Source organism: Leptinotarsa decemlineata, unplaced genomic scaffold (assembly GCF_025532065.1).
Source record: "Leptinotarsa decemlineata unplaced genomic scaffold, Ldec_3_MD MMD2_tig00000035_RagTag_RagTag, whole genome shotgun sequence".
Lineage (NCBI taxonomy): Eukaryota > Metazoa > Arthropoda > Insecta > Coleoptera > Chrysomelidae > Leptinotarsa > Leptinotarsa decemlineata.
The window spans coordinates 11829525-11933844 of NW_027412540.1; the positions used below are offsets into that span (position 1 = coordinate 11829525).

Here is a 104320-nt window from a genome sequence, read left to right on the forward strand (position 1 = left end):
CTAATGATGTCGTCCTCATTATCATCTGAATCAGATGATATACTAATGGCATCGTCCGCATAATCATCTAGATTGTCTAACTCATCAACAGTCATCTCAAACTCTACATCTACTTTCTCTTGCATACCTTGTTCTATACGTTCTGGGAAATCATCAGTAAGATCATAGATGCGTTGCAGAAATTGAGCGAAGGTTGTACTGAAATGAACGCATGTTGAATCTGTTTCATGAACCTGGATGGGTCCTGTGGATGGGTCGACATTGTGGAAGAATGATGTATAACTGGGATTGATGCTATATTTATATTGGAAAAAATAAAATGGAGGGGTGAAGTGTAAATGTAGAACAATTCAGTGCTTGAAATTCGAAAACACCAAGAATGATGATCTTCATGAAACTCTGAGTGATTATTATGAGAAACTCTGAGTGATTAATATGAAAAAAAAGCTAATGAGGGAAAGGGAGAAAGACACTGCCCCAGCCTCGCAGTGCCTCGTGTACACCAACCAAAAAGTGTGTACTCCGTGGAAGGAAAGGAAAGGGTGGAAGAAACAAGGAAACGATTACATATCGTCATCAATCAGGATGGGGGATGGTGGAGGACTATCTTCGATGAGGATTGCGGATGGTTGAGGTCTATCCTCGAATTCCTCGGCATCGGCATCGGCATCATCTGTGTCTCCGGGTAGTGGGTCATCCCAATCGGGATCCCACCATCCGTCAGGATCTGGATAACCTCCATCCGAAACGTGCCCTTCATCGCTGCCGGTAACATGTTGCACCTGCATTCGAATATCATGATTCATGTGTTCATACCCAATGCCGTGCGGTCCCGTCGTGGAGTGAACGATACGTACTTGGATGAAGGCGTAGAAAGGTGGCTGATGCTCTGGGACACTGAATGGTTCAGTAGTTGAATCAGGTTTCATGTTGGAAGTGGCTGATTAACTGAATATTCCAACAGATAATTCCTACTTTTATACTTTTGAAAGGGGGTGGGGAGGAAAGGGGATTAAGTGGAAATGAATTGCAAAATGACATGAGCTATATTCAATGAAAGAGATAATTGAATGGATAAGATACAATATGAATTATATGAAATTATACTTATTGATTTCATTGTGAAACATATCTTTTAAAACTAATAAGGAAGAGGGAGGCAGACACTGCCCCAACTTTGCAGTGCCTCGTGTACACCAACCAAAAAGTCTGTACTCCGTGGAAGGAAAGGAAAGGAAAGGAAAGGATAGGAAAGGATGGAAGAAACGAGGAAATGATTACATATCGTCATCAGAATTGAGTTCATTCTCAATTCTGCGTAAGAAAGCCAGCCGCCTCGACCACTGGGCAGCAGCTTCTGGATCAGTATCCATATTAGGATCCGGATACTCTACGTTGAAGGACCTCTATGTGGCTCTGTAGTGGAATCGACTTCCATGTCCACGTCCGAATCGTCGTCGTCGTCGTTGTCACTCCTGTAGTCAGGAGTTCTAGGTTCTGACAGGGGTTCCAAATGGGTTTCGGTCGTGGAATCAGCTTCCTGAGTTGTTGACATGCTGGCGGTAGCTACTCAACTGAATATTACATTGAGGAACTTCTACATTCATACTCTTCAAGTGGTGAGGGTGGTAGTGGCACGTAGGTAAGGGTTATGCAATCTTGTGTGTAGAAATGAATAATATAAAATATACTTATTAATTCCATTATGAAACATGTCTTTTTTTTCATCCCAAGAGATTATTTACAAGAGATTAGAGAACTCAAAAATTGCTGTGAGCTCTAGAAGAACTTGGAATTGAAATTAAAAAAAATAATGAAGACGAAATGAAGAAAAATGTTCCAACCATCGCATTGTTCAATGTGTACCAAACCAAAACCGTGTTAGGAATCACAGGTTAAAAGGTAAGACCTCGTTAGTCCTTAGCTCGCACAAGTTTTGTCAACTTCTGAGAGTTGTCGTTCGTATGGGGGCGGCAGCTGATTAACGGAAAAACAGATTTTAAAACAGATTTTAAAACAGAGATTTTTAAAACAGAAAACAATGTACACCCTTTATTTCACTTCTGTTTTTATTTTTCTAAAATTACCAATATAAACGTAAAACTATCATAATTCGATAATCCTAATTAACCTAAAACTAATCTTTCATTTAAAATTCATCTACAATTCATCTACAAAAAATGTTTCCAACATAGTCTTCAATTTTTCAAATCGCTCTATCGGAGAGGTCACTACTTTTCGCCTTTCCTCCAGAGATGTTTCCTTCCGATGATGTTCGGTCAAATCTTTTGTCAGTTCGGCAATCTGTTTTTCTAGTTTGCTTCGTTGGCTAGCAATTTCATACTGTTGGCGAGAAATGCTAGCCAACTCGGCTACACTAGATCGGGAAGCAAGTTCAACTTCCCTGCACCTCTGAAGGAAAGGCTTCATCTCTTCCCTCACCTTTCCAATAGGCTGTCGCACTTGTGGCACCAAAGCTTAGAGATTCGCCGGTGTTGATGGCAGCGGTGAAAGCGGCACCACCAACGGGGTCAATACAACGCACTCCGGAGAAGGCGCCCTAGGTATTTCCACTGCTGGTGCTGCTGCGGGCGGCGTGGAGGGTCTTAAGCTCTTACAAGCGGTCGGCCAACTACCTGCATGGGGATTAGTCTTATTGCAAGTAACTCGGTTGTTCTCAATAAGACCAAGCCTCGCTGCAGGTCGTTGTCAGACCTTCTTCACAACCCTGACTTCTTCCTCCTTCTCGAATAAGTCAGGGCTGAGAGATCGGACCCTACCTCTCGAAGTGGCTGCCTTCTCCTGGTCTGTCACAGGCATGATGGATGTCACCGCATTGTTCAACTCCTGGGTGTTGGATGCCATTCTGAAAATGTAAAATGATACAAAGTTAGTTGATGAAAAAATATAACATTGTTAACTTACTCAAGATTCCGGTTGTTGACTGGACTGCAGACAAGACTGGAGTGTTGACTCGATGACTTGAGCTGTCGTACTGAATGTTGAAGAGTGCTTTCTTTGGGGTATAGGCATGTATGCGCGAGTGGTGGGAATGCGGTGGGGCGCGCACGTGCAATGGGGGTGGGGGCATGCATGCGCGAGTGTTGGGAGTTGAGGGTGGGGTGATGGGCAGGGCCCTGAGGTTGTGGATGGGGCTCGGAAGGTGATTTGGTTCCCCTGCTCCCTGCCCGCCCGGGTGGGTGAAGGGGGGAAGCGCGCGCTTTGCGCGCGCAGCGTCCCAAAGTTCATACATACATACATTCACCATGTTTTTTCTCCAAAACTACAACTCTCTGTTCCAAAGCGTCATATTTTCTCATTGTAGACGCTGTTATGTCAGCCATTTTCATTTCTACGACACTTTTAAGATTATCATATTTACGAGCCAAAGTTATCCGAGCCTCTGCAATTTTATCATCGAATGCTTGACGTGCATCGCGAGCAACATTACCAATTGTGAATTGTATAGCAGCTTGTAGGGCTAGAAGTATGACCGCTTTTGTTCCATTAATTTCCCCCTCAAGATATGACACAGTAACACAATCACTCTTGTCAATTGGTTCGCTTGTATTCTTCAATATTTTCCTTTGCATGTCATAATGTCAATCTTTTGTTAATTTAAATCCATTCCCGGGAGGACCTCGAATGACATTACCACCCCATTTTCTTTTTCTACTGAACTTATCTATCTTTTCAGACATTGTGTACCCTACGATGATTCTTTTCACAATGATATTCCTTTAATTTACGATATGCTATATACTTTGCAGTAATTGGTTAGGAAAAATATAAGTGAAACAAATAACATATTTTTATCATTTTTATATTCATCAAAGTAACTTGATGAAAGTAATACTTCAATTTAAAAAAATCACAATGAAATAATCACAAATAATGAATGTTCCGGTTTGAAGGAAAAAGCAACAACACTTCGAATGATAATTCAGTTATTCATCTTAACAGTCAACAAATTGATTAGTTGGTCTAAGGCGCTCTCTTGAGAAAAAGAATGAACGATTTCAGATACCCAACGAATGTTGTCATTAGGATCATTTTGATAAAACTCTATATCGCTATGACCCCATGGAAGAGTTTGAGTGGTATTCGGAATGATGAATATTTTGTCGTCGTGATACGATATTTTTCAATTCAGTGTAAATATCATGTAATACGCTTCTGAATGAGTTCATCTTCCTGAATATCATATTCACTTCTGCGATGAGTTTTTCATAGTCTTCGCATGTCAATTCATTCTTTATAACAGATCGTTCGACGCCTTTGCCCTTCTTCAGTTCACCATAAACAGATTTCACATAATACGCTTTAGCACCTGTACCGTAAAAGCTGCTTATTGGTTCATTTGGGAATTCATCCTTGAAATTACCCAGAACTGACTTTGTCACTGGAATATTGAATTGGTTTCCCATTTCATAATTAGATGTATCGAACTCATTTATATTATTTTTGATAAATTCATAGAAATTGTCTGTATTCACTTCGAGAATGAGGGGGTCGGTATCAGTGTAGAGTAAGGACGCATCTTCTCATACATAACTGTTTTGGATAATTCCAGAATGGAAAATCCCAAATACAGTGGTTTATCATAATGAACTTTTACTCCAGCCAATTAAATAGCAACAAAATTGTCAGTAAGAATGGAGCATTTTTTAAAATTTGGTCACGATATGAGACAACTAGTACCTATATTTCTTTTTATATTTTCCCAATGTGTAATGAGTCTAACATCAATTCTATTGTCTATGTTTTCTATTGTTTTTACATAGACTGCATTATTCATTAGTTTGTGAGAATATTTTTCAGATTTGTTATCAGACCGATTACGCATTTCAGTATTCAAATCTATATAGGGCTTCATCCAACATGATTGCTTGAACCTCAATACTCTATGTGTGTCCATCACTATCAAGCCATGATTGACAGCTTGCTGTAAGTTTCTATAGTGAACAATATATTTTTTTATCGTTTGAATTTGGAATTAATTTGGGAACTTCCGATTTTGCATATGGAGGTATCAAACGTTCAACTAAGAATGGAAAATCGGAATGTTCATCGTGAAGTTCTTGGGGATAATGTATATCCACTTCCAATACATATCCATAAGGACTATCAACATCCACATTTATTACATCAAAATTGAGAATTTCATGAGATGTTAACCATGAAAATTCACCTGTTGGTAATGATTGTGACATGCTGTGACCATATAGACTTGTTGCATCCAAATATGAAATGAATGAAGATGGTTCATTTGGATTATAATTCGGTAAAAATTTTTTGTTTGCTTTATGTTTCCTTTCACTACATTGACTGATTCCACCACATATACCTTTTTGAAAGAAGTGAACCATATCAATGTCAGTTAGTACTTCCAATTCAATATTAGTATATTTCAACATGGCATCCCATGATAATCCTGGTGCGGTGAAGTATTGTGCCGGATCCAATTTATATTTATCAACAGATATATTTCTAAAGTTTTCAAAAATGTCACATAATAGTAACACATCTGACTTTGAATATGAATCAGAGTATTCACCCAAATTCTGACACTCAAACAAATTCCATACAAGTTGGGCTCTCATATAATCATTATCTGATATATTCACAATTGAGTTCATCATAGAATTTATTTTTGGTTGGAAGTCTTGGATGATTCAGTTTGTTGATTTCATCAACAAAACTATAGGGAAATACACCTTTCTTTCTCATTAAATTGAAATTTTCAATTTGTGGGAAATGTTTGCGCATCTCGATACACTGGTCAGATGTTAAATTGGCTCCTAAATTCTTCAAAGAACTAGGCATGAATCTGAAACTATCAATGAATATCATTTTCAAATAATTATTCTTCACCCTATCATCTTTATCCGTATAGGAATGTGTATAGAGATGTTTTGTGGAAGATATATATTTCTCATTAGTTTGTGGGATGACATCCACTTTATCTTTGATTTTATACAATTCCTTTATGAATAAGTGACAATCATATCGACTCAGATTGTGAAAAATGATAGAAATGAAATTTGGTAATTTAAAATTCAAATCATATGATGAATGAGCAGCAGGGGACCTTTTCTTTCCTGTGAGATGACGATCTCTCACTTCAATTTCACCATCATTGAATTGTTAAGAAAAAATGCCACAATTTGTAGCAGAAACAAAATGTTCCTCTTCCTCAGGAGTTTGTGCATCCATAGGAATAGGAAACCTGAGATGATTTTGATAAATATTTTCCAAATCATCTTCAATTTCGCTGACAAATTTCTGGGCTGCATCCACACCCCTATACGATACGAATTTTGACAAATCATTATTGTATGAACATTTGATCAAATAAGCGAATGAATAAGGCTCATGTTTGAATGTCTTGTTCGAGTACGAGTATTCAGGATTTGGCTTAGAGGTTTGAATCGGGTTGAGTACTGATTCAAAATCAGCATACACTACAATAGGTACCTTCATTTGTTTTCAAACGTTAGTATATTTTCAGGTACCATTTTCCCATATCCATTGACTTTGAAATTGGTTGATGGTGCTGTAGTACTCAAGTGATCACAATCATTCATCTTATGACGTAATAGTAATTGCTCATTAGGAAAATATAATAAACATCCATCACAAAAATATTTCTTATGTTCATGAGCCGGTAATTGTTTTGAAACTAATCTTGAAAGATCTTTGACACAACAATAATGACTATTACCGAAATTATCTGGGATTAGTAACAAACTGACATGTCTCCTAAGTCTTCTCTGAGAGTAACGTAATGGTCCAATTATTTCATACATTATTTCACCCTCCTCGAATTCACTTTCTGAACCGTACACATTAACTGAAATATCATTCCACTAATTCGAACTTCCATTGTCTACTATATAAAATGATTTGAAATCCCTTTATATGGTAGACAATGGAAGTCCGAACTAGTGAAATTCATCATGAAACAATGCCAATCAACTTCAAACAAATGAAATATCATAATTGTCCTCAAATTTCACAATATCCTTCAAATTGACCGGAAAATTCATACCTGTTACATCTATGACAGTATTGAAATGTGAATATGATAAAACTTCTGACGTTCTATCGATTGCAGAATGTAGTGCTGAAGTGATAGCCCATGCAGAACAATGCTGATCTTCATTATGGACATTACCCACGGCCTTCCTTCACTCGATACATTCAGGTAGCTTCAAATATGAACATCCACGGAGCGGGCTGTATTTATCGATGTTCACCTCCAGAAATATTATTTTTTCACAAGTCCAACCTCAATTACAAATCAAAATTACTGATACATCCAATTAAAACATGATGGAAATGCTTACCTGAATCACGTTCCTGGAATTCTGTAGTTTGAGAGATAATTCCGTTTCGAAATCCATCAAATAAGGAATTCAAATCAGTAGATTAGTCAACTGTTCTATTCTCTGAGTTCAATGATTTGGTTTCCTCCAGGTCTTGCGTTTGCAGAATATAACTCTCAAATACTTCCATATTCACTTTGATGATTTTGTGAACCCTGATAGCTGATTCTAATGATTCAATAACTTTCTACCTGATTCCGTTGAAGAATAATATGTAATCGGTGGAGACAATGGAACTCTGCACCCTGTTTGTAGCAATCCGACGCTTGAAGGCACTCTTTATATTTTGAACACCATCACTGAATTGTACACATGTATTATTCTTATGTTGCAGACTTCTATTGTGAGAATTCACTTGAATCAATGGAATCGTCACATTACAACAATTACATGATGGACCTCCTTGGCAACTCTGGAGCTGATGACGACGAAGGTTGTCATTACAAGTAAAAGATTTACCACATTCACACGAATACATTTTCTATGATATGTTCTCACTAACTCACTCGATAAAACTGACATAACCAACACTCGCTCGCTTCTTAAATAGCACAGTCCTCGCCGCCTGCGCGTCACCATCGAGAGTGAGGGTAGAGTCATGCTTTACGTCACAGCCATTAACACATCGAGGGAGAATACGCATTACTCAACCACACGCCGTGGAGTGTACATCTAGCTCTCCTACCGTTGAACGGTTGCTGCTGGGGTAGAGCGATGCGTTACGTCACAGCCTTCATTGCATCAAGAGAGGTGAGGCAGACCGATGAATACGCATCACTCAGCCACACGTCGTGTAGTGAACATTTTGCTATCTTTCCGTTGAACGATTGCTGCTGCTGTGACGTCACACCACTACTAACTTGGTGGGCTCACACCGATGGAACATTCATTACTTGGAGGATCTTCGAAGTATGCAGACGTATGTTTGTACATAGACAAGCACATGATGAAACCCTGTACCGTGCATTCCCTCTCTTTCTCTCTCACACTCACACATACACACACACAAAATCTCATATGAAAAAAAATCTGACCGATCCATGCACCAGACACTTCAAGGTCACATCGCCTTGACTTCGCTAAACAACAACAATAAGCAATTAATACATCATAGTGGTGAGGAGAGACTTATCACCGGAAAAAAAATTCTGAACGATCCATGCACCAGACACTTCAAGGTCACATCGCCTTGACTTCACCAAACAACAACAAAAAAAAGCAACTAATACGTCATAGTGGTGGGGGGAGGCTTAGAACCGGCTCAAATCTCCTACTAGCATCTAATTGAATTAGCAATTTCATCATAACTATGACCAATAACAAATAACACCAACAAAATCAAGCATTTATTAAACCACACAAAGGAAGCGAAACTAATATAAAGCACACTAGAAAAACACAAATGTATATCTTCACAAATATCATACCCTTTGAACGAATATAATCCCAGAAATAGCTGAATTTATACCTGAAAGGTATTTTATGCATCAAACCATAACTTATTTGCTTGAGTATGGCAAAGAAAGGTAACCTTGAATAATGCTATCTCTCTTTTTTCAACTGCTCCTGACACAATTTCTGCTTTATAGAAAACGGGTCGGGTCCGTTCCAGGTAGTACAGAGTTAACTGATTATGGAACACGAAGTTCAGAATTATCTGTTATTAGGCGCCATTTCTGTCATAGAATATGAAATGTCATTTTTCATTGAACTATCATCTACAACAATCATGGTTTTCATTTTTAATTAGAAAGAGAAAAAAGTGTATATACCCAAAATGAATATAGGTCGTCAGCATACTCAACAAATACCTCAGCCGCAACACCAACGTGGGTTGACAATCGATCAGAATATCGCCATCTAATAGCAACATCGGCTCGAAATGTCAGGAATATAATCATACAGGGTGACGGTGTCTGGTGGGACAATTTTTCAAAATTTGGATTGAATAAGCAATTTGATAATGCTCCATTTTGAAGAAGTCTGTACGGGTATACTGCGTATGAAGTTTGATGAAAATAAATAAAATTGCAAAAAAACATATGACAAAAACCTACCATGTGTCAAAAAATTTCAACAATCTGTATTCTCCGTCGAAAATTTTATAGGAGAAAGTTATTAATTTTGACGAGATCCACCACATACTTAGTTTTTGTAAAGTTGTCAGCAACTTCACTTAGCGCCCTACGATCTAAGTAATATGCATCGATACAGAAAATTGTAAATATCTCGAAAACGATCACCTGCAGCGTTGTTGAGGAGGTGTACCTTTTTTACTTGTGAAAGGTGTGGGAATTAGATTTTTTCATGAAAAGTACCAAAAGTTTACTGTCATGTAATTCGGTACCCGGGGTACCGAATTACATGCAAATAACTTATTTTTTGCAAGAGTTATTTTCAGAAAGCGAACAAAAAATTTAATTTCAACACCCCGTATCTCCGAAAGAAAGCATTTTCGGACACAAGTTCATATAGATTTTTTTTTCTTAAAATTGTCTCAGGAATACGTCACTTGAAAATTTCAACGTACTCATGTTATACCCCGTATAGTCATCGGATATATTAACTCAAGATGTATAAAGCTCTGAGGAAGCAAGCGAATCGGGCCTATTAAGCGTCAGTGAAGCGGCTTTTAAACCCGGAAAATAGTAATATTATACAGGGTGAGTTCGAAAGATTTTCAACGTTACGATAATCAATATTTTGCATATCATAAGGAGTGGAACCATTTGTTTCAATTGAATGAAAAATCGAATATACCTAATATTGATGATGTCCAAACTTTGAGGTGACGGATGATGTTGCAAACTTGAATATCGAGTTCTTGTTGACATAATTACTTAAGGAGGAAAACATAGTCGAGACTATATGGAGTCAGATCATGTAGACTGGTGAATTCTGAATGAAATATTAATTTCTGTGATCGATGAAAAAGTTGATCATTCCAAATTTCAAAGTGATCCGTCAGAGATGGAGAATATTTCTGACTTGTTCATGTTTAGGGTGAGATTATTGTATTGGAATATAAAAAAATTGACTGTTTTCAACAATTGTGTTGTAAATGAACTATCGTATTGGGACTATATCGAATTTCGATGCGGTGTATCTCAAAGATTATACAAACTTCGAGTTCGGAATCAAGTTTCGACAATCGGACCTTATCAATGAGAAAATGCAGGTGGATTACATGGATTGCAGACTAGGATTCGTTACGTAATGAATATTGAAAAAACTTTTTGTTCAATACTGAAGTCAATCAACATGAATGTTAGAGCCTTCGACTTGGGAATTAGATTTGTATCACTCATGAGAAAATGACGTATAATGAAGCGTGTGGATGGTACTTCGAGATCAATTTCAGCATTTTTTATGAAATAATTGAACTTTTCGATTTGCATGAAAAACTGAACCTTATCGCGAACTATACAGGGTGTTCCAAATTGAGTCGGCACCATTGCCAACTTCGTTATTATTGATGCTACGAATTCGGTCAAATGAGCAAACTAGTTGCATTTTAATGGCCTTGTTCATTCCAAAAACAAAAAAAAATTACAGCGGCGTTTTCAAAACTTATCATAAAATGATATTCTTCATACCCTATGTTTTATCATACATTTAGATTCGTAATAACATTCTCAATGAAAAAGCTCATATCACCTTTCTTCCTAAAGTTGAAAATGAGCGGCTTATGTGGAGAAATATTTATTTCTTTCAGTAGTACAAAACATTTCTTTGTTTTGGCGAATGAAGAGCTATGAAATATCGAGAAAATATTCAAAAACACCACCTACTTGGTAAACACATATTTGGGCCCTTCTCTTGACACTACGTGTTGCTTCAAATACAATTGGGCCATCAATTCTATCAATTGTAGTTTCAATATTATTTTTCAGTTCATCTACATTTTTATGTTTTATTTTGTACGCCTCAATTTTCATTATTCCCCAAAAATAAAAATCTAGAGGTGTCTCTGGTGCACGAGGAGGCCACTCAACACGACCATTTGTAACAATCCATCTGTTTCCAAAACAGTCTCGCAACATTTTTTTACGCCACTGAAACTGTGGGCTGATGCTCCATCCTGCTGAAAATAGATCATCTGACGAGCCTCCACCCAAGATCATTGAAAAACTCTTCCGACACTCTTGTTGATAAATTAATGTAACGGGGTCCCTTCAAAGAACCATAGTAGAAAAATGGACCGATAATTCTTCCTCTAAATAGACCACACTGAATATTAATACTAAATCTTCTTTGCGGATTGTGGGGATGGACTAGAAATGTATTATGTCTACTCTGATAATGCAAATTTTTTCTATTATACATCCCACATTTTGAAAAATCAGCCTCATCTCTCCATATAATATTTCTATCGAAGTTTAAATTTCGGCTGCAATTATTCATAAACCAACGACAAAACCCCAGTCGTCTCTCAGGGTCACCAGGTTCAAGTGTTTGCACTGGTCTTAACACTGCACTGGTTTTATGTTCCTTCAGTATTCTTTGAATAACAGACCGTGGAACAGCTTCTTCTCTAGATAAATCTCTGATGGAATTATTTGGATTAACCTCAAAGTAGACTTAAACGTCAATTTATGTATCTTCAGAGATAACGAAACGTTTTTTAGTTCTCTTTTTCACATAAACTTTTTCATTGTTCCTAAATCGACAATAAAGTACAGCAAAAAAACGACGATTAGGTAATTCACGATCGGGAAACGAATTGATGTAGTGTTGGAGTGCTCTTACGCTATTTTGCTGGAAAACCACTAGGACTCTAAGTATCATATCACATTCTTCTTGATAGAAAAACGGCATGTCGAAACATATTCGAACAGTAGTTGACAGTTACAATAATTTATGACATTGTCATGGTATACTCATAATGATTCTGTTTTATCGAAGCGAACACATTTTTTCCTACCGCATTATTATGACTCTCCAGTATTTTCTGTTCTGTACAAGAACGGCTTCAGTCTTATCATTATAGCAGACTAATTTTTATTCACAAAATAAATACGGCTAGTGGAATGACTTTGAAATGGAAATTATCATTTTGTTAATTGATACCAAATAGCTTAGTGGTGTCAAGTGAGTGGTATGATATGACACCCTGTGAATTCAACTTCGAATTGGTTGGCAAACAAATTTCAATCTTCGAGAAAATGGATTTGTGGATATTCACTCATTATTTATCATTCTGTATATTTATTTTGTGTTCATTTGTTTTGTAAACAAGATTTGTCAGTTGAAGATCGAAAATAGTAAAAAACATCAATAAAGTTTCTTCTTGACTAAAATTGGATTTATTGGCTCGAGTTGATCAATTATTCTGAAAGAATAACATTGGTGACACCGACGTGATCACGATATGGAGCAGCGTATATCCAAAAGACTTGGTGCCGGTTTGAATCGAAGCCTATCGATAGATTATGTTTGGCCCGACCAATTTGACAAGGCAACTCGTTCCCAAATTCCAAAAACTTTGAATGGCTGGTTCGAGAAAACAGTCGTGAAAGAGCCAATTTGCTTGAGACATGACCAAAAATAGGAAGTACGCTCAAGCATTCTTAGAAAGACTGAATGTATCCGTAGAAGTTCTATAAATTTGGAAATGAAGAGAAAAGCTATAGAAATAGAGAAACAACGAAGAAATCTGGAAATGGAACAGAAAGAAATAGAAAAAAGTTTACATTTGCTTCAGATAAAAGAAGAGTTACACAAAGCTGAGCTAGAAAAAAACAAAATGGCAGTACTCGTGATAGCGTTCATCTTCAATCTGAAACATTTAGTTTGGCTTCGAGAGAAGAGTAAGTTAATGAACAAGAACACAGAGGTGCCATAGCCCAATAAGTAAAAAATATATCTATCCACCGACAGCAAACACTTGAAATGAAAGAAAGACTAGGAGAAAATGACAAGGAAAATACATCTAGAAATGACATTAAATTGTTTTATCAAACAATTACAAATATTTGCAAATCATTTTCGATTTTATTTCCAGTTGTTTTCAATAAAGACGGCAGTTTGGAGAAATTGATTCACGTTTTATCTGAAGTGAACAGTAATGAAAAGATTGTACAATAAACGTCACCTAGAAAATCCTCAACTGATAAGAGAGTTACCTCAAAAAGCTTGCCGATGAACTAGTTTCAGCCTAAACGAAGAAAATTGACGAAACTCCTCTACATCGAATAATAGGCATGTGGTGGGACACTGAAAATTAAAATTTTTCATTTAAATTTGAAAATTTACCGTTCTGAGATATTTGATGTCTGTTTTTGATCCGCTAGGTTTGATTTTCCCTTCAGCGATAGATGAACGATTCTAATGCAGGATATAGGTATGGGGATCTGGAATCGACTGGGATGATGTTTTGTCACAGGACCTACAGATTTCCTGGAAAAAATGGACAAGAGAGTTTCTGAAATACAAATTTCCAGATGTTACAGCTACCTTATACCTTCAGCTATAGCTACCGAACTTCACAAATTTTACGACAGCAGTGAAAAGGCGTTTGCTGCAGCAGTATTTCTTCGAGTTGTTCGAATTCAAGTAACCGAAGTTTGCCTTATTTCGGCAAAACCTAGAATTTCTTCGTTGAAACCATTATCTATACCCAGGTTGGAACTTTAGGCAGTCATGGCAAGTCGGCTTTCTCAGCTGATAAAAAAAGAACTGGAAATTCCTATCAATCGAACATTTTTTTGGTCCGAATCAACATGCGTTTGAATAGGATAAGAGGTGATGGAAAAAACTTCAAACCATTTGTAACCCTTTCAAATAGGAGAAATGCAAGAACGAACGGAAATTGAACATTAATACTGGATTCCAACTGAATATAATATTGCAAATGAAGCAACAAGATGGACGTTAGGAGAGAAAATAATTTCAGACCAATGGTTTTCTGGGCCTCACTTTCTCAGATAGTCTGAGGAACTTTGGCCGTGCCAAAAAGACAACATAAACATAAAATGTTTGTGTAAAGTGGATGTTGAATTGGAACAAAAAAAGTCTGGAAAATGTCTGTTCATTACGAACAATGAAAATTGTTCACTACTTGTAAAAAGATTCTCCAAGTGGGTAAGATTAATTCGTTCTACAGCTTGGTGCTTGACATTTATTTACATTCTCAAAAACAGAAAAAGGTTCGAATCCAATTTGACAAAAGAGGAGATATCTGATACTGAGAAAATTTGAGTACAGTGTGCACAACAATAGAGTGTCCCCTCAGAGACACGCTGCCTCAAGAATGGAAAACCTTTGAGTGGAAGTAGTAAGCTTGCCAGTCTATGTTCTAAACTAAAAGATGGAATCATGGTTCTCTCTGGCCAAACAAATGTGTCAAAATGATTGTTAAGAGATGTTAGTCAACCAGCTATATGGAGTTCAAAGTACTATTTCACAAAATTGCTCATTCAGCATTATCATGAGAAATTTTCTCATAGAGAAATGGAACTGGTACTAAACAAACTCCAACAAAAATACTGGGTGATTCATGGCCAAGCAGCGGTTAGAACAACATTCTCCAGAAGTCCTAGATACAGAATTGAAAGAAGTAAACCACTACCGCCCATGATGAGACAAATACCAGAAGAACGATTAAAAATGAAAATAAGATCATTTGTCAATATAGGAGTAGACTACTTTGAACCAATTCTCGTGAAAATTGGTAAAAGAAGAGGGAAAAGATGGGAAGTTCTGTTCCACTACCTTGAAATAACCCATAGCCTCAACATCGACCCGACCATTCAAGCAGAATTGAGAATGGCTGCAAGAAGAGGACAACCTCATGTTATTTTCTGCGATCATGGGACGAATCTGAGAGGTGCAGCAAATATACATCAAGCCATAGAAGAAATGGACCCATCCAGTTTAATTGATTCTATGTCTGGAAGAGGAATCACTTTCAAGTTTATCCCTTATTCTCCACCTCATATGGAAGGAGCTTGGGAGAAATTGATTGAAACAGTAAAAAGAACTATTGGCAAAGTTCTCCATGATCAGAGTCTTCGAGAGGAAACTCTGCAAACTTTTACTTTTTTTGCCAAAACTGAAAAGATCGTCAACTCTCGACCTTGAAATGATATGAAAACAGCTAATCACGCGGAACACGACCAACTCCCGCCAAACGGTCAGCTCCCGCTAAAAACCAATGAAGCTGAGAGAGGGAAGAGGGATAGGTGGAAGCAGTCGAATGACCTATAAATACTCAGATCTAGAAGGAATAAATCCAGTTATCATCCGTCCAGATTTTTTCAGGGATTTCAAATCAATTGATATCATATTGGACAATGGAAGTCCGAACTGATGAAATGCACCACGAAACATTGTCAATTTCCTTCAAACAGAGGATGACAGTGTTCCATACAAGTGGAATTTTTCAATTTTCATTCAGTATACTGTGTACAAATCCTTCCTATGTTTGATGTATAAGTTTGAAAATGTCCTTATAGGACGAAACTGCAGTAACGTTAGTTACAAATGAAAGTGATAAAAAGCATGGAAAGTTTCAATTCTACTTTCTTCGTTACGTTTCGAAAGAATTTTCCTTTCGTGTAATTCAATGTTTATAAGGAAGTAGCTGTTATAGGAGGGCTTTTTCTTCCAGTTTGTATCTGAAAGTAACTTCAGAAGGAGGAGAGTTTCATATTCTTGAAATCATTTGGAATAGCATTGTAAGTGGTCGATACATTATAGGAAAAACTTCTCTCAAACAATGATGATTTATGGATTAGTGGTGTTATAGTACCTTTCGATCTCATATTAAGATTGTGAACGTCAGTGCGAAACACAATCTTTCTATAAAGGTAGGAGGGTTTATGTTGGCAACATCATAAATAACTTCTACATAATTTTATATCTCTAGGAATTCAAAAAAATTATGACATTGATATATTTGATCTGACATGAGATGTCAGATATTACTGAAAACATTTATTCTGAATGTCTTCTAGATGTGTACGTCATGTTATTCATTGAAAATTAACCCTACTGACATATATTCACCATACTTATTGATTCTATATGAATGAATTCCAGAATACCGCACTTTTTCGGGAGTAAATCAGTAAGTTCTAGTTTAGAAATTTAGAACAGGTAGATTATGATGGCATCCCATTGATCTATTGCCAATTTTAACTTTTCTAAAGCTTTCGTATTGTTGTAGATCAAGTCCTAAAGAGAATAACGCCGGCCGCCACTGGTAGCCATGAACCAATTGTGACATGGCGAAGAGTGCGCTCAGCTAACCGACATTTCGCGGCTGTTCAAATCGATGGAGTTCCCGGCAAATATTCCACCGACTGCGATAGAAATTCGATGAATTTTCTACTTCCTTCGATGAAATAGTTGATCCCACTATAATTTTCAACTAGTATGAGATACTTTACCATTAGTTGACATATCAAAACATGGTTTTATATGAATATTTACTATTTATCTTCCATTCTCGTGTCTTCCTTTCACCTAATTCCAAGCAATCGAGTAGTCGTTTGATGTGACATCCAAATCAATAATTACCTTTTGAACATCATGCTTACGACAAGATTTCAAATGGTAAAATTTCTGTTAATCTAACAAATTGCCATTGTCTTGTCTTCACCTATCGTAAAGCTATAAGCAGTCAATATAACGACCGAAAAATATAGGCGTACTCAGGAAAGATGATTTTAAAATTAAGGATTTTGAATATCATTTCTGTCGACACACAGAATTACTCGACACCTGAGATCCCAGCGTTGTCAATTGAACTTGCAATGCAGCTTTCATGAAACCGTCAACTCAAAAAATTGCATCATGAATAAAAATTTTCAACTTGTTCTCTATACGCTTTCTCCTCAGGCACCAAAGATTACGATCCCGATTGAATTAAAAAAAAATGTTCGAAATATGTTTTTACTTTAACCAGCTGTCGCATCCCTACGAACGACAACCCTCAGAAGTCGAAACTTGTGCGAGCTAAGGACTACCGAGGTCTTACTTCTCAACGTGTGATTTCCAACTGTTAAAAAAAAACTGACTCGATTTTTCGCAGACGACTAATTGTATTATATTGGATTGATTGTCTTAAATACCAATATGAGATGTTAGTATCAATATACATGTTTATAAGTCTTTTCATTTCATTGAAAGAATAATTGTTACATGATTTGTCCTTAATCTTTTTCGAAACATAACTCCTCAAAATATTTATAGCAGATTTCTTGTTTTTCGCCATTTTGATTTTTTAGTGGTAGTGGATAGTCTACCATCTGAGGCGATTCGCCATATTGGGTTCATAATGATTCCATATCATTGTTCATATTCTTTTCACCAAACTCTTTCATTTCATATGCTCATCATGAGTGTATATGAAATAACTAGTCCGACCTTTTGGGCGGTTCCTCATATTAGATTAGGAGTTGACGTTTTGTTATTTTACATCGTCAGTGAAATATAAGCTTTGGAATTGAAATGAAAAAAAATAATCTCTTTTTTCAGAACTACTAATACTTTATAATAACAATTCAATATAGGATCATAGTTCAATCTATCACGCCTCAAAATGTTGGTTACGCAAATGATTTATAAATAAATATCCTCCGGAAAATTTCAGTAATTAAATATCATCACGTCAAGTTGAATCTACGTCAAATTATGGTCCCTGAGTTTTATTATCTGTTCACTATTTATATCTTGTTTTATATGCGATTTCTGGATATTAATAAACTTAGTTTCAACAATAACTCCTCAGTCGTCAGTGTGTATAAGTAACAAAAGAATTGCAACATGTGTTTTTAGATATAATATATAAAATGAAGTGACCTCCAAGATGAACTACTATGAAGGAACAATGAACTGACATCATTTTCATTGATATTAGAAGAATATGAAAATCAGTTGAAGTATGATCAATTCACTACTTTCATAGTATTTCTCATTCATAAACAGGCGTTTTCAATTCAATAAGAAAATCATTATACGTTTTTTGGTGACCGGAGTGATTTTAAAAACTGAATGGAAACATGGACCAGAACACACGATCTGATGGTGAGAATTGCGTTAAATTTTTGTGTATATGAAATGGAATTTGTCAACAAACAGTAAGACTTGAGTATCTGACACGAATAAGGATATGAAATTTCAATGTGAAGCAAGGTTCAAAATCACTTCAGCGTGTATGTCTGTTTCTGTTCAGAAAACAGGAACAGAAACACTGATATAGAATAAGATACTATGAATATTCCTTCATAACGACAGCTCATATCCTTTTTGCCATTTTTTTTTTATGTGATACCCCTATTACTATTTCGGAAACGGTGGGTCCTACAAGAACGGTTGAAAAAAACAAAAGTTGCATGTTTGGGAATGCAAGATAATAGTTTTTTCAGATGAACGAAATTATAGTATTTCCAATACCAATTGGAACAGCACAGAGAAGGAATTTCCTGCTCGACATAGGCGTCGGCATATTATTTTTCAGTGGTAGTTTTTCAGTTACTTATTCTTACAATCATAGCAATTGATCATTCCATGAGAAAGTTATCTCAACTGAATTTTTCCACTTTGGGTAATTATTAAAAACTTCGAAATTTAAGGTAGTTCATTTCCGAGTCGAAAACTCTAAAATACAATGAAAACAAAAATAATCACACCGAATTCTCGTCAAACATTTATTTACAAAATAATAGAGACCAACAAAATTGCTAGAAAAATAAAAATTCTTCTTCGCAATATTCGGATGAGGTGGAATCATCATCGAGTTGAATAACGATAGGATTTATGGAACGTGGCACATAATATTTGTTATCTTCTTTTATTATAACGTGGGCCACACAGTTCTTCCACACATCACTTTTACCTACTTCATTCACCACTCGCCATATATTGTCAAGCACTACAGCATTCAAATTCGGTGACTGATTACATTTCCGCAAACCATTTTAATAGTATGGAGGTAAACGTAAGAGAATATGACCACATATTCCACACATCGAATCAATAATATACTCTTTTTTGAAATCACGTTGTTTCATGGTCGCCAGTAATACCTTTTTCGTTGGAATCTTTTCGGGTATTTCCATGTAATGATTTCGTCAATAAGCGAGAATGATACGAAGCGTTATCCATAACAATAACCGAGTTTGGAGGAATATTTGGGAGAAGCTGCTCACTGAACTAGGTTTCGAATAAAGCCGCAGTTATATATTCGTGGTGATCAGCAGGCGAATCTTTTATATTTTTGGACAGAAGCAAAGCGTTAGGTACGAAACCACTTTCATTCCCGGCATGCAAAATTATAACACGTTTTTCCCTTGAAGAAGGTGTGTTCAAAGCACAATACTTGGTTTCGTCTACCCAGCCATATTTGACAACATCATGGGTGTCAAACCAAGTTTCTCGAGGTAGATTATATGTCTGCTGGATTCTCGGTAGCTTTTCATTCACCTCAAATATTTTTGTTGGAGTTGAACAATGCGTGTGGATTCCATGACCATCCGATTGTTCAATTGTTTATATTTGAAACCACAAATAAGACACCTCGTAGAGTTTCGAAAGATTTGTAATTGTAATCGGGATAGTCGAGTAATTTATACCAAATCATTTCCAAGGTTGGTACTTAATTTTTTTGGTATATACCATAAATTGTTCGCCAAATCACATCTTTTGTAGCACCATTTTATTCCTTTGTTTTCATTTCATTGCACGGTCAATGGCATCCCTTATTTTAATGAATGAACTGTCGAACGAAATAATTTCGTTAACTAGCATATTCTATTCACAATAGCATTCTGTGAAGTGTGACAGTTTTCCTTCTTCAAGCATTCAAACAAAATTACTCGCTGAATTCGAACATGTAAGTCTTTATTTCAAATTCAGATTCCTCAGCTAACCCTTGTCTTTAGATTCAGTATCAATTTGCTTCTCCTGAAGATGCTAACCTTGTTAGCGAAACGCGCGTCGAGTGCAAAAGTATCAGTTTGGTGTTAGGGTAATTGATCTCTAGAAAAAGTTTTCAAAAATTGGTTTACAAAACCACTCACTACCTCACCTAACCCCACGAACACACGGCACTAATAAAGAAATATTGTGAAATGAACAAAAAATTAGTATTCAGCCAGTGCAGCTAGCCGAGCCTTTACTCCTCAACTACATTTGATAGCACGTTTACTAACTATCTGGGCGACTGGGGGCCACAGGCAAGAAATATTTATTACTGTACTCTTATTTTTATTGGCGTTCCAATTGGGAATGGATAGATTATACCAACCGTTCCTGAGATGTTTGCAAAAACTGATTCTATTTTTTGCTCTACCCCCTACATTTTCAATAATATCAAAAATGACAGAAAACTTTTTGCTTTATTTTATGTTTTTCATAATCTGGTTCAACCCATTTTCTAATGCGACGTTTCGTTAATTGAATTCCATCATCAATATATTTTTCAACGGACTTGTATTTTTTTTATACATTTTGGTAATCATTGTAATCACAAATTCATTGACATATAGAAACATATATATTTTTCGACGTTTAACCTTTTTTAAATGAGTAATCAAATTTCTAAATATCGTTGCAAGCACATAGTTAATAGTATCGTAATACCACATTGAAAAAAAATTGTGAAAGAGAATATACCGAAATAATAAATCGTAAAAAATGAACATTATAACGGAATTCTTTTTAAGTTACCATCTCACGCGATATGGCATTGGATGTTCAAATTGTTCTCCATCATTTCTTGAACAAATATTTACTCTAGACATAGTATGCTTGTGACAGTTGTCTAACATCTGTGGAGTGATAGCTATGCATCCTCTCCTGTTCGAATCTTTCAATACCTCAATATTTTCAAAATCTGTTCTGAATACCTTATCTTTCACGAAGCTCCACAACGAAAAATCCAGAAGAGAAAGATCCAGTAAAAGTGGTGGCCATTCAATAAGACCATTATTTCTCATCTATATTCCTGGAATAGTTGTATTGAGAAAATCTCTGCACATTCTCCCGCGATGTGTTGGAACTCCGTGGTGTTGGAAATACTCATATTTTCTCATTAGGCTAAGTGGAAAATTTTCTGGAAACTCAATTAAAGTTCTTGACAAGAAGTCCAAGTATAATTCTTCAGTCAAAGATGGGGAGCCAGTTATTTTATTATCTACTACACCAAGCCATATATACGTCAACACCACATCTCTCTTGGAAATTAATAATTGTAAATATTCATTTTCTTGTCGCCAGTGATAATGTATATTCCTGTTGAACCATCCGATATTGGTAAATCTATTTTCATCACACCACAAAAGTTTTTTGCAAATTTCATTATTTGTGCGGAATTTTCTAATGAGCCATCTAGAAAAACATTTCTCCTGTTGAAGTCCGTCAACCGCAAATGATGGACTTTCCCGACTCAATAAGGCTTGAATTAATTTTTCTCTAAAATGTTTCGTGGATATGGCCGAATTATAACTAATCTCCCTCAGAGGTACTTTCTTCTTCTCATTTTTTTTATTTTTCAAAATCCTAAATCAAATGAATGTCATTTAACCTAAAACGCCGATTTTATTATCGTCATCACATTCAGTAACCGTACATTTTGTTTTGGAGGATTTTTCTAAGGATCCATAGTTTCGTTAACTATTTTGGATACATTGAAAATATCTAGGATCACGTTGTCATCGCTCAGAATATAATTCCTGTTACATTGCCAGAGATTTGATAGCATTTTTCGGACATCTTGAATAAACAAAAAGCATATCCACTTTTTCAGCATTGGATTGAGTAACTATTTTATTTTGAGTTTGACAATTACCTTGACAATCACATTCTGGTATTTTTCTCCATAAACGCAGTTCTCCAAATGAAAGAGTTCTTAAACAGTGAAGCTTGAGGTGTACTGAGTTGAACCTCAGAACGATGAGCAGTCACAGTCCATCGCGTATTTCTAATACGTACCGTTCTTGATGGAATCAAATGTGCCAAGTCACTTGAACACCTTCCGTGAAAGTATATATAGAAGAGAAGCATCTCCAACCTTTCTTCGATGTTCCAGACTATCAAGGTTGCAAGCCATGTTCGCGTCTTCAGTCAGGCGGATGGCTCTTTTCTAAGAAGGAATCCAGCAGGTTCAGGGTATGATTGCGGGCGGACCTTTTTACATGAGAACAATACTCCATAATAGGTCTGATCTGAGCTTTATAAAACACCAAATGTTGCTGAGGTGTGTACAATTTTCTGGTTCGGAAAAGTATTCCAAGCTTTTGAGGAGCAGGTTACGTCAAGGAAAGAAATTATCGCTCATCATGTTTCTGCTGAATGTCATCTGTGACTTTTTTGATTCAGTGTTTTTATTTGTTGATTCTTAATGTTATAACCATTTTCTGAACATAAATATTTGGGTAGCTACAAATTTTCAAAAGACATTTGGAAATTATGAATGGCTTAGTATTGATACAAAGATTATTGGTCTCTCTTTTCGAAACAACCCTGACAGATATCTATTTCAGTTAATATAAATATTCAGGATCTCAGTGAACGACAGCACCGACGGAAAAACTATGTTTGAATTTCAGTAACATTCGAAAATACGAGCTCTTAATAAAAAAATTATAGAATATTGATGATGTGTTTTCGCAAAAAAAGTCGAGAAATACGTATGTTTTATTATATCAATGACTTTGTGATTACAATGACTACCAAAACGTAAAAAAATATACAGGTCCTTATTCAAAAAAAAATCGATTATGGATTTCAATGAACGAAACGTCGCATCGGAAAATGGGTTGGACCAGAATATGAAAAACATGAAATGAAGTGAAAAGTCTTTTTGTCATTTTTTGATATTATTGACTGTCTGTCTGTTTCTATTCAGGAAACAGACAGACAGATAATAATAGACAGAAATAGAGTAAGGTAATTTGAACCTCCCTTCATAACAAAAGCTGGTATTTTTTTCGGAATATATATTCATAAAATTGTCATTGTTGCTTACTCACTTACTACTATTAGTACTTATATTATAGTATAGAAGTGTCGCGGGAACCATGAGAACGACCCCAGCAGCAGCACTTGAGGTCCTACTCGGACTTCCACCATTGCACATCTACATACAAAGAGAAGCTCGACTGGTGACACACAAGCTAATGCAGGGACAAACCCCTATTAGCCAGTGACACGGTGCAGAATACTTAAAACTATACAATTTACTGAAGGCAAATCCTATACTAGGAATGCGAGTAAATAACACAGTTCCGCAGTAAAAAAGATTTCAAAATCATCATATCGAGTAGGGAGGACTGGCAAAACCGGTAAAAGCGTAAAAAACTGGGTACACAGATGGCTCAAAAACCCAAGAAGGAGTGAGAGCCGGTATATACGGAGGCAGAGCAAATACTAAAATCGCATCAGCATCGAATATAATGCAACTGGTTTCAAGACGCAGAAGTAGTGGGCATCAAATACTGTACAGCGAACGTAAACATGCAGAAAGTCATAAATAAAATCATTTCCATTTTCTCCGACAGCCAGGCGGCAATTAAAGCGCTCAGCTCATTTTAAGTCTCCTCAATACTGATGGAAAACTGTCTGAGCACACTCAAGGAGCTAAGTACCCAAAATTGGGTCACTGTAGCTTGGGTACACGCCCAGATTCATGGAAGACTTGGTGAATCACAACCTTAAGGTTGTAAGGGTAGTCGTAGGTGTACTAACGGGGCATATCCGGCTCAGGAAACATATGAGCAGCATAGGTCTGACAGAAGAAACCCAATGCAGGTTCTGTCAAGAAGAGGAAGAAACCGCACTGCGAATGCGAAGCGATAGCAAGGCTGAGACATGCAAGATGCGGGGAAGAAAAATCAGGGCTGCCAGCTATATGAAGGGGTCAGTGTCAAGGCTATGGAGTCTCATTGAAGAGATCAAGCTAGACAATGAGCTCTAACAACCAAGGAGCATTACAGTACATCTGAAAAGGTCGTGGTGGATCAGGCCATGGGCTAGCTCCCCTACAATCTAATCTAATCCAGAAGACAACTGATCAGGTTTATTTCCTTCCATCTGTATGTTGGTGGAAGATAAACAACCGCAACGGATTTGACACTTCTCATTTTCCACGATGGTTTCAGTATCAGCCAGAGCATGAGGCGGATCATTATGCTCTTGGTGTTGATTGCAACTTTTCACTGTCGACTCATTAAAGTCAATGAATTACAATCATTAGTCCTCTCAATTTCATGAAGCCTCATTGTCAAAAACTCTTTTTCCATAATTTTTTAATTTTTCATGGTCGTTTTTTTCAGAAAACATCAACGCTAAAACATTAGGACTTTTTTTTTTTCAATCGCTGAAAAGATATAAATGTAACATTTTCCAGGTAAGCAACCACTAATCATTTACTTTTTTTCTTAAAATACGGTGATTGTATTGTACTTACTGATGTCGTGACAATCAAATGATTGGTGAAACAATAAACTATTTCTATTGCAAAATTTTAATGAAACGGTGGAAATGCCGATTCCTATTCAATGAGTTGAAGTCTTGAAGGATAGAGAGGGTTCTGCTTACTTTCATTTTGATATATTGCACTTCTGTTTCACTTTGTTCTCTTTTGAAATATTTTCAACGACAGTTTAGATGTTTCATTTTCATGAATTCAATAGGTATTTTTACTCTCGAAATGTTTAGTCCCTCATAATATGCTCTCTTTTCACAAGAAATATTGCAAGCAGATCCCAAAAAATATTTCGATTCTTCTGTAGAATACCCTACAGCAATAATAAAAAATATGAGTAATCCACCAATTATAGCTCAATAACTTCATCTAATTGATATTTCGAATAATGATCTCTAATATTCTAATATAGTCTCCAACATGAAGAAAACAGTTTTTCATGATATGATTTAAATACTTCCTGAATATGTCAGAAAATACAATAAGGATTTTTGTTTCAGAAACTCATGTTACAGTGAACCATTCATAATGATACAAAAACTACAAATATATATTTTCCTGGTGTTAATCCTACATTCATTCTATACACATCACACAATGTTGTTTAGAACAAAATGTATTGAGTTATTAGGTATTTATATTTTCCTCCACGTGCATTGGAGCTATATATGCATCTCATCTACTTCAAGTAGTTTTTCGATGTTTTCATTACCTCAGCTACGTTGAAAATGTAGTAAGTTTCAGAGGATGTTACTACAAATTTTGTATATGAATCATTATCGAACCTGACGCTTTATAATCTTCCCATAGATCTGAAAACCAAGATTTGAGTTCAAATTCATTCAATATTGAAAAAATACTGTATAACTTATTCCAAGATAATGTAGCTCTGTTATCAGCAATTTGGGACTCACTGAGTTGAATATATACGTGTTTATAAGATACCCAATTGAGTCGAAATTTGTCAGTGATAGACCGGAACGAAAATCCAATTCGGAAAACGATCAAGATGCAAATTTCACTAAGAGTTAATTCTGATTGATATGTTTCAAGGATGAAGGAGAGTAACTTTGTTAACAAGAAAGCGAAACATAATTCTAGGCTTCAATTGCTGAATTGTTTTGGGATGGAGACAAATTAAGATTTGGCCCAAACTCCATCACGTGATGGAATTGGCCGATACTTGCTGAAAATCCATAACGTATTCAAGTAACAATTTATTGTGAAATTTTCACTGAATAGCTCACTATTCATTCTCACACTTTATTCAATGAACCACTGTAATTTTCATGAAGATCTTCAGATCCATGAGGTCATATAACGAAGACATCACCCACGTATCGGAGCCAACATGTGGGTTTGAGATGAGACGACCTCGTCCTCAAGTCATGTGAGTACAATTCCAAGTGGTTCTGGAAAATAGCTCCAAGGCAGCAGCCGAAATGCCGTATATATACTGGGCTATTCAAATTCGTTTCTGTACATGGGGATCTCGTAAACGATAAGAGATAGAGTGTTGGTTGAATTGTGGCAAAGTTGCCTATTTTAGAAACCTGTTCAATGATGTAAAAAAATCGAATATAGCTATTTTGGTTCTGGAGATATACAGGAAAAACAAAAAAATCCCAAATTATTTTTTTGCCTATATCTTCTTTATTCGCAGACATATTGAAAATCTGTCCACATTTTGCTATCTACACTTGATGTGGTCTATCAGAATATGTCCATGAATCTTTTATACAAGGTGTTGTCTGATTTGGGCCACCCCCATCTTTAAATTTTTTAATACAGACCTCTACGTCAACGATACAAAAATTACGACAAAAAATATAGATCCGTATTTGAAAATTCAAAGATGGGGGTGGCCCAAATCAGACAACACCCTGTATAAAAAATTCATGGACATATTCTGATAGCCCACATCAGGTGCCAATAGCAGAACATATACAGATTTTCAATATGTCTGCGAATGAAGAAGATATAAATATCACTGGAGTTTTTTTCCAACACCAAATCGCTATTTTTAACACCTCGACACGTGTTTCGATCTCCAAGTGATCATCTTCAAGAGGAAGAGGAAGAGGAAACTAGAAACTATCGCGAAGCTTACGCTATTTATGCTATATAGATATACCCTACAGGTAAACCCTATAGGTGTACCACCCATACAGGTATACCACCCTAAATTGATTTTACAATTTTGCCTCATCTCTTATTTTACAATATATGTTTAAATGTTATTGCTGTATATAAAACAATTTTCAGCTATATAAAAATTAATTTCACAATATTGCCTATCTAAATTTATTTTTGCAATGTGTCCTTATGTAGTAATCAGTAAACCCAACAATATTATTTTAACAAGCTATATAGTATGCTGTTTGGTATATGTCAGTCATCGTTATTCATAATATTATTGTGTTTATTTATGAGATTGTGGAAATAATTGCATGACATTCAATGTTCTCCATGTTTGTGGTAGTCTCGGTGAATCATCTCGCTTGTTAAGGCAGTTGGGGCGTTTTTCAATTTCGATTGCTTCCCGAATTATCCTGGCCTGAAGATTTGTTCCGTAGCAACGGTCTTGGTGTTTTCGAAGCTTATTGTGTGGCCTGTTTCCTGATGGTCCTTGAAGGGGGATGATGCTGAATCTGATTTGCGAACAGCTAGTTCATGTTCATTGGCTCTGTTGAAAATTCTTCTTTTTGTCTGACCGATGTTAGTTCTAGGACAGTTAGAACATGGTATTTCGTATATGCCCTGTGCTTGATTGTGTATCGTGTCCTTGGGTGTGTGTCCTTGGGTGTGTGTAGTGGAGATTTGGTTGTTGGCTGTGAATACGTTCTTTACGTCAGTAACCCCATGGATGTAGGAGAGAAAATCTTTTGTCTGGTTGGTCTGTTACTTGGGTAACTCGTGGGGTGGAGTTTGTGTTTGCTGCCGTTGGATAAATCTTTGTATTTGGAGGACGGGATAGTCATTTCAGTGAAAGGCGGCTTTGACTTTCTATAGTTCCCTGGATCTGTTGTGGTTGTCATTGAGGTAGGTAAGTATGGGTAGGTTTTTGGTAGACAGTGTGTGAGAAGGAGTTGTTGGACTTTGTGATTATTACGTCCTGGAAAGAGAGTGAATTATTATTTTCAAATTCCATTATGAACTTTAGGTCGGGGTGTAAGGAGTTGATGTGGTTCAGGAATGCATGAAGATTTTCAGATCCATGGGACCATATAACGAAGACGTTATCCACGTATCAGAGGCAACACGTGGGTTTGAGATGAGACGTGTCAATGGCTCTGGTTTCGAAGTCCTCCATGTATAGGTTTAGGTATTGGAGAAATTGTGAACTAGGCCGGGGGGATCGGATGTGACTGACTGAGGTGTTTTTAGTTTTATAAGTGAGTCTAGCTTTTTTTACTGGCAGACCGGATACCTGCTACAGCAATATAATTATTGGCCCTAAACAACAGATTGACCAGTGCGAACTTAGAGCGGAACGCAACAAGCAGTATATCATATCATAACAGTATATCATATATATATATATATATATATATATATATATATATATATATATACACTGTGACCCATTTAAGATGGAAGCACCCTTATGAAACTTACATTTTTCAACCGATTGGAATGTTTTTTCCAAAAAGTCTATCAGGACACCAAATATCATGAATAAATCTCAATTTCCAGGGCCAACTAATCTTATTTTTCAAGGTCAAAAATCTAAAAAAAATACTAGCGATTTTTTTAGAAAAACTCTGACCACACCACTGGATTTGTGACATTTTCAAATGGGTAACATGTAAATTACGTTGAAATGCGTCAATCAATAAAAAAGTTATAAAGGAGTGAAATTTGAAAAATTTGCCGTTTAATCAACCCACCAATTCATGTTCAGGAATTTTATGAAAATTCTGTATACTCCACTGGATTCAGGATGTCTTGAAATATTACTGATCACAGTTTCATCGAAATCTGTTCGGTAATAAAAAAGTTATAAAGGAATAAAATTTGAAAAATATGTTGTAAAATGAAATTTTAACAACGTTCTTACTACACCATTGTTGATTATTGAAAAAATTATTGGGGTGATTATTGCAATGTCGTACAATTATAACATCTGAAAATCATGATGGTAAAAATAGTCTATAGGTATTTCTCGAAGTGGAGTGGATACATAAACAAGTACAATCAGGAGAGAACTCCTGGTTAATCTTCATGAAAACAATTTCAACAATATAAGACAAGTCTAATGTACTCCCAATAGAAATTATAACGAAAAAAATATGCAATGGATAATAATTATTATCATTCCAGTAGGTAACATCAGCTGTGATTTCTTCCTTTTGTTGAATAGCAAAAAATGAGATTTGCAATTTTAACTGCCTGTTATTCAGAATGCATTAATGAAATAAACAAGTTAGCTGTGACTTACAGTTTCTCATCTATTTATTTGCGCATGAATTGTCATTTTGTTAAATTGTCATTTTGTTACGCACCATTAGTGAACTGAATAATTTGTGTTTCAAAATAAAAACAGATAATGGCTCAATTGTCAATTCAAGAAAAAATCGATATTATACGTCTTTCCGATGATGATTACCGGAGTGAAAGAGAAGTAACTAGAATATTCAATGAAAGACACCCAAATCGTCCAGCCATAAGTAACAGCACGGTACATAAAATAAACCAAGTTTTCAATCGGACTGGAGCAGTAACCACATATATTTTAAAGAACAATATACGAAGAAGGAACGAAAATAACCAGACTATATTAGATTACTTCAGAAATAATCCAAATAGTAGTTTGAGGGATGCCAGCTTAGATTTAAACTTACCTAGGGAGAATGTTAGGCGGTGTCTGAAGAAAAATAAATTGAGGCCATTTAAACCAAAGTTTTTACATACTCTGGAACTAGGTGATCAAGAAAAAGGATTGGAATTCTGCTTATGGGCCCAGGGCAAGTATCTTAATGACAGGTAATTTTTAAAGAAAATTTTATTTAGTGATGAAGCTAGTTTCACAACAAATGGAGTGGTTTCATCACAAAATATTCGCTATTGGGCCACTGAAAATCCTAACTGGGTGATAAACTGTAAAAGGCAGTATTCAGAAAAAGTGAACGTTTGGTGTGGATTACTGAATGAAAGGATAATTGGACCATTCTTTTTCGACGGCAACATGAATGGCGCAATTTTCCTACAATTTTTAAGGAATGAATTTTCGGACGCAATAGATGAACTTCCCCTTGCAGAAACAAAAAATTTATATTTTCAGTTAGATGGTTGTTCCATACATAATGCGGGAATTGTGAAGAGTTGGCTGAAACAAAATTACCCTAATCGTTGGATAGGAAGGGGAGTACATTAATTGGATGGCCACCAAGATCGCCTGACCTTACTTCACTCGATTTTTTCCTTTGGGGTTATGTTACACAAAAGGTTTACAAATCACGACCAAGGAATCGAGTGAAACTGTGCACCAGAATTCAGCAAGCTTGCGATGCAATTACTCCACAACAATTGAGGAATACTTTGAAAAATATTCGTAAGCGATATGATAAATGCATTGAATTGGATGGAAGTTTGGTAGAGGCCACCAGAATATGAATTGCACTCATTTATTTTTCAATTCGGTATCTTCTTGGTTTCTATTTTACATTGATTGTGAATAAAAGATTGTTTTCCGCTAGTTTGTAGCAATTAGAAAAATGTACTTACAGTTAGTTTTTTGTAGATTCATTTGAAATTATTGACACTAAAGTTTGTTGTGATAAACTGATTGATTGATATGGTTCGACATACATTATGAAAGGAAATTGATTCTCCCATAAACGTTTCATGAATTTTATTTGAATAAATAATCGGTTGAAGAATGTAAGTTTTATAATGGTGCTTCCATCTCAAATGGGTCACACTGTATATATTCACTATATTTCTTTTTGTGGGGATGTATCAAAGACTTAGTTTATATGTGACGTCCACAAAATGTAGAGGATTTGAAAAATAGTATCAGAAATGTTTGTGCTTCCATAACGCGAGAGACGCGTTTAGCTGTCACGAATCGGGAATTACTAAAAAGATGCAATATGTGTATTCTACGTGAAGGAAGGCAGTTCGAACACTTACTGAAATGATTCTTGTTATCACTAATTGATTCTGTTATCATCATGTTAGTCGAGTTATGGTCAAAGTAACATATTTTTTTGGTAATTTGAAACATTCATTTTAATTTGTACAGAAATACGCAACTAGATGAAATCGAACAGACAATGAAATCATAACTGATGAATTCATTTCATTAAACTCGTATTATTGCATTCATTCTGACTTATTCATGGCCCTCTTCATAATACGCAATAAAATTGCCTTTTTTATCAGTATTTAAGGAAAACTATACAAGTGTGCTGCAGTGTGACCCATTTAAGATGGAAGCACCCTTATAAAACTTACATTTTTAAACCGATTGGAATGTTTTTTTTTTGTTAGGTAGATATTCAAAAAGTCTATTAGGACACCAAATATCATGAATAAATCTCAATTTCCAGGGCCAACTAATCTTATTTTTCAAGGTCAAAAATCTAAAAAATTACTAGGGATTTTTTTAGAAAAACTCTGACTACACCACTGGATTTGTGACATTTTCAAATGGGTAACGTGTAAGTTACGTTGAAATGCGTCAATCAATAAAAAAGTTATAAAGGAATGAAATTTGAAAAATATGTTGTAAAATGAAATTTTAACAACGTTCTTACTACACCACTGTTGATTATTGAAAAAATTATTGGGGTGATTATTGCAATGTCGTACAATTATAACATCTGAAAATCATGATGGTAAAAATAGTCTATAGGTATTTCTCGAAGTGGATTGGATACATAAACAAGTACAATCAGGAGAGAACTCCTGGTTAATCTTCATGAAAACAATTTCAACAATATAAGACAAGTCTAATGTACTCCCAATAGAAATTATAACGAAAAAAATATGCAATGGATAATTATTATCTTTCCAGTAAGTAACATCAGCTGTGATTTCTTCCTTTTGTTGAATAGCAAAAAATGAGATTTGCAATTTCAACTGCCTGTTATTCAGAATGCATTAATGAAATAAACAAGTTAGCTGTGACTTACAGTTTCTCATCTATTTATTTGCGCATAAATTGTCATTTTGTTAAATTGTCATTTTGTTACGCACCATTAGTGAACTGAATAATTTGTGTTTCAAAATAAAAACAGATAATGGCTCAATTGTCAATTCAAGAAAAAATCGAAATTATACGTCTTTCCGGTGATGATTACCGGAGTGAAAGAGAAGTAACTAGAATATTCAATGAAAGACACCCAAATCGTCCAGCCATAAGTAACAGCACGCTACATAAAATAAACCAAGTTTTCAATCGGACTGGAGCAGTAACCACATATATTTTAAAGAACAATATACGAAGAAGGAACGAAAATAACCAGACTATATTAGATTACTTCAGAAATAATCCAAATAGTAGTTTGAGGGATGCCAGCTTAGATTTAAACTTACCTAGGGAGAACGTTAGGCGATGTCTGAAGAAAAATAAATTGAGGCCATTTAAACCAAAGTTTTTACATACTCTGGAACTAGGTGATCAAGAAAAACGATTGGAATTCTGCTTATGGGCCCAGGGCGAGTATCCTAATGACAGGCAATTTTTAAAGAAAATTTTATTTAGTGATGAAGCTAGTTTCACAACAAATGGAGTGGTTTCATCACAAAATATTCGCTATTGGGCCACTGAAAATCCTAACTGGGTGATAAACTGTAAAAGGCAGTATTCAGAAAAAGTGAACGTTTGGTGTGGAATACTGAATGAAAGGATAATTGGACCATTCTTTTTCGACGGCAACATGAATGGCGCAATTTTCCTACAATTTTTAAGGAATGAATTTTCTGAAGCAATAGATGAACTTCCCCTTGCAGAAACAAGAAATTTATATTTTCAGTTAGATGGTTGTTCCATACATAATGCGGGAATTGTGAAGAGTTGGCTGAATCAAAATTACCCTAATCGTTGGATAGGAAGGGGGAGTACATTAATTGGATGGCCACCAAGATCGCCTGACCTTACTTCACTCGATTTTTTCCTTTGGGGTTATGTTACACAAAAGGTTTACAAATCACGACCAAGGAATCGAGTGGAACTGTGCACCAGAATTCAGCAAGCTTGCGATGCAATTAGTTCACAACAATTGAGGAATACTTTAAAAAATATTCGTAAGCTATATGATAAATGCATTGAATTGGATGGAAGTTTGGTGGAGGCCACCAGAATATGAATTGCACTCATTTATTTTTCAATTCGGTATCTTCTTGGTTTCTATTTTTACATTGATTGTGAATAAAAGATTGTTTTCCGCTAGTTTGTAGCAATTAGAAAAATGTACTTACAGTTAGTTTTTTGTAGATTCATTTGAAATTATTGACCATAAAGTTTGTTGTGATAAACTGATTGATTGATATGGTTCGACATACATTATGAAAGGAAATTCATTCTCCCATAAACGTTTCATGAATTTTATTTGAATAAATAATATTTTGTTGAATATTGCCCCTAATCCAGTGGTGTAGTAAGAACGTTGCTAACATTCCATTGAACAACATATTTTTCAAATTTTATTCCTTTATAACTTTTTTATTACCGAACAGATTTCGATGAAACTGTGATCAGTAATATTTCAAGACATCCTGAATCCAGTGGGGTATACAGAATTTTCATAAAATTCCTGAACATGAATTGGTGGGTTGATTAAACGGCATATTTTTCAAATTTCATTCCTTTATAACTTTTTTATTGATTGACGCATTTCAACGTAATTTACCTGTTACCCATTTGAAAATGTCACAAATCCAGTGGTGTAGTCAGAGTTTTTCTAAAAAAATCGCTAGTAATTTTTTTAGATTTTTGACCTTGAAAAATAAGATTAGTTGGCCCTGGAAATTGAGATTTATTCATGATATTTGGTGTCCTAATAGACTTTTTGAATATCTACCTAACAAAAAAAAAATCATTCCAATCGGTTAAAAAAGTAAGTTTTATAAGGGTGCTTCCATCTTAAAAAATGGGTCACACTGTATATGGCTGAATTCAGAATTTGATGAAGAATTCAAAAACCAATTGAAAATGCTGGGTGACCGTTGAAAAAAATTGGCTTCTGTGTCGCGACGCCCCAACCAATGACGCCTAGGGCTGAATCTCTACGTAAATCCATTTTTTAGATATTTGCCCGCGGAGTTTTATTTAGGAGAACCTGTATAAATATATATATATATATATATATATATATATATATATATATATATATATATATATATATATATATATATATATATATATATATATATATATATATATATATATATATATATTTACATTTCATCCTATTTTTTCTGTATTTCAGTACATTGCTGAGACTGGAAAGACTAATACTCATGGTGAAATGCTTACACGTTGTGTCCGGATAGCCTTGAATTTAAGAGATAAAGGCTTCGACAAAAATGATATAATAAGTACTTGTTCTCCAAACAGTGAGAATAGCTGCCTGCCTACAATTGCAACACAATTTTTGGGAGCAAAATCTACCTATTTCGATCCAAACTTATCCCATTTGGATACTATTCATCTGCTTGATTTGATAAGACCCAAGCTGATGTTCGTTTCTCAAGATGCATTGAGTTTCATGGAAAATTGTTTAGCAAAAACAAATATAGAAGTAGAAATAGTGGTAATTGGAACAAGTGAAAAGTATGAACAATTTTCGAAATATCTAGCGCCACATCATCAAGAAAATGAATTCAAACCAGAATCCGATATAGACGACAGGAAAACAGCGATGATAATGTTCAGTAGCGGAACCACTGGGGTTCCCAAGGGATTTGTCTCAGCCATCATTCTTTACTGTTTGAATGCGATGAAATGATTGATCTTACTTGGAATGAAAATTTTGAAAAAAATCTCCGTGTTCTACTGTGCTTCAGTAATTTGTATTGGATCAGTTCTTTGTGTTTCTTGATATGCGCTATGCAGAGTGGATATGCTAGAGTTGTGTGCCATCATTTTGATGCAGCAGCTGTTTGGAAATTAATAGATGCGTTCAAGGTAGGTTCGAGACTATTTTATAGAAAATTCTTCATTTTTGAAAAATTTGTTGCTTTGAAACATCTAGTCGAACCTAAAATGTTCCAAATTTTTTTCGGGCTCATCACGAAAGGAACACACTAACATGGGTACTGATTATCGACTGGTGTTAACAAAACTTTTCTTTCAGTTTCATGGGTTTTCAATCTTTCACAATCTGAAAACATGATTATGAACATTACTTATTCAAAAACTCATCGTGGAATTGTCTTTAATCAGCCCACACAAACGAAAATATATTCAAAAAAATTGAAATTGAAATAAAAATAAGGAAAAAAAAATTATGATAAAAATTACCATTTCTGTCTTGATATTTTCAGTATTGTTACGTTTTTCCCGTGGGTTGATCAATAATTGACTCAACTGAATAATCAAACTCAACTTCATTTCACTTTGAATACACAAATACTTCAACTTAAACTTCAACTATTATTTGAATGTCTAATGCCCTACTAGTTCACTTCGCGTACCGCACTGTAACGTCCATTTGACTGTATAGTTGACTGTCCCGATATGCCCGCCACCAGCGCGTGAATATTGTAATCGGATATCTCAGAATTTTCGCCGAATTTCCATCGATATCGTCACGTTTGGTTTATGGTTACCAGTATCGGCGGGCGTTACTTTCTTTCGGGCATGATCTACAACAGTATATTCAATACACCATTCATCTCTTTTTTTTCTTTCACAGATTTTGAATCTGTCAACATTTTTCTATCCATCAGAATAATAAACCCCTGATATAAAAAATTTTGTCTGAAAGTGTTTGTATTGAATAAATAAATTACCTACCAGTATTCATTTGAGCATGATTGATGTTAGGATCATGTCTCATGGCATGATAGCGATTTATGCGTTAAAGAATATTATCCGCTTTTCCAATATAAGGATATCAATCTCTTTATATTCACTGAAGTTTTCCTTTCAGATAAATTTGATATTTCTACCACCCTATCAAGCTGTGGAGTTCTTAGCCCAACGTACAGAGGATGCTGATGCATCTAGTTTGCAGGTGTTCCTGACAGGTAGTTGTTTTGTACCAGAAAAACTCATGAAAGATTTGAAGAAAGCGTTACCTCAAACCAAGATTTTGAATAGCTATGGACAGACGGAAATGGCGGGGGGAATAGCAATATTTGATCCTTCAAAACCTGACGAACTCGTGATGCAGGAAAACAAACCACAATCTTGTGGAAGAATTAGAAAGGAATGTGAATGGAAAGTGAGTAAACTTCAATAACAGTTCATGAAAATCTAGAGAGAGAGAAAGAGTTATCAATTTTTCTATTAACAAAAAACTGGATAATTTCAATATCTCAAAATGAAGATTGAGCGTTCACCTTTCATTCGAAATTTTTCAAGCGATTTTGCAAATTCCACTTATTTATCTTCAAAATGAGAATACAGCATTCCTTAACCTCATAGTATTCAAGTTACTTACATAATTCACTTGTTGTAATTTTTGCCGATATAATGGCCCAAAAAACATCAGGATCTATAAAAAATATTTTCGAGTGAAAAATATATATACTAGATTCATATTGAAAAGTGTTGTTAACGTACTTGATCAAATTCAATATCTACTAAGTGTTCAATATATTTTCAGTAGGTACCTTAGTCTCAAAATAATAACAATAACCCTTCCATTAGGGTATCTTCTAAGGATTAAGGTAACTTGGGTGTTCTATATGAAACTTACCTCAATACAAAATCTAAATCGTTTTGTAATTCTTTTCCAATTGTCATTTTGACATGATATTGAATATACACATCTGTCGTTTCCATTCAAATATGAAAAAAAGTCGTAGTTGTCATAAATGCTATTTTGGTCAAATTGGCAGGTATGTTGAAACACGAGAAACTGAATATAAAAAAACACAGCTCTTGTTGAACATTAAAAAGAATATGGACACATTTTTTTATTTTGTTCATCCAACTATTCTAGATGTTCTACCATGTTTATCCAAAAGACTTTTGAGTGAAATGATACATATCCTCAAATGCGATAGTGTTAACATCAGAAGAGATATCGATGGCCTCAATACTGCATATTTCAATTTGATAAGTAAAATACCTGAATAAATTACCATTTTTTTATTTTTTCTTTCTGCCATTGAATAAAAAACAGACACCACCTTATCAGAATCACAGATTAAGCCATTCGTTCATTTCATGTCGTATTTTCTCGGAAATTTGGTTGTCAGAATGTTTTTTATTCTTTCAAATACGTATCTAATGTCTCTGATGGTTTTTAAAATAGTAATATTATCAACACGAAAAAACTTCTTTTCGGTGAGAAATTTAATCAAGAACTCATTATTTTTTGTGAAATAGAAACGATAATTATCGTATAAGTTTTTTTGCAAGTATGTTTATGAAGGAATTCAATTAAATTCAAAATGTCTGAAAGAAAACAATTGTTTTAAAAAAAAATTGATCCTGTTACACAACCAAGCTTTTTTCAGAAAAATAAAACATTAGGTCTGAACTGAATTTCAACAAAATTCATAGCAAATATGATATCAGCGCATGTTCAATAGTTCAACTCCTGAAAAATTTTGAAATCAATATTCTTTGTGTGAAAAGTTATGTCTAAAACGTATTGATATAAAAAATTAAAAAGCCATACCGCTTTGAAACACATTAAACAAGTTTTAGAAAAATGAATGAGAATAATCACATTTGAATTGAGAAAGATTATGCTTCTCGATTCAAATGAAACTTCCTAATCTTTCAATCAGAACAGTATAGAGGTAGGCAATCAAATAGATGAAGTGGGAATTAATGAGTGAGAAAACAAAAACAAAAGATTTGAAGAAACAAGATCATTCACAATTTTTTCTTTCGTATATAAATGGAAAAAAATCTTTCCAGAACAACTTTTATGGATACTGAAATACACAGATATCTTTGGAAATCGTAACTCTACACAATGAACTCTGCGTCTGGATTGTCTTAAATTGATTTTACATATTGCCTTATCTACCAGAGTCTTGAATTAATTTTACCATATTGCCTTATCTAACAGTAAATCTAGTAATGAAATATTATTTCAACAAGCTATATAGTATTCTGTTAAGTTCTGGCCCACCATCGTTATTCATAATATTATTATGTTTACTCATTTCTACACTCTCGTAGGCATCTAGATGCCTGCTGTTGTTAACTTGTCTAACTAATTTCAATGAACTGAAGTCTATGGAATGGTTTTGTTGCAAAATATGTTGGGCGACTGCTGGTTTTTCAGGTCTTCCTTATGTCTCATTTCAGTCTGTCCATAATATTTTGCATCGCAGTCATTACATTTAATTTCGTAAATTCCAGACTTTTCCGAATTCTCGACATTGTCCTTTGAATTTTCTAAAAGACTCTGTAGTGTATGACTTATTTTAAATACCACCTTCATACCCAGTTCCTTGAAAATTTCTATAAAGTTCTTCGTATATTGGTGGTATGGCAATGAGATATATTTGCCTTGGTTTTCGTCTTTTCTAAAAGTCAAGATTTCGTTTATTCTCAACCTGAACTTCTTCTTTCTCTAGAATACCTCTCAAGACAATTTCCTGTATTGCCCGATTTCCTTTCGTAAAAAATTTAATTTGAGACCAGTAGATAAGGCAAACATGCAAACTTGATTGAAACATATGTCGGGGTGTTAAAAACAACGATTTGGTGTTGGGGTTGAACTCCAGTAACATTCATTACTACACCAAAGGTTCCAAAGAGTGCATCACAAACTTTATTTCAGTTTTGAAACGGTTTATTCAGAAGGTATTGAAAAAAATATTAGCAGTAACAAGTCTAATCGAAAAGGAATCAATGATTATATTGATTTAAAATGCTCTGTGTGGTTTCCCAGCAGACTTTTCCCACTTTCAGCCTATCTAAACGCACCTTTTCTTAAGAAAGGCTATTATTGGACACGAAAAATTTTTCTCGAATATTTTAGAGAATGAGGGCAGAATGTTGATAGGGCGTAGGTCACTGAACGTGGTAGGTGCATTCTTCTTTGGAATTATATTAGCAACTTTCCAAACATCACATATATCGGTGAACGAAAAATTTATAGAATTTATTATTTTTGTAGAATGAAAGAGTGTTATTTACTATTGAATATCCAGCCTTGTTAAAAAAATAGTCTTTGATTTCTTCAGGTGTACATAATTCAATTGGCAGGCTGTTGGTTTGCGGGGATGATTTTGTATTAACACCCCAATCTGCAAGATTTCTTCATGTCATGTCTGAATTGTTTTCATTTTTGTTCAAAACAAATGATATATATGCTGTTTTTTCACGTTTTACTGCATCATTGACGTAGTTGCGTAAAGTACTGTCCATTTGCTGCTGTCTTTTCTTTAAGATATTTGGCATGAGCACTATCACGGGTTTTCATCATCATTTCGATATTATGAGTTATATACGGGGATGCTTTATGTTTTCTGTTTACAGTGCAAATTGGAGCATGTCTGTCAAAAAGTATAATGATGCACTCGTTGAAAAAATTTACTTTGGATTTGATATCTTGCATAGTCACAATATCACTCCATGGTAAGTTAGCAGCATCTTGAGAAAAAAGTTCATGATTGAAATTCTTGAAATTTCTATAGAAAATCAAGTTATCATAAGTATCTTCACCTTCGAAATCAATATCGCAAAATACCATCAGGTGATCAGTTATACCATTCATATCAGGTGAATTAGAATTTCTTACAATTACTTCATTACTAATGTAAATGACATCAATCAGAGATTCAGAAGTTGTTGTTATCCGAATAGAGTTTTCTACAATTTGATTCATATCGAAACAAGAAACTAGGACAGTGAATAGTTGAGTGTCGCGAGAGTCACAGTTTAACAAATTAATATTAATATCACCAACTAACATCACAGTAGATGTTTCCTCATACACTCGTTCCAGTATATCACCTAACTCCTGCATACAGTTGTCTACATTTGTTCCTGGTGGTCCATAAACAACGTCATAGGCTACTTTTTGTTTGTTTATTTTGACTAAAATCCATAGCTGCCCTAGATCATTTGCCGAAATAGAAGAGTATTATAATTTGTATTCATACAGAAATTTGATGAATAAACATACTCCACCACCTCTACCATCACGGTCCATACGTATCAATTTGAAGTTAGGTATAGTAACAAATTTATCTGGATATTCTGGAGCGAGCCATGTTTCCGTGACTCCAATTATTGAAATTTTGTTATTATTGATAGAGTGTTTGAAATCACCAAAACAGTTACGAATATTCACGAATATTCACGTGACCGAATCTTACATTGAGTTTTTTGATTTACTGATAGAAGGAACGCCATAAACATATTTAATGTATATGTTATCCTCGCCATTTTGTTTTCGTTCATTATATTCATTATATTCATTATATTGCAATTCACTTATTATATTTGGTGAAAACAGATTTGAACAAATGGACCGATTCTCATTTCGAAAAAAAATTAATGAAGAAGTAATGAAACCATAGACTGCTAACTGGATTGTTTCTTGATTCAAAAGTAAAAATTTGGATTACATCTCAGTCGATTGGGAATATTATTGATGCAAAACCTAAACTAAGGATTTGTAGTGCTATATAGCTAGAATATTAGCCTTCCCTTCTTGAAGAAGTCAATAATCATTAACTTCACAAGGTCGATATGTAGCAAATAACGGATGAGGCTGAATACGAGGCGCAGCCGAGGATTATAACAACCGAATCCGTTATTTACGTATCGGTCGTGTGTCTTTCAAGACTTTTCGTAATCCCGCTGAAAGATTACATTTTGATTCTGAGGAAAGAACAAATCACGTACCTCGTAATTCTACAGAAGAATCCCAACATCGTGTTGTCATGGAACAACTCAAAAATATCACAACAATATTATAAACAACGTCAGTTTCTTGTGCTCGCGTGTTCGCTTCAATAACGACCATGAAGAAAATTGAAGAAATTGAGGAACAAAATCAAATTTCTTTAGAATCATGTACAGCAAGTGTTGATTCACTGCCGTAAAAATCTCAAGAGCGATATCACAAAGAATATGAAAATTTTGAAGAGAAGAAGGATATAAAGGTGGTTGAAGATGTATTATTAGCCTATATATGAAAGGAAAATCGAAGGGTCATTCTCCTTCCTCGCTGTGGACCATGATTAAAATGTTGAAACTTGCTTTGAAAGTTCATGACCACATTGACATTTCAAGGTCAGTACACCATATTAGAATTACCTACAGAAATGGTATTTTCAGATTTGGAAAATTATTTTTGTTCTTGAGACGAAAGTCTAATGGATACACACACCCAAGAAAGCAAAAATTTTGTCTGAAGAAGAGGTTTTTGTTGGAGACAGATGATCATACATGGTTGCTTGAAAAGGTTGGATCAATGTGTGGTATTTTTGGCGCCTGTAGACGTGAAGAACTTGTTGAGCTGACTGGGGATGATTTTGAGAGCACCTGTATCAAAGTTTTGGTTACATTGGCGTATACTAAAAATGGTAAATGTGTTTAACAAATTTTGGGCATTCATACTATCGGAGCTATTCGGAAGAAAATTGCAGCATTCCTGAAATTGGGAACTCCTTAGCTCTATACAAATCTTCGCTACTACGATTGTACAAAATGGAGGTGATCTACTATCTGTAAAAGAACTTGGGGCTTGTAATTCCCCTGCGGTGGCGAAGTCGTATATTGAAAGTTCAGTTTCGAAGAGATTGACGATAACGAGACAACTATTTCATGGTAATGAGGCCACACTGACAACAAGTTCAAATACTGGTGTTATAGATGGTAAATCTCTCATCGATGAAATAGAGATTTCAAATAATAGCAATTGTCAAATTACATTTTGAATCTATAAATAAATATTATTGTTATCGTAAGCAGAATACTTTTTTTAAATATTCGAATAAGTAATTTCGTAACGGCCGCCGGCCGCTAAAAATTCTCAACGGACGGAGGCGGTTAGCACTAACTTTTCAATTGTCGTTTGAATACCGTTGGATCAAAATAACAGCATGGGATTACGAAAAATATGTTCACAGAAAAATTCCTTTTTATAGCTACTGCTTGGACAAATATGATTGTATCAGTTGATCGTTCAACTAATCTAACTGGTTAAATTTTGAGAGAGATTCAGGTGTCACTCACAGTGTTGAATTCACAAAATTAATGAAAAAAATTAACCCACTCATCTTCACCAAAATTTTCAAAATTTTGACATCCACGGAACATTGACATCCCAAACATTTCACTATAATTTTACTAAAATCATTTTCATACGTTGATGCTTCTTTATATGTGATTCAATCAAACTGCCTTCTACAGTATTCTCGTTGCAAAAACATATTGAAACCCTTTTGTAGTCCTCTCGAACTGAGGTTATGATTCTCCAGTGTGTTATTATCTACATTTTTGAAACACATTAGTGAAAACTTTATCAAAACCGGTTAGGCCGTTATGAGAATAGCGCGAACGGACATACATACAGACAGCGATAGTAAGATTTTCTTATATCTATTGATGGCCGTCTATTTCAGGTTGTAGATTTAGACACTGAGAATCCTCTAGGACCCAATCATGAAGGTGAGCTCAGAATCAAAAGCCACAAAGTCATGAACGGCTACTACAAAATGGATAGTTCTTCAGCCTTCGACGAAGAAGGATACTTAAAAACAGGTGATATCGTTCGGTACGATGAGGAAAACTGTTTTTATATCGTTGACAGAATAAAAGAAATATTCAAGTATAGAGGGTGGCACATACTTCCGGCAATGCTTGAAGAAGTTTTGCTCACACATCCAGCAGTCAAAGAAGCTGCTGTAGTAGCAATTCCGCATAAAATTGATGGAGACCATCCAATGGGTCTTGTAGTTCTTTTCGAGGGTCATGATGACGTTACATCTGAAGAAATTGAATCATTTTTCAATTCGAAGGTAGCTGATAGCCAGAAGTTGCGCCAGGGTGTCCGAATTGTTGAGGAACTAGAGAAAACTGTCACTGGAAAGATTAAGAGGAGAACTCTTTCTCGAATGGTGAAATGAAGTATGTAATGAACTAGGATCATTACTTTACATATATGGCTTTTCACTCGTAAATTTTGTGATTGATTTCAAGAGAGTGGAAACGTATAAATATCAATGATACGTTTGTACTTTTCCAACCAATATTCAGACCATATATAGAATCATTTCGTTTTCTAAGACATTGTTCTGAGAATGATAGAAATTTCATTAACAAAAACTGGACTATTTGTCATCAAATTTTCATTTCATATCAAGTAAATGAACAAAGTTGTATTCGTATGCAAAAATGGAAGAGCAAACATTTATTTCAAATATAAAAACATGTTTTGTTCATTCGTGAAAAGATTGAGATGCAGTCCTATGATTTGTGATGAAAGAGAATCAGACACTGTTTACTTCATTTGAATAAAGATTCCAGACTAACTTCCGTGTTTAATTTAATTCACCTCACTAACAAAACATCAGGATCATGAGATATATACATTATATATATATATATATATATATATATATATATATATATATATATATATATATATATATATATATATATATATATATATATATATATATATATATATATATATAATATATACTAGTTAGGAACAAACCTTGGAAATTATCTTTGGGTGATCACAAGAATGGAGGCGTACTCTTATAACACAAGTTATTCCAATATTTCGATAAAATGTATTATCATCTTCAGGGAAAAGCTACAAAATGTGTATGATGGTAATACAATATAAAAATTATCAATATGAAAGGTCACAACCTACTGTTAGTGAGGTTGGCCGTGTCGAAATAGATGTTACATTTAAACAATTGAAACATGTCAATACAATAAACAAGTCATCAAATCAAAAGAGGTAGACTCCTCACTGGATACAAAGAAAAATATTAAATTAAAATTTACTATAAATCGTTATTTGTTTTAAAATAATGGATTACCAGTAAAAGCCATGTGGTTGAAGAAAAAAGAGAGAGACAGAAAACAATTGACAATGTCAGCTGTCATGTAATTCAGTTTGAAAAGGTGTGTTTGTTTGTAAATGATGAAACTATGGAACATAAAGGAACTATTCTGGTGTAAGTGTGATCAGAGACATATCAGCTGTTCTGTAAGTAACTCAATGAGAAAACACAAGAAATCAAATATGTTGATTAATTAATAACATCCTCATTAGTCTTGTGGAAAACAGGTGAAGAGGAGTTGTTAAATGAAAGTAAAACCCTGCCATAGGGAGGTAAGAAGTTTGTTAAAAAAGGAAATATTTAAAATGTTATGATATTATATTAATGAAAAACCAGAATTGTTGTTGGTTTGGAAATCATGTAGATTTTTTTCAATGTCTAATAAAAAGGCATAGATTTCACTGGGGTGATCAATGTCTGATCTTTTATTCAGGCAATTATTGGATTGTAATATGAATGACATTCAAAAAACAATATTTTGAATGTATTTCTTTCAGTTGATAAAATTTTTGTTGAAAATCTGCCACTGGCTTCGGCAAAAAAGCGGTTCAAATTTATCCATCATAGAAGCCGATGATTTTCTCGTAGGATTGCAGGAAATCTCCCACCATTTAAATGAATCTGTTCTTTTGTACATTCCAAACAGAGAAAACAATTATTTTCGGAAAAATAACAACTATCAAAGCGTACCAGAAAGAAACAAAACTGGTATTCATTTTGGAAGTTCCAGTCGTTGAACCGAATGACTATACCTATTATCACCTCTACTCTCTTCCTATTGATACCAAACCATGTCAAAAAGCCATTCCAGGTGAAGCTCAGTGTACCGTACCAGAAGCAAACCCAGCGGACGCACAATCTCCATGCGAAGTGCATCTAATCTGATTCACGCAAACAAATGGAAATTGCCACCCAGAACCCATAAAACTATGTGACAAGAAAATTCAGAGAATGAATTTCAATTAGTGGATTGCAATATTTCCAAATGAAACAACGGCCTCGTCAGAGAGTAACAACGAAGAAGAAATGTCATTTCTCAAAGGGACCTATGTGATCCAAATTCCAGAAACTTGTAAACTAAGAGTAAACAGGACCATTATACAAACCCACAAGAACCCTAATATTGAAACAAAAGTTTCAAAAATATCTCATCTGAATATCAAGCACGACTATATCCTATTGAAAACCATTGAAGAAACGCCTAAATTTCGACTCGAATTACTGAATCTTGATGATTTGAAGAGAATCCAAAATCAAATGGACCATGTACGGGACAAACTTCACGAAGAAGAAACCATCGTTTCGTTAGGTATTAGTTTGTACATCTTTATGGATGTCTCGCAACATACCTGATCTCAGTACAAGTAATGAAGAAACTTGGACCGCCCAGAAGAACCAGACAGGACCCCGATGCAGAAAATCGGTGCATACCTATTGAAGATTTCAGGATTGAAATAAGGTTTGATTAATCAATCCTAATTTCAAACAACGAAGGGAGGTGTTATGTATGGACCACTCATGTTATAGATGAAGCCAAAGTCATTTCCCGGAGTGTATTTACATCGAGTATCTCACGCTGGATACCTACAAGGAATTCAATAGACGCTGCAATTCTACCCAAGCTTATCCGATATTATAAATATGAGTTTTTCTTAGTTTTAGTTCAGTAATAATTGTACCTTCAGCTTTGAAATTGTTCATGAAATATAATTGTAACTCAACTTTGAGTTTTTCGGAAAAGTTTTACTTTTAAAAATCGATTCCGAAAGCTCCCAAACTTAATTCGCTTGCTTTGGAGCGATGCCTATCAATTTACATAACATAACCTGAATCATGTTTACGTATCGAAAAATTACATACAGAATATATAGCCATTTTGATTGTGGTAAATAGCATAAGATATTAGATGGATTTTGAAGAGAAGATACACCAAATAATACTTAAATCCCAACTTTACATCTTTGATTTCACATCCCAAATCAAACGTCTCCAAGATAACAATCATATACTTATACTTATAATATATGAGCTGAAATACCAAATCATCATTGAATATTTATATATTTTCTTTTTGTAATGTAACGGACATGAAATTCTATCTTCGAAACAAACCAAAATATGTGGATTTTCATCAGTTTCCTATCGAGGTTAATTCGCAAGTGATTGATCCACCTTCTTCTTTCTCAATGCGGTTAATGGACAAAGGTCATTCTTACCCCCCTTCCTTTCAGTGAAAGAGCTTCATGAAGCAAGGGCCGAATTGATCCCTCTACGAAACTATTCATCACTTGAGAAATGTATATTACTGGAGTTTTTTCCCAACACCAAATCGTTATTTTCAACACCTCGACATTAAATCTTCCTCTTTGATGATAATCACTTGATGATCGAAACACGTGTCGAGGTGTTGAAAATAACGATTTGGTGTTGGGAAAAAAACACTTCAGTAATATTCATTACTACACCAAAAGTTCCAAACTGTTCGTTTGGAACGAATCAGTAGAGAGTTGTCCTGAAAATCTTTAGGAGAAAATTGAATTAGATAATTTAGGAAACACAATAGAATTTTACAAGTGTTTTTTAAGACGAAGAATTTCAAGAACGAGATTTTAACGGTGAATGAGAGAGAATATTTCCTACTTATTCACCAAACTCAAACACCTGTTCACGCAGCTGCAATTTCGCAAGAATGTTGTCATCTTTCCCGCCAACCGATTTCCTGTAGTCTTTTAAGACCACTAGATACTCGTTAGGACAACAAGAGGATTGTTCCAAATTCTTGGAGTTCTTGTTGAATACTCTTCGTGAGCAAAAAAATAGCAGAATCAATACTCCTGACCGCTCTGGATTGAATGATTCCGTACAGTCTATCTCGTCTTGTGTTTGTTAATCTTTTGCTGGAAAAATCCTCACTTGTTTACTACGTAGTAAATGTTCGAATGTAGTAGTACACGTAGCAAAAACGTATGTGAATTTCTGGAACTTCAACTAGCGTTTCCTAATATAACTAATAACCAGTCCGTGCAAAGCTTATTGTTGAATCACCTCTGACGGAAGCACCAAACTCTTACAAAGGTTCGAAATAGGTGAACACTTCAATCTAGCAGACCACTATTGTAATCTTCATGCAGTTATTTTTCACTGTGATTTTGGTGTTGAATCTGGTGAATTTGACGATAGTCGAGTCACTAAGTGTGGAGACAAATTTATGATGTTCAATATTCTACAGAATAATCAATTCACGAAAAAACCTATATACTCGTTTGATATTCTATAATAGAAGTCTTCAGGATAACGATTATATTTATGCCTAATTTGTGAACCATGTATATGATCATCTCATTTATTTACAACTATTTTGGCCCATCAGCAGGCGTCCTTCGAAAACCATCATATTCTTTTGATAAACTGCAGATATGTGACTAAATCTAAAAACCTCAGAGTAAATTGGTTTTTTAGCTTTTATGGCAGACAAGCAGTAAAAATAAACTCCACAGCAGTTGTGAACACATTTTCGATGATTATGTACAAACACAGTATAGTTGAGATTATATATGATGAAAAAGAAATGTATTGGAATGAATATTCGCCTCTGACAACTTACTAAAGTTCATGAAAATCCCTGAAATATGTAACAAGAATCTTACCTTCTTTTCGAATTTTCATTTTCTCGTATGCTTTCATTCCATTCTATAGTTGAAAATATCAATTTTGCTCAAAGGTTGTACAATGTCGTTATTGAAGCGATCAGGCTTTGATAACGACATTGTGTATGTATCAAAAATTGGGCTTCAAATTCAATAACGATCAAAGTTTCATTTACTCACAAAACTAATGGATTCTCGCATTTTCCGACCAAGACCATTTATTCAATATTTTGGAATAATCATAATATCATAATAACCATTAATTTTGTTCTAAATTAAACTAATTTCACTTTATGAACTCTCTGTATTGAATTTTCAAGGATATGAAAAAAATTTTTAAAGAATATAAACTTTCACGGACGGAGATAACTGTGTGAAAAATAATTTTCCTGATATTTGACCGTAGTCTGCAAGTTGTTATACCTGACGTTCCGTCTACTACTGCGGTGGACATTATCAAAGGCGATGTGGTAACGGTCGAAGTGCCCGAGTTGGTTTCGGCGCCAGCTTCCCAGGGTCACTTGGATCTTGCCAGGTGATCCTGGCAAGATTACATTCTTTGATTTCATCCCATCTCTTTAAGGATTGAGCATGGGTGTAACATTTGACTAGTTCCGCAAATGTCGAAGTCATCAGGCCGTGGGTGCCACTGGGTCCTAAAATTCTTAGTCCAGCCGCTTCCTTGGCTAAAGAGTAATGCGATCACCTTTACTCTTGTCGTGCCCTTTAACCCACCTTAGGATGGTACTAGTACTAGCCCTGAGGTAACACGCTGTCTGTTCAAGGCTAATAGTACTTGTCTGCTATCAGTGCAGATTGTTATGTTTTTGCCAGAAATTCCTTTCTTGGTTATTTCTTTTGTGGCGATTGAGATACCAGCCAGTTCTGTTTGGACCACGCTGGTATTTCTTTCCATTCACCACTTAATCCTTAGGCTTAGTGACCTGGAGTACACTCCACATCCTGAGCCTTCTTTGGTTTTTGAGCTGTCTGTATAAATCCGTATGGCATTTGTAGCATCTGACTCTGTGTTCAGCTTCATTCGTATTTTGTAGGGTTAATTAAACACAAACTTGGATTCAATTGCATCACTTGTTGCCTGCAGCAAAGATTGTGCAGTGAGCGCTTCCCGCCATAGGCCCAGCCTCAATTGACCCATTCCTACTTCGAGGTTCACACCAGCCATGCGCAATCGTACCATGGCCATTAACGCAACATCCTTAACGTACAGATCCAGAAGGGTCAGACCCGTGATTAATTCCATTGCCGCGGTTGGTGTTGTTCTCATGACTCCTGTGATGTTTAAACAAGCCAGTCGCTGTATTTGATATGATTTTTGGATGGCCGTTGCTTGTAGAACTTTCGGTCCCCATGCAATGGCTCCATACGTTAACATAGGTCTTATCATTGCAGTGTAGATCCAGGTGACCACACGGGGTGGAAGACGCCATGCGCGTCCCACTATCCTCCGACATTGCTTATAAGCCACGTATGCTCTTTTTGCTCTACTCTGTAGATGAGAGTTCCATGTTAGCTTCTTATCTAGGATAGTAACAACGTATTTCACCTCTTCAGAGAAGTTTAGTTTGCTTTTGAAGATTTCTGGAAGTTTTAACCCCGTTAAACTTCTTTTCCTGGTGAAAAGGACCATCTCAGTCTTCTTGGGATTGATCGACAGTGAGTGTTCCTAACACCATGTTTCTATCAATTTGAGCCCATCCTGCGCTCTATCGCAGAGTGTGTTTACAAATTTGCCGGTCTGCAAGATAAATATGTCATCTGCGAATGCAATTGTGTAGAATCCATTTTTGTTAAAGTAATTAATTGGGGTATCCAGAACTATGTTCCAGAAAAGGAGTGATAAGACCTCTCCCTGTGGACATTTCCTCATGACCAGTCCTTTCACTGTTATGTCTTCTACATTAATACTTATTGCTCTGCTAGAGAGCATCTGGAGTATTCATTCTCCTACTACCAGGGGTACATTCCTGGAGTGTAGTTGCTGGGTAATTGTTGGAAAGGTTGTGTTATCAAACTCTCCCTCGATATCTATGATTATACCCAGGGTGAATTCTTTGTTGTCCAATGATCTCTCGATTCTGCCAACCACATGGTGAAGGGCTGAATCAGTAGACCTTCCCGGGGTATCTGCATGCTGATTTGGATGAAGTGGGTTGTTAACAAGTACTTCATTTCTTATATAGCCTCCCCATGGTTTTTGTGAAACACGATATGAGACTGATTGGTCGGAATGCTTTTGGTTGGGTGTCGTCCATCCTACCTGGTTTGGGTATAAATACCACTCTTACTTCTCTCCACTCACTGGGAATATACCTCAGAGCTGGAGAGGCTCTGAATATTCCAACCAGGTGCGGCATAAGAGTGTCCAGTCCCCAGTGGAGTAGGGCTGGTCTTATACCTCACTCCAGGATCCAGTGAGACTTTGGTAAGCTTTGGGAGCTTATCCACATTGACGACCGCCAGTGATGCCTTCTCCCACGGCTCAAAATTCATTGTGGTTTTCTTCAGCCACTCTAGCGTCACGTCGTCATCGCAGACCACTCTGATGATTCCACCAGAGTATGTCCACGACTTGAACGTGGGCGGTTTGCTGTTTTTGCTGGAGGCGGTGAAGATGATCTTGTCCAGTTCCTCCAACAGTTGTTTTTTGATGAGACTCTCTCGTTCTGCGGTAACCTTACCGTACGGGTTAGTCTCATCTATGATGGCTACTTCGAGGTGTCTCAAGGCGGCCTCCACAAAGGTTTTGGAGGGTGCAGCGACATTACTGTGGCTGCGCAGCTTCTTCAACCTTCTTGGGGTTCCCTCCGTGGAGGTACTCGCGTGAGGGCGCTTTCCTGCAGTGGCAGCCGGTTCCTTGCCTTTTTTCAAGGCGGAGCTCTTTGCGCCCGCCGCAAGAGGTACCTTTGTTGTTAGAGATAGAGTGGGAGAGGGGTAGGTTGCACTCATAGTTGCTGCCACTCCTGCCTCTTCCGCTCTCTTTCTCTTCTTGGCCTCGGCGACGCTAATACGCTTACGCCTTGGCCTCTGCGTTACATCGAGAGGTGGTCTGCTATGTCCAGCCTCATTCTGAACGGTAGCTTGAGGTGAACATTTCTGTTCATCCCCAGCCCCCGCCTTAAATTGAGGTGAGCATTGCTGTCCAGCCTCGGGATCTGTTGTTTTTTTATTTTGTTTTGGTTGTTTTGTTTGTGTGTTTGTGTGTCTGTGTTTATGTGTGTTCCCACGAGTAACAAGGGAAGAGTTGGTCACCTCTGGCAGAGCCCCGCATTACCAGAGGAAGGGTAATTACAATGAGGCTTCGCCCGGTTCCTCAAGGGGATCGTTCGTAACCGCATATCACCCTGCGGCCATTCAGCTGTCGGCACGATTCCTCACACCTTAGCTTGGGTAGGCTAGTCCGCGATGGCATGTTTTGCAGGGCTTTTGGAGGGTTTCAGTTCTCCTCACCCTACTCATTTCTGTCACTGACCAGCTCACCCTACTCATTTCTGTCACTGACCAGGAGTCCGGCAACCACGTCCGTAAGGCCACATTGGCCCGAACAGGGCCCGAACAGGGCCTCCAGTCTCCTGGCCGTTCCCCTATCCGCCACCTGGGGACGCGCCCGATACGTAGCCCAACCCACGGAGATCCGAATGATAACATCCGTTGAATAACTAATATTATTCAACAATCACAAACTCAGGAGAGTCCACTGGATCAACCGATTAATTTATTGTCTGCCGAGATCAATAACTGAAATACCATTCAATGTCTATAAATGTAGACCGGAAAATCCAATATTGATGTTCATGTAGGTATTCATAAATGAATAATAATGTATAGCAAACTGTAATGTGATATTGTTGTATTGTGTATGTATATGTATTACTTTGATGAATATAAAAATGATAAATGAAATTATTTGTTTTATTTCTATTTCCTAACCAATTACTGTAAAATATATAGCATAATGTGAATGAAATATCAATTTGAAAAGAATCATCGTAGGGTGCACAATGCCTAAAACAATAGATAAGTTTGGTAGAAAAATAAAATGGGGTGGTAATGTCATTCGAGGTCCTCCCGGGAATGGTTTTAAATTAACAAAAGATGGTCATTATGACATGCAAAGAAAAATATTGGAAAATACAAGCGAACCAATTGACAAGAGTGATTGTGTAACTGTATCATGTCTTGAGGGGAAAATTAATGGAACAAAGGATGTCGTACTTCTAGCCCTACAAGCTACAACAGTAGGTAATGTTGTTCGCGATGCACGTCAAGCATTCGACGATAAAATTGCAGAGGCTCGGATAACTTTGGCTCGTAGGTATGATAATCTCAAAAGTGATGTAGAAATAAAAATTTCTGACATAACAGCATCCACAATGAAAAAATATGATACTTTGGAACAGAGAGTGGTAGTTTTGGAGAAAAAACACAAACTCAGTTCATCAGGTGGACCATTACTGGGGTATCCACACCGCCCGCAGCAGCAGCAGCAGTGGAAACACAGAGGTCACCTTCTCCGTAGGACATCGTATTGACCCCATTTACTCCGTTGCTGGTGATGCCGCTTTTATCACTGTCACCAACACCGGCGACTCCACAAGTGGTAGTATCACAGCCTATCGGACAGGTGGGTGAAGAGATGGAAACTTTCCTACAGAGGTGCAGGGAAGCAGAACATGCTTTCCGATCTAGTGTGGCCAAGTTGGCTAGCATTTCCCGCCAAGAGGCTGAAATCGCTAGGTAACGAAGCGAACTAGCAAAAAAATGGCCGAACTAGCAAAAGAAATGGCCGAAATAGATTGAAAGCAAACATCTCTGGAGAAAAGGCGAAAAGTAGTGACCTCTCCGATAAAGCGATTTGAAAAGCTAAAGACAATTATGGACACATTTTTCGTACAATAATTATAAATCAAAGATTAGTTTTAGGTTAATTAGCAATATTAAATTATGGTAGCTTCAGGTTTATATTTGTAATTTTAGGAAAAATCAAAATAAAAATAAGAAGTGGATAAAGGGTGTACATTGTTTTGGTTTGGTACACATTGAACAATGCGATGGTTGGGGCATTGTTCTTCATTTCATCTTATTATTTTTTTTATTTCAATTCCAAGCTCTTCTACACAAATATCTCGCAACAATTTTTGTGTTCTCCAATCTCTTGTAAATAATCTCTTGAGAAGAAAATAAAAGAGACATGTTTCATAATGGAATCAACAAGTATATTTCATATAATTCATATTGCATTTTATCCATTCAATTATCTCTTTCATTGAATATGGCTCATGTCATTTTGCAATTCACCCCCACTTCATCCCCACTCCGCCACCACTCCCTTTCAGAAGTATAAAAGTGGGAATTATCTGATGGAATATTCAGTTGATCAGCTAGCTACAACATGAAACCAAATTCAACCACCGAGCCATACGGATTCCTAGAGCCTCAGATAGATGACAACATGTCCGTCCAAGAAGGTTGTGTTCACTCCATCACGGCACCTCACCGGATTGAGTACGAATACATGACGCATGATTATAGAGTGCAGGTGCTGCACGTTACCGGCATCGACAAAGCGGACCTCTCCGATGGCGAGTATCCGGATCCTGACGGATGGTGGGATCCCGATTATTTGGGATCACACCATTGATCCTTTCCTTCCTCGGAGTACACACTATTTAATTGGTGTACACGGGGCACTGTGTGGTTGGGACAATGTCTTCCCCCCTTTTCCTTATTAGTTTTTTATAATAATCCCTCAGAATTTCTCATAATAATCACTAAGAGTTAATAACGGCTAATAAGACTTTTTTTCAATAATTTCAGAAGAATATTCTGCGGTTTAGGTATTCAGTAACAAAGGTTATCGAATATAGATCAGAAGAAAATGCTTTTTTATATGAAAAAATTGAAAATTTACGGAAAGATATTGAATGGGCCCAGTCATATTTTAGGAGAACACATAAATTGTTCATCATACTTCTGCAATGAAAAGTCGATTGCAAACCCAATAATAACTGATATGAAGCTTAGGTGAGTGAAATTCATTTATCAAGATGAGATTGAAATTTAATTAGAATATTCAAATTAAAACATTGATGGTATGTGAATTGTATACTAACTTATCATTTTCTTTTAGCTATATACGAAATAATGATGGTCCCAGTCGAATATCTTGCTACGCATTCCAAAAGTTTATTATATAATGTCGATACGAATACTGTTGAATAATTTAATTCCATCATTTGTAAACACATAGGTGGAAAACGGATCAATGATTGTTCAAGACGATCCTCTCAAGAAAGATTGAAGCTTCTGCTGTGGAATGGAATACAGAACATTCTGTGTCCATTTTATCGCAGTCACTAACAGGTAGAATGCCTGCACTATCAAAAAAAATTGAGGAGAGATACACACGTCGTCGCAAAATTCGCGTTAAAAACACGCCCTGGCAAAAAAGTAACAACAAGGATCACGGTGAATGTTGCAAAAAACCAGATTTAGATGATGAAGGATTTAAAGTATGTAAAGAGGATTACATCGCTGAGAATTTCAGAAAAATTGTTGAAGAGATGAAAAAAATAGAAATCCTTTCTAAAACCCAAAGTGGATGCAAATTATGGCATGACGAAAGGGAAAAAAATAACGTCATCAAATTTTGGAGATGTCTGCAAAATGCTGCCAAAAACATCCAGGAAACGATAAGTAGAACAAATTATTTATCCCAAGTACTTATCTACACCAGCAATAATGCATGGAAAGCAATACGAAGAAAGGGCCCTTGCATTGGAAATAGAAGTGAAGCAAAAAATATTAAAATGTGGTATTTACGTCAATAAAGATCAACAATTTCTTGGTGCTTCACCAGATGGAGTCTTGCAAGACGGTACTGCCATTATAGAGGTGAAATGTCCATATTCAGCGAAATCGATTACTCCTCAAGAAGGAATCGAAAATGGATAGGTAACGTTTTGTAGAAAAAACACTGGAGCTGTCAATATGAGTCACAAATAGTATCATCAAATACAAGGCCACTTGCATGTAACTGGATATAAAAAGTGTATTTTCGGAGTTTGGCCTTTCAAGGAAATCAAAATTACGGAAATTGAAAGGGACGAAAATTTTTGGAAAAGTAAAATGCAGGGACACTCTTCATTTTGTTTTATGAGAGAGGACATTGCCAGTTCAAGATCTTCAGATGATGTGTGGCTGCAGGTTTTTCCGGATTTTCCTGCAGCTGAAAAAGCAAATGCGCCACTGGAATCAATGAAGTCGCCCCGGAGCGCCAATTGATTTTTATTGTTGTTTTCATTTTTACCTTCGAAGATAAAGTTCAATAATTCCTCAACTGATTGTTTTTACAGAAAATAAATTCACTTGATAATATAACTTTTTTATTGAAACATTTTTAAACTCCCCAAGTAGTGACAAAGAGGAATATTCTGCATTTTTGTTTCTTTGTGTATTTGCACGTAGTTCACTTTGGTTCTCAAGTAATACACACACTTTTATTAGGAAGAAAATTTACTGAGAAATAGACAATGAATATGTTTTTCGCCTACCTCTTTCGAAAGTATACATTTCCTGACCTCATTGTGGGAAGTAAAGCCGTACTTTTCCTCCCTAAAGTGAAAGTGACGTATGGTATACGTTGAAATAACTTATTGACATTGACAACCAAAACTACTTATATATTCTATTATATAAGTATGAATTTTACCGTTCATTTATAGAACACCCAGTATTTTGCAAATTGATAGAAATCAGTGGAAGGTGAAGTATTTCCAAAAAGTAAACACCCATATTTAGAAAATAGTCAGTTGTAACTAGACCTACAGCAATACGATATGTTGTCACCTCACAAACCACAAGAGGAGACCAAATCATCTGTCGGCAACAAATAAGACAGATGGGTATCCGCGGCTAAGCTAAACAGTGGAGACGGGAGTGGGTTAAACAACTTAGCAAATTTCAAATAGATCTTAATGGGCGCCAGGTAAATTTAATCCTCCAGATACCCTAAGTAACTCACAATATCAATAACTTACCAATTAATATTGGAAATAAAAGATAAAGATCCCCAATATGATTTATTCAGTAATCCTAACTCACATGGATTAACCAACAACGCTTCTAAGACAACAATGCAATATTCACACTACTACGCGATGTTCAGATGTCAATACAAGAGCGCGGTGTATATAACCACGAATTCAATCAGCCATAAATTACGGTAGTAATGACGCTCAAAAAAAAAACTACAATACGTCGAGTAAAACTACCACGAAAATTGAGTAGGTGAAATCGTAAATACTAGTATCGGAAGGTAAGACAAACTCGTTTGCGTCGCGTGAGCTCAGGCGTAGGCGCATCGGTGTCAACAAGCAATTGTGAAAGGAAGAAAATACCTCAATTTCCGTTTTACAAATGCATCACTATATCAATCAGGTATAAATAAACAAACACTATATCAAACAGGTATCAATAAACATAAGGGCAAACAATTATTTAAATCATTCAGTATGTCACCAATATTCAAATAAATCAATTATAACTTGCGTGCTCCTTTTGGGCCACCCGGTATATGGTGTTAGGCTACTCCGTGGTTCGACGGAAGTGGATCACCCTGTAGTACGGCGGAGATGGATCACCCTGTAGCACCGGTGGATCACCCTGTAGTACGGCGGAGATGGATCATCCTGTAGCACCACCAAGATAGATCACCCTGTAGGGTACGACAAGCTGGACCAGTAATGGATCACCAAATAAAACCCAAAAAGAAAATAGGGAAAAAACCCTTAAAGAAGAAAAAAAACCCTACGGAAGAAAATTCTCAATCAGAATCAGATAAAAACAAGGTGAGATTCAACCCCCATTCAATAGGACTATTTGACTAATCAATACCCCTGGTATATTTTCATTAAGCAAAGTAGCAAGATAACAAGAGTATATTTTTGGGTGCCCTGTATAACCATATGACCCGTAAAAATCAAGAAAATTGAATGAGTGTTGAAACCTCTCTTCAATACTAATATTCAGTTGAGATATAACGATGGAACCAGAAATTACTAAAATCATCAAAAACACATTTAATGGTAAAATTCTTACCCTGGCCAAGGGGTTTTCTATACGTTTCTTCGTGTGCGGTGCTCTGCACGGAAGTCCTACTGGGACTTGATGAGTGACTGAGGGCCTTCTGTTTCTTATGAATCTAGAGACGAGAAACGAAGGTTGTAGAATTGAAGAGGTGATATCATAGCTAAGACCACATGAGAGATGCGACAGTGATTCAGACATACCTAATTTCGGAAATTCTTCCACCTGGCACGAGTTCGGTAACCACCACAAATCCTCAAAAGAGATTAAGTTTCAGACTGCAAATATCCACACCAAAATGACCAATCAGTCTTCCACTAAACAATCCTGACTTGTAGAAATAATCCCCGTGAAGGATGGCACAAATACAACCATATATATCCTACAATCAGTCTGATGGTACGTTGAACTCCGAACCAAGCTCATCGAAGGCTAACTTCCGAATACTAAGAGACTGCCACATCTGACAGCTAACCAGTTGTTGCCACAGTGCGTCCAATCTACACTACAAGCACCAAGGGGGCGCTGTGCACAACATCATAAATCTATCAATTCCTCCACAGCCACTTGAGACATCATCAACAAGTCCATGACCCATCAAAACTCCTTCTCAAAGCAATGCAACCCTAAAACAACCCTTGATAACTTGAGTACCCGATCAATCCTCCACCCGTGAACAACTGTAGAACTAGTTCGGTGTAGTTCGTCGGAACGACACTACGAAAGTTCGGCGGATGTCAACCAACAGCTGTCTCTTAACCTTGTATATTAGAATGTTTACAAAAATATTGTTCCAACCTATTTTCAACTATTTACCAATCCTTATTCATGCGATGGAATAGAAACATATAAGGTAAGTCGTCACATCTTTCCCATTCAGTACGAATATTTGAACATTCATATTATGCAGAATATTTATCGAAAATATCAAATAGTATTCAGAAACCAGAGGTAACTAGTATTGTTTTTCAGGCGATATGACTCTAATATGTAGTAATCCTTCTGGAAATGATGAATAACAATCTATGCAAGAAATATTCTTGGGAAGGTATAGAGAATAAGGCAGACAACGGCTGAAAAATGATAGGCGAAGTAAACTGAGAAACAAACAATAACAACTATTTCAACCTAGCGAGGAATTTCGGATCTCCAACGTCGATTGGCAATAGGAGAATGCGTAAGTACTGGTCAAAGCAGTTAGTCAGGGAGCATACATTTATTCTTGTACATTTCAGGTATGGTTTTCTATGGAACGGAAGATTCCCATTACTATGATGTTAAATGAATAAAATCTACTTGTAACTTAATTACATTGTTAATATCCGTTGAATAAAGATCTTAAAAGGTAACGTAGTGTTTTGAAAGGTCACATAGGAGCAGTATTGATCTAGTGCTAAATTGAAACGTAACAATGTCAATAATTTCGCAATCTCTCGATAGCGCAGCAGTTTGATGCAAGTCAAGTGAATACGAGACTCTCAGACCTCTTGCACCTAGATTCTAAACGAAAAATTGAGTATATAGTTTGAAATGAAAGACTCACAGAATAACCTAGATCAAAAAATAAATGATTATTATCCTTTTTTAGTGTGTTTGTATAAAAGCTTTTGTTTGAAAATGTTTTTTAATATTTTTATTTTTAACTTTTTTCTTCTTCTCTTGTTATTGACAACTACAAATAATTTTTTTTTCGTTCATTTCGTCTCCACCTTCATTTTTTTCAATCATAATCGCCTACCTTGAAAACTCCCAGATTCCAATTTTGAATAAATCGAGCGAAAATCACAAAACTCGTCCACCATTCTGGAGCCATCACGTTGAATTTTGCCATTTTGACATGAGAATCATAATCTCCGACCCCAAAAACCCCTAGATACCAAATTTGATTCGAATCGGACTATAATCTCAAAACTCGTTCGCCATATGAAGTGAATCTAATTCTACAAGCTTATAAATAAAAGCTTGTCTGAATATACCTTATGCGCTCTAACCCATAATTATAACTTTGACCACTTCCTGTGAAATATCCAGTACTAAATATTTATTCCCAATAATTTCGGAATATCCCATTTACATTTTATTGAAGAAATATTGAAATATGTATACGCGCGCCGCTGTTCTGGGGGAGTGGCTACTACCGCAAACTTCCTCTGATAATTCTATCGCGCCTGAATTCAGTCAACTAGCGATGATCTGAGATGATCTGATGTGAATAATTTGCCTAACTAGAGGCGTTTCTATAAATTTAATTTTGCAAAATATGATATCACAATTATTTTTTTGGAAACTGAATGTCTTATTGTAAGCTACATAGGCATTGTAAGGTTCGGACGAAGACATATTTGAATTTTTAGTAAGCATTATCCTGTGCAGAAGTTCAATAAAACTCCTTCAAACAAGACATTCCACACAATAATATCTGGAAAAGTATTTTATTTTCCCAAAAAACTCTCCGTCCAAACCTTCCATGCCCTTTTCTGAATATAATGAAATGAGCAGAAATCCTTCAAACATATCTGTCATTACACATTTTTTTTGATAAAGCGTACGTGTCTGTAGGCATACCGGGCAAAACCGGGCCTCTCATTCTTAACATTAGGTTAACATTATAGTCTCAAACAAAGTATATGTAGAAGTACCATCATCCCACTCTGTAGTACTCATCATTATATGCATATATATTGAATGATTGACAAATAGCCGACTTCAACTTTCAGTTAAAGTAGTACTCATCATATGCACAGATATTCAATGACTAGCAAATTCCCAACTTCGACTTTTCAGTCAAAGAAGTAATTTGTCATACAATGCACAGATATTCAATGAATAACAAATTCCCAACTTCGAATTTTTTTAGTCAAAGTAGTCATTTGTAACATAATCTGTGAATACTGCTACTGTTTGTATGAATAATGTAGCCCTGAAAAAGACTGTTGTTTTCTTTTGACCAGTAGGTCCACGGTTATTGTGTCACAGGTTTGACATTGTTGCATATTATACATGTCGACACTAGGATGAAGTTTGTTAGGGGTCTCTCGCAAGCATCGCACCAATTCTGTCCCATTTTCATTATAGAAACGGTGTTGTGGGTGTTGATATGATGATACCACCGTCCTTTATTGTTTCTAATGGATTAAAACACCAACATAGCTTTTTGATGTTGTCATCAATTGTTCTGATCCGCATATGTGCGTCCATCACGCAATATAAATCCATGGGATCTTCTAATGTGTCGCTAACGTTGAGCAATCGGAGACCGATTCTCAAACCACCATCACCTTCAAATGAATCAGCAACAACCCCTTCATCATCGCCTTCTCCATCCACGACCCTCTCAAACTCCATCATGTCATCATCTTCGTCGCTTTCGTTAGCCTCGTTTTCATCTTCGTCGCTTTCGATAGCCTCGTTTTCATCTTCGTCGATGCCAAGGTCGATCTCCTCTTCATCGACTCCAACATCTTCTTCAACTATCACTTCCTGTAGCGGAATGTTGGCATCCTCATCATCTGACTCGCTTATCCAATTATTTGCATCAACAGCAGATATTCTATTTAATGCAGCAACTATTTCTTCAGTACTCATCTAGATGTTTTCTCACAGTTGCAGAGTGAATGAATGAACTTCGGGATCGCAAGTCGACTTATATGATAGTATAGGTAGTGGTAAGTGTACGACTCCCACTTATCACTTGACTCGTTTTGAGTGGGAGAGAAGGATATAGAAACTCAAAGCATAAGTTGGTATGATGAAGTCCTGTTTGTGGGAAGGAGAAGTTCTCCCACTATACTTCCACATGGTGTTGATTTGTATGAATAGGGAATGTCGGTATAGGAGAGAGCAGTCAGAGTTTCTATAAGTAATCTCTTAATATTCCTAATCGAATTAGTGAAATGCCGTTTCCAAAATGGTAACGGCATTTCACGGAGTGGAATGAAAAACCAAAAGTGTGCGTCTACCCAATGATGATTACGGGGGCTATTGTGTGCTACTTTTGCCAAATAAGTAGACCTGAAAAAACAATTAATCCATGCACTGGTTTGTGCAATGATTGTATGTCGCGGATTCAGCTATCGCCTCTGTCTCATCCACCAAAGCGAACAAAATCAGAATATCGTCAACAACAGTCACAGTGCCTGAAGTGTTCCGAACCTATAATATTCAATAATATGGGTATTTGTAGAAATATTTTTGCTACCTGTGCTGCCGTACCAGCTCCGCTGCAACGTTGTTTGCGTTGTGATACATATTCTATGAATTGTTGGAATCCTGTATGCACTACATATAAAAGTACTTGGAATCTATGTGAGAAGGTAGGTCAACTCTACCCCAATAGGAGATTTCATTTCTTTCAATGTTGGTGTCTGACACATGAACAACAAAATATTGAGGAGGAGAATCGAAGAACGTTCCATATCAACACAGACACCTTAACACTTTTGATTTTTATTGTCGTTATTGTCCTCTGTTAATAATAAATATATATCATTTTGAATTCATTTGTATTATTTTCTCACATTTTAAAAATGCATGCAACACAAAGTGTTCCTCTCGAATGTCTTGTCATATGCGTGAACAGTTTAGTGGAAGAGTGCATGTGCTAGTTGATGAAAGAGCGCATGCTCTAGTTTATTTTCTTCTATAAAAGGTAAAGAATCAGTAACATCATCACTTTCTTATTCACATTCTATCACATATCAATCCTCAGACCTAAATAATCATTATCATGGGCTATTGATTGCTGAAGATGGTTCACCATTTGTTGATATCGATCACACTGATTTTGAAACTATTCCAGTATTACATTTATCGCGTCAAGAGTCGATAAATGGTTTTGATAATAACGACTTCGTTAACTTTGCAGATGTGCCGGAACTAGTTGAGCAAATTGTTATTGAAAATCCAATCACTTCGCAATTATCACCACTCTAATACCCTTCATCTACTCTTCCTTTTGGTGTTGATAAGAAATCTAGAACAATCAAGAGGAAGGTTACTGATGCATCCTTATCGATTGTCACTGACTTCAAAGAAAAGAAACAATCGAAAAGTGGTGTGCTAGAGAAAAAAACCCCAACGAAAAGTGACAGATCGAAGAGGAAAACAAAAGGTGTATCTGAAGAAATGAAGGGTGATTTGAAAGCTGAATCGCTATCTTATTTCAGTCCACCACATCAGTTTGAAGACATGAAAAAGGAAGCAAAATGCAGCCTTGTAAAGGCACAGATGGCTATTGCTGAACACGAAAAGAGTGAGCGTGCTAATAATGTTGATAAGGAAACTCTTCAAGCATTAGATGGCAAGATTGCATTAGCGAAGGTTGAATTGGTTGGAATGTGTAAAGATGCAGATGAACTCCGTTCAAAAATTGTTAAAGATAACCAATTCAATCAACGTTCGAGAATGCGAGCTCAGGCAGAGTTCGAGGAGTCGACTCAACTTTATAAGACGGCATTCTCAGTGACATATAATTGGCGAAAAGAGTTGGAGAGTGCATTTCAAAGTGACAGCGATTAGTTTTGGTAATGGTAATGTGTTTTCAATATAGTGAGTTGAAAAAATATAAGCGGGAATGGGGTATACAATTAATTTGGTTTGGTATACACAGAACGTTGCGAATGGTTGGGGCAACGTTAACCGCTGCAATATTTTTCAATTAACATACATATAATCAAAATGAAAAAAAAAGAATGTACTTTAACATTACTCCATTCATAAATGCAATAGTAGATACATTTGAACCATATTTGATTCATCAATCCAAGAATTTTATTCGCTAGGAAGGCCTTATCACTTTATATATACTTTATTTCTTCTTCTCTTCAACACCTTCTCAATCAGATATACGTCAGGATTTTCGGTTCGTAATAACTCTTCTTCTTAACATCCTCTAATAGGTTGTTCATTCATATCTCCAAGATTATAGGTCGTAGGGATGGTTTTATCAATTTTAACAATCTTGAAGAGCTCCGTGGTAAAGGTCGCAGTGTAAGACTTTTCAAAAATATTTTTGTACTTGCTTAGACGTACAATATCATTCCATTGGAATTTGGGTTTTCTTTGTTTTCCTCCAATTCCTTCGATACCATTGAATTTCAATTTTGTTGTTGAATCAACATCGATGATGAACTGTATTGTTATATCTACTAGTTATAGTTGAAAGAATATCAAGCCATTTGTGGTGACCTCTCATCGAAATTTCTTTGTAGTGCAAAAGTGAGAATCTCTGGAAGGGAGATTGACTGGCAGGCGCGAGTAAAGTACCTCGGTCTTTTAATAGACCGTAGGCTCACTTGGAACCCGCACATTATGTACGTCAAATCCAAGATCGAGGGTCGGATAGCTAGACTGTACCCTCTGATCAACAGGAAATCTAAAATGAGTTTGAAAAACAAGATCACGATCTACAACACGATGTTCAAGTCTGTCATCATGTACGCTTCAGGCGTCTGGGGACAAGCGGCTCCGTCCAACATTTCCATTTTGGAAAGGTTACAAAATAAGTTAATTAGGATGATTGTGAATGCTCCTTGGTTCGTGCGGAATGAAGCCATCCGCAGAGATTTGCAGCTGCCTTCCATTCGGCAGTCCATTCAGTCGAGGAATGCGAGAGTTTTCGAAAAAACGGAAACTCACGAAAACCCGTTAGTTAGGGAAGCCACAGATTATGCTGTAGACGACCCCTCCCGATATAGAAGGCCCCGACACTCTGTCGAATGAGGCCCTCATGTCCCCCGTTAAAGGATGAATAACTTTTTCATCCATCCCACCCCAGCCAGGTAGGGGTATCCCGTGAAGGGCGGCACTGATGTCTAAGGACTTCATGCCGTCATCCATCAGTCATGTACCCATTGGTCCCTCTCAAGGCCAATGATCAGCCAAAAGGGTAGGGGAGCTGGTCTCTAAACCTGAACGAACTTAAGATGAATTTCGTCTTTGTAGTGCCATGCCATGGTTGTACGAATCACTCTGCTATAGCCGCCTTCTTCGTGCTAAATGTTGAATAATGATTGATATTATATTCTCGCATGAGAAATGAGAAGCTTCTATTAAAAAAATATTTCCCTTAGTCGCTTTGTAGATGTTTGGGAAAGAATTTGGCTTCCTTTAGTACATGTTTCATTGTTTTAGTTATTGTACTGCCTGTTTTATCTTTAACTGCTACAGTCCACAGATATTTTGGGTAACAATCAATCACTACAAGTATATATCGGTATCCTTTATTACTTTTTCCGTAAGGTTGTAGTTCAGCTAGATCTATTTGCGATAGATCTACAAAACCTTTGATGGTGGTTATTCTTTTCTGAAAATTACGTCTTGCGGGTCTATGTAACTCATTAACAACTTGTCGTTTGACATCACTTATTTCATCAGTCATTCTATTTCAATATTATTCAAGAGAAAAGGTGATAATGTTACTGCATTGAATGGTGATGTGACAGTGATCATTACTTGTGAATATATTAATATGTTATAACTTCTTCACGTATTTCTTCAATTATTTAAATTATTTCATTGTCATGTCCAGTATGCCCAGCTGACTTTGAAGCTACCAATAGTCGTAAGCGAGCAACTAACTCCACTTCTTATTGGATATTGTGGTGAGTCTAATAGAGGTTTGATAACTTCACGATTTTTTTTTTAAATTTGTCTTTTCAGAACCATTCTTCAAATGATATTGTTTAATGGATCATTCGTTATTTTCAATATTTTGGAATACACTTGACGAACTTCTTCATCATCAACATCTTGCGGATTCTTTAAAAAGATCATATTATACAAGTCTGGACTTCCTGCGCATTCATATTTTTTCACTTTATTAGCATCCCAAAATGAAATGTTTCCATCTTTGAAATGTACCACAAGACTTTCCATTTTCAACTTTTCTGTAATAGGATCCATACGTATACCAAATGTTACATCATATGCTGAATTTCTAGTTTTTAAATTATTCAAATGTTTCGCCAAAACACCTTCACGACTTTCATCCATATTAAGTGAGGTGACAAGATCTGAGGAATCGATGTGAGACGATGATGATGTTTGGGATAGAGTTGTTGTCATATCGTCTTGAAGTGTGTTTGTGTAACTATTCACAGATGATACACTACCAAAAGATTGTTTTTCCCTATTGGAGTACTCATGGGATAATTTGAAGTAGATTGAACATTTCCATGGTTTGACGATAACACTTATGATTTCGGAGTAGCGTTTGATGATAAAATATTCGATGGTTTCGTTATGGGTTCATACAATTTTTCGTGTGTCGTACGATTTTCAATATCATCATTCTTGATAGAGTTGAATTTCTGCCTGACAACTTCTGTTGTCTCAACTAGCTGACGTTTGAAATTCATTTCATTGTTTTTATTTTCAGAATCATTTTTTGTATTAATATTGCCTCTTTTAAATTATAGCTCAATTCGCTGAAGTAACCTCTACAATATTCAGTGATCGAATAAATTTGAATAACAAGATCATGGATATATAAAAACTATCGAATCCTTTGCGATATCTACCTTCATCTATTTTTCTGTCCTTATCAATGACTAGAAATCCATATTGGTCCTCCCAGCATTTAACACACATCAATTGGAGTTGCTTGAATATTACATCGGGTGATACATGATCTGAATAAATGTGGTGTAAATTCGTCTCATCTTGTTTGAACATTATGATGAAATTGGTATTGTCACGCACTAACTGTTTGGGTTCCCGTGAATATGTCTGTGCAAGATAAAAACAATCAACATCCTTATAACGTCCCATACAGAAATATGGTCTAATAATATCCTGCTTTTCACATATCACATCATCGAAAATAAAAACAAAATTAGGCTCAGTATCGGAGGGTTTCACTATTTCTGCATTATTGCTGAATATATAAAAACCTAATCCTTTTATAGGTTTCAAAACATTTCGCAAGTACTGATATTCAGGTTGATTGAGTGATTTCGAATCGAGATACACATTTCTTAATCTCAGTCCTTGTGAATGTGTTAATAGCAATATCATTGCATTCGTCTTTCCACAATTCGAAGGTCCTATAATGAGTCCTCGAACTAATGATGGAAGTAGTGGACCATGTCTGAATACTCTTTGTCCATTCAATCCACACCCAAATTACTCATCTAGATCATCTACAGCAAACTTTTCTTTTTGTTTCACGATGTGCATCGTGCCGTGGTTGAAGACTATATAAATGTTATTAGCTTATTCATTTCAATGTGTACCATCAGACGATACGGACGTATTGGAAGTGATCATAAAATTAAAAGAGGTTGTGGTTTTGTTAAGGATTTAATAAACAAACTTCTTTTCGAATTACATCTACCCGGAGGTTATCAATACTGTGGACCAGGTACAAAACTGAAACAACGTTTAGCTCGCAACGATCCTGGAATCAATAAAATAGATATTGAATACAAAAAACACGATATTCAATATTCTAAGCATCCATCCGATCATGCAGCAAGACATTTAGCCGACAAAAAACTTGAATACAGCGCTTGGGATAGGGTTAAATCGAAGAACGCGAGTATTGGGGAAAGAGCAGCTGCATTACTTGTCACCAACATTATGAAAACAAAAAGACATATGGGCATGGGTTGTAGCAGCAATAAGAAGAAAAGGAAGGGAAAACAAACGAAGAAAACTAAAAATAGAAAAGTTGCATTAGGTGCTGGGATAGTCCATAAAGTGCGGAATGTATTGAAGAAAGCTGGTAGGGATCAATTTTTGAGACGAATTATAGCAAAAAAGCCATCACTGTGGCATTGCAGGCGGCACGTAAATACCTCAAAGCTGCCGGTGGAAAGAAGAAAATCCGCACACCACGCATAATTTCTGTTCCCAAGATCGGTGGACTTTTGCCGTTGATACCAATTTTTGCTGGACTCTCCGCACTAGGGAGTTTAGCGGGAGCCGCTGCTGGTATTACCAAGGTCGTGAATTCAGCAAAAGCCAGCAGAGCGGCTTAAATGGAAGCCAATCTCCACAATAAAACCATGGAGGCTGTAGCATTGGGCAAACGCGGAAGTGGAATATACCTCAAACCGTACCGTGAAGGTTTAGGACTTCATTTGGAACGATACAAAACCGCAAACAAAACAAAAAACTAATTGAACCCCTACCTCAGAGGCCTCTTACTGATCTGAATCTCAGTTATTATGGACAAAAAATGAAAATTCCACATTTTCGTGGTGTTTTTATGCGTGACAGATTACCCTCTTCAAATCCAAGACAAAACGAGACAGCTATTGTTAATTTAGATGGAATAAGTTGACCAGGAACACACTGGGTGTTTTATTCAAATCTACTTTTGAAACGATCATGATGAAAATATGTTTGAAAATATAAACAATTTCCAACAGACAAATACACTCACCGTCTTCCTTCTATTACGAACTGAATAACACTCTACTAATTGCTAACTGCTGCAGATATATTCGTCTACTGATTTCATAGTGTGCCAGGCATTTCTTCCATATCAAACAGTGCGAGTCACGCCCACTATGAAATCGTGAAAGGGTCACATTGCTAGTTGCTACCCACTAGAGATGTTTGACGTCACAGCCAAGCCCACCTCCCAACTGGATACGATAACAGATGTCGATACGAACAGGCAGTGGTCGTTGCGCTCTCGTAGGGGGTAGACGTTAGGCCGACAGTCCTTGGCCGCCTGCGTGTCACCATCGATAGCGAGGCTAGAGCGATGCGTTACGTCACAGCCTTTACTGTATCGAGAGAGGTGAGGGCTCACCGATGAATACGCATTACACAGCCACACGTCGTGGAGTGAACATCTTGTTCTCTTACCGTTGAACGGACCGTTGTTCGAGAGGTGTAACTGATGTTAGGTTCTTCTTATGGTGTTTTTATATGGTTTCGCTTGCGTAAGTTGTATGGATTTGTTACCTGTTTTTCCACCTGAGGGTTGTTGATGGCTTTTGGCAGTTCTCCTACCTGTTTTTCTACCTGAGGGTTGTTAATGGCTTCTGGCGGTTCTCCTACCTGTGATGGTTCATTATCAATTTGTGGTTGTCTTTGGGGGTTGTTTTTAATTATTGTTTTCCAAATACTTGGGATGTTTAGTGAGTCATCCCTTTTGTTGACGAGGCCTTGCTTTTCGATTTCGATAGCTTCCCTGATTTGTCGAATTCTTGGGTTGTGCACCTGTGCTATCTGTTTTGTGGACTCAAAATTAATCTTGTGACCTGTTTGTAGATAGTGTTGAAAGAGGGCAGAGGAGGTTTGTTTTGTTCTTATCGAGTTTTTGTGCTCCTGGGTTCTGGCAGGTAAACGTCTGTTGGTCTGACCGATATATTGTTGACCACAGTCCTCGCATGTGAATAAATATACTCTTTGGTTTTCTAGGGAAATTCTTTCTTTCGGTCTGGGCAGCCAACTGGATATCGTTTTGTGCGGTTTGTAGGTTGTCCGGATACTAAGACGTAAAAACATCCGGAGTTGTGAGTTTTCCAAAATATTGTTCTAGACAGGACTTACCTCGCAAAGGAACCCCAGAACTTTTCTCACACCGATAAACTTCCTTGCTGTTCATCACCATTTTGCTCATCTACGAAGGCATCAACTCTGACATGCTGAGGCGAATCATGCCTGCTCGAGCGCGTGCAAAATTCACTCTCGGAAAACCTCTGAGCCTTAAAAGACATACGAGGCGGATTGTGCCGGTCGCAGAATCAACGTTCGTCTTATGGGTCGTAGGGCGTGTGAAATATACGAATTCGTTCATCATTATGGCTATATCTTTCAGTTGTTTCTAACCTTCAGTTAATCTGGATTTGTGTTTTCGAAAACGATTCAAAGGCTTTCTGTTTCGACAGTTTTTCCAATTTTTCTCAGTGACATTATTCTGTCATTATTCTAAGTCTGCTAAGAGAACAAAAATATTTCATCAGGATACCAAAATCATTATGATATAAAATAGCAAACCAATTCAGAAAATAACAAAAAACAAAATGACTAGAAATAAATAAGAAATTCCCGCCGTAAATTTCTTTTCCCTTGTATGGGTGGAAATAAAAGTCTTTCTTGACAGTTTTTGGCAAAGGCTTTCGACACAATATCACATGAAATCCTGTTGGAAAAATTATTTGAATATGGTATCAGAAGACATGATCTGAAACTGATGCAAAATTATTCATCAGGATGAACACAAACTGTTCAAATTAGCAATGAACTGAGCATAACATTACAAATTGAAAATAAATAATATAGTTTATTGAATGATTTTCACTTCAAAGGGATTTATAAAAACCGCGCCCTCAAGCGTTAACTTCGCTTGAAGAAGCTATGGTACAGCGAAACACGTGTCGCGGTTTTTGTAGAACCCCCAAAGTGGAATTCATACAATAAACTGTATTAATTAGGTTTAATATGGATTTTCATCAAGTATCGGCCAGGTTTATTCAATTACTCGTATCACAAATTAATGTTGGTATATCACAGGGAACAGTACTTGGTCCGACTCTTTTCCCTGTTTACACGTTGGCCAAACAGGGAGAACATTTTCCCAAAGAATCAAAGATCATAGAAGTAGTTTTGTAAATAGGAACACCAATTCCACATTCCCAAATAACCTGTGAGCATGAGGACATGAGTTCAATCATAAACTTAGAGAGAAAAGTTTGAAACTCAATTTTCTAGAATTTTTAAAAATCAATAGCCTAAGAAATTCGGGTAATTTACTGAATGGTCAATTAGAATTGAGTAACTCCTTGTTACTGAATATTTTTTCAAACGTGGAAACTGGGACATAAGCTCAAATAATTTAATTCATCAGGTAAAAATCAGGTAGGTATTCGAAACGTAGAAACTTCTAATTGTAAAACTAGATATATTAAGCATTGAATATATAGAATACGGTTAGTAAAGACACTTCAGAAAAAGCCATTGTATGGCGAAACACGTGTTGCGGTTTCGTGAAATTGTTTAGTGAAAATCTCACAATAAAGTGTTTTCTTAATACGTTACAAAGATTTGTGTTCTAATATGGTCCTTAACTGTACACCTACTTACTGTAGAACTGAAGAAAAAGGAAGAATGAATTCAAATAGGCTCTCAAGCGGTTTATAATGAAGAATTCAATTGTTATCAATACACATTGGAAAAAAAACATGGAGTCGTGCACTAAATAACATCTCTTGTTCCATTTGTATCTTTTCTAACACCATCACATTCAGAGTATGACTATTTCTTTTTGTTTTCTCTCTGAGCTTTATTTTTCTAGCACATATATTGTGTCTGAATGTATGTGTGTATTTTTTCCCCACTCGTTTCTTGATCTAGAGCAAGAAAGCGGTACATGTGCTCCGTTGGAATGACTGGCTCTTGATTTGCGGAGGCAAGAGCGCAGGTCGGCTCTTGATTTTTATTAGACATTCAAATATTAAGTGCAGAAAATAGTTATCAAATTGAAAGCTCTCAGTCGGAAGTCAGCTACAGAAGTTTCTAGAAAAACTATACCCCTTTTCAACATTTGTTACTGTAGACCAACTTAGACACTTCAAGCATACCAATAAAACTAGGAATATGGTTCACTTTGGAAATTCAATAGGGTTTTGCATCCCCAACTTTGAAATGGGTGAAGAAATCAAAGTGTCAGTGTTCTGGAATTTTCTATTCTTTCCAATGGTTACTTCAATAGAGGAAATAACAAAATAGAGGGTCTTACCCTAGGGTTCAATGCTCTGAAACTTACAACTTCTGATAGAAATTCTATTTCCAGAAACCATCAATGGAACCCAATGCTTCAAACTTTCATCCTTCACACGAATATTATATAAACATATAAGCACCCAACAGTAGGTACCACGGTTAGAAACAATCAGTAAATGAATATGAATTCAGCAAAAAATAAGGTTATGTATCACCACCTGTTCAAAATAACACATCAAGCGTATGCACAATTCAAAAATCCGTACAAAAAAGTTCCGTACAAAAAAACCCTAGGAAAAGAATCATCTGTCAGGAACAAAACTTGGACGATATTCTTTACTATTTAATTCCCGTATGGATAGCTATAGATAGCACATGAATTAACCAATTTCAGTTATCTTCATTGCAAAATATGAACAACAAAATCATGAAAGTACAGTTTAATTCAAAGTGGGACAACCCGTATATACCATTCTATTATAGAAGGACAAAAAACTATAAAACGATTAGCACAATTGAAAAAAAAGGTTTCTATTCTTTCTTAACGCTTTTCAAAGCTAATTCTCCCTGTATTTACATGACTGTTTTATTTTTTTTCCTTCTCAGAACGTGGCAACAATACTTTATAAATTATTTAAAAAGAAACCACCTATATCATTCTTTTTGATTTTCAGTATCACGTTCAGTTTTCCTTGCCTCCTAATTAGAAGAATAAAAAAACTATCAACAATATTACAATAAAAAAATTATCCATGAGAACATTCCAGAGATCCAAGAAATTAGCGCAAACTCGTTTAAATTAATTTTTTTTTCGAGTCAAATTTCAGTATTTCGACTGGAAGTGAAAATAAACATAAAAAACGCCACAAAAACATTACGTGCCATTTGCTATATTTTGTTTCTAGAAAATCAAATCTAATGATGGACTTTTCTAGTGTCTCTACTCAGATATATAGAAGTTATTTTGAAGTCACAACGAAATAGTTTATTTTTCATAGTTCAACGTACCTTCTGAGTTGGAGGAGTTTTTTTTCTCCTCTGCGACAGGAATCGTAGGTTTGACACAATTTTTCCCTTTCTACTTTCCTTCATTCTCCCAAAAAAACACTGAACAACTTGTTTTCCTCTAATTTGGAATCGTTTCGGCAAAAACTCGATGGAATTTCAAGAATGAATTCCGAACTCTACGAGAGAAAAATTATATTGAATCCCATTTTCTGGTGAATTAATGAACATCATAAAATAAAAGAAATACCGACTCACATGAAAATTTTCTAATCCTCAATAAGAGAGTGGAATGCCACAACCAACAATATCATAAGTTCAATATAGGGTATAATTTCCACTAATATCGGGCCCAAGAATATAATCCTCCAAGGGAGTTGTTATCATAAACTTTTTATTCCACGAGCCCTTTAAAATTTTCTCCAATGGCTGCCAGCTAGGATCTCCGAGAACAAAGAATTTTGACCTCGACCGGGAGAAGGAATTGCATTCTCGCCTATTTTGAAAAAGTTCAGTGATAAACGCACATGCCCCTCTGACACTTGAGTAGCCCGTTGGCCAATCCGAGATCGAAAATCGAAAATTCATCATTTCAACTAATTACCATAATCCAGGTAAATTAGTCCAAAAGAAAACATTCGAAACCATGTTCAAATAAATTAGGAAATGTTTTAAACAAATCAGGGTATCATATATCCGCGAGTAAACTTGAAAATAAAATTTTCTTTACTAAAAATTGTTTTTTTCGAATACTTACCGGGTGAAATGATATGGTCGAAATGATAATCAAAGCGAGATATTAGAATACGATATTATTTACTCAAAGTTTCAAGGAAAAAATATTTACCGCAAATTGAACCCGTTACAACACCAATATGTTTCGGTACAAATATGTCGCTGAAATTGCAAAGGCCGCATCTCAGAAGCTTGGAACACTGTTTCGAATCAGAAAACTGTACACAACTCAGCAACTTTTGATACTTTATAAATCTCAGATCAGACCTTCTTTGGAGTATTGTTCTCATGTATTGAGCTCCGCCTCCAATCGTACCCTGAATCTACTGGATTCCATCCAGAAAAGAGCCATCTGCCTGATTGGAGACCGCGAACATCAGTTGCAACCTCAATAGTCTGGAGCATCGAAGAAAGGTTGGAGATTTGTTTTTCATAGATACTCTTATGGGAGGTGTTCAAGTGACTTGGCCCCCCGCTTTCCCCCAAGAGCAGTACATATCAGAAATACGTAACGAACCGTTGCAGCTTATCGTTTTGAGGTTGTACTCAGTACACCTCGAACTTCACTGTTTAAGAACTCTCTCAATTGGAGAACTGCTTTTTTGTGAAATAAACTTCTTGAGGGCGTTTTTTTCAGATGAATTCAATCAAAATTGGCCGCGGTGGTACGGCGCCCGACTCACTATCGGAAGACTGTGGGTTCGATTTCCGCCTCGACCACCTGCAACCGTGTTAGGAGTCACACGTTAAAAGGTATGACCTCGTTAGTTCTTAGCTCGCACAAGTTTCTCAAATTCTGAGAGTTGTCGTTCGTATGGGGGCGACAGCTGAATAACGGAAGAACAGATTTTTTTAAGCGAATCAAATCCAACGTGAATCGCTACTTTCCCACAGGCACCGCTCTCAGAGCGCCTCAAGGATTTTTCTGTAATGCTTTCTTTTTATCCTTCAAAGAAGAAAACTTACCTCTCTACACAATTTTCAGACCATCAGTTTTATGATAGATTCGTTAACATAACCGATACGCATTTCTCCAAAACAGAGATCAAAGTAGGTACTGAATACATAAAAACACTTGACTCATCAAAGAACCTAGATATTAATTCTCATAAAGTAACGGCTCAGTCCATTCATGATTTGAATTGAATAAATAGGATACAAGGAGTGGCTACTGCTGCAGAGTTCCGGCTATCAAGAATCAGAAGTCTCATTCTTGCAAACCCTATTGAAACTCTCCAGTAAACCGTATTACTAGTTTTATTGGTACTTGAAAAGGGGTACTGCATTTCTGTAAATGACGTCCAAATAAAAGAGTTTTCAATTTGGTAATCCTTTTTAATATCTAAAACTGAAATTGGTCGTTACGTTATTACATGTCCATTCAATGAGTTGATGGAATTTCTTTCATTATATTTCAATTTTTGATTATTTTATAGCTGAACTCAGAAATTACTACCAAGCGTCAACGGAGTAGGCAGTTTGAGACCTTTGCAGAGGCCAGCGACGGGAACTGGGGAGTAGGCAGATTGAAGCACCGGTGTGAAGGCAATCATATCAGAAGACCTTTGCAGCGTTTCACTACCTTCCGTTGAACTTTCTACATGTTCTGTTGATGATTTTATCACAGTGTCAAAAATAATAAACAAATTCATAAGAACTTCGTTTGAATAGTTTTATTCCATCGCTTTCAAGGTATTTGAAACTTTGAAGTGACAAAAATGTCAATTTTTTAGGAGAATGTCACAAGCTTACTGTCAAATACCGAATGGAAATACCATTCTGTAGGGACATTTCCACAAATGAAAGCTCATAAGTCCAAAACTTGACCAGTTAGGTATACGCTCGAACAAATTTGAATATCAAAAATAATATCAAACTAGTATCATTCGACGTAAAAAACATGTTTCCCAATATTCCAACAGATGAATGTCTTCCCCTCGTGAAATACATATTAGATAAGTGTAATACAAAGCCATATATAACTAACGAATTTAGCAATCTCCTGGATACATGTCTGAAAGAAAATTTCTTCAAATATAATGATGATTTTTATCTATAAAACTCAGGTCTTCCTATGGGCTCATCATTAAATCTCATTCTGGCAGACTTTTTTCTAGACACACTAGAAAATACCCGCATCCCTACTAACCCCTTTTCTCAGAAACATATTGTGTATTGGTTCAGATATGTTGATGACGTACTGGTTGGTTTTCATGGTTCAAACAGACAAATTAATCAATTTTTAAACTTTCTCTCAATGGTCTGCATAACAAAACTAAATTCACAGTTGAAATCGAACAAAACAAGGAGCTTAACTTCTTAGATTTGAATATTGGAAGAATCATTAATGGTTTTCAATTTAATATCTACCAAAAAAAAACACATTCACAGACTGTTCAATTTCCTTCAACTCTTTGAGTCCATTCTCACATAAGTTATCCGAGTTTAGGTCAATGGTACACAGAGCTTTCGCAATTCCTTTACCTGAAAAAAAATTCCAGGATGAAAAGAAAAGAATTAAGCAAATTGCAGTAAACAATTGGGAACCAGTTTCTCTAATAGAAAAGATTATTTCAAGTAAATTTCATAAAACACTTATAAGTAAATTATACCCAAACTGCAGGGAACACAATATATGTAAGTATAGTAGCATCTACTACTCAGGTAAACTTTCAGAAAATATTAGAAATTACTTCTCTGAGTACAAAATAACAAAAGCTTTCATAGGTAATAATAATTTAGACAAAACTATTTTAAATGCAAAACCCAAACGAGGTAGAAAATCAGGTATATATATATATATATATATATATATATATATGAATATATTTTTTGGGAAACAAAGTTTTTGGCTTTCTACTACTCCATCTGATACAAAAAAAGGGATGAGAGAATCTTCCAAAGAAAGAAAGGATATAATCAATTTGAAACTCTATACATGAATGTGTATCTTTGGAATATTCTCTCATCCCTTTTTTTGTATCAGATGGAGTAGTAGAAAGCCAAAAACTTCCTTTCTCAAAAAATTAATCACTCCTAAAAATATAACCCCTTCAATTCATATAAATATATATATATATATATATATATATATATATATATATATATATATATATATATATATATATATATATATATATATATATATATATATATATATATAGAATATATTGTGGCGAATGCTCTGCAGTATATGCAGGCCAAACTATTAGAAATTTTGACGTAAGGCTCCGTGAAAACGTCTGTTTGGACAAAAAATCTACAATGTATGAACATCTTCAAGAATCAAAACACAAGAGAAGTGGAGATAACCTCAAAATCCTACACATATGTAATAAAGGGAAATAATTAATTTAACAAATCACTTAAAAACCTCAAAAATATGACCCTAAACGACCAACTCGATTTATGTAGGTCTCCACTCTTGAATTTATAAATTTGGGAAACCATATAATCTTCAGTGTTGAATATACTCCTGATATAACCGAGTTTTCAAATTTCACATTTTAATTTTATACTTGATAATGGGATTAAACCCGAAACCGGTCATATAAATAAAATTAATATAGCGGAAATTATACAAAAGTGTTTTTATTCATTTCACTGAAATAGAAAGAAAGCAAATTTCAACAGTTTTCTGAATTTATGATGAGACACAGGGTGTTCCATTCAAAAAATTATTGAATTTAAGTCAGTTTTTCAAGCAAACGTTAAAGCTGCATTTTTTACCACCTTGTATCGAAGATAACGCTGAAGTGTGGGAGCCTCCAAGTATCACCTAACTTCAAACCAAACTTCAGTTGCATAGTATTCCTTCAATCATAGATATCAGCATTTTTAGAGGTCATGATTTCCGACGAAAAAAATTGAAATTAGTTCACAATTTGTAAACGTAATATATATGTATAAAAGAATGCCAAGATTCTAAAAATAATATTATATACAGGGTGTTCCACTTGAAAAATTAAAGTTGCTACTACTTTCTAATGCAAGTGGCAACACCGCATTATCGAAAATATTTCAAGTGGCTGGAGAATGTCCGAATATGCTCACAATTGAATTTTCACTGTGACCTGATGTCTAGTTCACAAGAAACGTCTAATTTTTCAAGCACAGTGAATCAATGTTTGCATGTTTGCCATTGGCATATTTTCCGAGTGTTTTTTCTTATTTTCATTTGTATCAAATCAATCCTTTTTTGGTACTACCGTTAGACAAGTGTTTCAGCATGATTTGCATGCATCCACGTAGTGATATCGATGAAGTCCTTGTGTTGGTTTTTCTAAATTCATCTTCAATCGATGACCTCCTGCCTGTACGGGTGATGCCCAACAGGTTGAAACAATGTTCTACACTGGTTGCTCTTCAATTGAAAACAAATTATGGATGAATCCATCCTTACCACTAGAAAATTTGTGAATTTCGAATTTATGTGATTCACAATTGCTCTTTGGAGACTGGAACATTTCCTCGAAAAAATCTAAGGCAAAATCGCCTAAGAATATGTGGGTTTCACAAATAGTTGATTCGAGTATAATAATAAAAAGGCTCATTCCGTAAAATTTATTGATAGATTCATTCGAGAATTATAATATGAGAAAAGTGAAAATTTTATTCTCCATTCAGTCGATGATAGCTATTTCAGTCAATCTTCTATATTTTAATTTTAAAATATCAACGAAATTGACCAGAAATAATACTTCATGAGAATTTCCACTACACGTTTTCATTATTCCATAAAATTTTACAGTATTGTCATAGATAGAACCAGCATATATATCACAGCCTTTATCTTGTGCCGTTACTGTAAAAAATCTGAATTTTGCATCCCTTATGTGAGTTCCTATACGCCACCCTTGCATTATGTATGGCTCTTTAAGCACCGCTTTTCTCCAAATGGGAAACTGTTTTCTACGTATACATGCAGGAATATCTGGTTCAATTTCTAATACCATTAAATCATTATTAGGAGAAAGAACGGAACGTATCCTTGTTAAGTTGCTTATGCGATGTAAATTTCGATCTTTGGACCAATACTCGGATCCACTAGTAACGAAGTAATTCAACTTATCATCGGCTTCTGATATACAACTATCAATGGTCACCACTATATTTTCACCTAATACGATACCTGCGCATTTAATATCCATATCGTCCTTATCATCATCGTTCATTCTTCTCAATATACCTGCCGTTACCGTCATATGACAAAATTTCGGAAGTGATTCGGGATGTGATTCGGGATGTGATCCGGCTGCATTCCGTCCTCTAGCTCTCAATGACAGAATGTATATAATGATCATCGAAATCAAAAATGGGACAGCGACGATGAGAGTGAGAATAAAGTATGATGTAGATCTCATAACATCAAATTTCAGTTTTTGACAAGCCACACTTATACCTGCCAAAATTCAGTCTAAACTTCAATATGTTTTTTGATTGCCATGATTTCAGGTTATCATCACATAACTATATTGTGAAAGAGAGGTTGTCGTGGATGATTCAAGTTATCGAAAATTATTTTCTTGTGTGAAAGTTTGTATCAAAGCATTGTGATTTTCAAAATCATCCACCAATATACAGGATATCGAATAGAAGCGTGACATGAAAATTATGTTTTTTCAAATGAAATATTTTATGTAGCTTCTCGAATTCAGATTCCGCCAGAGAAATACTTCTGAAATATATGAATTTATTTGTGTAAATACCGAGTGATCAAATAGTTATTTAAAAATGATGTCATAAAAATTATCTATACAATCATCTCTATTTTCAACTAATCCTAAGTAAAATTTTCTGTTCTGTTGAGAGCTTTCAGAAAACTATAAGTTTGGCCTTAACCTCTCTTCAGGATGAATCAAAACTTAAAAACAGTTTTTTCTTAGTTTTTTTTTATCGAATAACTCATACTTTATTTTTCAAGTTCTAATATTTCTGTGAAGATCATGTTCTGAAAATATTTGCTTACATGAGTGATTTCACCAACCGGTTTCATTACTATAACATTACTGATATTTTCATATTTCCAATAAATACATTTTATTAGCACAACTATTGAAAACATTTTCTTTTATTTTTTTCGAAAAAAACGTGTACCTTATTCAGTTGAATTGTCAAATTTGTGAGATAGATCAATTCCAATAACCGAATCAAATACATTCAGAATGGCTTCAAGTCAAACAGAATGTAGGGTGGGTCAAAAAATTAAAAATTCGTTCACGCATAAAATTTCTTTATTTCGACAAATACAACACACTGTTATTGAGCTACTTCTGTATAATATATCTTTTCAGTAGTTTCAGTCGAATGCAGAGTAGCAACACACAGATCACTTCGGCAGAATTTTTTTCGAGTTCCTTAGATCACTTGGACTTATATAAATACGTTTTAACAAAACACGTTTCTAATAATTATGTACATATAAAAAGAAACTCAATTGAAGTATTTAATTTATTATGGTGTGTAGGCTTTTAAAGCCGGTGTCTAAAAAATTGTTCACTGTTTTCGCGTTTATCAGCCGAGTTTATGCTCAAACTGAAAACGGCCGATTTCTAGTCTCTTCAAAGGTACAAACGCAGCAGAACCATTTTCACTTTGCGCATTGCAGCAAGGTGAATTACTTCGACCGTTGCCGCATCTCCTTTGATGTTATCTGTCGCAGTAGTAGACGAAACGACAGGTATAAAGATCTGCAGAGCACGTCTAGTAGATCCGAAAATATCGGACAATCTGTATGGAATTTTAATTAAAAATTTTGTTTGGAATTTTGGTGATACATCAATTGATTTGAGTTTTGTAAAATATAAATTTTTTATTTTTATTATTATTGTTATTAATTTTTATGAAAATTTCAATCGGCTAGACTCTTACGTTGAGTAAGACCTCTCAGGTAGATTCAGACAAAATTACAACAATTACTTACCACACTTTGACTTTTTTCTACTCCCGTACGTGAAATAGTACTTTCACACACCGTTCACGAATCGTAAAATGTAATTTCACGCCCTTGTGTGTTTCTATTACCAGTGCGTGAAATATACTCATAAGAAATACATTGCAGTCTGTCCATAAGACCTAATACATGAATATTTCGCTGATAGGCGGCCTTAGTGCATCTTTTGTTTAAGAGCAGCAATAAATCATAAATAAACTGTCAAAATAGCTTGATCATTATTGTTGTGAGCTCATTGTTGAGAGTTAATTATTAATATTTTAACATTATATTATAATGGATTCTGATCATTCAGATATACGAAGTACCCCGCCGGATGTTATGGATGCAGCCAATGAGGCTAGTAAGACTTTATTACCCCAAAAATCATTGAGCGTGTATGAAAATACGTATGAGAACTTCATGGCATGGAGAAAGAATATCAATTCATTTTCTGAAAACGTAATATTGGCATATTTGTCAGAATTATCCAAGAACTTTAAGGCAGCAACACTTTGGAGTAATTTTTCAATGCTAAAAAGTACCATCAGCATTAAAAAAAACATAAATATTGACTATCCTAAGGTACGTGCTTTTTTAAAAAGGAAGAGTGAGGGATACGTTCCCAAAAAATCCAAAGTTTTGGAAAAAGAACAAATACTGAAGTTTATACAAGAAGCTCCTGACGAAAAATTTTTATTGACCAAGGTAAGTTTAATGTCTCACGGTAGTATTGAATAAATAGAAAATAATATCTATAAATTAAGTAGATCCTAATAAGTATAGTTGGCCAAATCAGATATATTATCTATGTTAATGTGATATCTAACTATGATCTTCTAAATTATTTTATTAATTATCAAGGTGGAAAATGTACCTGCCAGATCGTTGGTATAAATAAATTTGGTAAAGTTCCTTCGGTAATCGCAAAATACCTAAATTTACCTCATGCTGAACAATATACAGGCCACTGTTTTAGGCGGTCATCCGCCACGTTATTAGTAGAAGCTGGAGGCGATTTGCTTACCTTAAAAAAACATGTAGGTTGGAAATCCTCTGCAGTGGCAGAGCATTATATAGAAAACTCAATTACTCAGAAAATTGATGTGGCAAATAAAATTTTATCGCCTCAAAATCAAATTTCCTCAGCCCCTATCGCCACTACTTCTATCATCTCAACTTCCAAGTCAAGAAACACACTAATAGAAAAATCAAATGCTGCAGGTGTAAGTTTTGGAATGGTCACAGGTTCCAATATTACTATTTGTTCCATTCTCATTTAAACTGATTTATTTTGTATCACACTGTATGTATTATATTGACACGAGTACCTTCGAGTATCGGGCGTGAGTGTGTGGTACCACAAAACGAGGAACTTATCGCCTCTCTACCAGTGTCTAAAAATCTGCCGGCGCATCTATATGCTCAACTCACCAAGGTATGTCATGAAAAAGTACAATACAGTGAAATTATTTCTAAAATATCAGTAACCTTATTATATACAGTCTGCTAAAACACCACCTATTTTTTGGTCCTTCGAGCCGGATTATTATTGGTAGTAATAGCATTGTTATTGTTATTTTTTTTCAAGTCATACGTATAAAATTCGTACTTCTCTCGATTTAAATTCGTATTTCTCTTCAGATACGAACGCTCAACTCAGTTTCTGGCAATATTTTATTCACGTTTGGTTTTTTAACGGTGAATGTTTTGTTCAGGAAAAAAGTCGCTTTAATTCTCGATTCTCGCTGGTAGATGACTGAATAGATACTCATAGAATATTATCATAAATAATATAGTATATACTCTCTCGTTTATATAATCTCTATAATCTCTTACTTGCACATATTAAAATAATATTGTGTTTACATTATTTATCTCTCACATGAGTTTGAATTATTCTCTTTGAAAATAAATACACTTCTCTCATACTCATTATATACCATCTCTATTGTGTAATAACTTTTATATAATTGAATAATTGAATAAATTGAAATTCTTTTCTCATTATCATCGCTCATATATATAAAAAGACTCTGGTACCTCGTCATTGAACACAACCTTGAGTTTTTTTGCATCTCGTTCGAACTCGAACATTTGACTTCGTTTTTTCTATTTCTCCACATTTTTTTTTGGTTCTTCGTAAATACATTGTGAATTTGTTATTTTCTCGGTCTTTGTTGATCTAAAATGGCGGATGCAAAGAAAATAAAACAATATATTGCCCTAAGGCAAGTTGAAATTAGTAAATTGAAAGGTTTGAAAACCGTCGCTTTTAACGCACTTAAAGATGAGTCCGTTCACGTGAATTTTCAGTGTAGATATAAACATATTGATACGATAAAAGATGCATTTCAGGAAATTCACAGTAATTTAACTGCTTTATTAGCCTCGACAGACAGTGATGATCTTGCCTCCCAACTAATATTCACAATTTGTTTATGGACGAATTTTATGAAATCCAAACAATCTATAGGCAGCTTTTTTCTACATTGAGTAATTCGCCAAATGTTTCTCCTGTCATTAGTAAAAATGTCAAATTACCCAAAATTGAATTGCCAAAGTTCAGTGGAGAGCCAAAGAGTTGGCAAACTTTTATAGACACCTATGATTTCCTCATTCACAATAATAGTTCATTAACTCACATCGATAAATTTAATTATCTCATTTCTTCTTTGCAAAATGAACCTCTAGCTCTTGTTAAACGTACCCCTTTAACTGCTCAAAATTATTTAAATGCTTACAATAATTTGAAACAGAGATATGAAAATAAGCGTTTAATTGCAACCGCTCATTGGCAGGCTATAGTTCAATGTAAAACAATTACTTCTGAAAACTATCACTCGTTAAGAAATGTATTGAATGTTTTTCAAGAAAACTTGTCATTGCTTGACAATTTAGGTTATGAAGTCATCAATTGGGACTTTCCTTTATATCACATGCTCATAGATCGCTTAGATTCTGCCACAGTCACTACTTTTGAGTTAGAATGTGGATCTAATCTGCAACAAGGCTTTTATTATGCCACTTCAATTAGCTTTCTGCAAAAACGTTGCACCGCGTTAGAATCAGTAAATTTCAATAGTTCTCCGACTTCAAGGCCTCTTTCAAAACCTAAATTCTCCACATCTAATAATAATTACAATTCAGAAAGTAAACTCAAACGCTCATCTTCCATTTCACATACTCAAAATAAATGTCAGCTTTGCAAAGGAACACATTTGATTTACAATTGTCCTTCCTTTTCAGCTAAATTTCCCAAAGAAAGATATTCTTTGGTTGAATCTCAAAATTGGTGTTCCAATTGCCTAAGTTTTCGCCATAATTCTCATGTTTGTTCTTCTACCACTATGTGCAAGAAATGTTCTGGTAGACACCACACACCTTTGCATTTTGAAAATGTTTCTCATTCCCCAGTCATTTGTAATAATGATCAACCTTGTACCTCACATGATGTATGCTTATCAGATAATCCTGATTCTTCTCAACCTCGTGTCAATCTCTTGTCTCATTGTAATTCCACTGTCATTCTCTCTACTGCTATAATTGAAGTCAAAGGAAAACATGGAACATTCCATAAAGTTAGAGCTGTCCTAGACAGTGCAAGCCAGTCTAATTTTATGTCCTCAAAATGTGCTCACCGTTTAGGTTTATCTCTAGAAAAGATATCTGTCTCCATTTCTGGCATTGCTCAGAAAGATTCTTTCTCTCAACAAGGTGTAACTTGTTTAGTGAAACCTGTTAATAAAATCTCTTCTCATTTCAATCTCGATTTCATAGTCATTCCCAAGATATGTTCCAGTTTACCCGAACAATCTCTTCCTATTCACAAATTTTCTCAATTCTTGAAATTGTCATTGGCAGATTCTCAGTTCAACATATCTGCACCTGTAGATATACTTCTTGGTGCTGATATTTTTGGCTCACTTTTTACAGGAAAAACTATTTCCAGTGGTGTGGAAAAGCCCGTTGCCCTTGAAACCTGTTTTGGTTGGGTGATCATGGGTAAAGTTCCATCTGCATCTCATAGTAATCACACCTCCTCATTATTTCTCTAGAAACTTGTGTAACTCGTTTCTGGGAGTAAGAACAAGTTCCAGATGCTCTTCCCATTTCTCTCGAAGATGATTATGTTGAAACTCATTTCAGGGAAACTTTTCAAATTTTGGAAAATGGTCGATTTCAGGTTCAACTTCCCTTTAAGTCGGACCTTCCCTCTTTCAATGGTTCAAGAGATATTGCTCGCCGTAGGTTTCACTCTCTGGAACGTAAACTCATCAACAACCCTGATCTCAGGAAAGAATATAATGTCTTCATGCAGGACTATTTAAATCATGGTCACATGTCTCTCATAAATTCTCATAATGTCTCTACCTCTCACTCTTATTATATTCCTCACTTTTGTGTTTTGAGACCTGATAATATTAGCACTAAGCTCCGAGTTGTGTTTGATGCTCCAACTAAAGATCTCAACTCTCAATCTCTCAATGATACACTTTTCCCTGGTCCCAAATTGCAAAATGATCTTGTTGCAATTCTCCTTCGCTTTTGTTTGCCTTCTATAGTTTTCACTGCGGACATCAAACAGATGTACCGTCAAATTCTCATTCATCCCTCTCACACACCCTACCAGAAAATTCGCTGGCGATTTTCTGAAGAGGAACCTCTACAGGAATATGTTTTAAATACTGTCACCTATGGTGTCAACAGCTCCCCTTTTCTGGCTATTAGAGTACTTCATCAGTTAGCCCTCGATCATCAAGATACTCATCCTCTCGCTTCTTCTCTACTTCTCTACAACACTTATATTGATGATATAACTGGAGGGGCTAATAATATTGGTGATGCTCAAATTCTTCAAACTCAGTTGATTTCCTTACTAGCTAAAGGTCAATTTGAGCTCCGTAAATGAGCCTGTAATATTCCCGAACTTCTCTCTCATTCACCTCATGACCATCTTCTCATAAACCCTAAAGTGGAACCCTATCTCTGATTCATTCTCTTATCATGTCACTCCTACCACACATACTTGTACAAAACGCAATATTCTCTCTCAATTGGCTCGCATCTTCGACCCTCTTGGTTTTTTAACTCCTCTCACTTTTCTTCTCAAGACCCTCTTGCAACAATTATGGATCTCTGGACTAGGATGGGATGAAACTCCTCCTAAGCATATTACTTCTGTCTGGAACAAAGTTCTTAGTGAACTCTCTCATAATTCTCAATTGAGTATTCCTAGGAACATTGTATCAAAAAAGTCTCTCTCATGTACTGTGCATGCGTTTTGTGACGCCTCTGAACGAGGATATGCCAGTGTTGTATATCTGCGTTGTGTTCAGGCCGATGGTTCTATATCTGTCCATTTTGTCGCGAGTAGCCCCTGTAAAGAAGCTTTCTATCCCCCGTCTCGAACTTTGTGCAGCTTTGTTATTGAAGAAGCTCTTGAGTTATACTCTCAGGATTATTGAATCCCAAATTCAAGTCGAGAGCTTTACTGCATGGACGGATTCTACCATTGTGCTTTCGTGGTTATATTCATCTCCTCATAAATGGTGCACTTTTGTTGTCAATAGAGTGGCTCAGATTATCTACTTCTCACTGGCAACATGTCAGATCTCAGTATAACCCAGCTGATGTTATTTCGCGTGGCTCGCTTCCGCACGATTTGCTTGGTAATAGGCTATGGTGGGCGGGACCGTACTGGTTGACTCTTCCTGAAAATTCTTGGCCTTCTGATATAGGTGCTAATCCCTCCGAGATTCCGGAAACTCAAGAAGAATCCCGGAAAACTGTTCTCATTACTACTTCAACCCCTCATTTTATTACTGTTCTTCTTACTAATTTAAGCTCCTTCCTCAAAATTCAAAGAATTCTTGCGTACATTCTTCGCTTTATTAATAACTCTCGAAATGTCTCTAAACAACACTCTGATTTTCTTCTCCCCTCTGAATTAGATTCAGCCCTTACTCATTTAATAAAGTTTGTGCAATATCAATCTTTCTCTAATGAAATAACTCTCTTGAAACAAAATAAATTTCTTCCAAAATATTTAAGAAAATTAACTCCATTCATTGATTCTCTGGGAATCCTTAGGGTGGGCGGAAGATTGCAAAATTCCTCCTTAGCTAAGGATCAGAAACACCCTATTCTCCTTCCTAGTTCTCATCGCTTCACTTATCTCCTCATTGAACATACTCACGCACAATATTTGCACCCAGGTTTACAAACTACCCATCATCTTCTCGTGCAGAAATATTGGATTCTCGCTCCAAAGCGCACTATTCGCTCGATCCTCTCAAAATGTTTCAAATGTTTTAAGCTCAACCCTTCATCTCGTCAACCCATTATGGGCCTTCTCCCTCCTCAGCGCATTTCCCAAGCTAAACCCTTTGTCCATACCGGCGTTGATATGGCTGGTCCCCTTTATATCACGCTCAAACGAATGCGCGGAGCAAAAACTCACAAGGCCTACATTTGCATTTTTGTATGTATGGTCATGAAAGCAGTTCATATCGAACTGGTCTCTGATTTATCTTCGGCTTTTCTTGCAGCTCTTCGCCGATTCATAGCTCGTCGAGGACGTTGCAATCATCTTTACAGTGATTCTGGTTCAAATTTTATTGGCGCATCAACATATTTTAAGTCTATTGCTCAAACTGTTTCTCAAGAAAATGATTAACAGTTTCATTTCAACTGTCCTAAAGCTCCTAATTTTGGAGGTCTTTGGGAGTCTCAAATCAAAGTTCTGAAAACTCACTTGTTTCGCGTTATAGGTTCTCAACTTCTCACGTACGAAGAAATGAATACTGTTTTAGTACAGATTGAGGCTGTATTAAATTCTCGCCCTTTATGCCCCATCAGCTCGGACGCCAATGATTTACAGGCTTCAACTCCTGGACATTTTCTCACCCTTGAACCACTCAATTCTCCCCCCGACTCTGATCTGAGACACGTAAAACTCTCGCACCTATCTAGGTGGCAACTACTCCAGCAAATGCATCAGTCATTCTGGAAAAGATGGCATAATAAATATGTATTAGATTGACACGAGTACCTTCGAGTATCGGGCGTGCGTGTGTGGTACCACAAGACGAGGAACTTATCGCCTCTCTACCAGTATCTAAAAATCTGCCGGCGCATCTATATGCTCAACTCACCAAGGTATGACATGAAAAAGTACAATACAGTGAAATTATTTCTAATATATCAGTAACCTTATTATATACAGTCTGCTAAAACACCACCTACTATTAATAATCATTATTATTCCACATCAGAATGAAAACCAAAAATAATAATCTCAGTATAAGAATTAATTGTTAATTTTATAATATAGGTACTTACTAATTATTCTGAAATTCAATAAAGCTCTTTAAACTAATGGTGCTTAATTTTCTCTGTATGGTCGTAGAAAAAGTATAGTGTGCAACATGTGCGTGAAGACTTTTTTACACTCGCGTTGTTTGCGACACGAGCCCTCAGGCGAGTGTCGCAAACACGCTTGTGTAAAAAAGTCGATTTCACGCACTTGTTACACAATATACTATTCTAGTAGATTTCATCTGTGGAAAAATTTTGTAAAAGACACAATTGTTGTCAGGAAATATAGAACAGTTTTTAATTGTATAAGTAAAAATATGTTTGATTCAGAAATATATAAATATGTTGATTGCCAAAAGAGAAAATTCCTTAATTCTACGAAAGTCCTAAATCTACACCAAACAACGAACTATTCAATATAGAAACACCAAACAAATGTGGTAATTGTCAGTTTATGAATTGCAGGTCACTGTAATTCGACAGAGTCCAAGTTCTGGATTTGATTACAAGTACTTGTTATTGTCTTATTCAGTTCGTAGGTCTTCTCATTAATATATGCATATATTGTTTATAAATGGTTTGAGTAAATACCTTACTTTCCTCCAACGCTGGTGTGTGTATGGTGTGATATTTCTGTGAAGCTGGAACTCGTGAATTTCTTACTCGACTTGGCTGGACAGGTACGTTTTTTCACTGACTTTATTATTGCTAATCAGTATTCACTAGTATTCAGTTTAATTCTCAATTCATGTACTTTATATAATTCAAATTTTACGGAGAGAAAATTTTAGCATGGCGTCTCTTTCGGTGCCTCAAGAAGACTTCCTTTGTTGATAAAACAAATGAAAATCTATCTCGTTCCCCTAGTTACCATCTATCAATTTTCACGTATACAAATTTTCAAATTCTTTTTCAGGAAAATTTTCTATTCTACTAAATTAACATTGGCTCTTAAATTTAGATACATTTTCATTTTATAGTTTCATACAAAAATAGTTAACCTCACTTTTAGGTGATGCATGAACTAAACTGATTGTTGTTGATTGTAAAGCCGAAATTACATTATTATTTTGGGGTATGTTGTGACGTTCTCTGACGTGACGGCGAGTGTGCAGACTATTCTGTCGTGTCGGGGCGCGCTCTGACATTATTTTGAGTCAATACAGTGGTGGCCTTTGGATTAAGCGCATGCGAGCATCTACAATGCTTTCCTCCGATTCGGATAGTGATATCCAGTAAATAATCTGAGAAGTAATTGAAGCGAATATAATTACTAGTGATGAAGAAAGGTTTCATCAATATTTCAGGATGTCAAAAAATCAATTTGAGTAGAGTATGGTAGATAATGATATTAGAAAAAGCAAACCCGTATTTTCTAACAAGTTCAATAAGTTTGTCCGACATTTTGTGCACAAATAAATGAAAACGACTATTCTCTTGCTAGTTAACGCGTCAGATTAGAAATATACTAGTGTGGAGTCTTATGACGCGTCATAACCCCACCACCGTTCTGACGCCGATTGGGAATCCACCGATTGCCGTCACGACAGATCGCGTCCCTACACACTGCACTTTACTAAACATACTATATATCTATATATATATATATATATATATATATATATATATATATATATATATATATATATATATATATATATTATATATATATATATATATATATATATATATATATATATATATATATATATATATTTGAAGCTATATATCTTCTATTAATTATCTGCGAGCGCTTTCGACAGTTGGTAGTACTGTCATCTTCTGGCACTCCTCAAACTGAGTCTGTCAGTCAGTCAGTTTGGGGAGTGCCGCAACACCAACGTTAGTTGGGAATCGATCAGAATATTGCCATATCGAATATAATTATATAGGGTGACGGTGCCTGGTGGGACAATTTTTTAAAATTTGGATTGAATAAGCAGTTCGATAATGCTCAGTTTGGAAGAAGTCTGTACGGGTATACTGCGTATGAAGTTTGATGAAAATAACTGAAATTGCAAAAAACATATGACAAAAACCTACCATGTGTCAAAAAATATCAACAATCTGTATTTCGAAAACGAATCATTCTCCGTCGATCATTTTATAGGAAAAAGTTATTCATTTTGACGAGATTCACCACATACTCAGTTTTTGTAACGTTGTCAGCAACTTCACTTAGCGCCCTACGAGCTAAGTGATATGCATCGATACAGAAATTTGTAAATATCTCGAAAACGATCACCTCCAGCGTTGTTGAGGAGGTGTACCTTTTTTACTTGGAAAAGATGTGGGAGTTAGGTTTTTTCATGAAAAGTACCAAAAGTTTACTGTCAAAAAGTTTAGGGCAATTTGAATTAAATAATGACAGCGTACGCAGAGCCCTCTGAATGTTACATGAAATTTAATACAAAATTATGATTTCCCACGTCAAAAAACCCCGGGTACCGAATTACGTGCAAAGAACTTATTTTTTGCCAGAGTTATATTCAAAAAGGGAAAATTTAATTTCAACACTCCGTATCTCCGAAACAAAGCATTTTCGGACACAAGTTCATATAGACTTTTTTTCCTAAAATTGTCTCAGGAATACGTCACTTGAATATTTTAACGTACTTATGTTATACGGCTTTTAAACCCGGAAAGTAGTAATATTATACAAGGTAAGTTCGAAAGATTTTCAACGTTATGATAATCAAGATTTTGCATATCATAAGGAGTGGAACCATTTGTTTCAATCGAATGAAAAATCGAATATACCTAATATTGATGACGTCCAAACTTTGAGGTGATGGATGATGTTGCAAACTTGAACATCGAGTTCTTGTTGACATAATTACGTAAGGAGGAAAACATAGTAGAGACTATATAGAGTTAGATCATGTAGTCTGGTCAATTCTGAATGGAATATTGATTTCTAAGATCGATGAAAGTGATCCGTCAGAGATGGAGAATATTTCTGACTGTTTCATGTTTAGGGTGAGATTATTGTATCGGAATATAATAAAAATTGACTGTTTTCAACAATTGTGTTGTAGATGAACTTCGAGTTTGCAATCAAGTTTCGACAATCGGACCTTGTCAATGAGAAAATGTAGATGGATTACATGGATTGCAGACTAGGGTTCGTTACGTGATGAATATTGAAAAAAACTTTTTGTTCAATACTGAAGTCAATCAACAGGAATGTTAGAGCCTTTGACTTGGGAATTAGATTTGTATCATCCGGCGTCACTCATAGGAAAATGACGTATAATGAAGCGTATGGATGGTACGTCGAGAGCAATTTCAGCGTTTTTTATGAAATAATTGAACTTTTCGATTCGCATAAAAAACTGAACCTTATCGTGAACTATACAGGGTGTTCCAAATTGAGTCGGCACCATTGCCAACTTCGTTATTATTGATGCTACGAATTCGGTCAAATGGGCAAACTAGTAGCATTTTAATGGCCTTGTTCATGCCAAAAACAAAAAAAATTGACAGGGGCGCTTTCAAAATTTATCATAAAATGATATTTTTCATACCCTATATTTTATCATACACTTAGATTCGTAATAACGTTCTCAATGAAAAAGCTCATATCACCTTTCTTCCTAAAGTTGGAAATGAGCGACTTATGTTGAGAAATATTCTTTCACTATTACAAAACATTTCTTTGTTTTGGCGAATGAAGAGCTATGAAATATCGAGGAAATATTCAAAAACACCACCTACTTGGTGAACACATATTTGGGCCCTTCTCTTGGCACTACGTGTTGCTTTAAACACAATTCGGCCAACAATTCTAATAATCGTAGTTTCAATATAACTTTTCAGTTCATCTACATTTTTATGTTTTATTTTGTACGTCTCAATTTTCATAATTCGTCAAAAATAAAAATTGAGAGGTGTCTCTGGTGAACGAGGAGGCCACTCAACACGACCATTTGTAACAATCCATCTGTTTCCAAAACAGTCTCGCAACATTTTTTTACGCCACTGAAACTGTGGGCTGATGCTCCATCCTGCTGAAAATAGATCATCTGACGAGCCTCCACACAAGATCATTGAAAAACTCTTCCGACACTTTTGTTGATAAATCAATGTAACGGGGTCCGTTCGAAGAACCATGGTAGAAAAATGGACCAATAATTCTGCCTCTAAACAGACCACACTAAATATTAATACTAAATCTTTTTTGCGGATTGTGGGGATGGACTAGAAATGGAATATGTCTACTCTAATAATGAAAATTATTTCTATTATACATATAATATTTCTATAGAAGTTTGAATTTCGGCTGCAATTATTCATAAACCAACGACAAAACCCCAATCGTCTCTCAGGGTCACCAGGTTCAAGTGTTTGCACTGGTCTTAACACTGCACTGGTCTTATATTCCATCAGTATTCATTGAATAACAGACCGTGGAACAGCTACTTCTCTAGATGAATCTCTGATGGAATTATTTGGATTAACCTCAAAGTAGGCTTAAACGTCAATTTATGTATCTTCAGAAATAACAAAACGTTTTTTAGTTCTCTTTTTCACATAAACTTTTTCATTGTTCCTGAATCGACAATAAAGTACAGCGAAAAAACGACGATTAGGTAATTCACGATCGGGGAACGAATTGATGTAGTGTTGGAGTGCTCTCACGCTATTTTGCTGGAAAACCAAGTAGGACTCTAACATATCACATTCTTCTTGATGGAAAAACGGCATGTCGAAACATATTCGAACAGTAATTGACAGTTACAATAATTTATGAAATTGTCATGGTATACCTCAGAATATTTGACAAATAGTATTTCAACAAAGATTCAAGGCAACTTAATTACTCATAATGATTCTGTTTCATCGAATCGAACAGATTTTTTTCCAACCGCATTATTATGACGCTTCAGTATTTTCTATTCTGTACAAGAACGGCTTCAGTGTTATCATTATAGCAGACAAATTTTTATTCACAAAGTAAATACGGCTAGTGGAATGGCTTTGAGATGGAAATTATCATTTTGTTAATTGATACCAAATATCTCAGTGGTGTCAAGTGAGTTGAATACACATGACACCCTGTGTATTCAACTTCGAATTGGTTGGCAAACAAATTTCAATCTTAGAAAAAAGGGATTTGTGGATATTCACTCATTATTTATCATTCTGTATATTTATTTTTTGTTCATTTGTTTTGTAAACAAGGTTTGTCAGTTGAAGATTGAAAAGTAGTAAAAAGCGTCAATAAAGTTTCTTCTTGACTAAAATTGGATTTACTGGCTTGAGTTGATCAATTCTTCTGAAAGAATAATATTGATGACACCGACGTGATCGCGATATCAAGCAGCGTAAATCCCAAAGACTTGGTGCCGGTTTGAATCGAAGCCTATCGATGGATTATGTTTGGCCCGACTAATTTGACAATTATGTTGGATTGATCGTCTTAAATACCAATATAAGATGTAAGTATCAATATACATGTTTATAAGTCTTCTCATTTCATTGAACGAATAATTGTTACTTGATTTGTCTTTACAACATTTGTTCAAACATCATCAAACTATTCTTAATCTTTTTCGAAACATACCTAACTCCTCAAAATGTTTATAGCAGCTTTCTTGTTTTTCGCCATTTTGATTTTTCAGTGGTATCATCTGAGGCGATTCGCCATATTGGGTTCATAATGATTCCATATCATTGTTCATATTCTTTGCAGCGAACTTTTTCATTCAATACTCATGCATGGTCATGCTTCTTAAACTGGAATGCCATCTTGGACCATCCATCATATTGAATTTGAAATAATTTGATGGTATTTTATGTATACTTTTCACTAAACTCTTTCATTTCGTATCCTCATCACGAGTGTGTATGAAAAAACTAGTCCGAACCAGTTCCTCATATTTATTAGATTAGGAGTAGACATAGCTTTTATTTCACTGACATTGTCAGTGAAATAAAAGCTATGGAATTGAAATGAACAAAACTCCCTTTTTTCAGAACTACTAATATTTTATAATAACAATTCAATATAAGATCATAGTACAATCTATCACACCTCAAAATGTTGGTTACGCAAATGATTTATAAATAAATATCCTCCGGAAAATTTCAGTAGTTAAATGTCATCACGTCAAGTTGAATCTAGGTCAAAATTATGGTCTCTAGATGATTATTTTCTGTTTACTATTTATATCTTGGTTTATATGCAATTTCTGGATATTAATAAACTTAGTGTTAACAACAATGACTTCTCAGTCGTCAGTGTGTTCAAATAACAAAAGAATAGCAACATGTGTTTTCAGATATAATATATAAAATGAAGTGACTTCCAAGATGAACTGATATGAAGGAACAATGAACTGAGAGCATTTTCATTGATATTATAAGACTATGAAAATCAGTTGAAGTGTTTTTCATTTATAATTCAATAAGAGAATCAAGTGTTCAGACATATGTTTTTTGGTAACCGAGTGATTTTAAAAACTGAATGGAAAAATGGACGAGAACACACAATCTGATGGTAAGAATTGCGTAGAATGTTTGTGTTTATGAATTGAAATTTGTTAACAAACAGTAAGACTTGAGTATTTCAAATAAATATATGTATGAAATTTCAATGTGAAGCAAGCAAGGTTCAAAATCACTTCAGGAACAAAAATACTGATATAGAATAATATAGTATGAATATTACTTTACGACAGCTCGTATCCTTTTCGATAAACATATATATATATATATATATATATATATATATATATATATATATATATATATATATATATATATATATATATATATATATATATATATATATATATATATATATATTTTGATTGATGCAACTAATTTTCCTTTATTTTGAGTATTTCAGTAATAAATTCTACAAAGAGGATTTGAAGCTTTATATCTTCTATTAATTATCTGCGAGCGCAGATTTGGGCTGATCATAATCCTTATGTAACAAAAGTAATGGGTTTTCAAGAAAAATTTGACCTGAATGTTTTCTGTATTCTGAAGAAAAATAAAATTAGCTTTTTTATTTATGAAGAAACACTGAATGCAGAGAGATATCTCCAAATATTAAGGACGACTGTAACCGATTTTTTTGAAAATTTGCCTTTAGAGGAATATAGGAATTCGTGGTTTCAACTGGACGGAGCGCCAGCTCATTCCACCCAGGAAGTTTCCAGGAAACTTGACGAACTCTTCGACGATCGTTGGTTTAGGCGTTTAGGGCCGTGGTATTGGCAACCGAGATCACCCGATCTCACGCCACTTGACTTTTTCATGAGGTGTTTCAAAAGAAAGGATATACAGTATTCCATCTGGATCCCCAGGAAATTGAAAAAGCAATCCCAAGTCGCGTACAAAAAAAAATTTCAAAGAGTTCAGAATGTAATGGACAACATTTTCAGCATTTATTGTGAAAATGTGATATTTTTTTACAATTTTGATATTTTGAATCATCCTATTCTGTTATTGTCTGTACTTTCACATGTTTTAGCCCACAAAATCTTACTTTTTACCTAGAAATGACTGATTTTTGGTACAGTTGTTCCTTGTAAACTTCAGCCATAGTTAAGGAAATTATTTTGTAACCTTACAAACTTCCTCTCGCTCAGTGGTGTTGATTCAGGATACATTTGGTTGAATTTTTTACACGTTCTGACAATGATTTGATCACTTTGTTCATGTGTATAATAAATAATTTCATAAGAACTTCGTTTGAATAATCGATATTTGCATTCATTTTGAAGATGATTCGAAACATCGTCGACAACTCTTTGTAAATTACTTATAAAAGTAACCGAACTGCTATAAGCTTGATAATTCCACTGCTACCTAAATCCAAATTCTAAAAAAAAAATAATGTTTCTAGAAGAAGCGAAAACTTGACGATTTAGGTATAGGGACATGATATATCATTTTGAAGCATTTTTCACCATCTTTCAATTTACCGAGTAATATATAGGGGGTTTCATTTGAAAAAATGAACATTTGACTACTTTTATGCACAATGGAAATTATAGTAATTTTAGCACGCCCTGTATGATATGGAGTCGATTTCTTGGTGTTATTCGAATACTTCGAGTTTGTCCAAACTATCATCAAAATATCAACTTTTCATGAATTGAGAGTACTGATGTATTTAATTTCAATTAAGGCTATGTTTTGGACCATATTTAGCACAATTTATTTTTTATCTCGAAAACAGATAGAGATAGGTATAGGACATTATCAATAAACATGTATTAAAATACTAGAGCAATTCCAAGAATGTATCAATATAAGGGGTGTTCCATTTAAAAAAATATAATTGCTAGGTGAAAGGTGAAATTTTCAGAAAAATCATGCTTTGCGTTTTCCAGAAACGTCTAACCTACCATCGACCGTGAGTCACGCTGTATATATATATATATATATATATATATATATATATATATATATATATATATATATATATATATATATATATATGATTTTTCTGAAAATTTCACCTTTCACCTAGCAATTATATTTTTTTAAATGGAACACCCCTTATATTGATACATTCTTGGAATTGCTCTAGTATTTCAATACATGTTTATTGATAATGTCCTATACCTATCTCTATCTGTTTTCGAGATAAAAAATAAATTGTGCTAAATATGGTCCAAAACATAGCCTTAATTGAAATTAAATACATCAGTACTCTCAATTCATGAAAAGTTGATATTTTGATGATAGTTTGGACAAACTCGAAGTATTCGAATAACACCAAGAAATCGACTCCATATCATACAGGGCGTGCTAAAATTACTATAATTTCCATTGTGCATAAAAGTAGTCAAATGTTCATTTTTTCAAATGAAACCCCCTATATATTACTCGGTAAATTGAAAGATGGTGAAAAATGCTTCAAAATGATATATCATGTCCCTATACCTAAATCGTCAAGTTTTCGCTTCTTCTAGAAACATTATTTTTTTTTTTAGAATTTGGATTTAGGTAGCAGTGGAATTATCAAGCTTATAGCAGTTCGGTTACTTTTATAAGTAATTTACAAAGAGTTGTCGACGATGTTTCGAATCATCTTCAAAATGAATGCAAATATCGATTATTCAAACGAAGTTCTTATGAAATTATTTATTATACACATGAACAAAGTGATCAAATCATTGTCAGAACGTGTAAAAAATTCAACCAAATGTATCCTGAATCAACACCACTGAGCGAGAGGAAGTTTGTAAGGTTACAAAATAATTTCCTTAACTATGGCTGAAGTTTACAAGGAACAACTGTACCAAAAATCAGTCATTTCTAGGTAAAAAGTAAGATTTTGTGGGCTAAAACATGTGAAAGTACAGACAATAACAGAATAGGATGATTCAAAATATCAAAATTGTAAAAAAATATCACATTTTCACAATAAATGCTGAAAATGTTGTCCATTACATTCTGAACTCTTTGAAATTTTTTTTTGTACGCGACTTGGGATTGCTTTTTCAATTTCCTGGGGATCCAGATGGAATACTGTATATCCTTTCTTTTGAAACACCTCATGAAAAAGTCAAGTGGCGTGAGATCGGGTGATCTCGGTTGCCAATACCACGGCCCTAAACGCCTAAACCAACGATCGTCGAAGAGTTCGTCAAGTTTCCTGGAAACTTCCTGGGTGGAATGAGCTAACGCTCCGTCCAGTTGAAACCACGAATTTCTATATTCCTCTAAAGGCAAATTTTCAAGAAAATCGGTTACAGTCGTCCTTAATATTTGGAGATATCTCTCTGCATTCAGTGTTTCTTCATAAATAAAAAAGCTAGTTTTATTGTTCTTCAGAATACAGAGAATATTCAGGTCAAATTTTTCTTGAAAACTCATTTATTTTGTAACATGAGGATTATGATCAGCCCAAAAATGTGTATTTCTTCTATTGAAAATACCATCCCTCGTAAATTTTGATTCGTCGCTCCAAATTATTTTTGACAAAAATTCCCATTTTCCTGTGTATGAATCAAAAGGGATTCACAAAAATGCATTCTACATTCGAAGTCTTCTGCTTTTAGAGCTTGAACTTTGGTAAATTTATACGGATGCATTCCGTGATTTCTCAATTCAATTCAATTCGTTGTACTGAAACATGTGATACATGTTTCAGTACAACTGCAAACTGGAAGCTTCTGGATATGCATAAAAATATGCCAAAACGTTAACAGTATTGTCCTCATTTGAAGTAACAGGTTTTGGTAATGTTGAAGGCGCTTTTGACATGGAGCCATAGTTAAGGAAATTATTTTGTAATTTTACAAACTTCCTTTCGTTCATTGGTGTTAATTCAGGATACATTTGGTTGAATTTTCTACAAGTTTTGGCAATGATTTGATCACACTGTCCGTGTATAATGAATAATTTCATAAGAACTTCGTTTGAATAATCAATATTTGCATTCATTTTTGGTGATTTTTTGAAACACCGTCAATAACCATTTATCAATTACTTATAAAAGTCACCAAACTGTCATAAGTTTGATATTTCCACGGCTACCTAGAAATCAAATTCTTTAAAAATTATTTTTGTACAACTGTTATTGAAAATTTCTTTGATAGAAACACTTCAATCAGAACACCTACCAAAAAAAATCATTTAGAAAAGTTCACACATGCAGTTCGTGCTATTGGTAATATTAAATCCCTGTGAAGTTACTGACGATGACGAAGTAGTATTCAGTCCAACTGTAGAAAGTCCTTCATGACTAACCAATAATCCTCCTTAAAATAACGTAGGTAGTTGTTTGTAATCCAAAGATCGTGTGTTCAAATCCCATGGACCCTATATTTTTTTTTATTATCAGCAGTAACGTTATAGAAAAAAAATTTGTATCATACATTTGTTAAAAGTGATTTTATTTTGCTCGTGAGTTTGCTCCAGTTGCTGAGGCTCGTTTTGCAATAATCCCCACTCACAAAATTATATGCCACTTTCAACACTTGTAGGTAAAAAGTGAATAACTATTTTTCCACAAAAACGGCTTCATTAAGAAAACTTGACGATTCAGGTATAGGGACATGTATATCATCTTGAAGCATTTTTCACCATCTTTTGATTTATGAATTTAGAGTACTGATGTACTTAATTTCAATCAAGGCTATATTTTGGACCATATTCAGCACAATTTATTTTTTATCTCGAAAACAGATAGAGATAGGTATAGGACATTATCAACAAAAAAGTATTCAAATGCTAGAACGATTCCAAAAATGTATTAATATACGGGGTGATCCATTTAAAAAAATATAATTGCTAGAACTTTTTGATAAAAGTGGCAACGCCGCAATGCTGGAAATATTTTAGATCGATAGAACAGGTAATGAAATGTGAGAGGTGGAATTATCAGAAAAATCATGCTTTGCGTTTTCCAGAAACGTCTAACCTACCATCGACCGTGAGTCACGCTATATATATAGTTTCATCTAGGCTCTACTCAAACTGCAGTTCGAGTAGCCCGTAAAGGCGTATCCAAGGCTATGATGTGCCCAGAGCCCTTCTGATGGGTAGCGAAAGCATGTATAAAGACATCCATGAACTCATGGGTGCAAGCCAAATCGATAAATTGGTGGAATAAGCTCCCAGGCGTGAGAGTTCATGAAGGAACAATCGCCCAGATTCACGGAGGACCTGCTAAACCACAATCGAAAGGTTGTAAGGGTAGTGGTAGGTCTACTAACGAGGCATAGCCGGCTCAGGAAACATATGAGCAACATGGGTCTGACAGAAGAAACCCAATGCAAGTTCTGTCAAGGAGAGAAAGAAACCGCACTGCATGTGCTCTGTAAATGCGAAGCGATAGCAAGGCTGAGACACGCAAGATGTGGGGAAGAAAAACCAGAGGCTGCCAGCTATATGAAGGGGTTAGTTTCAAGGCTATGGAGTCTCATCAAAGACTTCAAGCCAGACTATGAGCTCTAACAACCAAGGAACATCACAGTAGAGCCAAAAGGTCGCAGTGAATCAGGCCATGGGGTAGCTCCCCGACAATCTAATCTAATTTAGAAGAGAACTGACAAGGTGTATTCCCTTCCATCTGAATGCTGGTGGAAGATAAACAACCACAACGGATTTGACACTTCTCATTTTCCACAATGGTTTCAGTATCAGCCAGAGAATGAGGCGGATCATTATGGTCTTGGTGTTGATTGCAACTTTTCACTCTCGACTTGTTAAAGTCAATGAATTACAACCATTTGTCCTTTCAATTTCATAAAGCCTCGTTCACAAAAACTTTCTTTCCATAATTTTCTAATTTTTCATGATCATTTTTTTCAGAAAACATCAACGCTAAAACTTTAGGACTCTTTTTTTTTCAATCGATGAAAAAATATAAAAGTCATATCTTCCAGGTAAGCAATTCCAAATAATCATTAACTTTTGTTTTTGAAATATTATGATTGCATTGTAGTTACTAATTTTGTGACAATTGATTGGTAAAATAGTCTACTATTTCCATTGCAAAATTTTAATGAAACTGTGGAAATTACTACTCTTATTCATATAAGTTGAAGCTTCGAAGAGTAGAGAAGGTTCTGCTTACTTTCATTTCGATATATTCCACTCCGGCTTCACTTTTTGTTCTCATTTGAAATATTTAATATTGTCAATTTGATCCGGACTAATGCGATTTTGAAGCCATAAAAGTATATTAATATGCGGAAGATCTCGCTTTTGCCATTCCGTCGAATACATATAGCATCTCACTTCACCGAATATTTTCTCTTTTATCAACAAATCCATGACCTTTTTTACCTTTAATCGAAAGACACGCAAAAAAATATCGTATCGATCATGATATTTTTGTCCAGAAAGTAAGTGCTCATTTATGTCACTCCAGCGTGGGTTACATGTAAAAGTAATAAAGAGGTCGGGACGACCGCAACATCTAACATAGGTCATGGCCTCTTGCTTTTTTCGTGCATGTATCTTGGTCCATCAGTAAAAGATGATAGAAGTACTATTATTTTTCCCAGCTGATTTGCTTCAGTATCTTGCCGTCCGATTGCATCTCATGAATGAATATAATTATCAGCGCGCAATTTGGCTTGATTGTTTTCAATGTAGTTTAGTCTTTCAGTTTCTATTTTTGAGTATTCATCTACCAAATATTGACTAAAAAGAGCACGATAATGAACCAATAAGTTATCTTCTTCTTCTCTGATCATCATTCTGTATGAATAAAAACTTACAGCAGAGACTGTTTTTTTCAAGGGCAACTTAGTTGTGGGATCGCATTGTGGTATGTTGATTGAATAGCCATCATGCCTCCAGCAAAACGTCAACGGGTACTGCAGCGTGTCATGAGCTCGATGGATCTCACTGATACGCTGAAGTGAGTTACTTCGGCTCTCAAGGATGATGTATCTTTGGTCAAATTGCTGATCTTCTAATACAACAAACAGCCACTTAATTTGTCGTTGGTGCATTAAATCTGCCTCTGTGTTCTCTTTGTGGTTTTTTATCTGCATGTATTACGACCTTGAATGACTCTGAAGGCGATATTTTATCAATGGCTGTACACCTTATGTAACATAAGCTGCAATTGTTTGATTAAATTTGGTCTCAAGTCAGGAAATTTAGGACATCATCTTCTCTATCATCTTCACCGACGAAATGAATTTGCACAAACTGTGCATCCTGCCCAGGTTCCGGTAATATACTTCCAATTGAACGATAGACTTGTTGAACTTCCAAAGTTGGTGAAAAACCGTCTTCTTTCATTTGTTTTCCACCAAAAGAGGTCATTTGAAAACAGGCATTATATTTTCGGATATTATCCTTGAAGTGTACATGATTTGGGTGTAAATCATCAACCAGACTGTAAAGTGGTTCAGGTGGTTGTTTAAAACGGCTCAAGTTGTACTTTACCGTCGCTACAACACATGCCAGGTGACTCATCTTTCCACTTCAAGGCGTTACACCACAGACACTTGTACGTCATAGAACCTAAGACTACACTGCTGTCAGTTCCATAAGCAATATATCTGGGTCATACGCCAAACCCGAGAGCAACTTTCTTCTCCATACACGCTGAATTTTATTTTCTCTAAACCGTGACTGAATCACTCTATGCACATCGTTATTCCAGGCCTGATATAGTGCAGCAGATTGCCTATGATTTTCAGGGGTTGCAGCCTGGTAGGTGGCGACAGATTGCCTGTGTTGCCTGTGTTTTTCAGGGTGTGTAGCCTGGTAGGTGGCGACAGCTTGCCCCTGTACATCAGGGTTTTTTTTTCTTACATTCAGACATAACTTCACGGTGGGATTCAGTTAGAGTCTGTCCGTATTTTTTTGTGCTTTTTTATTTGATTTCTTCGTGTGTAATTAGTAAACCTTGCCCTACGTTTGTTTTTTCTTCTTTTCCTACTAATGTCGCAGACTCAGATTGAGACAACAAACTTCTTATCAAATTTTCATCATAATTTATTGAAGATACAATAGGTGAATGTTTACGCTCTGAAACAGGTACCTCCTGACAACCTTTATCAACTTTAAGTTGCGAAGGTGTATCGATTCCAAAATCATGTTCTTCTACAGCTACCTCCATACGACGCCGAGTAATTTTCTGTGCTGCTATGGGAAAATAGGCATCAAAATGCCTACTGGACAAATCTTTGTTGAATCGTAATCGTCTTACCTGATTGTCGTTAGATTCAGATTCCGTATACAGGGTGTCCCTGGACTTCTTCTTTTCCTCTCGGTAATGTATAGATGGGGTCAAAATATCACCAGTACTTCATATAACTTTTTTTCCTAAAATCCTTCGTTACCAAGTAACGGGCCCTCGAAGTTACGAAATGAAAAATGTTTTTCTTTGATAACTTTTCAAGTGAATATTCAAAATCATCCAAATTTTGGTAATTGACTAAACAAATGAATTCTTTCGATGAGCTTTCATGCAGGAGTCAGTTGTTTTGCTACAAAGTCAGGAACGGACTACCCCCGATGGTCCACACCCCAAAACTTTGAAATGACAGATATTTTTCAATATTTTTCAACAAATTAAGGTTACTTGGACAATTTTATGAATAAATGTACTCGTGTGGAAAGTCGATCGGAGCAACGAGTCTTGATAAAAATGTAGTTTCACTCGACGACATCAAACCCGCTCGTCCACCATTATTTGAAATGAATAATTATCAAAGCAGAAATAATAATGATAACGTTAATTCAACAACATTTATCCTGAGATGTCTACCATTATTCGAAAATATTAGTTTTTAAGGAAAATGGAAATGATAGGTAAAATGTTCATAACGAATTTTTATAATGCAAACACGTTTAACTAACGAAACTCAAGAGCCTCAAGAGCAAACAGAAATGAAAAATCCGCTACAGAAACTGCTCGATATGACCACCTTCTCTCTCTATACATTTTCTTAGTCTGCGAAGACACCCTCTCTGTACTTGAAATAGCATTCCAGGGTCGTTTCGTATGGCTTCACAATGTAATGTTATTCTATCCAACAATGCATCTCTTGTGTGAATAGGTGTAGCGTAAACAAGGCTTTTTAGATGCCCCCACAGAAAGAAATCCAATGGATTTAAATCCGGAGACCGCGATGGCCATGAATATGGCCCACCTCTACTACCAATCCATCCATTGTGGAAAATATGGTTTAGATGGTCACGCACAATCAAACTGAAATGAGGAGGAGCGCCATCATGCATAAACCACATATCTCTTCGGGTTTGCAATGGAACATGTTCCAAAAGTCCATTCAAATCGTTCTGAATGAACTCCAAATAACGTTCTCCATTCAATCGGTCCTGTAGAACGAATGGTCCTATAAGATGGTTTCCTATGATACCAGCTCAAACATTCACGTTAAATTTCCGTTGGTGTTTGGTTTGCAATATCCCATGGGGATTTCCTTCGGCCCATATATGGAGATTATGAGAGTTGATAACTCCATCTCTACTGAAACCTGCTTCATCAGTGAATAAAACTCGATTAATAAAAGTCATACCCTCTCTTTGCCTATCCATGAACCAATTGGCATATTCCAGTCGTGCTGGAAAATCTTGAGGTGTCATGGCATGTACCTTCTGGATGTGAAATGAGTGGAGCAGTTGTTCCCTAATTATTCTATGAATAGTGGACTTGGATGTATGGAACTGTTCTGATAGATTTCTGATGCTCATTGAAGGATCATCAGCGACGGCTTCCAAAATATTTTCCTCCAATACAACGGTACGTACAGTCCTAGGAGCGCCCTCACCACCTCGTTTTGGCAAAACTGTACCTACAATAATATCGAAATAAAACAACGTGTCATACCTGTCTCCCTCAAGCTGCGATCGACAAGCTCGAATGTTTCTCTTGACGGTACCGTTCGATTGGGAAAATGCTCGGAATACAGACGACGAGCTTCTGCAGCATTACAAAATGCTCGTCCATAAAATACATGCATATCTGCATATTCATTGAATGTAAACTGTTCGGCCATATCAAAAAAATTCAAAATATCCTATAGAATATTGACAATACAATGATAGTCATATGACAACGCACCACTCAACAAAACAAAATCGCATTCGTTTCTCATTTTTTATCAAAACTTTCTAAAAGGTTTTTTTGTCAACATCTGTGAAAGAAATGGAACATAATTATTCCCTGGATATTTTTCACCTGATCATGTGCAGCCGTTTTTGTAGTTCATTCGTTTGCTTTTTATTAGTATAGTAAATATTTTTTCCGATGTGCGTTTTTTCAGCTAAATTTAGATTCGTGTTAAAGAATTTCTCCCATAAAATTATAATTATCCGTGAAACTCCTCAACAGTTTAGCTGTGAAGAAGAATTTGAAACATTCGAATGTTGAGTTTCATGAGATTCAGATAACTGATCAACACGAAACGTGATTATTCCACACGTATTATGTACATACAAAATATGGAATGAATTCGATATTTCATAGTAGAGTAGCTTGTTAGTTTAAAAACACCACGAATCTACAGAACTTGATATTTCTTTTGAAAAAATATCTGCTATCACAATTGTGACTTAAACTTCCATATAGGTACTGTACTTTTTGTTTACGACTACATTTTAGCATACTTTGTATTATTCCTGTTATAAATGTTGTTGAATTAACGTTATCATTATTATTTCTGCTTTGATAATTATTCATTTCAAATAATGGTGGACGAGCGGGTTTGATGTCGTCGAGTGAAACTACATTTTTATCAACTCGTTGCTCCGTCCGATCGACTCTCCACACGAGTACTTTTATTCATAAAATTGTCCAAGTAACCTTATTTTGTTGAAAAATATTGAAAAATATCTGTCATTTCAAAGTTTTGGGGTGTGGACCATCGGGAGTAGTCCGTTCCTGACTTTGTAGCAAAACAACTGACTCCTGCATGAAAGCTCATCGACGGAATTCATTTGTTCAGTCAATTACCAAATTTGGATGATTTTGAATATTCACTTGAAAAGTTATCAAAGAAATACATTTTTCATTTTGTAACTTCGAGGGCCCGTAACTTGGTTACAAAGACTTTTAGGGAAAAAAGTTATATGAAGTACTGGTGATATTTTGACCCCATTTATACATTCCCGAGAGGAAAAGAGGAAGTCCAGGGACACCCTGTATATGAGACCGTTTCTATAAACTGCAAACTCAAATGGGAATATCAATCCTGCTTCTATTAACTCACAAAATCCACCATAAGTAGCATTTTCCATCATATCAGCAAAATATTCGTCAGGTGTTACGTAGTTATCACCATTCCTGTGGTGGGTCATAATTGAAAACTTGCTCCAGTCATTAACCACATATCTGACAATTTCTTAACGCACCTCAATCGCTCTATCTTGTGTTCCGTACATTGAATAAGAGAGAGCACAAAACAAACATGCACCGTCACCAACAATAGGGACA

At 35.6% G+C, this 104320-nt stretch overlaps 3 protein-coding genes and 2 long non-coding RNA genes across 5 annotated transcripts in view; all 5 read left to right on the forward strand.

Annotated features, from left to right (window-relative positions):
• Positions 1–14840: 14840 nt before the first annotated feature.
• LOC141481116 (uncharacterized) lies at positions 14841–15470 on the forward strand. Its single transcript, XM_074172231.1, has one exon. It carries the CDS (start codon positions 14841–14843, stop codon positions 15468–15470), a length of 630 nt encoding a protein of 209 aa, XP_074028332.1.
• A 664-nt stretch (positions 15471–16134) lies between these two features.
• LOC111506964 (uncharacterized) lies at positions 16135–16836 on the forward strand. Its single transcript, XR_002722326.2, has 2 exons — positions 16135–16458; positions 16558–16836. It is a non-coding gene; the product is annotated as an uncharacterized lncRNA (long non-coding RNA).
• Positions 16837–17997: 1161 nt separating this feature from the next.
• LOC111506963 (luciferin 4-monooxygenase) lies at positions 17998–43449 on the forward strand. Its single transcript, XM_074171893.1, is given in 6 exon segments — positions 17998–18419; positions 24668–24741; positions 34257–34734; positions 34737–34954; positions 35922–36215; positions 42541–43449. Coding segments are annotated over 6 exon segments (1593 nt in total). The 5' UTR covers positions 17998–18394; the 3' UTR covers positions 43045–43449.
• Positions 43450–43646: 197 nt separating this feature from the next.
• LOC141481010 (uncharacterized) lies at positions 43647–58320 on the forward strand. Its single transcript, XR_012464695.1, has 3 exons — positions 43647–53690; positions 53797–57606; positions 57726–58320. It is a non-coding gene; the product is annotated as an uncharacterized lncRNA (long non-coding RNA).
• Positions 58321–91607: 33287 nt separating this feature from the next.
• Positions 91608–104320, forward strand: part of LOC111516455 (uncharacterized) — a 15711-nt gene continuing 2998 nt past the window's right edge. The window contains exons 1-3 of the mRNA XM_074171894.1: positions 91608–91865; positions 92709–92926; positions 98710–98783. Coding sequence (XP_074027995.1) covers positions 92902–92926; positions 98710–98783 — 99 coding nt within the window. The 5' untranslated portion in view covers positions 91608–91865; positions 92709–92901. The remainder of the gene's footprint in view (positions 91866–92708; positions 92927–98709; positions 98784–104320) is intronic.

Excerpts from the sequence above, each read along its gene's own strand:
- LOC141481116 (XM_074172231.1), top strand. The coding sequence starts at position 14,841 with ATGGAACTGGTACTAAACAAACTCCAACAAAAATACTGGGTGATTCAT.